The sequence below is a fragment of the Diabrotica undecimpunctata genome, chromosome 10 (genome assembly GCF_040954645.1).
Source record: "Diabrotica undecimpunctata isolate CICGRU chromosome 10, icDiaUnde3, whole genome shotgun sequence".
NCBI lineage: Eukaryota > Metazoa > Arthropoda > Insecta > Coleoptera > Chrysomelidae > Diabrotica > Diabrotica undecimpunctata.
The window spans coordinates 39,057,309-39,168,426 of NC_092812.1; the positions used below are offsets into that span (position 1 = coordinate 39,057,309).

The following is a 111,118-nucleotide window of genomic DNA, read 5'->3' on the forward strand; positions in this document are numbered from 1 at the left end:
TAACAGTTGGTTGGATTGTGCGTAGTTTTGTATTTTGCGCGTTCCAGTGTGTTTGCCAAGTGCTTAGTACGTTTTTCTTGATACTGGCCTTTAGGTCTTGGTGAAGTTGGATGTTTTCCATATTTTCTAAGGAGCAGGCCAGTTTTGCTGCATGATCAGCGTTCTCATTTCCAATGATACCAACATGGGATGGTATCCAGATGATAGTTACTGAAACACCATTCTTTGATTGCTCTTGGCAGATACTGTGGATGCACTGTACAATGGGATGTATGGAGTATATATTTCTGATTGAGTCAATGGCGGAGAGGGAATCGGTGCATATTGCTAATGATTTCTCATTAGCAATGGGCGAGTCTAATGCCTTGAGTATTCCATACAGTTCGGCTGTGTGTATACTGCATGTGGGAGAAAGCCGATATGATGCTACTGTTGTATTTGAGGTACTGATAGCACAACCGACGGCCTGTTCTTCTTTGGAGGCATCTGTGTAGAGAATTTTGTCATAACGCTGAGTCTGTATAAGTTCCTTGAATGCTTGTACCAAGAGAGTTCTGGGCGTTTCTGCTTTTTTGTATCGGTTCAAGCTGGTAAGGACAGTAGGTAGCTTTTTGGTCCACGGGGGAATTCTGGACGTAGTAAACGGAGTTGTGAGTTTTAGATCTGTGTCTTTTAGCAAAGTTTTTAAAATTTGTGAGAGAGAATGTGCTCGAGGGTGACTATTATCTGGAACAGAGTGGGGAGTATTAATTAGTTTAATTACTGGGTTTTTTGGATTAGCAGAAATTCTAGAGAAGTAAGACAGAAGTAAACGTTGCCGTCTTATAAAAAGTGGAGGTTCTGAGGATTCGATATAAAGACTTTCAGAAGGACTTGATTTAAAGGCGCCGAGGCTAATGCGTAAAGAAGTGTTGTGAATTGCATTCAGACTTTTGAGGTGAGTATCGGAAGCAGATATGTAAAGAATGCTTCCGTAATCCAACCTAGAGCGGATCAATGTTCTGTAAATTCTTAAGAGGACTTTCTCTTCTGCCCCCCATTGATGATGAGCTAGAGTTTTAAGGATGTTGATTCTATTTAGGCAGTTTGTTTTTGTATTCTGTATCTGATCTCTCCATGTGAGTCTTTTATCGAATATTACTCCTAAGAATTTGTGTTTATCAACAACTTGAAGAGGAGAGCCATTTAGGTGAAGTAGAGGAGGGTAAGTGTGATGTCTTCTAGAGAAGTTTATGACTTTAGATTTTCCAGATGAAAATTTGACTCCAATTTTAGTGGACCAGTTATGAAGATTGTTAAGAGTGTTTTGGAGTATAGAGCATGTGCTCCTTGTAACTTTACCTTGGCAATAGAGAACAAGATCATCTGCGTATATTGAGTATTTTATTGGAGGGAGAACAAGATAGTTTATATCGTTGATGCTAAGAAGGAATAGTGTTGGACTGAGAACTGAGCCTTGGGGTACTCCATTTTGTGAGATATGTGATGTAGATGTTTTCCCGTTTGTAACTACTTTGAATGATCTCTCTTGTAGGAAATTGTTTATAAAGGTGATAATATTACCCGTTAAATTGAGTTGCTCAAGTTTTCTAATGATAACAGCTCTGTTTATTGTATCAAAGGCACTTTCTAAGTCTAAGGCAACTGTGAGAGTTTATTTTAATAATTTTTAATTAACAATTTTAAGTTTTTATGCAGAGAAAATTGTGGAAAAAAGAAATGTTTAATGTTAGGTAAATAAGGTTATTTTACTCTAAACTTAAATGATAATTTAAATTGCTTAAACAAGTCGTTTTAACTGAAAAAAGTGCATGATCAGTAACGAGTATTTCCCCCTCTAGCTCTTATTACTGCTTGCATCTTTCTCAGCATGGTTGCAAGTAAATTTCGGACATATCCTTGGGAAATTGCATTCAGTTCATCCTGTGCAGCAAGCCGAAACTGCTTTATCGTATTTGAAACGGAATTTCTTTGTCGTATGCTGCGTTTTATGTGATCCCACATATGCTCTATTGGATTAAAATTCGGGCTAGGCGGTGGCCAATCCAATCTTCGAATTTGGACCTCATCAAGAGATTTACTAACTATGGCAGCGGCATGCGGTCGGGCATTATCGTGCATTAACGTGAATCTTTCATATCCAATGTAACCAACATGTGACAAAACATGATCTTGTAGGATGTTTTAAACGTAAGAATTACCAGTCATCCGTCCAATCACTTCCACAAGTGCGGTACGTACATCCCAACTAATATGTTCCCAAAAAATTATGCTATCAAATCCAAAACTAACGGTCTGGGCGAGACTGCAGCTGGCGAATCGTTCTCCAACTCGCCTGTAGACGTAGTTTTGACCATCTGGCTTCCATAATAGGATTCTGGTCTCATCAGTGAAAAGAACGTTTTTCCAGTTGTCGATACTCCACTAAATATGTGTTCTTGCAAATTCCAAACGACGAGCTCTATGATTTTGGAGAAGACGTGGAACTTTGGCGGAGCGTCTGGGCTTTAGGTTTGCTTCTTTTGATCTTCGTCTAACTGTTTGTGAACTCACATTAACTTGTCTAACATTTAATAGCTCATTTCTGAGGTGCATCGATATCAATGAACGATTTCGTGTAGAATTAAGAACCAAAAAACGGTCATCAATAGCGGTTGTGCACCTTGGGCATCCTTGACCAGGCCTTCGTACAAAATTTCCTGTTTCGCAGTACCTTTTTAGAGTATTCGAAACTATAGGTTCAGTTCTGCTGAGACGTCCTGCGATACCTTTTTGTGCATATCCTTCCTAGTACAAAATTACAATTTGTGCTACTTGGACTTCATCGCAGTGTCGAATTGGTGGGATACTTGTTTTAAACTTAGTTAAATCAAAATAATATTTAATTAAACTTAATAAATTAAACTGAAAATAACCGAATTAGTATGATTTTTCCTTAACGTGAAGAAGGATTTTTATGATAAAATGTACGAATGACGCTAACAACTGAATAAACGTCAAAATAAACATCAAAATATTTCAAACCAGTTGAGTACATCAGCCTACTATATGAGTATTATCAGCAATCTAAAATTATTTTGAAATAATGGTGACTACAAAAAAAATTTGAAAATTCCAAAAGATTCGATATTTTTGTCCATGAGTGTAGAAATATAATGTGAAGGTCAAATAGAGGTAAGGATTAAAACGTTATTATAGAATAATCATACCGTTTCAAAGAAAAATTATATTTGAAACATAACCGCATAAGGAAAGAACAAGACTTAACTGAGACAAAAATTGGTAACAATTTATTCCGTAATTTTTTATTAAACTTCTCTTAATATAATTTAGAGACGTTTTTTGGAGACATATTGTTATTTAATTACTCGATCTTTAAATTTATTCTTTGGTTATAACTGTTCTGTTTTCTCGTACTTCATAGAAGGGATGCCGACCTCCTTACGGAATAGTATGTGGATTTATGAGCCAATCCGTATTATTAGCCTTTAATATATGTATAAAAAATACTATCAAAATTCTTTTGGCGGTCATGCTATGTTAGGAGATGACTGAATAATGATGACTTATTATAATGATCACAGTAATTGACTTAGGCTGTTTAATTCGTTGTATTTTGTTTTAATATTAAACAATTAAATAAATAATATTTTAATTAATGTTTGCAGTCCGTCCAAATCTAATAAAAACTACATGTGGCCCTGTACACCTCTGCTGTATAAAACTCGTATATTGTATTGATATTCATTTGACCATGCGCTAAATTTTGTATTTATTTATATTGTTATAATCCGGTACTACATGACCTTAGTGACGAGTAGGTGAACTTGACATGAAAGATAACGTCACTGCATCTCATCTGTGCAATTTTTTGCATTGTTTACAGCGATAAAGTACCTTCTTAAATTAATAAATACATTATTAAAAACTGAACTTTTTTAATCTAAAAGTTGTTCGGCGGACTTCGGATTATCTCGATTTTAAAAAAGATTTGTTATAAGACTTGATTAATAAGAAATACGATCATCTCTTTGAAGGATGTTGCAATTTGTGTTTGTGTTGTCCGCTTGTTTGGTAGGTGGAACTCTGGCTGGTTACCCAGGTGAGTAATAACATTGTCCGGCAATTATGAATAAATTTAGATTTTATTTCATTTTTATCTATGATGCGCAATTTTTCAAATAAATTACATAAACATTTAAATGGTCTTTTACAATAATTGTATTTTGATGACGACCCTCAAATGTTTGTAAATGGTCATGGTTTCAATTAAGTTTATTAGTTTATTTAAAAAAATAATTATCTATAATACTAGAAAAAACATACATAAATTAAAGTATTCTAACCATTCATACTATCCTATCTTTTGCTTTCTATCCTATGTTTTTTATTTATCTTTTTCGACATCTTTTACATCCCATCGCACTTCATTCTGTATCTGGATTTCTCATTTAATGGTATCCAGATCTATCGCTTTTGGGGTTATTTGTTATCTACCCAATTTATGTCAACATTATCTTATTATCTTTAAGGTATATACTCTACATTCTCATTGTTTCTAATTTTTGCTCCAACAAATAAAATACTTTTCGTATTTAACATAAATACGAAAATTTAGATGTTAGAAAACTGGATATCTCATATAACAGAAATATGGCGAAAACGTGGATAGCAATAAAATTGAGCATGATAAAAGCAATACAAAGTAGTATAGTTCTGTATTTTCTTGTGACTAATATAATTTACTATTTTTATTGGGATTGCCAAATTAAATTGAAATATGTTTATTTTTATTTTTAAATATTTAAAACTAAAATTGTAAAATTTCCAGTAAAAATAGTAAATAAAAAGTAGTATTATAATACATACAAATAAAGAATATAAGGAGTGGCTTTTCCCAACGAATCTAAAATAGAACTGGAGAAAAAAAGTTGCGATTCGAGACAATAAAGGAAAAAATAAGGGAGATAGGAAAATATGATGAATAGATAAAACAAAGCAAATGAATTCTAGAATCAAGAAAAGGAAATATAATGAAAATATGGTTCTGAAACTACTTTGTCTTGCCACGTTTATGTTATCTATTATTTTAATGGAAAATCAACATAATTTTAATTGAAAATACAATAACAATGAAAGATAAATTAAAATATATCTAAAGAAATCTATAAAAAAAAATAAATTAAAAATTTTTACCAAGGGACAAAAATAAAAAAGGAGATATTAAGGAAGACCTCTTACAAATACAAAGATAAAAATGGAAGAAATCTTATGAGTGCTAAGGAAATACTTGAGTATCTACTGAGTAGACAGAAATATTACTATGACGAAGACTAAGAGCCGATATGAATAACAACCGTCAGAAAGCAACAAAACTAAACCTGAATCAAAAGTAAATCAAATATATAAGAGAGAGCTAAATAATACTAAAAGTCCAGGTAGCGATTAGTAACAGCTGAAATATTTAAATACGGAGGGCCAGTAATAGTATTATATATGCAGAAATTCCTAAAACATATATAAGAACAAGAATATTTATTGAAGGAATGAACTAAAGTTCCATGATATCCAATACACAAAAAAGGTGACAAAGCCCTGTGTTAAACCGTTGATTGAATATCCGAATATTCGGATATTCAATCAACGGTTGGACTTGCTGGGGTAATGAACTGTTGTATTTAGCGAATTATAACTTTCGTTCTCGAAAACCAGTTTTTAACAAACAACTTTAGTATTTTGAAAATATAAAATATACGAAAAACTCTTCTTCTTCTAATGGCACTACAACCCTTTGTGAGTCTTGGTCTGCTTAACAAGGTTGTTTCATTCTGCCCTGTCGGATACTTTGCTTCGCCACTGCTTGATGTTCATGGTTTTAAGATCTCTCTCTACGTCGTCTATCCATTTTTACGGGGCCTTCCTCTTGTTCTGTTTCCTTGGGGCTTCCATCTCTGGACTACTTTTACAGCTCGATTATCTGGCATCCTTTCTAGGTGACCAAGCCAGTTTAGTCTTTGTGACTTTACAAATCTAACAATATCTGCGCTCTGCATTGGTTCATCCAGCTCCTGTTTCATTTTAATTCTCCACGAACCATCGCTGCATTGGGTTGGTCCAAATATCTTGCTTAGTATTTTGCGCTCAAATATTCTCAGTTAATTTTCATCAGTGGTTGAGAGGGTCCACGTTTCACATCCATATGTGACCACTGGTCTAATTACCGTTTTGTAGTTTCTAACAATTACTATTTCTAATTTCTAAACTAACAATAATAATTATACAAACTATTTGAGAATAAAAACAGAAGTGTCTTTCCTATTAACAAAATAGATATTTATAAGTTTCTACTGCGTCGCCATCAAAAGTGCAGATCTAGTATAATACAGAATTATTTTTGGGACATTGGTTTATGGGGTCTTCAGCTAATTCAATTTCTTCTGTGTTTTTTCGTTTTGATGATCTTCGTTTTATGAGACCATATATTATAATGATTAACATTAGAATGACTGCTATAGCTGATATGGTAAAGTTTGTCACAAGTGGAGTTGTGTATGATGTGCTCTTAGGTTCGTGGATTGGTACCAGTTGTTTAGCCATGTTATTAAGTTCATAAAGATTTTCAAAGTTAATTTTAGTCATATTTTGATTTTGAAATTGTCTTTGATTTTTTGTAGACAAATATTCCAATTTTGGTAGAATGAGAGCTTTTCCTTGATAAATTTCTATATTCTTACTGAATGTTAATTGATTAATTATTACTTCACAGTTTTCGGGTATTGTGATGAGTTTAGTTGGCGTGTTTAGTTTAAAAATGTTGTCTTTCTTACATTTGATTGGACTCGTTCAGTTGTAGATGGCATTATCAATATTTCATTATTGGTGACTTGTTCAATAATAGATTCTTGTATGGTGTTTTCAGTGGTGAACCATTGGGGTGAACTATGACCATCGAGGAGACGCAAGGTACAGTTGTCTTCTTGGATAAATTCTTCTTTGCAGTAGTATACTTCTTCTAAAGTAGGACATTCTTGTTTTTGTAAGTGGGCTTCTTTAGAGATTCGTGCCAAGTACGAATAGGTGGGTGTATATACAGTCTAGCTCAAAATAAACAGTACTAAAATTGTAATTATTTTATTGTTTTAAGAAATACATATTATTGACAATTTATTATATGTTCTAAACGTGCTCCTTCTCGCTCAAGACAGACTTTATACCGATGTTCCAAGTTTATCGTGTTGTTACGGGAATAAGGGTTGTCCCAGACTCAAAACTGCACACCAGACACTCACTTTTGCACTATGTAAAGAAACTTATTGAACTTCATCTGGTCCTGCAAAGCCCAGAAATGGATTTTTGCGACGATTTACATGGCCCGACAAATAAAAATTTGCTTGGTCAGAAAACCATACATTTTTCAAATATTCAGGATTTTCATACTCTACTGCGATAATCTCGAGGATATAATTGTTTATAAACGTTGATGATGTTGATGTTGACATTCCTTTGCAAGGAAGTTCTTTTTAAACCAAGATGCAACACTGTTCTTCTCTGGCTGCCTTCGGATTTTCCAATATTTGCTCAAAAACACGTTCATGGGTATTGTTGTTATTAACTGTCTTGGGACGCCCCGAGTTTCCTTTTCGTGAGTACAATACATTACCCATATTTCTGGACTTTTCAATGACCTTTAAAATTACAGCATTACTTGGAGAACGTTTATTAAATCGTTGTGTGAATTGATCAAACACGTATCGCAGATTTGCACCATTACGTCGGCCGATTCCGTATGAGCGAAAATAATGCTTCACCAGAAACACTTTTTCCTCTGTTCTTAACACTATTTTTACCAATAAGGCCATACTAATTAATTTTTTAAGGATTACTTGACAGGTGTATACTAGTTAATTTGGGTATAACACCGCGCATAAAGAGACAGCTATGTTTCAGTTTCAGTACTATTTATTTCAGGCTTAACTGTATTTTTCTATTTTGAATTATAGGGTAAGTGTGAAAACAGTCGAGGGGATTCAGTTTTAGGATTGGGTCGTGAGTAGCGAAAATTAATTTTGAATTTGAAAAAGTTACTTGTGTTCCTAATAGCATATAGTATGTCAAGATATTTCTGGATTTTGGAATTTCAGAAAATTTATAAATATTATGCAAGTATTTTCTTGCGTTTCCTGACTTGAAATTATTGAAATATGTAATGAGTTTAATTTTGAAAACATAATTCCATTTTCTAACATTTCCTGGATTTGTCGTCCAACTTTTTCTTAATGGCAATAAGGATATCTATAAGATTTAGAGTGTATAGGCAGTTCATCCGTAGTTTCTATGGTGTGCTTGATATTGGAAGTGAATGTCAGTGGATCACCTAGTTTTAGAAATATATTGGAAAATTTTTGGCATAGCTTAATTATACCTTTTCTTCTGGATTCATATGTTCTGTTCTTAGTCGGGAATCTAATGGAACTATATTTTTACTGTTTTTGTCTTTATTGGAATTTGTTTTGAAATAATTAAAATTATATACTTCATAATTAGATTTTTTAAATGAGTATACTTCTAGAAGGTTTAGTAAAGTCATTTTTAGATTTTTATTCGTAGTATTTTCTATTTCTATTGTTGCGTAACCATTTTTTGCTACTGTCAAAGCTTCAGGTATAAGAACTTTGCCTAAGTTTGTTTCTTTCAATAAGATTTCTCCATTAGCGATGGTTACAGGAAGCAAATAAAGCAATTTTTCTAGAGGGTTTATAATAATTTCAAATTTAATATCCATAGCTCCTCTAAATTTAATTGGTATTACTACATTATTATTAAGTAATACCGTATTAGTAAAATCTATATTCAAGTTCATTCTCATCATGTCATGTAATCCTAAGATTCCATCAAAATAATCGTGGAAATCATACAAGATATAATTAATGTAATGATCACTTTTAAATTCTGGAAACGCCGGTATTTTGGCTTGGTAATTAACATTTTTGGTTACAAGTGCAGTAATTATGTCAATAGTTGACTGGTACATGCAGTTTGGAAAATATTTTTTTACAATCGTTGGTCGTAGTAGGCACCTAGCGCTACCGGTATCGACCAACAACTTTAATTTTGGATTTTCTATTTCTATATACGGTAAAGGATTATTAAAATTTATTTCTATGTTAACTGTTTCTCTTCCAAGGCAAGTATCCGAAAATTTTGGTCTACCTTAGATTCATTTTGTTGTACTTCATAAGAGAAATTTTCAAAATATTCTTCATCCCTTTCTTTTAGTTCATGATTTCCATTTTGATAATTATTTGAGTATAAATCTTTAACTGTCATCTTTGAGTTTTGATCGTTATTTGTAAAGAAGTTTCTTCTATTATTATTAAATCTATTTGAATTTGGTCGGGCATTTGGATTAACTATATTTCTGGTTGTTACTGACATTGGTTGGGGCCTAAGTAATCTGTTAGTAGGAATTCGATTAGGTCTGAACACATCGCTTTGTGCTCTAACAGCTTGAGAATTTGTGGGAAGATTTTGAGATGGTTGGATTTGTGATCTTATGATAACCTGTATTTTGGTTAAAATTGAGGCCATTTTGATTTTGATTCATGTAGGACGGATGGTTTTTTCAAATGCATATTGTTTTTAAGAGTACCTGTACAAGTATTAAGCGCAATTTTCTCACAATGGTTAATTTGACACAACTTATCAGTCTGCTGTAGATTTGATTCATTGCTTATTCTTTGGGTCACGTTGCTTTTAAGAAGCTAGATTCGTGTTCCAAAGATCACGTCTGTCTGCGAAACATTGTTCTAATGCCCTTTTTATATCATCCCAGGATGGCTGTTTCATCCGATTTCCTACTAAAGCTTCTGCTTTTCCAATTAATTTTTCTTGAATACATTATAAAATATGTTGATTTTAAGCTGCATCATTATATGTAGCATATGTTTCAACTAATTGAGTACATCTTGTACTAAATTTATTTAATATATTAGAATCACCTTCATAAGGTCTAATATTTGTAATTTTAGATATATTAGGAAATCCCAGTTAATACTTGAGTTTGCGATAACCATATTTTCTGAGAAATTTATATTTTCACTGTCAACAATATCTAGAGCAAGTTTATCAAATTGATTTAATAAATCTTCAAAATCCCTCATAAAACAGTTAAATAGCAATAAATAAAATAAATAGTGGAATAAATTAGTGGATTGATAATATAATTGAAAATTAAAAGAATCTCTTCTCACTAAATAAGAGGAAGGAAAGGAAAAAATGAACCTTTTTCACTTTTTTTTAAAGGGTGTAGATTCGTTGTAGATACGCACTTCGATGTAGAAACTCCAAAACCGAAAATGTGAAAAAATGTCTTTTCGATCCTCACGTATCCTACTGTCTGCGCCAATTATAACTTTCGTTCACGAAAAACAGTTTTTCAAAAACAACTTTATTTTGAAAATATAAAATATACGGAAAACTAACAATAATAATTATACAAACTATTTGAGAATATAAACAGAAGTATCCTATTAACAACCCCGTTTGGAGATCTGTCGAGTATACTACAAGGACAAAGATTCGAATATTCCGATCAAATGTCATGTCTGTTCTACTCTACGGATGTGAAACCTGGAAAGTGACAAACACCCTCACAGACAAACTGCAGGTCTTTGTTAACAAATGTCTACAAAGAATTGTTCGTATATTCTGGCCTAACACCATCAGAAACGACGATCTGCTACACCTGACCGAACAAAAGAGGGTACAAAATGAAATTAAGTCCAGAAAGTGGGGTTGGATCGGTCACACACTCCGAAAAAATAGTTGCAGTATCGCAAAGACTGCCCTAGAGTGGAATCCCCAAGGGAAAAGAAAAAGAGGTCGCCCAGTACAAACTTGGAGAAGATCCATCATGGACGAGATAAGAGGCCAAGGAAAGTTTTGGAATGAGGTGAAGGCTTTAGCGCAAAATAGAACCCGATGGCGTGTTTTCACTGAAGCTCTATGCTCCACTTAGGAGTTCAAGAACCTTATATATATATATATATATATATATATATATATATATATATATATATATATATATCCTATTAACAAAACAGATATTTATAAGTTTCTACTGCGTCGCCATCAAAAGTGCAGATTTAGTAGAATACAGGATCGTAACTAGCGTATAAAATACATACTGTACCTGCAATAGTCTGTGCAATAACATGAAATTTTATTTTGTTTGTTTTTTATTTACTTATAATCTATTTGTTTGCAACTGGCAGGTTATTACAAATGCAAATCTTTACTAATCTGCGCAAATAGCAGGTAAAATAGTCAAACTGAAATCACTCAAAATAATATCCTCTTCTGCTGAACATTATTTTTCAAAGAGTCCTCCTTGTTCACATAGAAATAACAATACAAAACCCATGGCTTATATACCTAAAACGTATGAAAATCATGGATCAGTGTTGGAGAATACAAAAGGGTTAGATTTATATGTCAAAGCGGATACATCGTATTGATATCTAACATTTAAGCAATTTGCTTAAATTAAAAACTTAATGATTTACTTATCTTACAAATTACAGATTTCCATTTCTTCTTCTTCTGTATCAGGTTAGTTGTTCGGGCCGATTGAAATGATAATAGATTGCTCTTTCTTCCTCTTTTTTAACATGTTTGACATCCCTCAACTTAAAAGTTATATTTTGGCCATTTTACGTTTTACTTGAGCCCATAATGAGTTTATTGGATTTATATGACAATACCTGGCAGTACTGCCACCCGATAGCGTATGATGGTCTGACCAGATGCTGTTAATTCATACAGCCATTAGATTGCAAGCTATGGACATAATGTTGTTGTAACCTATTTTCGGGAGGTTATAATTTATTGTTTTTTTCGGCAATTATACCACTCACAGCCATGTGCATTTTATTTATTTCAACCTACAGTTACTACTATAGTGTATTTTTATGTATGAGAGAGTAATAAAACAATAAATTATGTATGCAAATCCCTAAACTGTTGATACGGGTGACTCAATAAAAAACAGATATTTGTCAACAAGTTTACAGGAAAACAATTTTAAATTGAGTATGACCACCAGGTATAAAGGTTGGAGCAGAATAGAATACAATAGTTGTGTCCTAATCCTAATCCCTAAATAAGGTTGCCAGTGTCGGAGTGATGGAGGTTAACAGGTACTAATGAATTTGCAAGAAATGTAAGATGTTTATTTTATTGGTTATATATAACCAATAAAAGTTTAATAAGTACCTACCTATTTGCAAAATAAAGTTTAATTCTTTAGATAAAATAAAACGTTTTATTTTATCTGAAATGAGTGCATTCCACGAAGTAAGGGTTTCAACAATCAAACATTTAATTCTTTAATTCCAGGAATCTACGACAGTAATTGACTAGATAATTACCTTCTAAACTTATTCCACAGAAAATGTGATAGTGGGTTTTTCCATTTTGTAGGAAGGTCCAAGTGGCGTATTCAAAATTCTTAACAGTTCACTAAAAGTAGGTACTTCAGTTGCAAGGTGCAGTTTATTGTGTATACTAGTGTTATGGAAAATTTGGAAGTGCCGTGTAAACGCCGAAAAATTGGTCCTCTAACAGTTAATGAAAAAACATTAATATTTAATTGTTTTAAATCATTTACAGACAAACGTTTATGTGAAAGTGTTGATGAGACCGTTGAGTTAGTTAGCAGTACACTTGGTGTTGGGAAATCTACGATTTACAGAGTTATTAAAGAAGAGAAATGTGGTAGTTTTCAAATGCCACGTAATGCTCCAGGGAAACCAAAATTTCAAATAGAATATCATTTTAAAGAAGGACTTCGACGGAAAGTGCATGAATTCTTCTTTAGACAAGAATTTCAAACATTGGATAAAGTTCTTGTCTCAGTTCGAGATGATAAGGATTACCCAGAAATGAGTCGAAGTACGTTATGGAAACTTTTAAAAGAAATAGGCTTCCGCTGGAAAAAGAATCCCAGAAAGTCTATTTTATTAGAAAGAAGTGATATTGTCATATGGAGAAGACATTTTCTAAGAACCATAAAGGAAATGAGAAACCAAAAAAGAAAAATATTTTATCTTGATGAAACATAGATCAACGAGGGTCATATACCAAATAAATGTTGGCAAGATGAAACTGTTACAAGTCAAAGGCACGCTTTTGTAAATAACTTATCTACTGCTTTAAACCCACCATCAGAAAAGGGACGCAGGCTGATAATAGTACACATTGGCAGTTCAGATGGTTTTGTTGAAGGTGGTTTATTAACTTTTGAATCAACTCGTGCCGGTGACTACCATGAAGACATGAACGCTGATGTCTTTCAAGAATGGTTCGAACAAATGATAGATCTTCTTCCTAAGAACTGTGTAATAGTAATGGATAATGCAAGTTATCACTCCAGACTTATAGAAGGACTGCCCACAACCAAGTGGTTAAAGAAAGACTTGCAGAATTGGCTGAGTTCAAAAAATATTACGTACCATCCCGGATCTATAAGAAAGGAACTTTATTCGTTGTGTGCCCTTCATAAAGAAAAATTTAAAAAATACGAAATTGATGAAATTGCCAAAAATCGTGGAATGACAGTACTTAGATCCCCACCATATCATTGTGAATTAAACCCGATTGAACTGGTATGGGCACAGATAAAGAGTGAAGTTTCAAGAAAAAATACCACTTTTAAAATCCATGATGTTAAACAGTTGTTTTTGGAGGCCGTAAATAATGTAAAACCTGAAAACTGGGAAAAGGCAGTAAATCACACTATTAAAGAAGAGGAAAAAATGTGGAAGCTGGACAATATTACTGATAAAATGATCGAGCCAGTTATTATAAATCTTGGTTCTGAAAGTTCATCTTCTGAATCTGATTTGGATTTGTAACAAGTAGCTGTAAGTTTTATATTAATATTTTTATTCATCTATTTAACATACCTTAGACGGTTTTAAAAACTCTTTTTCTCTTTTGTAATTTTTAAAAATTAAAAAAAATGTGAATTTTTTAAAACCCTTTTTAATGTAGGCCAGTCAGTTCTAATATAGTGTGTGATAAAAGAGGTCACTTTTGTTTACATACACATAACACTTTATAACACTGAAATAATTCATTTATTTTTTACAATTATTCAAAGTAATTTTTCAATTAATCTTGAGCACGCCCATGGAGTGGTCGGAGCTACCAGTTAAAATTATGCTAATTACTCTCTCGTTCATAAAAATAAACTATAGTACAACTCCTACACATGTCAGGAGAAAATATCGTTAAATGCACTGCTCGTATTCATGGTACTATTAACACTAATCTTAAAGCTTTTCTTGACAATGTAATCACTTTTGAAGACTGCTCCTAAATAAGTGATGAGAATACTCTTCATGGCTTTTCTATTCTGCTTAATGGTTTTGCTGCTACATCCACCTCACATGGGAACATGCGTATAAGGCTTAAAAGATGCCTATTCAAAAACCTTCCACCTCACTTAATATTTCGAGGAGTATTCTCACGTGAACAAAATTCTAGTGAACCTACTGAATTATTTCATTTTCAAATTCGATCTTTGTCTGTACAATTACCTTATGCCCTAATTGAAGAGGTTCGGCTGAATATGGTTAACAGTTTAATGGTACGTAAATTACGGAATAGGCCACAGAGAATTAAATATTACTTTTTATAACAACACTAGATTTGAAAAGTGGTTACCATCAAATAAGTATTTGTCCATCAGATCATGATAAAACTTCTTTTATTACTCCTTTTGGTATTTTTAGATGTAATCGTATGTCTTTTGGTCTACGAAACGCGCCTGCTACATTGCAAAGGCTTATGATCGTTTTAGTAGCAGATTATCAAGTATTACTATTTTTGCATATTTAGATGATATTTAGATGATATTATTTTTCTATCTAGCTCATTTGAAAATCATATCAAAGATCTAGTTAAAATGTACTTCAAAGGTTACAAGTATTTATGTTGTTACGTTTAAATATATGTACTTTTGTGCACTCTTCTGATACGTATTTAGGGCACCTGACACCCAGTGGAATCGTTCCTGATCCTGGGAAAATATCAGCAATTGCTGAAATGTCTATTACACGCATTGTTAAGCATATTTTATCATTTTTACAAACTGGTAGTTGGTTTCGACGTTTTGTGCCAAACTTTGTATATCTAGGTAACCTAGGTATATCCAAACCTCTTTCAGAAGAAGAATGTAACATTTGTTTGGAGACCGGCACAAAACCAGGCTTATAAACACTTAAAAGATTACTTACGCAAGCTTCTATTTTGTAATAAAAACAGACGAAAGTTCATATGCACTTGGCGCATGTCTCCTTCAGGGGGAGAAAGAAACTAAAAAGCCGATAGAGTATGCAAGTCGCTTACTTACAGCGGCTGAACGTAATTATAGTACGACAGAGCAAAAAGCTTTAGATAAAGTATATGTACTTAATAAATTTCGGGTTATTTAGAAAGTTCGCCTATTATTATTAAAACAGATCATCAACCACTAAAATGGTTAATCTGCAAGGACACTCAGTAGTGCCTTAAGGTAAAATAACCGATGTTTTAAAAGAATGGTATGACGTCCCTCTCCAGGACATTATGATGTCGAAAAGATAATCCAAAGAATTGATCTTCGTGACTACTGGCCTACCATTAGAGTAAAAGAACCATGTACAGATTTTTAAGTGAAACAAAACAAAGAAATATTACTTAGCCAAACCTCACTTTGGCCGAGATAAGTTATGCAAATTACTTAAACAAATCAGTTTTTGCTATGAAAATCAAAGAAAAAACTTATATTGAACGATATAGAACAGATACCTTGTAAAAGATTTAGATTATAAGGAAGATACATTTTCTATTTAGATGAAACCTGGCTAAACGAAAATCGTACCGTCTTAAAAGTATGGGTAAATATGGAACAATATTCTTCTTCTTCTTCTACGACACTACAGCCCAAATTGAGAATTGGCCTTCTTTTTTTGCCTCCACTCTTGCTTGTCTGTGACTGATCTTCTTCATACACGGACTCCTAAAAGGGCTTGTGCGTCGCTGTTTACTGTCTCTTTCCAGTTTCTACTGTGCGCTTTCTTGGCTTTCCAACCGGTCTCTTTCCCTGCATTTTAGCATCCAGTGCTCTTTTTGGTAGCCTATTCTCTCCCATTCTTATCACATGTCCGGCCCATTGCAATCTTTATATTCTAATGAAGTCTGACAGTGCTGCTTCCTTATAAAGTTGATAAAGCTCGTTGTTGTATCGTCTTCTGAAGATTCCGTTTTCCCTCACAGGTCCTAGTATTCCCCTCAGTACTTTCCTTTCGAATGTATCGAGTTTGCTTTTGGATGTTTCTTTCAGGACCCATGCTTTACTGCCATAGCATGCTATTGATCGAATTAAGGTTTTATATCTCATCTTTGTATTTCGGTGGACATTTAGACCGAAATATATGGAAGAGGGCAAAATAAGCTCTGTTTGCCTGCGTTATTCTCTTTCGTATTTCTCCATCTTCTGATCCGTCGGCATATATTTCTACTCCCAGGTATGTAAACTTTCTAACCAATGTCATCTTTATGTATAATGTTTTGTAGGACTATATTTCTTCTCGTCTGTATCATTATTTTTATTTTTTCCTTAATTTCCATATCTAGCATTTTTGTTTACGTTTTTAACTCTGCGTATGTGTCCTGTTGATGTTCTACTCATAATATTAATATTATCGGCATAAGCGGCCAGTTGAACCGTTCGGTTGGTCAGTAGGTTTCCTCGTCCAGTTTGCATTTGCCTAACCGCATACTCCAGTACCAGCCCATCTCCCTGCTTGAATCCCTGCGAAATTTTGAAAAAGTCTGTTCGGTGGTTTTGTATTCGTACACATGCCTGAGTTTCATCCATTGTGGCTTTAATGAGTCTAATTAGCTTGTGTGGTATTGCCAATTCAGCCAATATATTGTAGAGTTTGTTCATTTTGACTGAGTCGTTGCCTGTTTGAAACAGGATATCTTGTCGACGTATACCTTTTACTACTAATTATAGACCGTAAGATTAAAATGCGAAGTTTAACCACGATTTTATCCCTTATGCCTTTTTGTGTGATGAAAATTTCATATGAAATTAGCAAAAAGAAAAGAAAATTTACAGTTGAATTGGGTCCGTTTTTGTGAAAATCTCATTTTTCTAATTTTCCGCAATTTTTTCAACGTAAAATTTTTCGTTTCTACGACCTGCCGTTATGTCTCTTTTTGAAGATTCCGTATCCTGAAAACTAACAAACTTTCAAGTGGCATAAAGAAGAAAATCACGGACACTAACCTATTAATATTACATGTCCCATGTTTAGGTCATAATTAATACCATTTATTTTCTGTAAAAAAGAAAATTCAATTTTTACAGATTTCTCTAGGAAGATCTTGTCATAATTGATCTTCAATTCTAAAACAGTGCTGCTGTTAAGTAATTTTATTTATTATATATATATATATATATATATATTGTTTCATTAGCATATTTATTTTTACAATTAGATTTTTCGATATATATTTCAAATTATTTTTACACTAAATCATAACTTTAATTAGTAAGAACATATTTTTTTGTAGATATATAAATACATACAGTTTTAAAATGCATGTTATATACATATCCCCAAGGCTACATGTTACGAAAATGAAAATATTTATATTAATTTAAATATTAACAATTGCATAATTATCCTAATCTGATTACTGCGTAATTAATGTATCTGTATTCTAATTTAATATTTTTAAATAATAACACTTTATAAATTTTTTAAGTGAGTTTTAATTTAAAAATAAATAGAAAATTCAAGAGTATAATATTTGCTTCCTCTACATGATGCAAAACGTCATATGTTTCCCGTAAATAAATAAACTTCTGGGCCAAATAACCACACATTTAATTACATTTTAATAAATTAGTAGTGCATTAATATAATAAAATTAATACAAATTTTAATGCAAATATATAATAATTCGATACATTAATAATAACATAAACGTCAGCTTGTTTTAAATACTTGAAGCTGGTTACACACATGCCAGTAAATTGGAAAAGTAGCTGGCATGCCAGTTGCTGGCATAGGCCAGTAACTGGTAAGCACCAAACACATTTTTGGCATGCCAGTAGCTCGCTTGGCGATACTGGCAAGGCGAAAAAGCAGGGTAGATTTTTACACATGCCAGTGCTAGTAAACAATCGAGTAGTTTTCATCTGAAACTAAAGTCCTTGTTTCGTAATTAAAAGGTTTTGAGTTTCTAACAAAAAAAAAGGGGATTCATGGAAGGTATTCGGAATGAATTCAAAAAGCAAATATTGCTGATGACCACAGATATTATTAGAAATTTAATAATGAATTCGAAGCGGAACTCAAAAAAAAAAGAAAAAATTGGGTGAGTTTCCTTCTTGTTCCGAAAGCATTTTTCATACAAAAGAAACAACAAAATCTAAGCGCACAGAAAAAAAGGGGAGTGTGCAGCCCTAAATCCCCCAAACTTTTGAGTACGTTCAAATCAAATAAATTTTGTGGCACCATTAGTTTAACACATTATTTTTAAAACTTTTTTGCCTCCTATCACTTTTTTCAAAAAACAGTTTTTATTGAGTTCCCTTTTCATTAACCTTTAAAAAATTACGTGCAACTAAATAAATGGCTTAAATGAATTAACAAGTACAAAAAACCTCCATAAATATGATATTACAATAAATGTTTAAAACGACCCTCAGTTTCTTCAATACACATTCGGTATCGTCTTAATAAGGACAGCCGAATGCGCTGAAAAATCATATTTTTCTGACGAAATTAATTTGCAGCTTCAATTATTCTAACCCTCAATTGTTGTTCGTCCTCTATTGTTACAAAATACACTTTCTCAAACATGAACCCCCAAAAGCAAAAGTCCATGGGGTTAAGATCTGGGCTTCTGGGTGGCGAAGAAATAGGTGCGTCACGACCCCTTTCAATCCACCGACCAGGAGACTGCCTGCAAAGGTATTCCCGGACTTCATTTATGTAGTGCGGTGGTAAGCCATCTTGTAGAAACCGCATATTTTGCATTATTGCAATATTCACTTCTTCCAAATACTCTTGTAAATCGTTTGTCAAGAACTGTAAATAATTAACACCATTTAAATTGTTGGGAAGAAATACTGGGCCTATTAGATTGTTATCCACAATTCCTGCCCAAACATTAACTTTGAAAGTGCTTTGGTGATGAGTCGTTTTTTGGCGTGAGAATTTTCGTCGGTAAACAAAATATTTCTAATAAAATTAACATTTCGAGTGTTTTCCATTAACAACCAATCGCAAAATCCAATCCTTTTAGGATAATCTTCAACCAATAACTCTTGTACCGTTGTTAAGTGATAGGGTAGCTGATCCTTCAAACGCCCCCAAACCGTTACGTGAGGAACATTTAGTTGAGCAGCTATTACCCTCGTACTTTTTCCAGGGACATCTTCAATGATTTCTAAAATGTCTTCATCAGTTGCATCCATTATTGGACGACCACTGTTGCCAGCAACTTACAGTTAGAATGTACCCGTTTCCCGTAAACGACGATCAATGGTCAGAAATAATCGTCTATCGGGTATATTTCGATTGGGGTATTTTACTGCATAACGCCTTGCGGCTGCTGCACTATTTCCTTGACATTCACCTACGATATTCCCGATAGTTTATTGAAATTATAATTTAATCTGATCCAACTTACCCAAAGTTAAATGCATATCTGCCATTTTCTGAAATGTGTAGGCCATTGTAATATCAAAATTTTTAATATTAATCTTATTCACACAATAAATGATAGCTCAAAATTATTGACTATTATTGATGGAACTGTTTGTAATTATTGTATCCGTAGAAACTAATTGTAATTTTATGGCCAACTAAGAAAAAACTAGTTTTTAGAAAAAGTGATAAGGCAAAAAACTTTTAAAAATAATGTGTTAAACTAATGATGCCACAAAATTCATTTGATTTGAACGTACTCAAAAGTTTGGTGGGATTTATGGATGCACACCTCCCTTAATTTTTTTCTGTGCGCTTAGATTTTGTTGTTTCTTTTGTATGAAAAATGCTTTCAGAACAAGAAAGTACTGTGTCCATTTTTATTGCAAAATTTCAAGTAGTTTAGGAGGTAATGCAAAAAAACAATTTTTATTTTTTAACTTCAAAGGGCTGTAACTTTTTTTGTGTACACTTTTGTACAAAGGTAAGTTGGATTCAATCAATTTATTTTGTCGCCGGAATGCGTGATTTAATTTATGACATACCTTTTTGAAACACCCTGTACAGCAATAAATTTTTTCATCACCCCAACGAAATATTTTTTAAATTTAAATAAGTTTAAAAATAATACGATTAATTTTTATCACCAATACAACAAATCTGACAATTCTCTGCTAGCTACTGAAATGCCCGTAGCGGTAGCGCGCGTTCACACGTGCCAGTGACACGCCCCACGCATGCGCCTTGCTAGCATCTCATAGCATGCTACTAGCAAGAAAAATCAAATCAAAAAAATCAGCTAGCATGTCAGGAACTATTATGCCAGTTAACGTACACACTTGCCAGTTTGGTGACAGTAGCTTGGGCTTGCTAGGTACTGGTATGCCATTGTGCTAGTAACAGGCATGTGTATCTCCGGCTTATCTCCGGCTTAAACAATTTGGGCAACTTGAAAACAATTATTAAAATGAACGTCTCAAAAGTCAAAAGTAGTGGAAATACTGAATCTAATGTGACCTTAGTCTTTTGCAACTTCTGATCTACTTCTAATTATCTCATTCTACACCTTGATATGTTAACAATTACATTTTTCATTAACAAATTCTCTTTTAAATTGAATCTTTTACAATTCAATAATGTTACGCATTGAACAAAGAAATTTTCTAAGAAGATTTTTGGTCTAATAAATTACTGCTGACGTATTAGACCAATTAAGTTAGTAAAAAATTAATATTTTTTCGTCACAAATGTATAACCGGGGTTTGACAGTTGAAATGTGTAGTATGAGACGTTACAAAAAGACTCTTAACTAGGGATTCATTATTTTTTTATTTGAACTATTTTTAAATAAACAATCGGACTGACCTATATAGAGTGTACGTGTACATATCGCTCTGTAAATTACTGCTGATTTTTGTAATTTGCTACCGTAAATACCAGTTTTATTAGTATTTAATTACAATAAATGGTGATGTAAAACAATTGTGTACATATTGGTGATATTTTCTTCATTGCTGCATGCAACGTGTCCCAGGCAATAAGCAAGCAGGTATTGCAATATTTATAAACAATTGTCTAGTTTTTTGTTATCAACCTACTGATAAGAAAACAATTAATTCCGCCAAGAGCTCTAGGCTCTGGCAAACCAATATAGGCAACACATTTTACAATATGAGAATTTGTTACTTGCGGAGATTCCAGGAGAAATATAAACATTAATCTTGATCACTCCATTGCTTGTGACTACAGAAGCAATAAAATTATGAATAATATATCTACAGTCAATACCACAGCAATGCCCACATCCAGTAACACCGAATCTTCAACACCCATATGTGACGTTGCTGCTATGAAATCTAGACCCAAGCCTTGCTTTCTCTAAAAAGGAGCAAGCAATTATTTATCACTCAGAAGAAAACTTAAAACTATTCAACTATGTTAAAGCCACTGGTGATATTGTTGGCCCTAAAAATATATAATTTGCATCTAGAATCTCGAACAACCGGATCTGTATATACCTAAGCAAAGTTGAGCTTGTTGACCAACTTATTGCCAACAATCCCATTATTAAACACTCTAGACCTACCTATTAGGAGATTAGTTACTCCAGCAAAACGTGTCATAATTTCAAATGTCAGTCCCTCAATTCCTCACTATCTCGTAGAAAATGCTTTAAACGTAATTAGTTTAAAACTCGCTTCTCCCGTGTCTTTCTTAAAAGCTAGAATTCATGGAGATGAATATATCCTCATATTTCGAAGACAAGTGTACATAATTCTTTTACTCTTTGGATAATATACAGGAATAAGCTGCAACATTGGATAAGGCAATTGTTAATACATTGAAGACCACAAAAAATCAAACGATAAATGTTAAAAGATGAAAACCAGGTCTATTTTAAAAAAAAATAGGAGAAAAAATAATCTGTAACATAAAAGAAAGATAATACAATTTGAAGGACTATGGCTCATATTATTAAAGATGCTGCTTATAAAATATTTGAAAAAGAAAGAAAATACTCAGGAAAGAAGTTTTAGAATAAATAGATCACGTGTTAGTCAAACCAAGTTAAAAGAAATAAAGAAAAGGAGAAAAGTACATAAATGATGCTAAGAAAGTAGTCGAAGGGTTCGTCAAAGCTGCATTTTATCATCGAGATTTTTCAATATATACTCCGTAATCATGTGTAAAGAAGCTATATGTGAAATAACAAAGGAGATAAAAAATCAATGATGATAGATTTATTGATTATTAACTTACGACATGCGGATGATACAGTTCTGTTGATTGATGATGCTAAGATCTGCAGACACTAATAAACTAAATTGCGGAAGCCTACAGCAAATACTGCATGAAATTGAACTATAAAAATACCAAAATTCTGATAGTTTGTAAAAAAGATAAAATACAGCAATAATTTATAGCGAATAAGAAAACTTTGGAAACAATCGACAGAGTTATATATTTCATGTTGTAAATATATGTATATATGTGTATGTGCGTATATACGTATTTATGTGTATATGTGAAGATAATAAAGAACGTCTTATGTATAAACAGGATATGTGTGAATAGGGTATACCCAAATAAACACGCGAGGATCAACTAAGAACATTGCATAGGGGCTGGTATGCAGCTATGTCGTAATTGTAGATTTGTCAAATTTGTCAATTTAATATGATCTACATAACGGATACATATTCCTTTACACATACAAACACATACACATCCACTAACATTTCTTTTTATCATGATCAATGGACAAATCACAGACAGCTACACCACAAATGTCACATCATATGGTCAGATTCATTCTGCAACTACTGATCTCTATAATCCAGCGGTGTAATATCATCGTGCCCAGAGGATGCGTAGTATATAGAAAAAGCGTTACATTCATCGATGTCTCCTAGCGAATTGTGGGGAATTATAGCTTTATCACGTTAAGGGCAAAGATCTGCAACTAGATGATAGATAGAAAAGAAATCGCTCAGAAGATGGTTTAGAAATAAGAAACCTGCCAAGAGTCATTAAAGGACTTAAAATAAATATCGGCTCAACTACTCAACAGACTGCCAAAAGATGATATGCAGTAATACTTGACACAGTATTACAAAACAGAAAGAAAAGGAAGAAAATTAAAACTGATGAAAATTTCTAAATAAAAAAATTATACTAATATTCTCGGAAATTAATGAGTACACCTGGTATTATAATATAAAATATATAAAAACAGAAGACTTAGTGGCGAATCCGATTGTGTTAACTTATTTGTTAATTCTCTAAATAATTTTATAAAAAAATATTCTACATTTTTGTGTAACTAATCAATAACGGTATCTACAGCACCATTTTTTTTATAAAATAATTGATCCTTTCCTTTCAAATTATTATAATTTCAACTACAAATGTTGGCATACAGAATTTAACTTGTCAACCATGAGATCATTAGTTGTCCGTTTCTGTGATTTTTTCGTCGAAGTTTTAGTTATTGGGTTTATTTTTGCAGATCATTCTTCTGGAAATGACATAGGTAGTACCAATAATAATGGGAATTCTTTCGGGTATGGTTATTCTGGAAGTTTTTCAGGTCCAGGTGCTGCTCCCGAAAATTTCCAATTCCCTCAAGAATTATCTAACTTGTTCAAGACTTTAAATAAGTATCAAGAAGACATATTTAAAAAGTAAGTACTAAAAATCCATCTTATAAGAGGTAACTAAGCGATTTGAGTTTGAGCAGTTAAAATACACTGGTTAAGAAATATTTATAACAAAATTAGTATTTTCTGTATCACTTATAGAACATCATTTATGTTGGAAAATTAATCAATGAAATATCGAAATTTTATTTAATATTTTTAACATTTAGCTCATTTTTTAAATCTTTTAAAAGCATAAACATAATTTTTATAACATTTTTAGCCGTCCATGTTAAAGTCAACTTTCTGATTTGTTATAATTTGCTGCAGTTGTTATCAAATCTTGCTGTATGTGTATTGGTGTAATTTCTCAATGCATTACCGAAAAATTCTTTGACACGCTATGTTAACGAAGTTATTTTTTCTGAGGGAGAAGCATAGCTTCTAAAGCTATGTCTTTATGCAGAGCTCAGTATCTATAATTTTTGATTTAACTTGACTGGTGTACGGTGCTGACATGTCAATATCATTCGGCCAATAAAGTCATTTATTTATTTAGCGTATGGCTCAATACGTGTAGTAAATACAGTAATAATTGTAAAAAGCGTAAGTACATAATTCAAAAATACAAACATAAGATTATATAAAAACAAACATAGACAAAATACAGATAAAATACAAGATAATACAAACAGATAAGGTTATTTCTTTAAGTCAAGTTGAGCTATCCATTGGCTCCCCTGTTTTGGGGGAAAACAGCCTCCCCTGGGAGGCTGTTTTCCCCATTTATGTAGGTTATGTGCGCATACTACATGTCCCGTTCTAATTCAGTTTAGGCTTTTCCATATATCTTTTGTGGCTGGTCGAAGCCATCAGGCTTTTGGACTGGGTCAATAAGGTTGGATACTTTAGGTGGGGCTTCCTCAGTCCATAGCGTGCGCCATCTGGAGGTAACATTGAAATCATCTGCTGTTAGCTGTTAGGCTGTTCTTATGGGTGGTTTTCGGGATGGGAGTCGGTTTGCTGCTAAACTCGGGATGTCTTCATGGATTGGTAGTTGCAAGTTGCTATTTACTTTCGAATACTCCGTTATCAAGGCCTTTTGTCTTCGTGGAATAGGCGGAGGAATATGGCTCAGGACCGGAAGCCAATATAGTCGAGTAGTCTTGATGCAGCCGCTAATAATTCTCATATTAAGCTGCGTATCAACTATTTTTACAGGACGACTATTTAGCCAGACCGGTGCACAGTACTCTGCCACAGAATAAACCAAACTTAGCACAGATGTTCGTAGTATGTCCGCAGATGCGCCCCAATTGGTATCACAAAGATTCTGGATAAGGTTATTTCTACTACTTATTTTTTGTGCAGTTATTTGTAGATGTTTTTTAATCGAGAGAGTCTTGTCCAAGGTAACCCCCAGATATTTTGGGTGGGGTTGGTTGGGTAGTGCTACATTTCTCATTTTGACCTCTAATTTTTGGTTTGCCTGTTTGTTATTGAGGTGAAAACAGCTTACCTCAGTTTTATTTAAGTTGGGTATCAGGCGCCATTTTGTGAAATATTCATATAGTTTGTTGAGGTCGTTTGTCAGCACGTTTTGAGTAATTTCAAACTGTTTGTGTTGTACTGCTATTGCTAGGTCGTCAGCGTAGCCAAACTTTCTTCCATCAGTGTCAGGTAGGTCCGATATATAAGTTGAAAAGCATCGGAGCAAGGACTGATCCTTGGGGTAGTCCATGATTTAATTTCCTCTTTTTGCTTATGTCATTACCGTGGATTACCTGGAAGTATCGATCAGAGAGCATGTTGTTTATTAGTTGCAAAATTCTTTGGCATGAGATTAGTTTGGTTAGTTTATAGAGGAGTCCCTCCTTCCATACTATGTCGTAGGCAGCTGTCAAATCCACAAAGACTACAGCCGTCTTTTGTTGCTTTTGGAAGCCTGCTTCTATATGCGTAGTTAGACTTAGGACCTGATCTGCGCAGCTTCGATTAGATATGAAACCTGCTTGTTCGAGTGAGAAATTTTCAAAAATTTGTAGGCCTATTCGGTTTAGAATAAGTCGTTCCAGCAGGTTATAGCAGCAACTGAGAAGTGCTATAGAACGGTAGCTTTCAACTTTATCATAGGGTTTATTGGGTTTTAATACAGCAATTATTTTGCTCTTTTTAAAAGCTTTTGGTATGTTTCCAGTTCTAAGGATCAGTGAATAGAACGCAGCCAACAATTTTCTTGTCGTTTGACCGCATTGTAGTAGGAACTCAGGATGTATCCCATCAAAACTAGGCGCCTTGACAGTTTTCATGTCTCGGAGGGCTGATGTTATTTCTTCGTTGGTAAATTCGTGGGAGAAGCTTGGGTTATGTCCAGCTGTTTGACGTAAGTTGTTGAGTTCCTTTTTTATATATTTTGTATGTTCTTTGTCACGTGAAGCCCTAGATAGGGTCACTATTCTGCTAGCTATTTGGTCGGGGGACAAAAAGTGGGATTTTGTCTGCTCGATCTTTTAAAGTCCATTTTCTCAGTTGTTTTTATCCATTTATCTCTCCGGGCTTCATTTAATGTTTGCAATAGGTCATTAGCTACATCTGGGTCAGCACTATCTAAAGAGTCATTGTAGAGTTCTTCACATTCATTATTCCAGCCTGAGATATACTCTTTGCGGTAACCTCTTGGTATACACTTTTTTGCAGTTGATATCACTAAACCTACAAATCTATCGTAGCTTTCCGGTGTGGCTGGAACCTATCTTATAACTTTATCAAGTTCAATAGAGAATTTTTGCCAGTCTGTCTTCTGAAAATTCCATCTTGGTGTGGGAGTAGATCGGACTATCGGAACCTACTTTACCTACTTTATATATTATTGGGCGATGTTGGCTGTGTGAGAAATTCTTCAGGACTTTTCTTGATTGACAGGTTAATTTTGAAAGTTTTGGGTTGAGAAACAGAGGTCTGGGTTGTATTCCTTTCTCCACGTTGCGGATCTAAATGTTCCCCTGTCTTTTGCATTAAATATTAGACTAAGGTTGTTTTCTTCTGCCCACTCTACAAGTGCTTTGCCGTTCTAGTCATTGTTGTGATATTTCCACATCGTATGGTTGCTATTAAAATCTCCCATATAAACTGCCGGATGGCAAAAATGAGGCAATACTTCTGGAGGCCACCGGGTTTACTTCTGGACCACCAATAAAGTAAAACTTTGTCAACATTTCTTTCAATTTTATTTATTTTTACTATAATATTTATGCTATACAGTGATGAGTGTCTTACCACCCGGCTTTTTAACGTAAGAGATAGAAAACACAGTTACCTTGTGAAATAAAAAGAGATGAAACTCGTAGAGGTGAGAAATAATCGAAAAAACCTATAATTTATATTACATTACATTACCACTATCGAGAGTCTCACACCTTTAGACGTTAGATTCGAGCTAAATCACCTCGGTCATAATTATTATGAGTAACTTCGAATGTGTGACGTATTTCCATTTTTTAATTTCGCATAAAGTAAAAACTGATTGACCACAATAAAGCAAAAATGTGAATAAAATAATTTAATTAATAGTGATTATTTAATCTAAAGTTTTAAATTATTAACCAAGAATAATTTCTACTATGATTTGAAGAGTTTAATACACTCTTGTCACGAAATAATTATAAATCCTTCGTAGATTAGTGGTAAGAATTCGACATTGCGATACAGACATCGCAGATGATTAGAGTTCAAAACCCACATGTGGTTTTCTTTTTTTTTTTTTTTTAATAATTTGAAATTATGCAAAGATCGTTTTGCTTTGAATCACTAAACAAAACTAAACAAAAACTAAAGTTAAAACAAAAAATCTTATTGACAAAACAGTATCGTCGTACTTTCGAAAATAAAGTAAAAACTTTTAAAGAATGTTTAAATAAGTAAAAATTCTACAAAAATAAAAAAATATCCGTGGCCACTAATCAATCGATTAGGAAAAGTCGCACTGAGATATTCACTGACGATGGAGAATTATGTGCAGGACAACCATCGTGTTGAAACCATATGGAATCGAAAGGTATTGGTAAATTACAAAGGGCTGGGACAATTTCATTTTGCAGAAGTTCCAAGTATTTCCGCCCAGTCAACATACCGTCTATAAAAAATGGACCAATGACATGATTCCCTATTATGCCTCCCCAAACATTTACTTTTCGAAGACGCTGGGTACGAGCGACATAAATCTGACGAGGATTTCCTCGAGATCAATACCTAGCATTGATTGAATTGTGACGGCCATGCAATTAAAACGTACATTCATCGGTGAACAAAACGTTCTCTAAAAAATGTTCATCTTGATGTGACATTTCCATTGCAGTTTGACAAAATTCTAAACGTTTATATTGATCCCATTGATCCCCAGGGAATTGTTCGTTGGATTTATGAAGTTTATAGGGACGGTATCGATGTCTTTACAAAATTTCACCTACTCTAAATCTTGGAATTCCACATTGTTCTCCGAGACGAGATGTTGATTGGGTAGGATTTTGCTCAATACTTGCACAAATCAAAGTGTCCCTTAGTTCCAAATCTGGATTTACCTCCCTTCGTCTGCGAACTCCTCTTGGGTACAACACGGATCCATAAGTAAAAAAATTACGTATAATAGACTGAATTGTTGATCGTGCTGGAGTCGGCCTATTTGGAAACATATTTACAAATTGTTGACTAATCATGTTGTCTGATAATCCATTCACATGCCAGACAACAATTTGCACATTTTCCTCGACCGTTAAAATCCTTTTCACGAATTGTTTTTTCAATAAAAAGTTTCTGTTTACCGTAAAAAACACTAATCGATGTCTCGATTATTTGATAACTTGAAGGCTTGATGATTTGGTTAGCTATAAAGCAGGTAGCTGTTCGCGCGCATCCATTCCAATGTCGTCAATTGTTTTGAAAATCATTACCTGTACAGAGGAATTGATATTAACACTGAGAATTTAGTGATGGATTTGACATTAAACAGTCTTCAATGGATTATTTTCCATTCCCAACTGAAGACTGTAAAACTGGAATTGAATTTGAAATATTTTGTATTTCTGTTTTATAAAATTGGAATAAGAATAAATTGTAAATAATGAGTTTTTCGAAAACTTGTTACCTAATATATATCATATTTTCTATTATTTTTGATTGAGTAAAACAAAAATTTTAACCTTGGTGTGAATTGAACCCCAGTCTTCTTATCAATAGACAACGTCTCTAACTATTACGCCAACTAAACATACAACAAATGTTTTCGGACTGAACATACCTATTTAGTTTAGTCAAATATTTCAGTTGAGTTATTTTTATTATTAAATAAACTTAAAGATTTATAATTTAAAATCGCTACTAATTAATGTTTTTTACTATAATATATCTTAATATATTTAATCATTTATTCTAACATCAGAAATTATTAAAATAAAATATTTTCGAGGTCATCCTTATAATTATTACTGAAGTCAAATAGACACGTCTAATAACTAGTCTTATCTCGTACTATCTCACAACTTAATCTGTCTTCTATCCTTTTCGCTATTTTGCCAGGTGGTAAGACACTCATCACTGTATACTATACCTTAAAATAAGTTTTATTTTCGTATATTAGTAAAATACCCGTCATAAAATATGAGAAAATTTTTATTTTTAGTTTTATTAAAAACAGTTATTCATTATAAAAAATTTCGGAATAATCTAATATCTAAAATACAAACATCAGATAGTAAATTTTTTCAGTTATATACGCGGTTTGTCAAAAATCATGAATTTTGTGTTCATATTTTTGGACAAACCCCGTATATGACTAAAAAAATTTAATATTTGATGATTGTATTTTAAGTTTTAAAACATGCAGAATTTTGTATAAAGAATAACTTTTTTTTTATAAAACTAAAAATAAAAAAGTTTTCCATATGGTGCGAATTTAATTGGACACTCTATATACGTATATATGTATGTAACACCCAAACTATACAAAAAAATTGGAATAAATATTATTTAAAAGATTCATATCCTGTTTAAATCTTCTTCTACATTAATACTCTATTTTTCCGTGGTTTGCTTTTTCTTATTTTTTGTCTCGATTTTATAATTTTGTTATTTTTTCCGTCCCCGTCCACTTTGTATGCCACAAGAAACGTTCTCTTTGGGACTGTGTACAATTTGTTATTTGTGAGTCATTATATAATATTTTTGTTTCTTAATTTGCGACTTATTCCATTTTGCGCTTCCATCTTTCCAAAAGCTCTATATCTTTTTTTCTCGATACCCAGTTTCGCTTTCATTAAATTAAAATTAAACCTTTAGAATCTTTTTTTATATCAAAAAGTACAAAAACAAGATAATTTATATTTTAATAACGATTTTTAAAATTTAAATCGAAACTTCAAATATAAAGTATTTTTAATTTACATTTTGGTTTATTCCCAATGAATATAATAGTTAGTATTTATATATCGGTTTAACTTAATTAGAAATGTGGTTTTCACTATATCTTTTACCGTTATTTTTTTTATATGCTTGTTTTTTTACGGCTGCTTAAAGCTAATCATGTAAGCGTACCTAGCATCAGCTTGCTATTAGTGTGTAATTTCCTTTTTATGAGAAATGTGTAGTTCATTTTCAACAAAATGAAATTCTGGTCACACTAAATCATAAGATTAACTTTTAAAATAAAAGCATGTTCTGTAAATCTGCAAGGCTTCGCTTTATTTTTCACTTCAATCCTTGTTCCTTCAAACCTTGTTCCAGTTGAGTTTCACTGATGATTTTATGTACTTTAGAAACCAATACTCGCCAACGTATTCCTACTTCACGATTTGAACGAGAATTCTTACGCCTGCATTCTAGCTCGAATACTGCCATTTTAAAATGCCTTTATATAGTTTTATGTCGTCGATATCTATCATTCTGTAGAATATGACAAAGGGAGAATATCTTGATTTCCAACTGCAGAAATTGGCACATTTTTCATTGAGTTAATCAACCTCCTTTTTTTTTAAATATAATTATTTCAGTTTAGGTATTTATATAGTTACTTCATAATAATGCATAGGTATTAACAGAATTATATACCCATATAATCTGGATACTACTTCTTATTTCTTTCAGGCCCGAACTCTAGTGAAATTTTTCATTTGTTTTTTGTTCATGTTCCAATTAAAGTTTTTTTGGTTTTGAAACATTTAAACACACATATATTGAAATCAACTATCGGTTCTCATATTTCTATTAAAAGCGAAAATGGGTCCCGTAAGGAGAACCGTAGCATGAATCGGTTTTAAATATTTTTTCTCCTCGTATGCCACTGAAGTTCTACCGTCACTGTATTTATCACTGTATATTTTCATTTTTAATAAATATCCTGATCTATCATTACAATGAGTCATAATTTGAAAACCATATTTATCCTTCAGTCAGTCGCAACTTACTCTTGTATAATAGCTGTCGCAATATGTCAAATTGATACATCTAACTTTGACTTAAAATTACAGTAACAGCAATAATTTTTGGATCAAGCGTAGTTGTAAATTACATCCAATAATTCATTATGTTCCTCCTTTTTTGTTTGTGTAACTACATTGTGACAGCAAAAAAACTATAGTAGGATTTAAAACATTTATATATTATCAAAAAACGGTAAATTACATAGAAATATAACCTAAGTACTTGTTTAAAGTGATTTGATTTCTTATATTATAAATTGGTAAAAATGAAATGTTGCCTTCCTATATGACACAAACATAAAATATATTTTCTTATAAACATTTCAAACAAAAAAAAATCTTTATTTCAGCTCATTGCGGTGGCGATCTGTCACGTATGTGTCACTTGAGTCTTCCTGTTCTTGTAACGAGTGACATGATGTGCACACTGGGGTTGTATGCTCTCCACAAATATATCGTTTACAATTCTTGCAAATGGTTCTGGCCAACCTGGTCCTTCGTGATGTGCAACATAAAGCACAGTGACGACGCTTTGTTTGAGCTACATCTTCTGCAGCCACTAGTCCAGCTTCTTCATCGGGCTCTTCCGTTGGTCTAAATCTGCTAAGCGCTTCAGAAAGAGAACGTGGTATACCTTGTGTTATAAGACTACTTTTTTGTAATTGTGGTAAGGTTAACTCATGGCCTAGTTTCCAAAGAAAAAGGCGACGCCGTATATTCTCCAAAACCAAATATAGTTGACTGTGGTGGTCGCCCTTTTACATTTAGCAGATCTACTGGCAGTTCCCTTTTATCTTTTTTATTGTGCCAACATACGACAGTCTAGGTACAGTTTATTACTTTTTAATTTGGTAACAAGTTGCACATCTTTAAACCAATTATCTGCCATTATATTGCGCCCCATTCCATAAATAGGTTGTGCCAATCTTCTAACGACATCAGATGGTTTAATATTTTGTTCATAGGGTCCCTGAAGTCGCTTACCAGCATATATTTCCAGGCTATAACTATAAAAAGTAACTGCATCACACATAGCATAAATTTTTACTCCGTATTTGGATGGCTTTGAAGGGATATATTGTTTGAACCTGCAACGTCCCCTAAAAGCCTCTAGTTTTTCGTCAATAGTCACACACTCTCCTAATGAATAGCTATGTTTACAATTATAAATAAAATCGTCGAAGAGTTTACAAATCTGCGCAATATTGTCAACGCCTCTCCTTTCAGGTCTTGTGATGCGGTCATCGAAACGCAGGCATCTCATAAGAAACTTGAACCTTCTGAGACTCATAACAAGTCGAAATATTTCCACGCCGTGTCCAGCTGTACCCCAGAAATCCTCTAACATGTCCGTATCAGTTGCATCACGTTGTCGGTCAAAGCGATCCCTTACTTCAAGATGAATGTACTGGTTTGTGAACTTGATTATTGTTTGTAGCATTTTATCAGAAAATATCTGATTCCATCATTCTATATGTAACTTAGCTAGTCGTGCTTCATGTATTACTCCTGGGAGACGTGTAACCAGGTTATGTGGCTCAGTGTGTCGCTTCTTCGCTCGAGATGTTTTAATCCATCTAGCGGTTTTATCTTTTCTAAAGTAAAATAAATTGTTGTGTAAATCTGGTTCTTCCTCTGTCCCACTCTCTTCAGTATCAGAGTCACCAACTCTTTCATCCGTTGGCTGATCTTCCGCATCTGTATCCAGTTCATCCTCGAAATCTTCCACTTGTTTAGGGGCATCTTCATTTTCGTCCTCTTCTAACATAAATTTTCGAAGATATTCTACATCATTCGGATTATTTAGATATAAAGATTATTAGAAAATAAAAATATAAAATAACACTCACCTATTATAAGTAGGCCGGAAATAACCCAAAATACGACCAAAGTAAAACAACACTTACACGTTATGTCGCAATGTATCAATATGATACAATACGCTTGTATGTAAACACTCAATCACTAGGATGTTACGAATACGACTGAGCGGTAGACTAAACCGGTCTAGGAAGGTACTATGAAGGTGGGTTATCCTTAATTTAGGGTTAAATAATAGCATTGAAAATTGGCGAGCTTGTATCATTTTGATACACATGCGACCGACGGAGAGTTATAGGGCAAGTAGACTTAAAATTGACAGCGCCCAGACAAGGATACCAGAATTACCTAAATACAAGCAGTAGAACCAATTTAATATCGCAACTGTCAATTATAGATCAAAAAATCAGAAATTGAGAAATTATATCAATTGAACAACGTAGGCAAGACAAAGCAGACAAAGATGGATCCTAAAAACTATAGAGGGATCGCAGTGATTGCTACTATGGGCCGACTATACTCAAAAGTACTACGAAACCTGATAGAAAATGATATCAAAGATAAACAACCCGAAGAACAAGCGGGATTTAGGGCCGGACGCTCCACTATGGATAATATCTTCACATTAAAAATTGCAATGGAAAAACGAGTGCAGAGAAATAGAGAAACTCATATAGCTTTAATAGATTTAGAAAAAGCATATGACAGTGTACCGATCTCCCAACTATGGATAGAAATGGGTAACTTGAAAATAAACCCAATTCTTATTAAAGCCACTCAAAAATATTACGAACAAAACTTTGCAAGAATTAAAATGGGACAAGAAATCACCTCTCCTTTTCAAACAACAAAAGGACTAAGACAAGGCTGCTGTCTGTCACCCACCTTATTTAAAATCTATTTGGACAGATCCTTAGTGAAATGGGTAAAAAAATGTAGAAACATGGGAATAACGGTGGAAGAAAACAAGCTATATACACTTTTCTTTGCGGATGACCAGGTAGTAATTGCCGAAGACAGCTACGATCTTAGCTATATGGTAAGAAAACTGCAAGAAGAATATGAGGTGGCAGGTCTAAACATGAATATGACAAAATGTGAATATCTCTCAGTGGGAACAGATGAAATATGTGACCTAGTCTTGGAAGACGACAAAATCAAAGGCGTGCAATCCTGCAAATATTTGGGGGTCATTTTCAACAAGAAGGGAAATAGCGCAGATGAAATCAGGGAAAGAATAAACAAGGGCAGAGCAGCGACCCGTGCCTTAAACTCTCTTCTCTGGCAAAAAACAATTCGACGAGAAACCAAAAAACACATTTACGGTAGTATAGTCCAAAGTATTACACTTTACGGTTCGGAAGTATGGGACGTCACCAAAGCTAATAGAAACAAACTTTTGACGACAGAAATGGATTATCTGAGACGAAGCTGCGGTAGATCGAAACTGGAGAGAGTTAGAAACGAACAAATAAGAAACGAAATGAAAATGGAGAGAAATATCAATGATGACATAGAAAGAAAACAATTAATCTGGTTCGGACATGTTAAAAGAATGCCAGAGTACAGATGGCCTAGGAGAGTACTGGAATGGATCCCTCCTGAAAGAAGAAAGAGAGGACGACCACGGAGAAGTTGGCGCAACGATATTGATGAAGCAATGGCGGCAAGAGACTTAGAAGAGGCAACTGCATATGACAGAAAAAGATGGAAATTGGGGGCGGAGAAGCGGCGACAGCCGTAACAAATCCGTTATTATATATATACAACGTAGGCATCGTTTTTATGAAAACTTATGACAAATATGTATCTCAGTTCATTTAAAAGTTTTATTTGTTGACACTGAAATAACTGTTTTTATTTTTACTTGATGATACTTAAAAAAGTAATTTAAAAACAATAGTAGTTTTCAGCATTTTTTTAAGTTTTTAGCCAGTGTTTAAAATAATCATTATCACTATCATAAATTCAAATCGTTTACATATTAAGGGAATATTAACATATTATTTCTCTAGTGAATAAATATGGTATTGTATCTGCTCTCTATCTAGCGGTGGTGGCTCTTATTCATATTCATTTGTATCTACTAAACCAAATGGTAAAGGTCAAGCTGAAGCAATTTCTAGTATAACTTTTAAAAGGACTAAGGGGTAGGTACTTCAAATTATTATTATTCTACTTTTTAGTTTGTATATGACTACTATATTTTTGTGTCTTTAAAAATGTAAGTCTAAGATGTGGAATACAACAGTTCAACAAATATAGGCGATTGTCTCAGTTTAAAGCCAATCAATGAAAGATTAAAAAAGAAAGTATTAATATTAAGTTTTGGGTATGGTTAAAAGAACAGGTATTACACATGCATTTTATGTTAGATAGTTCTATGTACTAATAAAGCATCGAATTTTTAAAGTTTTAACATACAATTTTGCCCCTGATAGTTAGTCAACATAACTAATTTATATCAAATAATCGTTAGAGTTATACAAATTTTACACTTTATTTAACTGATGGGTGATTCAGTTATTAGATGGGTGTCGTTGCAGATGCGGTCATAGCATTTGCGATCACGGCTATTATCGTTGCATTTGCGGTCATACAAAAATATGTTGATTTTATCGTTGCATATGCGGTCATTGCCTAATAAATAAATTACATTTTTACCTTTTTCTACTATTATCACATGAATAATTCTATAACCAAATTTTTGTAAGATTTAAATAATATTTACCACAGACGTTGATAAGAGGAGAAAATGTTTACTAATAATTTTATTACGGCAAAAAGTATTTTGATATAATAAAACTTGCTTCTTTTAAGAGTTTAGTGGGATTATGTGCACTAATTAAAAAAAATGAAGATAGTTGATTTAATAAACCTTAGTGTCATATAAATAAAATATTGTTCTGAAGCTATTTCTTTGAGGCATCTTATGCAATTTACTATTTTAATGGGAAATAAGCAACAATTTATGTTGAAAATTAAATTTTTTGACTGATTAAAATGGTAGTTGCATCCATGCAGTCTAACATCTGGGAAAACAGTTTTGAGAACTTGAATAACAGCATCTTCAAAATCAAGCGTCACTGTTGTTGGTTTCCATCCGCCTAGTTTTTTTGTCAATATTGTAAACAGCCTTCTATACGTTTTCATTTTTTTGTTTGGTAGAAGCGCATACAACACAGGAGCAATTCTTGTCTGCTTTAAATTTATAATATATGTCTGAATTGTCAATGAATTAGTCAGAATAAATTAAATTATTAGAAGAATTTTTTAGCAAACAACAAACAGAACTTGTTTTATTTTTATTCATATTTTGTATTTTGACAACGGCATCCGATTTGGAATTCGAAACGTCAATAAATTTAATTTTCAACATAAATTGTGGCTTATTTTTCATTAAAATAGTAAATTGCATAAATAAAATATTAACGAGGAGTTCGGCCCTGAATGAGCCACCGAAAGGCGTGTTTATTTTGGTCTCAACAAATTTGCAAATTTTATGCAGTAATTATAACAGTTTATTTATAAATAGTTAAGTGACAATTACATGAAACACCAGTAAGTGAACACATCATATTAGTTTTCATTAATATAACGTGATCAACCAGTTTTTGGTTGATTTTTAATTTAACAATTATCAATAAGATACGACTCAAGAAATATTATTCCAGTTTTACTACCTGTTTGATTACTAGGCAGGTCCGTATTATTTTTAAACACATGTTCCGTGTTAAAATCAAAAATGGAACCTAATATTCAGAGTCTCTCTAACATACCACAAGTATCGCAATTACAGACAAATACCAATAAAACCTATTCATCAGCAGCTTCTACACAATTTCCCTCAAAACACCAAGCAATTGTCTTCAGCGCTTTAGAAAATACTCGACTGCAAGATTACTTAATTCCTTTGGGTAACCTAATTCATCCCAAAAATATAATATTTTCCTCCCGACTATCCAATAATCGGATTTGCATGTACCTTGCAAATAAAAAAATCGTGGACGAATTTTTGAAGCAATTTGGCTTAAATCGTAATATTTTAAAGTGTAGAATCTACTGTTTCTTTTTGTACAATTACTTAAGGACCACCCTGTATATATATACAGGGTGATCTTGTCTTTTCTAATCCTATATTAAAGAGAAGACACGCCAGCACATCTCCCTGCCATAACCCTTTATGTTTCAAATTCTTGTGACAGATCGCCTTGTATTTGCACTCTGCAGATAACTTTACTCATAGTTGTTTTTATAAGTTTTATTAATTTATAGAATGTTAAGTTCCTTCATGGCTTCACATAATTTATATCTTAGGACATCAATGTTATATTCAACAAGTGAAACCCAGCATAGAGGCATGGAATGTGTTACCTAAGTCAAGAAGCCAAGAAATAATAGTAACGCGCCTCAGACTCGGACATACTAGGTTAACGCATGATTACTTAATTAAAAAGTGCGAACCGCCGCGATGTGAAACGTGTAATACGACACTAACAATAATGCACCTACTATGTGAATGTCCCCTCTACAATCAACAACGAAGCAATAACAAGATACCAGGAACACTTATAGAAGCTCTAGGTGCAGACTGTAACTTTGACAATACTCTGAACTTCTTGAAAGACATTAATAAGTACCACAATATTTAATAAACCAAATTGTATTGAAGTAATTATACCTAATGTAATCCACTAATTTTTCGCTAATGGCCATTTGGTCGATGCGATTTTCTAAATAAAAAAAAAAAAAAAAAAACATTTATTCAATTAAAAATTAATTCGTAAAATATTTATATTTAAGAAAAGAATGTGATTTGTAAAGTAAATCTAAATAAATAGTTTGAAAAAAAAAACATTATCATAATATCATTTTAAAACTACAAAATATTCTATAAAAGATTCAGACGATGACGTAGAGTTTTATCAAATGTTTTAGAAAAGTTTTTCTTTTATTTTTTTTTTCTTATCGGAAAAATCGTTTGAAAATTTTTGGAAAAAAATCATGGTATAACTTACAGAAAATCGAAAGGATTCTATAAATTAGATTTTATCTCAAAAAATTACGAAAATTTTCATTTACGAAAATTTTTTTGGAAAATTTTGAGGAAAACTCTACTTGACGCTTCTCAGAATAGTAACAGAAGTGAACATACAAATTTTCAAATCAATCGGTATAAAAATATCATAATAAAATCAGTTTGAAAATTGTTACCGAGACCTAAAATGCGCAGGCAAGTGGTACATTTGACCCCGTTTTATGGCTCTCTGTACCAACCCAGCTGTCCGCCCTTTTGGATTTAGAGTTTTTAGCGGCTAAATAATGAGCCATGAAAATGGCGGACATATTATTTATCGTTAATTTTTTCCCAAAAAATTGCAATTTCACCCCTGTCCGCCACCCCTTATGTATCCACTCTCGCGTCCGCCCTTTGGGATTTCGTCTGGTTATACCAAGATCTTACTCTGGGCAAATTTTCAGCCATATTATCGATCGTTAATTTTTATGAAAAAAATTACAACTTCATCCCTGTATAGCCACCCCCTGTACCACGAGGGGCGTCCGCCTGTAAGGCAAAGTCTTAATCCAGTTACAATGAATATATTCCAATAGAGAAATGTCATATTACTGATCAGTTCAAAATTTCGGCTCTATCTCTTGGACTATAAGGAAGCGATAAGTGGTTTGACAGCATAATAACTGCTTGTGTAGTCTAGTTTTCACAGTGATTCTAGGCAACCTATTTGGGTGGAGTTTTGACTTGTTCTTGAATGAATTCAGAATCCAGCAGCCCGCTGAAGTATTGGATTTTTATAATATAATTATTTGACAACCTTTTGTTGGCCAACCACCTAGAGCGGAGTTGAGCCGAAATACATTGATTTCGTATGTTCCGTTTTAAATTCGTTCAATCTGTATATATATTGCGCTAAAATTCTGCTGAGCAATTCTGCTCCAGTGGCGTAGAATTTGGAAGGGGTCAACCATTCACTTTCCCCTGTCGTGCGCCTCTGGTAGTAACCAGAAATGTTTGTTTAACATAATTTATTAAGATGTACAGTATCTACAGTTCCTGCCGAGTGTTACAACAAGGGTATGTCAAATGGTTTTAGAGTACTTGGTAAATTTTTAAATAAAACATCCTGTAACTTAGTAAGGAGCCACATTTTATTTAAGTGATTTGGGTTAAACCTTAATATTTTGAGCTCAAGAATCTACGGTTAAAGTATTTCCAATTATTATTGAAACACCCTGTATATATAAACTATATGTAAGATTAATATGAATAGAGAAATTAATAATAAACTTTCTCAGTTTCCAGGTTGGACGGCGTCGAATAATGACACGCTGAGCTTTCGACTTCCTGTCTAGTATCTTTATACTGCTTTTGGTGCATCGGTATAAATATTAATCTTAGGTTATATATATATATATATATATATATATATATATATATATATATATATATATATATATATATATATATATATATATATGTATATATATTTATATATGTATATCAATATCACATTTCTTAAAAAATTTTAGCTTCCAAGCGCAAGCAGCAGCAGTTCAAAATAATTTACAAAGCAGAAGCAACCTACCTAATGGGGGAGAGTCTCTTTATGGAGGTGGATACGGCGGGTCATTTAGTACTGGAAATGGTGCATCATTTGGAGGATCCTTTTCAAGTGGATATCCAACTGGAAGTGGTGTTGGATATCAATTTATCCCAGGACCTTCTGTAGCTGGGACATTTACTCCAGATGCACAAGGCGCCTCAGCTTTTGGAGTTATTGGACCAGGAGGTATTCAACAAGGGGCTTCTGTTTTTCCAGAAAACCCTGTAAGTGTTGATTTTACTAAAACAATGCTATGCTTAATTGCTAGGTTACTTTTTATTTTAATGATATATATTGACTTTTCATGTTTACATTATTCTTGCAAATAAGTTTATGTACTTCATTACTTTTACTGCCTTTTAGAGATTTACCTTGTGTCATCCACGCAAAATTGAATATAGATCCCCAAAGGTGGCGAAATCTAAGAACTTGGTTATATAATTGCAAAACATGGAATGGTTGGATATTTTCGCCATCTTATCTTCTGCTTATCCTATAAATTTCTCTAATTTTATTTCTTTAGCTAGGGTTTTTAGTTTGATTATTTTATTTAGAATTACTACTGATATATTAGAATTTAGCTTAAACTTTTCTGGTATCAGTATATTTAGTACTTCTTTGTCACTGTTTTTTTCAGTAGTTTTTCCAGTATGCCAACATTGCAACCTGATCATATCTCGTCGTATAGGTTCATAACTTCTTCATTATTTATTATTCTCCAGTTATTTTACAATTTTATTGATCCATAAAGTTGTCTTAGTACATTCGTTCGCTATGTATCCAGTTTATTTATTTCTATAACGGAACAGACCAAATTACCATGATCATATCTCGTCGTATAGGTTCATAACTTCTTCATTATTTCTTATTCTCCAGTTATTTTACAATTTTATTGATCCATAAAGTTATCTTAGTACATTTGTTTGCTATGTATCCAGTTTATTTATTTCTATAACGTAACAGACGAAATTAGCCTGATCATATCTCGTCGTATAGGTTCATAACTTCTTCATTATTTCTTATTCTCCAGTTATTTTACAATTTTATTGATCCATAAAGTTGTCTTAGTACATTCGTTTGCTATGTATCCAGTTTATTTATTTCTATAACGTAACAGACCAAATTACCCCACAGTATATCCTTATTTTCTTAAGTTTCTAAACAAGTTTCTTAACAGAAGTTGTAAAATGTGGAGTTAACTTTTTCTTAAACAAAATATGAATAAAATTCAAAAAATTCGATATTTTTCGTCCTTTTTTCGCATATATCTAAAGAACTGCTGGTTTTAGAATAATTTTGTATAGGACATAAAAGTTTTATAATTAAAGTTTATTTTCCATACCAAAATGAAACTTAGGATGTCCATATTCCGAGAAAGAAAACTATTTAATATGTTGAATTATCACACAAAATTTCATTATAATAGATTTAATAGATTTTTCAAAATAATTTTGCAATCTAATTTTTTTTTAGTTAATAATTTCTAAAACTATGCAGGTCAAAAACTAAAACTTCTAGATACGTGAAGTTTTTTTACATATAAAAGAGTATTCAATATTTCAAACCCATTTAGAAAAATTACAATCCGTCGATAAAAAGAGCCTAGGGAATTTTTTAAAGACTTATTTAAATTTTAGGCTTATAAATAATTTGAATTATTTCATCATTTGTTGATTGATTCTAGTTTTCAAAGCGAATATTAAAAGTACTTCGAAAGATGCTTCAAAAGAAAGGAAAAATAAGATGATCCGTTCAATAGTTCCGTAGTTATAATCGGTCAAAGTTAACTGCGATTTACAATAAAAGTATAAGCTTCATAGATCTGTTTTTTCAATAAAAAGCTTTAGTATACAAAGCACTAATTAACTACAAACTTACATTAGCTACAAACTCCTACAAGTTAGTTAAAATGTTGATTAAAATTAGTCTGTCGTAGTAGTAGTAGTAGACAAGTCGAAAAGATCGGATTCGTTCGGAAAAATATTCTTATGAGATTTTTTTACATATTTACTTTCATGAGATACCCCAAAATAAGGTTCAAGAGGTTGCCAAGGCGAAAAATTGTTAAAAATTCTTTTTAAACAAATTGTAATCATAAATTTTTTCGACCCGAACAAATTTTATTTTTAATTTTAATTTTTTGGACCATTCTGAACAAAATAGGTGGCTTTTCATTTTTCTGTAAACTTTATCGTTTTCGAGTTATCAAAAATTTAAAACTAAAAAAATCTGCAAAATTACGGTTTCCAAAGCTTAAAAACACAACTTAAAAATTATAAAATAAAAATTCAATAAAAATATTATTTTAAAATTCACGAAGGACCTTAATTCAAGTTCTAATCTTGTTCTTTCATTTCCCAATAAGTGTTTTGGGCTTATTTAGTTTTAAAATATTGTTTTTTAATCGTTAATGACAGGACGGGCGCTCGGGCTGCGGCGTGTAAATAGAGAGAAACAAGATGTACGGCACAAATTTTGCTGGTTTGAATTCTCATTGTACAAATGAGTGCCCGTTCTGCCATTCGCGGTTCATTAGGTTCATTTGTAGGGTTTTAAGTTCATTATGAAAAGATCTGTTGTAATTTATCTCTTAAGTTGTTAGTTTTCGACGTATAAATCATTTAAAACCGATAAAATCTCAAAATTATGATTTTCAAGGCTCAAAACCATGAGTAAAAAATAATATTTTTAAAATTTTCAAGTATCTAATTTTACGTTCAAGCCATCTTCTAGCAGCTCCCGATGACAATTATGGGCTTGTTTTATTTTAAAACATTGTTTTTAATTGTTAATGGAAAAAAACGCATAATGTTGATTTTTAAGGCTCAAGTAAAACAATATTATTTGTGAAATCATCAAGGTCCCAAATTCAAGTTAAAGAATTCTAGCAGCTCCCAATGAAAATTCTGGGCTTATTTTATTTTAAAACTTTGTTTTTATTTGTTAATGGACCGCACATGGCAGGACAGGCACCAAACCAGCAAAAATGTATGCCATAGATCTTGTTTTTATCTCTTATATACGCCGCAGCCCGAGCGCCCGTTCTGTCATAAGCGTTTATTAACGATTCAAAATCAATATTTTAAAACTAAATAAGCCCAAAATAGCTATATCAAAATGATAGAACAAGAGCCTTGTTACAAGAGCCTAAAAAACCTGGTTAAAATCCACTGTATTAATACTTGGCAAAATGATTGGGAAAAATTAGGTAATTTGCCCAAAAATAGCTGATGTCCTGGAGACTCCTTTAAACAGAAGAAACCAAGTCATTATTAATCGTTTAAGAATTGGCCATACTGCCTTAACACACAAATACCTAATAACAAAAGAACCACTACCTATCTGCTCCAGCTGCTCTAACCCACTGACTGTGAAACACATCCTGCTTGATTGTCCTCAATTCAAGGAAAAAAGAAGATCCTACGGATTCACAGATGATGATCTCAAGACAGTTCTCACCAAAAAAATTTCGACAGTGTTAAGCTATTTAGAAGACATCAAGTTATTCAATTTTATTTAATGTAATATTTCATGTATTTGTTATATCCACTAATAACCCTGCGCGGTTGATGTGGTTTTGTGTTTAAATAAAAAAAAATTTCAATGTCACTTTTATATAGTAATTTATATCTTTAATCCAAGTTTTCTTATTATAATAATTTAGTATATTAATATTACTTTTATTTTTTAGAATGCTCCCAACGTGAATGTAAGGTTTTCCTCAGATCAACCAGATGGATTCAAAAGTGTCTATACATCAAGTTCCAGCTACACTACAAACGTGGATGGAAAGCCTAAAACTGTCCAAAAGTCCTCTACGACTGTGAATGACAATGGAAAAGTAACAACGTACGATGCTCACAATCCATAAGAAAATAATTTTATAAATTAATGAAAAACTAAATTTAGCTAGTGTCTTGTTAATATTTTGTTGGTTTATTTGAATTAATTTTTCAATCAGTATAATAAAAAATATCTATATAGTTTTAGTATTTAAATTAGAAAATAGGCAATATTTTGTGTGTTTAATAAAAATGTATTTCTAATAAATAATCTCCTTCTATTTATACACTGTACCACAAAACAAAAACAGACACTGAATTTTGTATGCTTACCTGCATTTGTTAAATGTATAACGGTCAAAATGTGTGAAAAAATATTCCAAGAAGTAAAGCACCTGTTTATTTACGTAAAATATTATTTTTTTCTTAAAAGCCTTGCAATATCTGCAAGGTACTGCAAGATAATTGGAGGAGAGTTACTGTGGTTTAAGATGAACTTCAGATCGACTATAGATGCATATAGTCTACCAAATTGTCGGCAAGGTATACAAGTTCTGCTATTTCTCCTCTGCCCATAATTAATCGATCTGTTCTGATCTGTAATATCCACAAAGTATAACACCTTCGCATTCACACGGTCTTCTTCCGTAAAAAGAAAATACTTTGCACAACGATCATTGGATCTTCTTTAAACAAATTCTTGCATATCTGGCTATTTAAATTATATATAGACTTTTCTAATAAGAAAACCCCTGCTCATTAGTGAATTTTTCACTTAATATGTTCTCCACCACATATTTTTTGGCCCTTCTTCTTCACGTGCCATCTCCGCGACGGAGGGTTGGCAATCATCATGGCTATTCTGATCTTAGATGCTGCTGCTCTGAATAGTTCAATTGATGTGCATCCGTACCATTCCCTCAAGTTACGCAACCATGAGATTCTTCTTCCTACACTTCTCTTGCCCTGGATTTTCCCTTGTATGATCAATTGAAGTAGGTTGTATCTCTCATTACGCATAACATGCCCCAGGTATTGCAGCTTTCGTGTCTTGATGGTTTCTAATACTTTCATTCTTTTGTTGATTCTTCTCATGACTTCGTTGTTTGTTACATGCTCGGTCCATGATATCTTCAGGATTCTTCTATACACCCACATTTCAAATGCTTCCAACTTTTTAGCAGTCGACGCGTTAAGTGTCCATGCTTCTATCCCATAAAGCAGAGTCGAGAAAATATAGCACCTTGCCAGCCTAACTCTCAAGTCCAATTTTAGTTCTCTTGCACAAAGTACCTTTCTCATTTTAATGAAGTTTGTACGTACTTTCTCTATTCGAACTTTGATTTCTTTGGAGTAATCGTTTGTGTGATTAATTATTGTGCCAAGATAGTGGTAGTTTTCAACTTGTTCTAAAGCACTACCGTTAATTGTCAGGCTTTCACCATTATTTTGGGTTTTTGATATCCTCATAAATTTGGTTTTCTTGGTGTTTATTGATAATCCATATTCCTCTCCATACTCAACTATCTTGTTCATTAGCTTTTGGAGGTCTCGGAGGTTGTCTGTTATTATGTGTGATGTCAGGTAGTATAATTCAGCCAGAGAAAAACAGGATTCGATCGTATGGCATTTATTTCGTATTTACATATACAAATAAAAAAGTAATTATCGTTAAGTACCTACTAAATACAATGTTGAATACAAAGACGTACTGTTTATTTATTTCGATAGATGGGTGTGGCGATATTCGATATGGTAAACCAAGATACGGCGATCGAGGAAATGAAGTCGTATTCGTACCTCAACGCAGTACGAGTACTTGGACAGGGATAAGGATGTCTATCTAGTTCAACGCACCAGCTAGAAAGGAAAGAATACGCCAATATCGTTCAACGCACCAGATTGACGCAGTTAGAGGAAGAGGAAGGATTGTCAATCTCGCTCAACACGCCAGATCGACTGGGTTCGAAAGGATTTGGGACACGTTCAACTCACCTGTCCCCAAGGTCAGATATTCTCAACTCACCGCGTCGAGAATGGTTAGCTGTCTTTCAGTTTCGACTTTTATATTATTCGAGACGGAACAAAAACATGTTTTGTTTAACACATAGGCGTACTCTAGACGATAAAATATATTATCGTCACATATGATAGTATCGTCCGCATATCTAATGTCGTTAATATTGGTGTTCCATTGACCTTGATTCCTGCTGTTTCTCCCTCAAGAGCTCTTTTCATAATTTCTTCAGAGTATGCATTGAATAGTAGTGGTGACAATACACACCCCTGTCGCACTCCTCTTTTAACTTCGAACTCTTCTGATGTGTGTTCATTAATGCGTACGTGTGCCTGCTGTTTATAATATAGATTTGTTATAATACGAAGGTCATTGTGTTGTATTTGTTTTGCTTTGAGGATGTCCATTAGCTCTTTGTGGCGGACTTTGTCGAAAGCTTTGTTGTAGTCTATGAAACAGACGTACATATCTTGGTTCACATCCAAGCATCTCTGGATTAGTTCGTTGAATGCAAATAGAGCAATAGAGCAATTTTTGGCCCTAGCAAGTGTTTAAGATGGCAAATAGTTCTCCCTTAATTTTATATAGACTATTATTATAACAAATTGTGCCACAACATTGAATGTTTTATCTCCCAAAGCAGGAAGGGGAATAAGTATATTACTTGGCTCTTGGTACACGTCGTTAAGTCGTTAGAAATGTGAAGAAAAATAACTGTGAAAGCCGGTTTAGGCAAAAAATTCACAGATATCATTATTTTTTTCTTTGAAAGGAATCTATTGTACACCGGTCTTAGCGCAGCCAATTGGCTTATTTCAAATATTTCAATAAATATACAAATGTAGAAATTTTTCTATATCTGCCATATGTAAGTTTTCCGCCAATAAGCGATAGATCGGTTATTTAGCTCAAATATATCTAAGGCTCTTGTATCAAGGCAACATCGAGCTTTCTAATAACAACACTGTTCTCCTAAAGCAGTCTTACCTGAGTAAAGTTGTTAAGAGATAAAGTCAGCGACTTTAGACACAGACGAATCTCTCATTCAACATTTTCCCCTGTATCATGTCCTCTTTTGGTACCATGGTGTTATATCTCGGAATTGGGAAGTTCAGTAGTCGTGGAACAAAGCTTATATCATTATAAGCCAATTGTGATGCGGTTGTCTGATTTGCCGATATAAATTATGCATATTTATTATTTTTAAAACCCATATTAACCGAAATGCAAAGACTCAATAAAGCTTTTTAGTCTAATAACATTGATTCTTCAAAATTATTAGATGATTTAATCATGTTATTGGAGAGTCTAATAGAAAAATTCGCAATTTAAATTATTTCAAGATGACATAGAATCTTTTGTAGACAGAAATTGTTATTTAAGTTATATATTTGAAACCAAATTAACAGGACGGTAAAGCTTAAGTCGGATGAAAGCGTTTTTTATTCCAAATTCAACGGTGTGCCACAACAATAAGGATATTAATTGAAATAAGTACGCTAAAGTTTTAATTTAATGTTTATTTTTAACAATATTCAATAACATTTAAAATGTGAAATAATATTTAAGAAGTGTTCAAAATGACTTTCTCCTGCTTCGACACAAGCTTCAAACCGTCTAAGCAATTCACGTGTAGATGCCGTATATATAATCTCTTACATAATCAGGGTATGCGCTTGTCTAATTTTAGTTTTTAAAGCGTCTAAAACTGTAGGTTCTTCTTTATAAACAATTCCATTTAAATAGACCCACACAAAAAAATCTAAGGGTAATAGCGCAGGCTTCATCCATCTGTTTGGAAATGTGGAATTTAAGTAATTGATTCAAATACCGCTCTTATGTAAGTGTGAGCCATCTTGTAGCCATTCCATAACTCCTCTTTCGCCTAAAGGAATATTCTCCAGTAACAAAGGTATCTCATTTTTCAGAAAATTCAGGTATATCTGACCATTTAAATATTCTTCAAAAAAATATTGACCTATTAAACCCCCATTAAATAACCTACACCAAACATTTATTTCTCATCTAGGTCGAAAGCGAGTTTCCCTTAACCAGTACGGATTTTAACCACTCACCAAAAATGGGAGTTATGGCGATTTACAATCTCATTAATATGTAAACGAGTTTCATTACTCCACAAAATTCTAGTTAAAACGTCATGAGTGTCTTGCATTATTGCATCAAACATAGTTTAAATTGATGGTAATGGTGGCTTTTTAAAATCCTTTGAACTGTAGTTGAAGACACTCAAATTTCTGCAGCAATAGACCTTATAATCTCAAGGACATTTTGCTTTTCTTGTGAATTTGTAAAAATTATAAAAATATGCTAGTTTCAGGTTAATTTGTCGATGATAAATGCGCCATTAAATTGAAAATTTATGAACGTATTTATAATACTTTATGTAGCGTATTTATTAACATTAATGCCTCATTGTCATACACCGTTGAATTTGGGCTAAAAAAACGTTACGTTTGACCTAACCTACACGGCCATGATCCATTTAATTTTTTCTATTATAATAACGTCACAGCGCCTCTGATGACGTCACAGACCTCATGTATACGTTAATTGATAGTATTGTATGTCCAATTAACTTTTTCCAATTTTCAAATAAAAATATTTATTACTTCGTGAATTATAGGTTGTTATAAACATCTTGCAACACCCTGTATTAAGTCGATAGCATTTATTATAATAATTGGCAGTAAACAAAACTCTTTTATTCCAAGACCTTTGGCTATTTTGTCAACAACATTTTTTTTTAATTAAAACTTGTGATCCAAAGCTATCTTTATTAAACGTTACGTTTTTAGAATTTCATCTCCAAATGGTTTATGGTTTTCGGTTGACTAGTTTTTAATATCAACGTTTCTGCAGGACGTCGCTGTAAGTTTTTCTGTTGATAGCGAATAACAATTCGTATTGACCACCATGATTTCAGCCTTTTGTGGAATTAACTGAACCATTTGTGCGAAGTACTCTTCAAAGTGATCTATAATAATTTTCTCATGGTTGTTTTGGTTGTTTAATTAAATTACTTTCAGAGAACGTTTACCGCATACAATATGGGTTATTATTAGCAAGTCGCATATGCAGACAGACAGGAATTTTTTTTCAAAAACTTGACGACAACAACTGGTCTCAATACTGTCATATTTGTGTTCGTATATGTCTGTGTTTTCAAAATCATCTCGCTTAAAATATAGCATCTCCAACGTATTATTTCTTCGTTGTCGGTTAACACTGATGTCTGATTTTGCTTATACCAAGAAAAAATTTATATATTTTACACAAAGTAAAGATCTATTTCTTAAAATAAAACCCATGTATTTGGGTTTTAATATAAACCCGCATATACAGGGTGTAATACAGTTGTTATAGGGTACATATATAGTTAAACTACATTATACTGGACCCAATATTGAAATGCAAATAACGAAATCTGTACAACAATTTTAAAACTTCCATAAAATTTTACGGTAATGGAGATCCCCGAAACCACATTTTTGTGTATGTTAATATTAAATTATTATCGTGGCCATCACATTGTATCAGTTCATCTACAATGTTTCTGAAACTTTCGCCTCTTAGGCTATGGCTCCACGAGCAACAGATTGTCGCTGGCAGTAGCAGTAAAATGTAGCTTGATAAATGAAAACAACAGCAGTGTTACAGAGTGGCTCCACGCGCTGTAGATTGTCGCTTTGTTTCGAGACCAAGACGCGTCGTCAAGGACGTGTCGCGTTCGAATAGATCCGGACCTATTTTTTAGCAGTAATTTGCAGCGCGTTTGTGGCTCCACTAGCAGTAATTTGTAGCTTGTAGCGGTAATTGCCATTTAATCGGATATTTTTGTTCTTGTTTGTTTATTTCTCTGTGTTTGTTAAGTTGTTTCTTTGTTTTTATAAATTACTTTACAGTTTTTTCATACAATTTTTTGTCTCAAATCATAACAAAAAATTATAAGTTCTAAGAAAGAAATAAATCCAATATTTTTTTATCGGTATTCTAGATAATAAAAATCAATGGATGGTTTTTTTTTTAATCCCAATTAACCGTATCAAACTGTACTTTATAATAGACGCCATTAATAAACAAGAAAAAGTTTAATAGAGAGAATAAACAGTTTTTATTGATTTTCCGAAAATCTATTTTTTGGATTTCCTTCTTCGAACTGGTGATTAATTTCTATATAAGTGGTTGTCTAATCATATCATATAAATAAAATTTTAATAATTATTGTTTATAGTAAAATTTTATTATCCTTCAGTACTAATGTTTCGTTTTCGATAGCTTGGCGTGATTCATAATAATATAACGATAATTATTGTAACATAAAAAAGCAAGTTAGATATTGGAAAAGGAAGATTCATTACATGAACCCATGAACCCAATATGATAAATTAATATAATTGACATATGGGAGCCGTCGATCTACTTGATAATTCAGTAGCGAATTACAGAATACGCAGAGGTAAGAAGTGGTGGCGGCCCCTTTTTATTCTAATGAAAGTTAAATAGTTAAATATTTTATTTTTTTTTATTTTTAGGTAGATACATGTATAGGATTATAAAATATGTAATTTGAATATCTGTTTTCGTATATCTTCTATTTCACATAATAAAAAATTAAAAGAAGACACTGACATCCTGCGATATTTAAAAAACTTGTCAGGATATTCTTTTAATTTGTTGTGTAAAAGAAAAAATTTTCCCTCTGTCTGTCTAGGCACTAGAATAGGGTGAATCCACCATTTCCGTTGTTTTTTAACCCTGCGTCGACGGCGCAATGCCAATATTAAACCAACTTTTTGTTGAAATGATAAATTATCCATACTATATTATTGTATTATCGGTCTGAATTTATTTTACTTATTTATTTATTTTATCTGCTATATACACGAACACTATATAAACGGACAAGATGCCACTGATTGTAGCTGGGTCGTATTAACGCTCATGGAGCCACTACAAGACCAAAACGCGGCGATATGCGCGCTGTAAACTGTCGCTCGTGGAGCCATGATTTTACTTCTTTACTGCCGCCGTAATTTTACTGCTACTGCTAGCGACAGTCTGTCGCTCGTGGAGCCATAGCCTTAGTCACTTAGTCACTGATAATCATTAGCCGTGTTAGTAGCTCAAATAGGAGTTTCATCCTTTGTAATCAAGCGTCACTTGTCGTATCACTATGGATACTATTAAGGCTGATTTATAAACTTTACGTTGGCGTTGGCGCTGGCGTTCGCCGTTGACCTTGGCGCTGTTTATCATAACTGCATTTATAAACTTTCGGTTGGCGTTGGCGTTAAAGATCATTTCTAAACTTACATTTTTGATTTGGTATTATTAATTTTTGCTTGGAAATTAATACAATGAAAAATGAAAATGCACGGCCTTTGTTAGGTGCAGTGGCACTTATACACGATACTTTGTATTCGAGTAGCACTGAGCCTTCGAAATAAAAGACAACGTCAATAAAAACGGAGGCCCATTAACAAGAACAGAAAGACAAGAGGTAATTTTAATTATTATACAAATATAAAAAACTGGGATACATAGCAGAGAGCAGTTTTTTAAATATACCAGGATGCAGGTTCCAGTATTTGAAAAATTACTGCAAATGGTAAAACCAAAAATAAATGTAAACTATCGCTTTGATGGAATTTCTAATATATGGGGAATATAAATTAAATTATCTAAACTATGTATTTCACTTTATAAACATGTGGAAATACAAACATAAACAAATAATTTAGTTTGATTTTTTGACAAACCTTGTCACTTTTTCGGTATCGCTATTAGCTGCGATGACAAAGATACAGTTTTTTTATGTTCTGTGATCGTGACTACAACCACAGAAGGCTTGGTGTATTCTGTCCTACAACGGCCAACGGCAAAAGATAAAGTTGGTTCATCTTGAACGGAACCAAACACCAACGCCAACGATGAACGATGTTTATAAATAGACATACGAGTTTCCCATTTGACCATGTTGTAACGCGAACGTCATCGCCAGCGCCAACGCCAACGTAAAGTTTATACTACTGTATTTATTTCATTTTATTTCATAAAGTTGTAAACATTTTAACAGTGAGTTTCACTATCAATGGTTGATCTTTTAATGACCACAATAAATTTGTTGATCGTTAAGTATTATTATATGGAATAATTATACAGGTTCCCTCTATTCTGTATAATTTGTAAAAGTATATAAAACCGATGAAAAATTTTTAAATATACATTTTGTTTCATTTAGTTGAAAGTGTTTCAAGTGTTACCAGTGTTACCTATTTATACCTATAAAACAGCATTATGTGGCGTCCGTGGAAAAACATTGATCACTGAAACAGTGTTTCTTCCAGTGTTCCAGCAAAGAAAAAGCATTTATCTGCTGACGCTAGAGAAATCGTAAAAACAATATATAGTTCTTTACTTACAAGAGGACTTACTGCTAATACTGCTGCCAGTGAAATATCTGATTTAACGAAAATACCTCTAACCACAGTGAAAAGAATTACATCAAATCCCATTAAGTCAAGAAGGAAGCGTAAGGATGCCGGTTCTACCAAATGTATTGACGAAAGTGATAAGGACACAATGAGAAACAGAAAAATTTACACAATGTACGAAGAGCAACGGATACCTACATTAGATGCTTTAAAACAACGGCTTACTAATGATGATACACAAATAAACTGTAGCCGCATTAGTCTTTGGACGATTTTGTCTAAAATGGGCTTCAGATATCGTACAATTGACAAAAGGCAAGTGCTTATGGAGTCCCATCGTTTACAAAAGTGGCGTACTGAATATATAACTTCCATAAGAAAGTACCGTACAGAAGATCGACCAATAATTTATCTGGACGAGACATAGTTTGACACTCATGAAACACCATCCAAAGAATGGTCCGATTCTTCCAACAGGTGTCAAACAAAAGCTCCATCAAACAAAGGGAAAAGAATAACAATTTTACATGCAGGATCAGAAAATGGTTGGGTCCCAAATGCCTTATGGCTTTCTGCAAAGAACATTAAAGACTCCTGCGTGGACTACCATGAAGATACAACGGCAGAGCTTTTTGAGCAATGGTTTAAGAATTGTCTTATACCTAACCTTCCCCAAACTAGTGTGATAGTAATGGACAATGCAAGTTACCATAGTCGTCAAGTGCAAATAACACGAAAATTGAAATTCAAAACTACCTGTTAGAAAACGATATATATTTTGAAGAAAGTTATTTAAAAAATGAACTGTTAGAAGTGTTAAAATCATTTTCTATTAAAAAAGTATATATTGGTGACGCATTGGCCGAGGACATAGGACATACAGTGTTACGGCTTCCGCCCTACTATTGGTTTTGGTTATTTTGGGTATTTTTTTTTTGTAAATATTAACTTGTATATATTTTTCTATATTTTTTTTTCAATTCATCTATTTTTTGTACATTATGTATTCGTTTGTATGTATATACTGTAAATAGAACTATTATTACTGTACATTTTTAACGATATCCGATTAGGAAGAGCAAAAACTTTTAAACACCCCAGTTTTTTGCTGACAGTCCTAAGCCTGTAAAAAGTGTGAAGGAACGTACCTTTCTGAATTTAGATCCATATACTACAATTATTTACGTAGAATAAAAAAACTACTTTCTTCATGTTAAAAATTGTTCAATTATCAAGTATATTCACTTTAACAACCTGAAAATACCATATGAAATAATTTAATAAATTTTTATAATCGTGTATTACACAGCTACCAATGAAATATATTAAATAACAAACTTTCTAAAGTGCGACCCTGTGTACTTCGGTAGTTTATTGAGAGACTCTTGTATACACAATAGGATCAACTCAGGTAACCATTAAGCACTCAACCATTTTTCGTGAAACAAACTATACATGAAAATTTGAAAAATAATTTAGGTACTTAATATTTTAATATTATTTAAATAAGAAGAGTATTAACGATTGGTCAAAACATAATTTTAAGATTAGGTGTATAACATAAAGAATTTATATTGGAAAACATTTTAGGATATAAATATTTTGAGTAGGTATATTCAAATGAGACGGAAGTTACCGGTTGGTCAGAACAGCTGATATAGATTATTTGCGTAGTAAAATAAATTTATATTAGCAGCATTTTAAACATTTAAAGATATTTGTATTTTAATTCTTTTTAGATTTTTTATTCATTGTCAGTTGAATATAGCTAAAAATTAAAGGTTATTACAAAAAATATTAACCTATTTATTTTGTTTATGGAAATGTTTGAAAGAATCGCCCACGGAGAGATCTGGTTTCTCGGCACAATCCACACACTCATAAATTGGGTTTTTTCTTATTTTTAGGATAGGACATACTCTGCATCTTTTCGTTTTTGTTTCGCTTTTGTCCGATTTATTAGCAATTATTTATAGGTAAATGTTCGCGTGCGATATTGCGTCTTTCTTTGCTTTTTTATAAATTAATTTACGAATTAATTCTAACCTTGATATCGTCTTTTATGTCTTTTGTTTAATACATATATTGTTTAAAACTAAGTCTAACTTTCCACGGTACCATCGATTCATCTAGTGATAATTCTTTTTCAGAGCAGTCATTTTAGTATTAAAAAGTCTATAACTGTTCTTATTCTATAAAACCGATCTTCAGGAATAACATTAGGTCTCATTGGATTATGGATGAAGTGTAAGCACCTTAAAATTATAAGAAAAAGATCTCTGCCGATGTTCTGCAAAAAAGATTTTAAGTTGAATAGTGGATCTGTTTTCCAATAACCCTCCAATCTTGATATCCGTATGTGTCAGTGTGAAAGATAATTCCCATAAATACTAGAAATTCAAATAAGGAAAGTAGTTTACATCTTTAAATGTTAGAATTTCCACAAACACCAACTTCACCAACTTTTTTATATGCTAAACATTGCAATATTGTTGTTTTGTACATTCCCTATTTTTTAACAAAATTTTACAACTTAAAAAGGGATAATTCCCGTGAGTTGGCTGTATATCATATAGTTAAAAAACTCGAACATTGAAGTAAAACACTGTTGTAATTGGTATATTTAATTAAATTTTAAAAATCCAAAAGGATTAAGTTCAAAACGTTTTCGGACTTATCAGTCCATCTTCAGTGAAATTTGTAGTACTTTCTAAGTAGTAGTAGTAGTAGTAGTAGTAGTAGTAGTAGTGTAGTACTACACTAATAGGTAACTAGTAATTTTTAATTAAATATACCAATTATTAAAACAGAAGTGTTTTGCACACACACACACTCGCACACACACACACACACACACACACACACACACACACACACACACACACACACACACACACACACACACACACACACACACACACACACACACACACACACACACACACACACACACACACACACACACACACACACACACACACACACACACACACACACACACACACACACACACACACACACACACACACACACACACACACACACACACACACACACACACACACACACACACACACACACACACACACACACACACACACACACACACACACACACACACACACACACACACACACACACACACACACACACACACACACACACACACACACACACACACACACACACACACACACACACACACACACACACACACACACACACACACACACACACACACACACACACACACACACACACACACACACACACACACACACACACACACACACACACACACACACACACACACACACACACACACACACACACACACACACACACACACACACACACACACACACACACACACACACACACACACACACACACACACACACACACACACACACACACACACACACACACACACACACACACACACACACACACACACACACACACACACACACACACACACACACACACACACACACACACACACACACACACACACACACACACACACACACACACACCGTGTAAATGTATTGAAGTATTTTTGAAATAAAACAAATTTATTTAATTTTTGTTAAAGGGGTAGTAAGGGGTGAAAAATTACTAAAGTTTTAATAAATTTGTAAAAACCTAGCAGATCACTGTGGTATATCATAAATATTTTTTTAATTCTGCTAGCTTGAACCGTAAGCCAGCAGAATCGCTCCCCTTAAGGGTGGTTTGATGGTGAAAAAATATTAGGGTGGTAATAAATTAGTGAAAAATGGGTGAAAAAATATTACCTAGGTTAAATTGGATTCCGCTCATGTGTCCCCGCTAGCTTAAGGGTCCTAGGTAGCCAATACGGAGTAGATTTCGGGTCGAGGGATACGATCGGAGCTCCGATTGGTGAGACACTCAGTACGTCTCATGATTATTGTTTAAAGGCTGATAATACAACACTAAGCGTAGGCCTGAAAATAAACGAAGAAAAAACTAAATACATGGTCGTATCAAAAAAGGAACGACAGCGAATAAGACAAAACATTACCATAAACGATCATAATTTTGAAGTGGTCAAAGAATTCAAATACCTAGGAGCAACAATAACCAGTGAAAACACAGGAGAACGGGAGGTTGAAATACGAATACTGGCGGGGAATAAATCATTCTTTGCCATTCAACATCTAATGAGGTCAAAGCTTCTCTCAAGGCGTGCCAAAATCCAAATGTACAAAACCATAATACGACCAGCAGTGACATATGGAAGTGAAACATGGACATTGAGAAAGAAAGAAATCAATAAGCTATTAGTATGGGAACGCAAAATCCTGCGAATTATATATGGTCCTTGCAGGGACAGCGTGACAAATGAATGGAGGAGCAGATACAACAATGAAATAGAGACTCTCTTCGGGAAAGGAAACATCGTAAGATACATAAAAGCCAATAGATTAAGATGGGCAGGCCACGTGGTACGGAGTGATGACGACAGACTGATTAGCAATGTGTTTTGGGAAAGACCAGATGGTAGAAGATCGACAGGAAGGCCTAGAAAAAGGTGGAAAGACGCAGTCGGGGAAGACCTGGAGAAGATGGAAGTAAGGCCATGGGAAATAATAGCACAGGATCGGAATCAATGGAAGGCAATGGAGTTGTAAAAGCCAATGATGATGATGATGATGACGAGAACATCGTTCAGTTTTCCAAGCATTATAATAGACAAAACAAGAAGATGTTAAATAGGAGTGTAATCTTGGTCCAGCGAAGAATATGAAAATAAGACAAAACCACAATCATTTAAAAATCATAGATTAATGTATAATAGACCAAAATTAAAGAAAGGTAAATCAATTGTAAAATCTCCTTACGGAATACTGTGAAGAGATAGGTACATTGCAGTAAATACACCTTCTGATAAATGATATAACATCCTAAATAATAGGTCACTGGATTTAGCAACGTTTTTAATCAATTTGTAAAAATTAAATCCAAAATTTTGGTTGTCGTTTTCTAAGTAGACTGATAATTATCTAAGTAAAAACGTCCCCCTTCTTGAGTAAAAGATTTAATGATTGTTATTTAAAAATGTGAAAATTTAATGATTGTAATTACAATCAAAGAACATTTTATTTGTAACCTTGAAAATAAGATGAAGGTGACCAACATCTATTTTATAAAATTATAATCGTCTGAATATAATTGTTTGATCAGGATTTGTCACGCCAAGTATCTTCACGCTCATACTATATTAGTGTCAAAATAGGGTTTAAGCAGCTTAGACGCGGAAAAATAATGGAATTTAAGGTGCTTTGGATATTACCTGTGTTTTTTTTTCAATACAGATGTAAGTAATTTTAAGCTACAAATTTACAGGCAAAGAAAATGTTAATAGTTCATATGACTCAAATTAATATGTTTTATTTTTCTACGTTGCAATTTAATAAATTTACAATTTCCTAAAATTATTAGCATTACCGAATTTATTTTCTTTCGTCGATTATAGTAATATATAAGTACTTTATTTTATCCATCCTCTTCTACCAAGCGTGAAAGGCTAAGATTTTTTTCATCTTGTTCTGCTGCTAGCATATATTTTGACATACCTAGCAACTGTATATAGGTAAGTCCTTTTCCTTTAGCTTTATTTACTGTTCTGAAAACTATTCTTTGTTATACTATCAATTTTAATATTGTAGACTGACATCTCTTTAATAAGCCTATTAAACCCGCGACTCCGCTCTATATATAAGCATGAAAAACGAAATCATGTATGCTGTTTTTTATTTTTTTTTACAGTATTCTTTTTATTTTTTTATTAAGGTAAATTTTGAGATATATACGATATTTTATGAATTCGATTAGATAGTTATAATTGAATTATTCAATTTATTGAAATACTTAAACAATATGTTTTATTTTCTCTTTATGTTACATTATTTATCTTTTTATTTTGACAGATGTTTTCTCCGAAAGCTGTCTGTTATAAATCGCTCGTAATGCGGGCAATTGACTTATTGTATAATATCTTCCATTTATTTATGATACTCATTATAGAATTCTAGAATTCTATATCAGCTTGTATAGTTCTAGTGGATAGATATCATATGGTTTTCAGGTGTGGGCTATTCTCATGACAATTCCGTTTAATTGGTCCCTGTTCATTGCTGCACGGAACAAGTGCTCTAGTCTTTGTCAGGTCCAATGTCAAATGTTTCTTAACCATGAAAGTTTTTTATGGCCTATTCAGCTTTTACCCTCAACTATGCCTTGGATAATCAGGCGAGGACTGTAATATTAAACCTTTATGGTTTTAACAATATTTGGGAGTTCTCGATTTTTGTTTAGCTGTCTGAGGACATCTTCATTACTGGTATGGCTGGTCTAGGAAGTCTCAATTTTATTCATGGTATAAGTTTTAAGCATTTTACGTAAGGATGCATGCGGGCCTTCCTGTCCCACACTTTGTCTCGCGGGACGGGAAGGGACGCAGGAAGGGACATCGATTTTTGCTTCGGGAGGGGACAGTGATTTTTTGGCGGGACGGGACACGAAACGGGCGCTTTGTCATGCGGGACATCCCGCATATCTCTCAAAAACTGCAGTTTTATAATTGCACATTGCACATTTATATATTGGTGTCAATGAGAGCACAAGATAAGAGGTAGGAAGAGATACAGAAAGATCGAAAATATTGATCAACCGGACGTTGTCGAACTGTTAAAATTCCCGAAAAATGCTATCACAGTGACTAATAGACAGTAATGATTATGGAGAAATAAGCTTAGAGTCTGCTAATGTACATACAGAAAACAATATAGGATTTAATAATAAAATTGGAAGCAGTTTCATTCACTGGAAGGAAGCGCGATTTCAGTTAATTAATAATAATGTACAATACTTGATAAAATATGTCCACTTTGTACAAACTTTCCGGATCTTGAAAAAGCTCATCTTTTTAAAGTTCGTCTAAATAAGGTTTCACCTTCCTCTGATGAGTTTGAGAAAACTCAGGGTTAGCGCTTTTTGGACTTCAACAAACCGAATTTTTAAAGCAAAATAGCATTATAACGTCCTGCCCATCCAGAAGGGTTCAATGTGTTAAAAGTTATCGAAGTTAAAAACTCCCTTGCGTTATTAGATATAAAATTTAACAGGATCTTATTTAATTAAATCTTTTAATACTAGGAGACAAAAAGTTACATATTTGTTAAACACTTTTAAAAAAATGCTGCATATCAGTAGCCTCTTTTACTACTACATTAAGTGCCAAATTTAAGTTTTGAGCAGATATTTTATGAGTTATTGAGCTCCACCATAAGTACCTTTTATTGTGTTAGCTTCATCATATTCTTGTCCTTACTTAGAACTATATTTTTGTCATTTATGGATTTAATTTTTGAAACATTTCTTAATTGGATCTATATTATTTCTGAAATAGAACCTTTTAGACTTTTGTTGTAAGGTATGCAGGTATTTATTTTGCCATGGAGCCCAAAAATTTCTATGGATGCGCTGTAACAACTGTAATCTGTATAAATAATTAAAGAATACCTTCGAAAAATCAGGCACAGAAAAGGATGTCATGACTTCAAGAGTCAAGAAATGAGGTCAAAGAGTTGAAATCTTAAACATCATTGGTTAATGGGGTGAGAGGACGCGAGTTTAAGACGGACTCAATTAAAATCAAAACGGTATAAAATTCTTGATAGATGTAGGTAAAAATAAATAAGAATAAGACTTACTCAAAATCAATTTATTCTACTACCAACGACCGGTTTCGCATACTATAATTTGCCATGCATCTTTAGGTCTTAAGGTACGTGGTAAACTATATGCTGAAATTATAAAACCCGTATTAGGGAGCTGTCTGGTAAAGAAAATACAGCAATTATGCGAATATTGTATGTGTGTGATTATTACATATAACTTAAAAATTGATTAAACAAGCAAAGTAAAGTGAAGTGACAAAAAGTAATCTAGCAAACGGAAATTAAATAAATTAATAACCAATAAATACTACTCACATGCCGATACAAGGGTTATTATTTAGTGATTTTCAAAATGTAAACTGGTGAAGGGTGATCATCGGTTTTATTGTAACTATTTAAAAAATAGAGAGAAAGTTCTTGAGGAGAAAGATATTAACAAATAAACTAGGAAGAAGTTATTGTGTAGATTGTTTGTTGAAATGAATGTGATGTGTTATATTATTTAAAAGTTACTTATATTTATTCAAGACGTATATTTTGGAAATGTGTGTTAATTTATTGAAATTATTTATTTAGAACAGACAGCTCTATGATAATATATAAAAAGGTAGATGTATAAGTCATGGGTGTGCAATAACTCCAACTTGTAATTATCAAATTATGATCAATTGATTTGGTCTGTATTAGGGCAGAATTGTTGTGATGTCAAATAAATTTAAATTAAAAAACACTTAAGGATATTTAGGGACCGACAGAACACATTCAAAAAGACACAACAGACATTTAATTTAAAAGGGAGACACTTAGTGGCGCTACATCACTTTTAAGGAGAGGAACTGGCAAAAAAGGACCAGTTTTTTGTTGTCTAATAGATTTTTAAGAGGTAAAATTAACAAGTAGTTGTAGGTAAAAGTGTGACAGTTCTTATTTCTTTTTAGAAACATGTATTGCATGTACAGTCAGTATGGAGAAACTCTTTAAAGAATTAAAATTTAAAATTTTTAAACGTTTTAACTTTTAGCATTCCTTTCCTCAGATAGCTGTAGCTTCCTCCATGGTTATTGTTAATTGTTGCCCTGAAAACCATCAGGATCTTCTAATGTAACAAATTGGACGCATTGCTCCTGTTTTGATAATTTCCCAAGTTAAGTGCTCCTTTTCTAACTTGGCTGCACCGTACTGAATATACTACCAATAGTCATAAATATGCATAAACGGTTGCCTTCCACCGATATACCCTTAAACAAGGAAAGAAAGAGGACAGGTAACGCTCATTTAATAAACCTTCGAAAAGTGAAGCCAGTTTCGATGTGACCGCCATGTTTTGGTGCCTGTACGTTGCCCATTACTACCTCTCGCAGGGTTACCAGGTCTACTGATTTTTAAGTAGATCTACTGATTTTAACTTCAATTTACTAATTTACTAAAACATTATATCGATCTACTAAAAAATATGTAATGATAAAATCATGTTCAAAAAGTGATAATTATGTCAGTATTCAATTATAAATTTTGAAAAAAATCCATTTATTGATGTATATCCAATATCCATTATTCTCATTCTACTGGGAATAATTAACAAGAAATAAAATATGACCTGGCAACCTTTCTGGTACCGGTTTAGGCTTTTCTCAACTATATATATATATATATATATATATATATATATATATATATATATATATATATATATATATATATATATATATATATATATATATTGACTTGTATCAGCAATCGGTCTGTAGGAAATAAAACTCGATTTGTTCTATGTTTCAATATTTCGTCACGATTTTGTAACTTCTTCAGGAGAAAATTGTAAATCTATTAGAATAAATATTATATGTAAACAAAGCGAATATTTCAATGCTTACAACTATAAGAGTAAAAATTTAAATTTTTTTAACATATCTACATAAATGACATTTTTGTTTGATTTTAATTTATTTAGGAGTTATGGTAACCCCAATATTTTATAGAGTGAATTCCCATTGTACAATTTTTAGTGAATAAGTTAAAATAAACAATTATTATGACAGTATTATTAAAGTGGAAAGATGGAATTTATTTAAATATTTATTTTTTCTTTTGAGCACTTTTCAGATCACTTGGTAAATCACTTTGAAGTCGTTCCAGGTGATAGAGTGGGCAACTAACAATAATGTGTTCGATTGTCAGAGGAATATCACAAACATGGCACAGTTTTTGTTGTTCTTTCTTCATTAGGTACTGGTGGGTTAACCTGGTATGTCCTATTCTCAAGCGGTGTTGTATGACTTGATCTCGTCGTTTTTGTGGCATTATCCCTTTTGGTGACAAATTTGGGTTGATGCGATGTAGTTTGTTGTCGTCAAGTTTTTTTTATCTTTCGAGTCATATTCTCATTGAAAATTCTTTGATGGTGTTTTGAATGTCGGAATGAGAAATTTCTAGGAGCTCTTTATATGATCTATTCGTATATTCTTTAGCTTCCCGATCAGCTTTTTCATTAGGGCCTATTATGCCTACATGAGATGGAATCACAGCAAATTCTGCCCTTTTATTCATATTGTAAAGTTCTTCTAGATCAATTTTAATTTGACATAGTATTGGGTGGTTTGGGTAAACCCTTAATATTCCTTGTACTGCGCTTAAAGAATCTGTGAAAATGACTGCTTCCAATTTGGGCTGGTTTGATATATGTTGTAGGGCTTTAGATATGGCATATAATTCGGCGGAATATATGGAGTACTCCTTAGGTAGCTGGAACTGATGTTTAATTGTTTCGTTGACGAAAGCTGCGCCTACCGCTTCTATTTCAGAAGTTTTTGACGCATCTGTATATACTTATTTGGTAATATTTTTTGTACTTGTCTTTAATCGCTTGAAACCATTGTAGAATTATATGTGATGAAGTATCAGATTTAGGATACAGTAGAAGATTTGTATTACATTTGGGGAGTTTTATGGTCCAAGGAGGAGGGTAGTTTATTTCATTGGAAATAACTTTCGGAAAATTGAAACCTGTGATTCTTTTACTAAATAATGCAGAAAGAAAGGGTTTTTGTTCAAAAATTAAAAGAAAATTGTCAGAAAATGTGTAGGAGTAAGCACGGTTATTAGAGATTACTCCAATTTTAGCTGCATATTGTAGGCTTAGTCTGTGTTTTCTAATTGAAAGAGGTGGTTCATCAGCTTCTACATACAGACTTTCTACTGGACTGGTCCTGTAGGCTCCAAGTGCAAGCCTTAATTCGGTATTTTGTATGATGTCCAATTGCTTTAATAAACTATCTTTAGCTGAACTGTAGACTATTGATCCATAATCTAGCTTGCTACGAATCTGTGTTTTATATATATTTACTAATTGTGTGATATCAGCCCCCCAATTATGATTGGCTAATACCTTGAGAATGTTCATATTTTGCATGCAAGATTTTTTAAGTCGTTGAATGTGGGGTTTTCAAGTGAGTTTTGTATCTAATATAATTTCCAAAAATCGATGTTCTTCTACATACTGCAAATTTTGATTATATAGTGTTAATTTTGGCCAACTTGTTTGTTTGTTTCTTGAAAAACATATTGCTTTTGTTTTGTTTGTAGAAAAATGAAGACCTGTTCTCTCTGACCACTTTTCTAAAGATTTGATGGACTCTTGCAGAATATTTGCAGCTAACCGGCTATTTTTATTTCTTACATAAAGAACAAGGTCATCTGCATATAAACCAATTTGGACAGGGGTATTAATGTTATCAACAACTTCATTCATTGCAGTTAAGAAAAGTGTTACACTAAGTGTTGATCCTTGGGGAGTTCCGTTATCTTGGGTATACTAACTTGAAAAATGATTAGTAAGTTTAACTTTAAAATTTCTATCATAATCAAAATTTTTGATAAAAGCTAAAAGATTTCCGTCTACACCCCATTGTTTTAATCTTTTTAGGACATCATACTTCCACACAGTATCGTAGGCTTTTACTATATCAAAGAAGACGGCCAGTACTTGACGATTACTTGCAAAACCTTGTGTATGACCAATTGTAGTTTAATCAAGTTGTCCGTTGTACATCTGTTTTTCCTAAATCCGCTTTGTTGTTTGCATATTAAATTATTGGATTCCAGGAAGTATTGCAGACGTTTGTTAAGTATTTTTTCTCTTAGTTTGCACAAGGTGGATGTTAAAGATATAGGTCGATACAAATTTCTATCCGTCTTTATTTTATTAGGTTTTAAAATAGGAATTACAATTGCTGCTTTCCAGGATTTTGGAAATTGTTTCGTATAGAATAACAGATCATACATATCCAGAAGGTATTGTTTAGCATTTGCTGGAAGATTTATAAGAAATGCATAAGATATTTCGTCAGGTCCTGGGCTAGAATTTTTAACATCCTGAAGTGCTTCATTTAGTTCATTTATACTTAGTGATGAGTTCAGTGGATGATTGTTATTGGTAATGATTATTTCTTGTTCTTAGTTTCTTTTATGTTCAATAAATATAGGGTCATACATAGAGTCATTGCTGTATGTTTGAAACGAAACTGCTAAGGCATATGTTATTTGTGCTTCATCAGTTATTTGATCTCCGTTCATATTAAGAGGGTTTATCTTGTAAGTATACGGAATACCTTTAATTCTGCGGATCTTGTTCCACACTTCAGGTGCGGGGGTATCATCGGTAATTAAGGATACATATTGTTTCCATGACTGACGCTTACACTTTTTGATTATATATGTCTCCTTAGCTCTATATAAAGTAACAGCAAAGATAAGAATTGAGAAGGAAGACCTGAACATCGGAGTATACGGCCCAGAAAATAACAAGCCTCAAACAACAAGGGAAGCGTTCTACGGCCAATTACAACAAGTAGTAGATCAAGTCAGAGGAAAGATGATAATATTGGGGGATCTTAACGCTCGAATAGGCAACCAAGTAATACCCGGCATCAAACAAAAACATAACGAGACTGATGATCAACTTCTGCACAAATAACGAACTAAGAATAAACATCACATTTTTTAACCACAAAGACCAACACAAATATACATTCAATAACACCCGTGGACAAAGATCTATGATAGATTATATTATAAACAACAGAGATATACATCCATCAAAAATAATCGACGTAAAATGCCTCAACTCAGCAGATGTAGGTAGCGACCATAGCCTAGTATTATGTAAAATAAGAATAATCCTGAAATACTTCCCACCCAAGAGAGCGGCGCCAACACAAACAAAAATCAAAGTCGAAGGACTAAATACGGAATCGACGGAATACTTATACAGGAAAAGAATATCGGAGAAGATCACTGGGAATAAAATATTAGAAAACGATAACATCGAGGAAAGCTGGGAAAAACTCAAAAATAATATAATTAACGCAGCAACATAATCACTTGGAGAGAGGAAAGTCACAAACACTAACATATCAAAAAGGAAAACACCATGGTTTAGAGAGGAAGTTAAGACAAAATGTGAAGAAAAGAAGAAAGCCTTTTTACAATACAGAACACAACAAACACAACAGGTATACAACCACTATAAACGAATCAGAAATGAAACGAACACTTTGGTTAGACAAATAAAAAAAGAACACTGGCGGAGTTTCTCAAAACATATGAAACACGATTTCTACGGAACACAAAAAGAAATATGGAGAATGATCCGAGGACAAAGAAAAGAAATGAACGAACTAATAAAAACGAAACACATTCAGAAGGAAACGTGGGTAAACTACTTTCGATCCCTGTTTGCTAAAGGTGACGATGATGAACCACCAACACCAGAGGTGACGACAAACGAAGAAATAAATATTGAGAAGGAAGAGGTAAAGGAAGCATAGAAAATCACCAGGAGAGGACAGAATACCAAACGAACTCCTAAAGTAAGGAGGATCAGATCTGACCAAACAACTACTAAAACTAATTCAAAAAAAATCGGTTGCCTGTAAAGTCGGTTTTACGGGCGAAGATTTTACGTGACAACGTCTTTTTCTCGGTAGAATATTTATTGATATGAATATTATTAAATTGCACAATAGGAACAAGGAATTGAATGAAAATAAGAATTGCACAAATTTTAACTATAGAAATATATTTTGTTTACTAAAACATTGTACATGTAAACTTAAACTTAACTAATTTCTATTTGAGTGATTTTGTTGAGGATAGGACGATGATAGGAGAAATATGAAATGAAAGGAAGTGTTTCTGCTGTAATGCGGACCGATCATGTTTGAGTGGGAGAGAGACGCAAGGCATTCGCCGGTCCGGCGGGCCTCTCTCTCGTTCGGTGACTCATCGTAACAGACGTGAGCGGGCGTTACACTTTTTCATGAGTGACTCCGAGCCAAAACCTAATTTAAGACGTTGTCACGTCAAAATAATGGAACAAAATAGAATTCCTCAAGAATGGAGATCAAGCATCCTAATACATCTCTTCAAAAAGGGAGACAAATCGGACCCGGAAAATTACAGAGGAATTAATTTATTAAACACAACACTCAAATTAATAACCAAAGTGATAACAAATAAATTGAATGAAATTATAACACTAGCAGAAGAACAACAAGGTTTTAGGCCGGGAAGATCATACACCGACGTTATATTTATAATGAGGCAAGTGCAAGAGAAGTCATTCGAATACAACAAACCGGCATATCTATGTTTCGTGGACCTTAAAAAAGCATTTGACCGGGTCAAATTAAAAGACGTTATCCACTTACTGAATGCAAGAGACATACCTCTAGGAATAATCAAAACGATCGAAAATATCTACCAAAACAACAAATAAAAGTAAAAGTAGAAGAAGAACTAACCGACCCTATTGAAGCTGGCAATGGGATAAGCCAGGGAGATTCCCTGAGTCCCCTATTGTTCAACCTGATTATGGACAAAATATTAAAAACATTAAGAACTAAAAAAGGATATCAAATGGGAGAAAAACAACTTAAAATAATCTGCTATGCAGACGACGCAATACTACTCTCTCAAAGTGAAGATGATTTACAACGTATGCTGCACCAATTTAATATAACCGCCAGAAAATTTAACATATTAATTTCCCCAACAAAGACAAAATGCATGGTTATAACAGCAAATTTACTAAGATGTAAATTGGAGCTGGAAGGTCAGATAATAGAACAAGTGATGAAGTTTAAATATCTAGGCATCACATTATCTAGCTACGGAAAGCTCGAAACCGAAGTGAAAGATCAAGTGAATAGAGCAAACAGAGCCGCAGGCTGCCTAAACGAAACAATATGGAGAAATAAAAATATCGGGAAAGAAACGAAAGGCAGAATTTACAAAACAGTCATCAGACCAATAATGACATACGCGGCAGAAACAAGACCTGACACAGAGAGAACAAAAAGGATGTTAGAAACAGCAGAGATGAAAACACTTAGAAAAATTGATGGTAAGACACTATGGGACAGAGCTAGAAGTACAGATATACGACATAGATGCAAGGTGGAGAACATCAAAAACTGATTAAGAAATATAAGAGTAGAATGAAACGATCATATAAGCCGAATGACAACAAATAGAGTAGTAAAGACGGCAAGAGACGGTTCCCCGATAGGAAGACGATCAGTAGGAAGACCACGCAAACGATGGAATGACAACTTACTGGAGGCACATTGAAAAACAGACAGAGACATGTCTATATAAAAAGAAGAAGAAGAAGAAGCCTTAGCTCTATGTTTTTTAAAATTAACTAAGTTCTCTTCTGTATGGTGTTTTTTTAATACGTTGCATGTTTACTAATTTTCAGTGCATCTTAACATTCAGCATTCCACCATGTGACCGTCTGTTTACGTTTTGGCCTGCTTGTTTTACCTATAGTTTCTTCTGCAGCTTTTATAATCATCATCATCTTTGGCTCGACAATCCTCTGTGGATCTTGGCCTGCTCTAAGATTCGTCGCCATTCTGTTCGGTTTCTGGCAACATGTTGCCATCTTCTGATTTTTAATATCCGTAAGTCGGTTTCAACTCCATCTAACCACCTAATTCGCGGTCGGCCTTTGCTTCTTCTTCCTACAGGTGTTCCTGTGGTTAGCTTTTTAGCAATCGTATTTTCAGCTTTTATAATCATTGTACTGAATTTTTCAACGATGAAATCAATATCAGTTTCCAATGGTCCTAAGTAGGGTTACATGTAATTTATACAATTTAATTTTAAAATATTTATTTAAACGATAAAAATTAGCTTTTGTGAAATTACACAGCATAGGTTTTTAATAAAAACAAATGTAAAATTAAATTAATTTGTTTAATTGTAATTGAACACTATCTAAATAATTTGTATGTATGGTAAATTGATATTGCTAAGTAATAAAGGTATATAAAGGGAAAAGAAAATATGAGTTGATTTTAAAAAGTGTTTAATAAAACAATTTCTTAACACAAATTAATTAGTAAATACAAGATAATATAAAACAAAAATAACTCTTACATTTTTATTGTAGGTTCTGCACTCTCTATTAATGATAAACTGGACTTTGGAGGCCGTTCGTCAAATCATGCATCATTGGCTGATAACCATGGAGTTCATATAAATACTTTTACACCAGTAACACGGTCTTCAACATCTATAAAAGTAGACAATAAGGATGTATTAGATAAAAAGGCTGCTGCTTGCACGCCTGAAGGATGTAATGTAACCAAATCTATGAATGATCCAAATGATACCATTAAAACTGATGTTGTAATACACATAGAATCCAATTTAGATTTAAAACCCAAAAATGATGAAGCGATGTCAGTAGATAATGTACCAGATGTACCGATCATTACAGGTACTGACAGCTCTAATTCCAATAACGCATTTTCTACAGACCAAAAAACAATTTTTATCCCAGGTAACCAACCAAGTTACCCTTCAAATGTCTATAGAAACATGTATGGGCCATCATATTCATCCAGTACATCCCCTAATTTCTTTGATCCAAACAGAAGGTATGATTTTACTAATAATGACCAAGGTAGAAATTATTGGAATTCACCCACGATAATGCAAATGTCAGATCCTAATAGAAATGCGGTAGTTCCACGTTATAACAATGGAATAGAGTTAACAATACCACGCTTTGATCCTACTCTACATAATCACTATTTTGGAGAACGTCCACCTCCTCAGTCTGCCATTTATTCGAGAAGAACTAGCATTATGAATCCAGTGGAGTTTAAAATCATGAAACCTGTATGGCAACCATCTTCCTGGCAGCATTTGATGAACAATTACAGATACAACGCCATGCCGCATGCCATGAGTAAGGGAATTCAGTGTGCTTGTGGACATAACACCGGTAGTCTCCAGTTACAGTCAAATTTAAATAGACAACTCAATTTACCTCATCCTGGCGGAAGGAATCCTATTAACGATCCAGGAACTCAGATTAATGATAAACTAGGCTCATTTAATTAAGATCCAAAAGTAAACGCATAAATAAAATTAGCAAACTACTTTGTTAAACTTTATTAAACTATTAAGAATATTTTTTTTTATTTGTAATTAAAGTGTCTCGACAGCTTATGGTCATTGACTCGGGTAAAGTTTATAACAGTATATATATATATATATATATATATATATATATATATATATATATATACAGGGTGTCCCAGACTAATTTACCCACGCTATATCTCTTAAACGAATAGAGATTTTCGAATGAGACAAAAAGTGGTCTATTCTACTTGTAACACACTTAAATATGGCGTAGAAAAAATCATCCCCTAAATATTAATCCCTTAGTTACAACCCCTAACTTTAATTTTTTTAATGGCACCCTGTATATTTTTTTATAGTTTTGGATGTGGTCTACTATCGTCTTTATTAAAAATAAAATCGGTTTGTAAATAATCAAGAAATCAATTTATTTTTTATTTTTGTTAATGAAGTGTCCCAGATTAATTTATCCAGGCTATATTTATTAACAAAATAGAGATTTTTTTAAAGGGACAAAAACTGGTCTATTCCATTTGTAATACACTTTAATATGGCGAAGAAAACATCATCCCTTAAATATTCATCTCTTAGTTAAAACCCCTAACTTAAATTTTTTAATGGCACCCTGTACATTTTTTATAGTTTTGGATGTGGTCTTCTATCGTCTATTTAATCGATTTTTTAAAAATAAAATGGGTTTGTTAAGTATCGAGAAAATATCAGATTATTTTTTATTTTTGTTAAATTAATCAAGATAGCCTTAAAAAATAGAATAGAAAAGAAATATTATGCTTTATTATCATTGAAAATTTTACTATTTTAACTACGTCGTATAACTTCTTACGTGCGTACGAAGTACACAGTCTTTTTATTTAAACGTTATTTTTAATTTTTCAAAATTTAACTAACTAATATTATTTACATTAAATGTTCGAATTGTAACCCACCTGCTGCAACACACATTTCGAATCGTTCCAGAAGATTTCTGGTACATCTGGCTCGAATCATTTCTGGAGTAATTTGGCGACATGCTTGTCTTATTTTTTCTTTTAATTCCTCTAAATTTTGCGGTTTTGATTGACAAACAATATCTTTTATCGCTCCCCAAAAGAAAGAGTCAAGAGGTGACAAATCACATGAACGTGCGGCCCACATAATTTCTGGAGAGTTGTTTGCTATCCAGTGGTTATCAAAACGGTTTTGTAGGTGGTCGCTAACGATTCTCGCATTATGTGGAGGAGCTCCGTCTTGTTGCCACCACATTTCTTGACGCTCATGAAGAGGAAAATCTTCTAGCAAATCGGGTAGAATGTTTTCTAAAAAGTCTAAATATCGAACACTTGTTAGAGTGCCGTTAAAAAAGTAAGGACCTATAACACGGCCATTAAATAAACCGCACCACATATTTATACCCCAAATATTCTGAAATCTTGTTTTTATCATCCAATGTGGGTTCACGGGAGACCAATAATTGGAATTGTGATGGTTGACAACACCATTATTGTGAAATCTAGCCTCATCACTTCACAATATTTTTGATAAAAAAAGTGGATCATCACTGATTTTTAACATCATTCAGGGATATTGCTGGAATTTTTAAAGGGGTTTTATAATCTTTCATCTGTCTTATTTTTGTCCAAACTGAGACGGACAAATGAGATATCCAAAATTTCGCCAGGAATCTTTTTGATTTTTTTAAGCACATATTTTGCTTTGGCTCTTAGATTTTTAAATCAGATCAGGTTTTCTTGACTTCTGCTCTGTCGATATCTGTTGAGGGCCATTTTGCATTGACGTACAGTTAGTTCATATTCTAAATTCCACCATGGTACTGCTCTTTTAGAGAAGCATATTTTTATTTTTTCGCATGATTTTCTGCAGCCATAATAATGCAGGTTAGTTCATATTTTGAATTCCACCATGGTACTGCTCTTTTAGAGAGGCATATTTTTATTTTTTTACATGATTTTCTGCAGCCATAATAATGCAGTTATTAAAGAAAGTTATTGCCTCGTGTATATATTCAGATTATTTATTGGAGTAATAAAAGATGATTTTCGGCGCTAGTCTGTTATTCCAGTCCATTTTAGCGATATTCCATTTAGTAATGGTGCAAAAATTTTTATCGCTATTTGTTATGACTATCGGAAATTGGTTACTATCATACAAGTTATCTAAAATATGCCATAAGACTAAATCGGCAAATTTGGAATCACATACTCAGATCGATAGAAGAGTAAATTCCTTTCGCAATGTTAAAATATGTACTGGCTCCACTATTTATTAGACTAGCATTATTGCAACTCAATACGATCTCTACGGTTTTTCCTCTACCAAATATTTTCTTAGAACCGAAGGTTCGTTACTTTCTTAACCATTTTTAAAGAGCAAAACAAAAATATATTATTAATATTTTATTTTTCTCGATATAAAAATACATTTCACAAGCTGAATCTGGTATTGCTATATTTAAATTCAATATAAAAATGTGTCCATTATTGTAGCCATTTTCAATACACGGAGATTCATATAAAAAATTAATTCGAACAGTTTGAAAAATCGGCAGCAATACCATGCTTATACTACATTTAAATAAATATTAAATGGCGTTAAACTGTTTAAAGCAATACTAAAATACACAGTCAAATAAAGTTGTGGCAGCAAAAAAAAGAAAAAATTAAAGTATTATTAACATAGAATAATCATATATATATATATATATATATATATATATATATATATATATATATATATATATATATATATATATATATATATATATATATATATATATATATATATATATATATATATATATATAATATTACTTCTCAGTAAGTTGAAACCACACGGAAAACTTTTTTATTATCAATTGTTACAAAAAGTTATCCTTCTGAAGAAGTTTTTTAAGTTCTGCATGGCCTAAAATCCAAAATGCAGATATCAATTTTTTTATCAAAACGATATCAGGTTATCAAAACGTCAGATATCTAATTTTGCATGTTGTATATTGGTATAAATTTAATAAAAAAATAAAAAATAAAATACATTTAATTTAAAACTTGTTAAAAATTCGTCCAAAATTTATAGATACATAACGTTTTCGATCTAGCTCAGATCATCCTCAGTGCCTTCTTTTGGTACTTGTAGCTAACACTAAAATTGCAGTGGAGACATCAATATATGGCTTTACATATTTAAATTTAAATTATAATGCATTATAATTTAAATTTAAATATGTAAAACCATATATTGATGTCTCCACTGCAAGTTTAGTGTTTATTAATCAAGTTTTAGCATATGTAACGATTAACGATTATTGGATCTTATGGACATGCGTCCATAAGATCCATTGCTCCAGAAACTGGACTGTCTTAATTACAGTTCAAAGGAATTTAAAAAACCACCCACCATCCATTTTAAACTGTGTTTGGTTCATGAATTGAGACCCATCAATTTGGATCGAAGACTAACCTTCATCACCATAATGCAATTGATGATGTAAAACACTCATGGATTTTCAACTAAAATTTTGTGGAGTGATGAAGCTTGTTTCCATAATAATGGGATTGTAAATCGCCATAACTCCCATTATTGGTCAGTGGAAAATCCGCTCTTGTTAAGGGAAAGTGGCTTTCAAACTAGATGGGGAATTATTATCTGGCGTGGGTTATGTAATAGTCGCTCAATAGGTCTATATTTGTTTAAAGAATATTTAAATGGTCAGAGATATCTGAATTTTCTAAAAAATGAATGATTTTTTTTCTTGAGTTTTCCTTTGGCATTCCTTTCCTCAGGTAGCTGTAGCTTTCTCCGTGGATGTGTTAGTTGTTTCCCTGGAAACCTCAGAGTCTTCTAACATTATTGCCACAAATTGGTCGCATTGCTCCTGTAGTTATCCTTTTCCAAGTTAACATACTACTATCCTAACTTGGCTGCACCGTACAGATGACGACCAAATAGTCTGAAATACAAATTTACGGTTACCTTCCATCCTAGGGGATTTTTAAAATTCACAAACCTAATATTCCTCTACGTTCCATTGTCAGTGCATACAACTGCCCTAAACAACCATTGGCCAAAACCCTACTATCTCATGCTTCATCCTCTCTCAAATTTTTTTTATTTCATCTAACTTTTTAAACAATATCCTATCTCACCGTCAGATATTCTAGTAAGTTTCGATATCGTTTCACTCTTTAAAAACATTCCTATACTGAAAACTAAATACAGTATCCAGCAAGACCACTTATCTCTCATTAAACATTGTATGTCCAACACTTATTTCATCTTTCAAAATCAATGGTGCCTCAATGGGCTCCGGCACTATCTCCAGTAAATGCCAATATCTTTATGGAAGACTTCGAGACCCAAGCACTATCCACATCAATGTTCAAACCCACATGTTGGCTATAATACATTGACGATACATTCGTCATTTGGCCCCATGACAGGGATGCGTTGGTGTCTTTTCAAACTCATCTGAATGGTATACATCCTAGTATCCAGTTCACGATGGAGATGGAAACTGATTCATTCCTACCGTTTTTCAACGTTATTATAAAGAAAAACCAATCCCAAGGTTTTCATCACTCTGTTTATCGAAAACCCACCCATACCAATCGTTACTTGCATAAAAACTCTCATCATCCCCCTTCACAAATTAATTCAGTCATTAATACGCTTGACGCCAGATCAATACGCCTTTGCGATGATGCAAGTAGGCCCGCTGAGCTCTCTAGCTTAAAACAAGTCCCGATCCAAAACAAAAATAACATCAATAGGGGCATCTACAGACATAAATCTCTCACTCAATCTCAACCCCAAGACTCAGACCCTCATCATACGAAAGCTTTTCTTCCTTACATCAAAGATGTCACTGACAAAATCGACAAAATGCTAAAATCAAGAGGAATTGACAATATTTACCACAAAACAAAAACTTTCATCTCTTGTCCGATCAATCAAAGACAACATTCCAAATGAACAACAAGGAGTTTATCAAATTCCTTGTGCAAACTGCCCCCGATCCTATATATGCCAAACAAATCGTAGAATCCAAAATGGGATTTATGAACATTCCATTTCTGTTCGCAATTTCGACTCAATTTCAGCTCTAGGTCAGCACCATCTTCATATAGATCACAAAATTGATTTTGAAAACTCCAGAACCATAGCCCCCATCTGCTTCTATAAATCAAGAATTATTCAAGAAGCCATAGAAATTGAAAAAAAGGCCAAATTGTCTCAATAAAAGAGATGACGGCATACGGTTACCTTCTACTTGGAGATCTCTCATAAAGAAAATACCATCCGCTCCACCCGTCAATCAAAATCCTACTGTCAGAAATGATCGCGCCAATCCCCGCGCCAATCCCCACGCCAACCTCCACCCAAGCCACGTCACCATCGACGGTATAAATGACCCGTCCTCTATTTCCAGCACCAGTAATGCATTGGTTAGTGACCAGTGTAGTAATACCCACAAGTTAAATTTTATTTTCATGGAAAGTTTATGACACTACATTACAGTAAAAAGTTTACACAAGATTTACCAGATTTAAACAAATTTGAAATCGATTTGAAACCAATTTTTTCGTAAAATACTCGGATTTTTACTTTATATGATTATTTACAGCTTCTTTATTAATATAATTGGTTGTGTAGTTTTTGTGGAGGACTATTCCACATAAAAAATTGTCTGTGGCGATATCCGAGCAATAGTCACGTGCCATAAATTAATAGAAGTCACTAAATCACCCTGGCCGAAGATTTACACATATTGAGAGAATATTTCCGCTGGTGAAGGTTGCAGACCAGTTGACAAAGACAGAAGTCTCATGTTTCCATCTGAACAACAAACTAGCCTATAGAGAACTAAACGTAAAATATAAAAAATTTTAAAAATACTTTTCTACAGGATTCTCTCCTTTAGGCAATACCTCATATTTTCGAATTTTACCTCACTTTTTGTCACATTTTTATTAATTAGCTAAATTTTAGAGTTTAGAAATGAGCTACTTTAAGCATTATTTTTAAGTTAACTATTATTATCTTTTGATGTAGGACTATGATTTAGACTAATATCTATATCCTACCCCGTATATTATGTGTATTGACATAAAATATATTTAAATGCGCAGTAAAATAAAAAGTAGACACAACGACTTGATGGTTTTTGTTACCAAGTAGATCTTATTAACATAATTACGTAAGTATAATACGACCATGAGGACATTTAATATTAAAAAGTACTTATTGCTACCACAACCACTATATATATATATATATATATATATATATATATATATATATATATATATATATATATATATATATATATATATCTAATAAACTAAAGTATATAAATATATGAGATCACAACAGTTTAAGTACAAAATAATCCCGATCGAGGGAACATTAGATAAAAGAACTTATACATGTTTGTTGTTTAGAAATATCAATTGCCTTACGAAATCAGACCACTAAGTCTGAAATAAGATTACACTACCAATAGCTTCTTCTTCAACAATAAAATTAACGCTAATGAAAAAAAAAACTCTGCAAAAATAAATAGGTTATGTTTAAAATACATCTACATATCTATAAAAACTAATGGTTGGAACAAATCATGAGGAAAGCATTTTCCAATATTATCCAGCAATAAGACGTAAAGTTAAACTTTTAACATTGTCAATATAAAATTATTTTGATTGATTTGAATTTTTATTTATTACCTGAGATCAAGAAAACATGTTCAGCTTAAAAAATAAAAGAAAACTAAGAATAAATAACTCCTTTTTAAAATTAACACACCAGTAACATTTCTTAGCTGTTTCAAATTAAAAGTTATTTATAAGTATGTAGTTCAAAAAAGAAAAATTAAGCTAGTACTGGCATCAACTTTGCTGAACAAATCAAACTTGATGCATTGTAGTCGATTGTAGCCAGTGTGTTAGGAAAAAAAATCATTCTTGCCAATCATATTGTTACATTATTTCCAAATAGGTATAATAAATTAGCGGTTCCCAATATTCTAATAATTAGAAACCGGTTAAATAAAGCGGAATGAAGGTAAATAATGCCGGCAACAAGCCATTACTTACCAGAAAAAATTCAGATTGCTGCAAATATTTAAAATGGTGCTATATTTTTTGCCAGGAGCTGTAACTAATCTTATAGAATCTTTGATTTTTATTCTAATTTTATATACATTTTGCATACTTTGAAATAGTCTGAATTTGTTTAATAGTTTGAATTTTTATAATTCCTCTATCATTAAATACGATATATTTACTACATCACTTAGAATCTGGAGCATAGATTTGGCCCCCTAAACTCATATAGTAACAACGTTACACAAAAACATGTACATTTGTTTCAATAAAAATGGAATAACGGTTGCTTTGATAGTATCTGAAGTATCCACGGAAAAAAAATTTGTGCTGTTATATGATAGTGGTACTGCAATGAAATAAGCAATAAATTTCATCACTAGCACCTGCATATTTCAGCTTATTATTAACCAATAATAACGTTATCACTATTAATGTTTGTAACGTTATCACTATTAAAGTATAACAAAATTAATACAAATATTTAAATCACACATATCTAGTTAATTGTGTATAGAATTCTTGCAAGCATACATGTAGCTGGGTAAATGTTGGCCTTTCTTCAGCACTCATCGCCCAACAATAAGCCATTACCGCAAATCTAAAAAAAAAGATTTATTATTTATTTGTATATAATATAGTGTATATATATTAATGAGATATTAAAAGTCAGAGATGCGCCAAGCAATTAATTAGCTAATTAATTAATTAATTAAACTTATTCAAATGATGCAATTATGATTTTATCACACTATTTAATTCTCTTATCTCAGGGTTATATTCGTGCTTCAATATCTATACTTTACATATGGTAGGTAAGGTCTGAGGAATACCGGAATAATAAACATATATGATACAAAATTATATATTGAAATAAAATTCACACTCAAATATCTTAAACAAAAAATATCTCATACAATGATTATCAAAATTTTGTTCTACGTACGTGAACCTTCAAACATTAATGTTTTATATACTACATAAATTAAAATCTCAAACCAAAATTGTTGTTCTATATCTCCTGATAAACATTTCTATCCTTTCTGAAGTAATAAAAAACTTGTTGATAAAAAAAATATTGACGAATGGAAAATAATTATCTCTCTGATGATGAGTTGTCCAAATCCTTGTTCCTTGTAGCCTACACTATCGATTCTTAGCAGTCTCATCGATTCCCTAGTTAATCAGCAATCTTTTGGATTCATTGCATACATCTTGTTCCTCGTTTTCTATTGCTACATGATTTATCTCCCTTCTATTTTTTCGTTGGAAGCTCTGATTATTTCTACCGCCCCTTTGTTCGTTCGTATTCCTATTCGGAGGATTTTGTGCAATTCTGTTTCTGTTGTGATTTTCATAAGTTCTATTTTGCGTGTCTTTCCGGTTATCATAATTTTGTTGTCTAGTGTAATTGTGGTATTCTCTTGGCCTATATTCATTTGTTGATCGGGGATGTCGGTTTCTCTGGTCATAATTTGATTGATACCTTCTTTCCGGTCCATTGTATTGGTCATGTTGTCTTCTGTTTCTCATCTCTCTTCTTTTCGCTTCTTTTAATTAAAGGAATTGGCACAAACTATCAACATCTTGATAGTTTCTCAAAATCACGTGATCCTCCAACGTTTCTTCGAAATGTCTGCTTATCATTTCTACCAGTTGTTCGGTAGAATATTTGTAATCTAGATACTTTGAATTGTTATATATCTGCAAAGCATATCTTTCTTCAGATATTCCCATTTTCTCGTGATATTTTCCATTCTGTAGCTCTTGGTTGATTTCCCTCTGTTTATTTTTCCCCCAGAAATAATTGAGAAATTTATTTTCGAAATCTGTCCAATTTTCAAACTCATCTTGTTTGCTTTCATACCATAACGCTGCTTCTTCTTTCAGATGGTTTCTAATTACTTCTTTGCAATCGTCAAAATATCTAACATGTTGCAATTTAGTTTTTAAATTTTTAACAAACGGTACTGGGTGTGTTTTTCTAATATCCCCGCCAAATTGTATTTTCGCCTCGCTTGTTCCATGGATAACCATTTCCCTTCTTTCCCCGGAATTTTGTTCCTTCTTGATTTCCTCCATTTTTCTTTCTATTTCTCGCATATCTTCTTGTAACGCGTTTTCAAATTTTGTTTCTAATTTCTCTAGTTCCTTTTTCTGGCAATTTCGTATCTCCTTCATTGTATTTTGGATATATTTAATCTCTGTCTCTTGTTTTGCATTCTTTAGGGTTATTTCTTCTATCTGTTGTATCAGTTCTTTCTTTATCCCCTCAACACATCCTTTAATTTCCTGTTCATAGGTTTCCAGACGCTGCTCTATATTCCTGTTGTTTAGTTCTATTGCTTGCCTTGTTTCCCGTTGGTTTTCTTCCATTGTTTGTTTTGTTTCATGTTGATTTCTATCCATTTTCTTTGATGTTTAATTCATTGTTTGTGTCTGTATTTGCATCATTGCTAATAATTTTTCTAACATCCCTGTTTCTTTTCTTTCCTCCATTATTGTAGCATTTCCTTCATTATCTGATCCTTCTTCAACAATTGTTTCCTCTTCTCTGTTATCCTCCTTCCTTTCTTGCATTTTGCTTTGACTTCTTGTGGTCGACATGTTGTTTCTTTTCGTTACTGTTTTCGTCCCCGCCAAATGTGAAATTTTACCACACTCTATATGTTGCAGCACAGGACAAATATTTCTCCCCAAATTTAATAAATTTTCACGACAAATATCAAATATGCAATCCGTAAAATTCAAATAATTCAAAATAAATATCAAATGTACGATTGGTAAAGAAAATAAAAATCAAATAATTCAAGAGCAGTAAATATCAACTAACTACGATCAATCAATAAATAAAATTTTTATCTACTGGAAAAATTGTCAAAATACTTTCAAATTCAAATTCCCTCAATGTTATTTTTTAATCTCTGGACCACCTGTACTTATTCCAGATCTCTTTCCCTACCATCATACGTAAAGCTGCGATATTTTCAAGCCACCACGTTTTGGAAGCCAGTTAATGAGATATTAAAAGCCAGAGATGCGCCAATCAATTAATTAGGTAATATTGGTTTGCTCTTAAGAGCGTAGGCGCAAAATTTCGGGCCAATGCTTTTTAAATGCATTTATTTTTTTCGAATCCTGAGAAAACTAGTAAGTATTTTTGAAAAATTTAAACGCAGAATGAAAGATTACATTATTACTGAGGGCCGAAAGTCCCTGAAAACTTCTATAATGTTTATTTTAATAAGTTACAGGGGTGAAAAAGAAGAGAAAATTTAGTGTGATTTTTAATTTCAAATATCTCATTCAAAAAAACTTGTTGTTTATTCTAAGGGACTTTTGGCCCTCAGTAATAATGCAATCTTTCATTCTGCGTTTAAATTTTTCAAAAATATTTATTAATTTTCTCAGGATTCGAAAAAAATGAATTCATTTAAAAAGCATTGGCCCGAAATTTTGCGCCTACGCTCTTAATATATTTCAAATTATAAAATATAATAATTCAAAATATTTCAACTGATAAACTATGAAAGATATTTCAAAGAAAAGAAAGTCAATTATCTTTGGATTATCTGTAGTAAACAAAATTTAAGATATGCACAAATTATTTTCTTTGTAAAATATATTTGAGTGAAAGTAGTGAATTGAACAATACGGCCGGGTTTTCCAAATGGACTGGTACAGTGAATAAAGACAATAGGGTAGAGTTTAGAAATTATATTTCTCCGTTAGTTCTTAAGAATTTGTAGAAACCGATTAGCATGTTAATAGTTTGTAGGAAAGTTATAATTGTAGTTAAAATTGTTGTTTGTTATCTAAATGGGGATAAATATGACGAACTTTGATTGGCAAAGAGTGAAAAAAAGTGGGAGAGATGGAGGAATGAGAGTTTAGCTAGATTTTAGAGGAAAAAAATATCATCGGTTGTTTTCCAAGGGTGCAAGGCGAACAGTCGTTGTTCTTTGGCGGTTCCCAAGTGATATTAAGCATTAGAAGTGAATGTTTGTGAGTTTTCGTGGACTAAGTGTATCCTGACGGAAGCTGATCCAGTAAAATATTGTAAGTCATACTTTTCTACTTATATATTCCAATAGTCACTGTTCAGGCCGGAACGAGAGATTCAGTTTATCGAGAGGAGAAGAGACTGGCATCTGTTGAACGACACGTGCATCTGAAGGAGATCATTGAAGACGAGAGGCTCGCAATAATTTGTTGTAAGATTGCTGATTAACTAGGGAACTGCTAAGAATCGATAGTGTAGGCTACAAGGAACAAGGATTTGGACAACTCATCATCAGAGAGATAATTGTTTTCCATTCGTCAATATTTTTTTTATCAACAAGTTTGTTATTACTTCAGAAAGGATAGAAATATTTATCAGGAGATATAGAACAACAATTTTGATTTGAGATTTTAATTTATGTAGTATATAACATTAATGTTTGAAGGTTCACGTACGTAGAACAAAATTTTGATAATCATTGTATGAGATATTTTTTGTTTAAGATATTTGAGTGTGAATTTTATTTCAATATATAATTTTGTATCATATATGTTTATTACTCCGGTATTCCTCAGACCTTACCTATCATATGTAAAGCATAGATATTGAAGCACGAATATAACCCTGAGATAAGAGAATTAAATAGTGTGATAAAATCATAATTGTATCATTTGAATAAGTTTAATTAATTAATTAATTAGTCTGCCAATTCAACACTGAGGAAATTGCTGATCTAGATAGTTCCGTACTATTAAAGGATAATAAGGCCGAGCTCCATCCTGCATGAACCACAAATTTCTTCCTTAATTAAATGGCAAATCTTCTAGATTGTAGAAAAGTGTCGTTTGTAGCACTATAAATTAGAGTTACCTTTTAAATTGGCTGGTAATTCATAAGAACCCAACAAACTATTTCCAAATATACCGCACCATACATTAATCTTAAATTCATGTTGAAAATATGACTACCGAAATAGATGGAGATTTTCAATATCCCAACTATGGCTGTTTCTGCAGATAGATGTGGTTACGTGTAAATGTAGCCTAATCAGTAAAAAGATTTTCTGAAAGAATGAATATACTGAAATACAAGTACTTACAATTCATCAGGGCAGTTGATTGGCTGAGCAAGTCTGTAGCCATCTTTCAAATAAGCTGCAATTTCAAACGGATCGATCTCTATGTAAGGTTGCTGCGCTAGTGTGGTCAGTTCCCAAAGCAATACGCCAAAAGACCAAACATCGGAACTTGGCGAAAAAGTCTTTTGTAAAAGACTCTCTATTGCTAACCATTTGACTGGCCTATTTTCATTATCACCAAGGCAGTGGTAGTCCGAAGGAAATAAATCTCTTGATAAGGCATTGTCAGCAACTAGTACGTTTAATTTGTCATCGACCCTAAGAATACAATAAAGTTATCTATGTATTTTATTTACATCTTTTAACAGGATTAGGATGAATATTATCTACGGGTTATTAAAACGTATAAAAATGTACAAACTATGCATAAAATAGTGAAAAAGCAAAGTGCAAATAATAAACGTTGAACGTTTTGTCTATTCTTAACTTCTGTGTCTTTATAGTTGAGTTTTTGAATCTACTTGATCACGCATCTGTTCTGAAAGATTTATTCTAATCAATATACTAATTAAAAAGTTTTAATAGTGATTTTCGTCGTATAAGACGTTCGATAAATGTGTGCAGTGTCAATATTTTACTTGTACTAAACAGTTAAATATACTCAATTATAATACTTTTGCAATTTTATTTTATTTTTAAATATCAAATAAATATGTCTAGCCAGGGGAAGATTCCTAGAGTTATTCTGGAAGATAGAGATATTCTAGATATCTACAACAGCTGTCACAAGACCAATCATGACTTCGGGACCGCATTCATTGTTAACAAAAAAACAAAACATCTATTATGGACTTCAAACCAATATGTTATCTAAGAGTAAGAGTCACTTATGAATGTACACGCCCAACCGAAAACAAAGAAGAGGATGTCAAAGATAAACTCTACGACTAAGTAGAGACCATCTACGATTATAATTAGACATCTTATTGCAAAAATATGGAAAGAACATATATATAGTCCAGATATCGGAGAATGCAGTGCTCACTAGAAAGATATCAAAATTATCTTGAAAATGAAAACACAATAGATGAGAATTTAACAGAGAGCGAGCAATGGAATATATGTGTTGGCGAAATAAATTCCCAACACAATAAAAGAATATATCGCCTTAACATATTTTATGTTTTGTGTGACACAAGGTGTCCTATGTTTGACTTTCAGGTCCAAAACATGCGCATTGTTAAAAAACAAAAAGGGTTCGTTATAAAATGTCGGAAAGAAAGGATGGCTTCTTGTCAGTCCAATAAAAAATTTTACTAAAAAATCAGTTTCGTGTAAGTTTCATGCTGGATCAAATCACCCGTTAAAGACGTCCCATGGGGTACGACTTGTAGTTTATTGCGTTCAGGGCACTTAGGTTGAAAAAAACTCTGTTAAAGTAATTTTGGTGACGGTAAGAGTCAGAAGAATGTCTAGAAGTGGATGGTGATTGAGAAGACCAAAATAAAGTTTCCTCCAAACGTTAGGATGAAGAAAGACTTCTTGGTTATGTCAGCTATACTGTTAATGTCTACTAGAGCTAATTGTTGATCATAAAATGGCAATACACATTTCAGGATAATCTTAATTTTTGCAGAATCTGTCAAAGGATTCACATAATCAAAATCTCTCAATGTATTTATTATATTCTTATAGTCTTTTCATTTGGTACTTATTGTTTGAAAGTATTATCTAACTATTAATAAAAACAATTACATAGTACATTATAATATTAAAATTTACTAAAATACAATTAGAGCTGAATTATGTTTTGACCATTATCCTAGAGAATTTATTTTATAATTTGTAAATAGTACGCTCAATATTTTGTTAAATGTTCCATGACTGTTTAAATCTAATTAAAAAAATATTTTTACTTACATACAATTTCTAGCAGCCAAATCCTTATGTAACAAATGCTTCTTGTGAAGATACTGCATGGCTTGTATAATCTGCAAAGCCATATCAACAACTTCTTGTGTTGTCAAAGTGTGATGAACTCCTTCCGAAGATACTTTACACTTCTGAAGAAATAGTTTTAAATTTGTATAGTTTTTATAAGGATACAGCAAAAAAGGAGCCATATGCTCTTCAACTGTCACCCTGAGGATGCTCAAAATATGTTTGTGGTTCAAGGCATACATTGACATTCCTTCTTGCAGCAACAGGGATATTTGTACATCGCTAGCATGGTCTGCAACTGTTTTAACAATGACAGTTTCCTCATTGCCATCTTCTGTGGTATAAGATCCATGGTAAATTTTGCCAAATGTGCCTTCATGAATCACACTGCTCAAACGGACTCTACATCTAAATCAAAATATAACTTCAATAAATAAAAACAAGCAAAAAAATACTATGGTCTGGGAGCCGAGGCCCATTTTCACCATTTATTACTAACGAGCTAATTTTTTGTGAGTAGCTTTATTTTGTCGAGACGCCCAACCTTTGTCCTTAAAACAATTTGCGTTTGTGGTAGCTAACAGGGGTAGCAGGGATGAGATATGTTGATTTATTAATTCTCAAAAATTTATTACTAGCTGGGTGTTTGCTTTGTTAATTCTGAAGATAATTATCTAAATTAACCTAAAAAATATTTGTCCCACAAAATGCAAGGTTTTATCAAAGAGTCCTGAAAAATATTTACTAACCACCTAATTTTTTTTTCTGTTAGTTAATTATTAATATTTATATAATTGAACACCCACATTTTCCTACAAATTGCGTGGTACGTTATCCTGGTCCTACGTTCAAAAGTTGTCAATACCGCAAGACAATTTTTTTATTAGTAACTGTAGGATAAAGGTATCACGTGACAGGTTAGTGTAATTTTCATCCAAATAAAACAATGTCCTTCAATAAAACAGGTATGTAGCGATAGTCCGACAAGAATTGTCATTTTCGTTTTCCTATTTGTAATACAACATAAAGTGAAAATATATTTCTTGAAAAAGGTTCTGAAACGGTCTTCTTGTGTCGTGTCTAAGGTCTGCTTGCCATTATGCTAAATTCAGTACTGAATTTAGCACTAAAAATATTGTATCTACAAATTAGATGCGCGCGCCGATCCAGTACTAAAAATTAGAGCCTACGCGGCAGAAACAAGTCCTGACAAGAGAGGACAAAAAGGATGTTAGAAACAACAGAGATGAAAACACTTAGAAAAATTGATGATAAGACACTATGGGACAGAGTTAGAAGTACAGATATACGACGTAGATGCAAGGTGGAGAACATCAAGAACTGGGTAAGAAATAGAAGAGTAGAATGGAACGATCTGTAGCAAGAGACGGTTCTCCAATTGGAAGACGATCAGTAGGAAGACCACGAAAACGATGGAACGACAACTTACTGGAGGCACATTGAAAAACAGACAGAGTCATGTATATATAAAAAGAAGAAGAAGACAAAATACGGAGAGTTATCGTCGTAATGAACCTTCATTGCCGCAGCATGTGTTAAAAGATGTTGGTCGAAATGGAAGACGCAGATGTGTTGAATGCTATAAAAATCTGAGTGGAGCTGGTGGTCTAACAGAAGCCCAAAAAAATTCGCCATTCACAAAATTTAGATGCAATATTTGTCAAAAAAGTTATTGCTTATCTTGCTTCTTTGCAGTTCATGAGTGTACTAAATAAATGTATTTTTTTTTTCGCTTAAATTTATTTTATTTTTTAATATTAATATTCTTTTTTATGAAAAAGACAGCAAAGATTTGATTTCACGTACAAAGCGTCTATGTATCTGTTGATACGTATTTCGACTTAATAAGTCTCATCAGAACAGTTATTCATAGCCGTTCTTAACGTGAAAAATAATCTTCTCTGTCTTTTAGGAAGCAACAATAAAATGGCTTCGTTATGGACGCAATAGCGACATCTGATAGAAAAATTGGTAAGACAGTTTCGAAACAAATTCAGATTTCTGCTTTAATCTGATCCTTCTATAAATGCAAGGTATAACAGACGTTGATAAAGATGTTAATAGAGACATGGGGAATCTAAAATTTGCATTCCACGACATGTCTATAAACTAAGCAGAAATCTTTAACGAATTTGTTTCTTGTACTCATACAGAGTAGATCCGAATAAAATGAAAAAGACAGCAAAGATTTGATTTCACGTACAAAGCGTCTATGTATCTGTTGATACGTATTTCGACTTAATAAGTCTCATCAGAACAGTTATTCATAGCCGTTCTTAACGTGAAAAATAATCGTCTCTGTCTTTTAGGAAGCAACAATAAAATGGCTTCGTTATGGACGCAATAGCGACATCTGATAGAAAAATCGGTAAGATAGTTTCGAAACAAATTCAGGTTTATGCTTTAATCTGAACCTTCTATAAATGCAAGGTATAACAGACGTTGATAAAGATGTTAATATCTTCTTTCTTTTTTCTTCTTTTTTATCTTTGTGGTACAATTCTTAATAAATAAATAATAAAATTGTTTGTCTTATATTATTTACTCACTTTAGAAAATATGAAACAATAATTAAATGACGATTGCTTGGCTTTGGCTTGGTAAGAAATAAATAATTACAATAATTAGGTCATGAAATTAAAATTGGAAAACATACACAATGATTTGTTTTAAGAAAAATTTAACGTAATTAAATTTATTCTATGAGTGTGTAATAGATGTAACAGATCAATGGCGAAAAACTAGGTTTTAATGAGTCCTCTTCCGTTTTTACAGGGTCTCGTTGATTTTTTATTTTTCTTTAAATATATTTTATTAATCTCTGGTTACAGTTTTATGATATCTATGTGTGTTTAATTTTTCTATTTTTATTGTGTTTATTGCCTCTCCTGTTAGGTATATATAACAATAGGAAAAAGGAAGCAGAAAAACAATCGATGGGCGAAAAGAAGTGATGAATAAAAGGAAGTTATCAAAAGAAGAAACTAAGAGAACCTTATAGAAGGATGGAATATTGGTAGTTTCCTTCCCTAAAGCAACTACAGTAGAAACTTTCGTGCTCACGTCAAATGTTTCGAGAGAAAGTCCAAGAATCCAAACTTGTTGTGTGAGTATGGAGTATGAAGTATGCATTGTCGACGAAACCTTTATAACAAGTGAAAAGCGATGGTTGAAAGAGAGGATAAGCGAATATGATGAAGTCTGTAGAGTATGATGAGGGAACAGAGAATATGAATACGAAGGTTCATATGTCTACAAGAACTCTGGTCTCTTAATTGTATGTTCTGGTCTAAAGTAAAATAATACTTATTTAACATAATTTAAAGTAATAAACTTAGTTGAGTTACGTATTCATATCTAACAGGGATAATTAGGACACAAAGAGGCTGCAGAACTAGTAACTGCTATCATCGAGCGACGCGGAAAAAGGAAATGGGAAAGTACAGAATGGGAAAATCCTTAGTTCTGAAGAACTACCTACGGGACCTCCCCCGCAAAGAGTGTGTGGGGTATATATTACAGCCTTTGAATTAGTACTTTTCAAAGGTGGTTCATTAGAAGAGGTCCAAAACACACTGGTAAGATAGTACACTAAAACTAAAACAGGAGTTTATTTCGTAGATAGCTAAATGAAATTAATCTAGATACAAATAAGTATGTCTAAGTTAAAGATTATGTTTATATGAAGCCACAATTTGAACTAATGTTTGACGTATCAATCTACACATTCTGACCTAAAATAGTGGATTAATAGGAAGTCAGAGACATATCTTCTACTAGTCCAGTTACTGTGGCATTTACCCTTTAAATTTTTTATAACTGCACCGATTTATCTGAAATTTTTACAGTGGGTAGTAAATTACTCAAAAAACATAAGTTATATGGTGCCGATGTGTGCTTCTACCCCTGGGGTGGTTGGCACCCCATCTAGGAGGTTGAACTTTTTACACTCAAAATAACCCCGGGTATTGATATAGAATAAAATTTTAAACAAAAAATGTCATATAAATTTTTTTCGCTAAATTAATACTTTTTGAGTTATACGCACTTGAAAAAGTAAACTTTTCGTAAAAAAGAACATGTTTTTCAATGATTTTGTACGAATAACTCAAAAACAAAGCGTTTTATTGAAAAATCTATAATGAACAAAAATAAAGCTTATAAACAAACAAAGAGATTGTTTTTTATTAAGTTTTATAAGTACAATACTAAGCGATTTATAATTGTTTGAAGATGACTTTTTATTTTTGGGATACTATACTCGATGCATTTAACATCAAATATCGGAAAATGGACATCTTTTTTGATAAAAACTCATACAACACTTTTTAAAGAGCTAGAAAAAACCTATAAAATGAGCTATGTTAAAAGCCATTTTAATTAAAACAGAGCGAAATACGAAGGAAAGAATTTGAATTACTCTAGCGTTTTAAAAAAAACGAGCAGTATACGTAACACTATTTCAATCAGAATTGAAATTAAACGTATATCTTCTACAATTCATTTTATTTTAGTGTTATTTATAAGTTTTAAAAGTTTAGCCTGTTTAAAATGCGTATTTTTTGAAAAAATCATGTTTAAATTAAAAAATCTTTTTTTATAATTATCTAAAAGTTTACATTTTTTCAAAATAAACCTAAAACTATAAGAGATACGTGAAAAATAGTTCTATACCAAAATGTAGTTTTTTTCTTAACAAAAATTATGATTTTTTTATTTTTGTTGTAGCTCGAAAAATAATAGAGATATAGCCATTAACGGAGTTATTCTAAAAAAATTTTGGAGCATGTTATTTATATTTTGGAGCATCAACTTATTTTCTGTATATATAAATGTTTTATTCAAGTATATTCTAAAAGCTGGTAACAGACACACTAACACTCACACAAATATGTATATAATACATACATACATATATATATATATATATATATATATATATATATATATATATATATATATATATATATATATATATATATATATATATATATATATATATATATATATATATATGTTATGTATATAATATAGGCACCTCTAAACTGAACATTTGCTTCAGAGAACTAACGAACACAGAGAAGCGACACTCCTTTGAAGTTGCGTGGGCAAGCCGCCAATGACAGGAGTACCTACTTCAGATCTCGAAGACATTTTAGAAGCTGGGAGATACTGTACAATTTTGCTGTATGGCCTTGCCAAAGACACCCACATAAACAAAATGAATAAGGTCGAAGATTATTCATCATTACTTGAACAAATGCGATACGAATCGTTTATTAAAGCCACAACTAAAAATAGTGCAGTTAAATTATCATCTCGTGTACCAACTGTAAGTGCCCTGAATGAGCATATCAAAAGAGTTTATTTACAAACTCAGATATGGCTTGGAAACAAAGAGATTGATATAACGGATTGGGGATGGTTCAAGAGTGATGATATTTTACAACCAATAAAAATGAAAAGTTCACCTGCACCAGAAGAACTATTGAAACTGATTTTTTGCAATTGCAAAAAGGGTTGCGGCTCAGCGTGTGGCTGTCGTAGACTAGGTCTATTTTGCAATGCTACGTGTGGAACATGCTCTGGCGACAATTGTCAAAACTGTCCTGCAATAGACGAAGAGGTGGAGTTGAACACGACGAGAATGACGCTTCAGACAATGAATAATTTGATATATTGTAAATAATTTTTATTTTTGTAAATATATTTTGTATACTTTCTAATGTAAAGTATTTTCATGCATAATTTTTTACAATAAAAACATCATGAGTATACTTAATTTTTTTATTTAGACATTTACCAAAGGGGAATTTGTTTCGTAAGCATAGAGGTGGTTTTTAAGGGTTGAAAATAAGCAACCAATCAAAAAATATTTTATTGATAAGAAAGGAATTTTTGAATATAAATGTACATTAAAAACTTTTGAAGTTGTTGAAAAAGATTTTTTTATATATTTTGACATAGGGGGTAGTTTTTAAGGGTTGAAGTGTTGCAATCAACCAAAATTATTTTATATAAGCAGAGAATTACATTGTAGATGATATAAATGCACTACAAAAGCGTTTGAACCTGTTAAACGATTTTTTACAATAATTTTTAATAAAAGGGGTTGTTTTTAAGATTATTTAAGGGTTGAGAATGTACAAAATATCCATTAATATAATTGACAATATTTCAATTACCTAATTTAACACGATTTAAATCCATAAAATGCTTTAATATAAATTTTTTTCATTATTTTCAATAAGGGGTGATTTCACCCCTTAAAAATAAAAAGCTCACCTATCGCATATATAACTTATGAAGAAGGAGGTAAGATAAGCCTAATTCCAAATTATTAGCTAAATCGATTCAGTTATAAAAAATTTAGAGGTATTGACCTTTTTTCATCCACAGTGACTGGAGTATACAATTTATACACAATACATATTCAACACACAATACACAAACATATAATCTACGTAAACACACATTACACAGACAAATAATAAGAAAACAGTCAGAAGTTGATATTCCGAGGGTAAAAACACTACCATCAATTTTTTTTTCAACAAAAGCAGGCTATTGCCTACAGTTCGAGACCAAGTAAGTCAACCATCAATTTTGAAAATCATAACCTACTAACAACTTGTTGGTTATACACCCAGAATTTTTAAAATAATCTTTTTTTTTAACGATTTCCAGAGTGAAAATCGAAACGTCAAAACATTAGTTAAAAATGTAATTTTCATTACAATCAATTATTATTGTGTTTATGTAATGTAACTATGATTTTTCACTATCCATAAAATCTTGATATATATAGACTTTATAAAAACTGAAAGAATACCTAATAGTACATAATTACTTACCTTTGTATTGTAAGTTCCGTAATTTTGTCTTGCAGGTCTTTGCATCTTTCATCTATAAGTGAGTAGCTTGGCATTCTTCTAAAACTGCCATACGAAGAAGCATTTAAACTGTTCCTTGGTAAAGCAGCCAAAAAAGTTGTAGTCGTAGTTGTTGGTCCACTTCCATTTTCAGTTGTACGTCTAATCTTATTATCTTTACAATAATATAAAGTAACAACAAACGCTAGAATAAAAATAAGCAGAACGGCACAACATACTGCTATATAAAAAATATTTGCTGAGTTTGCAAAATGTGGCAATGAGTCTTTTGAAATATAAGTTGTTAATTTTTCTAATTCCAAACAAATCTTTTTTCTTCGAAATATTAATGTCGTCACATTTTCTGATGTTAAAGTCACGTTCAATTTGATGGCTATATCTACCTCTCCTTCTACTACTCCAGAACATGGCAAGGATATTTGAAAGGTTTGAACTGTGTTTGGGATCACGCCGACATTGGATATATTAAATGTTGGAAGAGGAAGCGCGTCAGAATTTGAAGTTTCTACTTTAAGTTCATAATGGACCTAAAAATATTAATTAATATTTGAGTTCTAAAAAGAGGATATGACAATTTAGAGCCAAAACAGTGATGTAAATTAAATGCTGATTATAGTTGGTTTATGAGCAAATGAGTATAGTTTGCCCTTTGAATTTTTTCAGAAGCTATATTGACTCATTAATGAGTCAGTAAAGGACCGATTTTTTCTTCTCTGGAAACCATCTTCTACGCTTATCATACTGTACTCAATTGGATAAGCAATTATAGCAATAGTAAGTTCTGCAGAAGCTGCTTTACTGTGCTGAAGGTTCACCCGTAGGACCCTGATTGAAGATTAGCAGAGACAAAGTTCGCGACCGGAAGTCGCTCTACTCACTCCCATTTTTTTTTTGTGGACTCGGAAGAGTCACTCAGTTGTGAGGCCATCTTTTTTTGTCTCGTATCCATCTTATTCCCCACGAGTTGGGACGAAGTTCTGTCAGGCACGGCAGTGCGTCCATACCGTGCCAAGGCTATAATCTCCCTGTGGTGCGAGGTGCGACTGGCTGGTGATTTGCCGATAGGGTGGCCAGTTTTTTGCCGGTCAGTGTACATAATAGTATATCATTCGACGGTTCTCTATGCAAGTGAACCGTGGATTCTTAATAAAGGTCCTGAAATGAGATTGGAGAGATTGGAACGTAAAATATTTATAATTTTTTAAGGAAAAATGGAGAATAATAACTGGCGAAGAAAGTGAAATAATGGAGTTATGGAAATGTATGGCCAACCAGCAATAACAACCATCGCTAAAAGACTAGGTGTCTTGGCCATGTGGCTAGAATAAAGACCGATAGCATATGACAATTATTCGCAATTTATAGGAATAAAGAAACAAACGCTCATATGGTATTCGAGTATGTGAAAATTGTGAAAGATATTTTTTGGGGAGTCATAGCTAGTGTTAGGAGGGGTGTGATATTGACTGATAAATTGTGAAATTCGTATGGCATCAGAACTCAGTGCTTAATTCTTATTTATTCTTATTGGTATTGGAACACATAACAGGAGAACTAAATGGTAATATTCCCTGATACTTAATGAATGCTGATTCATTAGTTTTTAAAGCAAATACTGAAAGGAATTTAGAACAAAAGTTGGAACAGTGGAGACAAGCTCTTAAAGAAAAAGGTTTATAACTTAGAAGGATACAAAGAGTCACTGGAAAGTACATTTAATGATGAAGTAGCAATAAGATAACTTTGGATGGTGACATGATTGTGAAAAGTAATAATTTTAAATACCTAGTATCTTTAAATAGAGAGTAATGAGGAAATAGATGGAAATGCATGCAGTGTAGTTGGGCGTTTTCAATGAAACTGAAAGAAAAATTCTATAGCACTGCCACACGACCAGCTATAATGTACGAAACTGAATATTGGGCAATTAAAAATAAAGAGAAATGCATGTGACGAAAATGAGAATGCTTAGATGGATGAGTGTGGTGACAAAACAGGATAAAATTAAGAATGGATATATTAGGGGAAGTATACGGGTGACACCAAGTGATGTCAAAATGATACAGCACAGGTTAAGCTAGTTAGGGCATGTTCAACGCCGAGATGCTTATCACCCAATATGAAGAATGTCTGAGTTGCAAGCAAGTTCCTGGAAGGACTAAAAGGAAAAACAAAGAAGACCTGATTTACTATTTTATTTTGATAATAGAATGATTACCATTTTCCTGTTTTTTCCTTGCGATTTACAATAGAATTTCTTAGAAGATAATGTTATATATTCATATGATAGAATTTTTGGTGTTAATAAAAGTTAATCACACAGAGATTTTTTTCGATAGAGTCTCAGAAGCTAAAGTTTATTTCATGTAATCACATGAGCTTTCCTCCAATGGAAAGCATTTCAAAATATTAACACAGTAGCATTTCCAGTAGCGATTAATTGTTAGTTTAACTATGATACGACCAATCATATACGAATTATATACTTAATAAATACTTCGTCTTGACTCAGAACTGTCAATCCCTTTAATGACTATTTATTATAAATATATTAATATATTCACCAATTTACTTACTGCCTGTCCTGGTGTTAAACTTTCCCATGTAAAGTACAACGAATCAATGTTGGACGGAATAGTAACAACATATTTGAATGCATAATTGTTTATCACGCCCTTTCTGATGTAAAAGAGCTCAGCGTGTAAACCTGAAACAAAAATTATACGTCACTCATGCGAGTATACAGTAGGTGACAAATAGCTCAATTAAGTTAGTTTTTTAATCGACACAACTGTATTTAGCCTTTGCTAGAATACCACGGTAGATCGCTAAGTGATGGTTATTTGAACCGCATCAATTTTTTACATTTTCAACCCTCCAAACTCAACAAACTCAAATATATCGAGTCGTCAACGATTTGATTGACAAATGATTGACGGGCAATCCGTTTATGATTGGTATAATACACACATCAAAATAATCTAGGGGACAAAAACAAAATGCGAGATTACAGAAGGACTTCAAATAATTTATTTCAATTATTTTTAATAAAAAAATATGAACAAGTGTCCCGAATATAAAAGAAACATTTTTTCGTAGAATTGGTATTAATTGAAAATGGTATTAAAAAAAATAAAAAACTAATTTCGTGCCCCTTATCATCATCTTTGGCTGTACAACCCTATCTTTCCTAGGCATTCCCCCCTATCTTTCGCCCTGGCTTTCCAATTTCTGACCCCTAGATTCCTCAAGTCATCTCGACTTGAGTTTTGAATCTAGATCTTGGCCTGCCTCTCTTCCTGGTTCCTACTGGCTCTTGATATAATATGTCTTTGGGAGTCTCCAGTGTCCATTCGTTCAAGGTGTCCTAGCCACCTTAGTCTATTAATCTTAATAGACTGGACGATGTTGCATTTTTCATAGCATTCGTGCCCCTCAACTTCCAACAAAGTAGTCTTTAGGTTTAGTACGTATAGTGTATGACCTCCACAATTGTTGATTACTGTCCTACATCTGTGAGGAAAATTCATGATCAGATGGTCAATGTCTTGCTGTGGTATTCTGTTCCACTCCACTGAAATACCCTCAAATAGTTGCTGTTTTGTATTGAACGCAATATTTTGTTATAAAATGCGTCTGTCCAATGTACCCCATACATGCTTAATTGGGTTTAAATCTGGAGATTGTGGAGGCCATGGTAAAACCTTAATTTCATTATCTTCGAGGAATCTTCTCACGACTCTGGCAGTATGCGGACGTACATTGTTGTAAATTAATTGAAATTGGGGACCAGCTTTTTGGGCAAAGAGTACAACAATAGGTTAGAACATAATATCGCGGTAGTCTGTTGCATTTAGAAACCGTTCCAAAGAAACGAGATTGGTTCTTCCACCAATAATGATGTCACCCCATACCATTATACTGCCGCATTGCTGTCTTATGAACCTTCTGCACGGTAGTCAATCGTTAAGCATTGCCAAATCGTCTTTAAATTCTTGTCCGCCTTGTATCTGGTGCAAATGCAAAACGAGACTCATCTGTGAACAAATTATAGTGTATTTTTATGTATGAGAGAGTAATAAAACAATAAATTATGTATGCAAATCCCTAAACTGTTGATACGGGTGACTCAATGAAAAACAGATATTTGTCAACAAGTTTACAGAAGTATATAGGAAAACAATTTTAAATTGACTATGACCACCAGGTATAAAGGTTGGAGCAGAATAGAATACAATAGTTGTGAGGATTACTAATCCCTAAATAAGGTTGCCAGTGTCGGAGTGATGGAGGTTAACAGGTACTAATGAATTTGCAAGAAATGTAAGATGTTTATTTTATTGGTTATATATAACCAATAAAAGTTTAATAAGTACCTACCTATTTGCAAAATAAAGTTTAATTCTTTAGATAAAATAAAACGTTTTATTTTATCTGAAATGAGTGCATTCCACGAAGTAAGGGTTTCAACAATCAAACATTTAATTCTTTAATTCCAGGAATCTACGACAGTAATTGACTAGATAATTACCTTCTAAACTTATTCCACAGAAAATGTGATAGTGGGTTTTTCCATTTTGTAGGAAGGTCCAAGTGGCGTATTCAAAATTCTTAACAGTTCACTAAAAGTAGGTACTTCCGTTGCAAGGTGCAGTTTATTGTGTATACTAGTGTTATGGAAAATTTGGAAGTGCCGTGTAAACGCCGAAAAATTGGTCCTTTAACAGTTAATGAAAAAACATTAATATTTAATTGTTTTAAATCATTTACAGACAAACGTTTATGTGAAAGTGTTGATGAGACCGTTGAGTTAGTTAGCAGTACACTTGGTGTTGGGAAATCTACGATTTACAGAGTTATTAAAGAAGAGAAATGTGGTAGTTTTCAAATGCCACGTAATGCTCCAGGGAAACCAAAATTTCAAATAGAATATCATTTTAAAGAAGGACTTCGACGGAAAGTGCATGAATTCTTCTTTAGACAAGAATTTCCAACATTGGATAAAGTTCTTGTCTCAGTTCGAGATGATAAGGATTACCCAGAAATGAGTCGAAGTACGTTATGGAAACTTTTAAAAGAAATAGGCTTCCGCTGGAAAAAGAATCCCAGAAAGTCTATTTTATTAGAAAGAAGCGATATTGTCATATGGAGAAGACATTTTCTAAGAACCATAAAGGAAATGAGAAACCAAAAAAGAAAAATATTTTATCTTGATGAAACATGGATCAACGAGGGTCATACACCAAATAAATTTTGGCAGGATGAAACTGTTACAAGTCAAAGGCACGCTTTTGTAAATAACTTATCTACTGGTTTAAACCCACCATCAGGAAAGGGACGCAGGCTGATAATAGTACACATTGGCAGTTCAGACGGTTTTGTTGAAGGTGGTTTATTAACTTTTGAATCAACTCGTACCGGTGACTACCATGAAGACATGAACGCTGATGTCTTTCAAGAATGGTTCGAACAAATGATAGATCTTCTTCCTAAGAACTGTGTAATAGTAATGGATAATGCAAGTTATCACTCCAGACTTATAGAAGGACTGCCCACAACCAAGTGGTTAAAAAAAGACTTGCAGAATTGGCTGAGTTCAAAAAATATTACGTACCATCCCGGATCTATAAGAAAGGAACTTTATTCGTTGTGTGCCCTTCATAAAGAAAAATTTAAAAAATACGAAATTGATGAAATTGCCAAAAATCGTGGAATGACAGTACTTAGATCCCCACCATATCATTGTGAATTAAACCCGATTGAACTGGTATGGGCACAGATAAAGAGTGAAGTTTCAAGAAAAAATACCACTTTTAAAATTCATGATGTTAAACAGTTGTTTTTTGAGGCCGTAAATAATGTAAAACCTGAAAACTGGGAAAAGGCAGTAAATCACACTATTAAAGAAGAGGAAAAAATGTGGAAGCTGGACAATATTACTGATAAAATGATCGAGCCAGTTATTATAAATCTTGGTTCTGAAAGTTCATCTTCTGAATCTGATTTGGATTTGTAACAAGTAGCTGTAAGTTTTATATTAATATTTTTATTCATCTATTTAACATACCTTAGACGGTTTTAAAAACTCTTTTTCTCTTTTGTAATTTTTAAAAATTAAAAAAAATGTGAATTTTTTAAAACCCTTTTTAATGTAGGCCAGTCAGTTCTAATATAGTGTGTGATAAAAGAGGTCACTTTTGTTTACATACACCTAAACACTTTCTAACACTGAAATAATTCATTTATTTTTTACAATTATTCAAAGTAATTTTTCAATTAATCTTGAGCACACCCATGGAGTGGTCGGAGGTACCAGTTAAAATTATGCTAATTACTCTCTCGTTCATAAAAATAAACTATAGACGATCACTCATCTCTAATATAATTTGCGTGTTCTTATGCCCACTAAAGTCGTTGAGCGTGATTTTCTCTAGATAACACAGACACCCTCACAGGTCTTCGAGCATTTAACCCTTTTGCATGTGGTCTATTTCTATTGGAGACTTACAAACACCTGATAGGTCTCTTACATCCTCATTTGTAATTGTAATGCAGTTACAGTGCGTTCTCGCAAAGACTGCAACCTAATAAAACGGTCTTCAGTCTGGTTGGTTATCCTAAGAAATATTACTTTTATCTTATAGACAAAAACCTATATTGAAGTTTTGTTAAATTGTTTATAGCCATTCTTATTAGCATTGCCCTTGAAGTTGGTACAATAATTGACAAAATAACAAAAAATATTAAAAACATAAATTTATTTTTCTATTTGCAGCTAATTTAAAGCAATTAATATAGGTGTCCCCAAGATTATTTTGATGTGTGTATATACTCCGATGCTCTTATGGTAAGTAAAACAAAAAATATAAACAGATAATTTTAAATTAATGAGTCCAAAGCACCTCAGGCACGGATCTATTTCTATAAAGAAATATAAACACCATTACCAACTAGAGCACCCACACATACACAACTAACGACAGATAATGTTGAAAGATTTTATTGGAATTCTTAAAAATAAAACAAATAATATTCTAGGTAAACGGATCAATCCCGTATCGGGTGGAACTCAGAATTCATGGTTTTAGACGATCAGGAGGTATAAAATATTTTACATAATTTTTACAGTGTGTTGTTTTATAACTAAACAAAACAACAGTTAGACGTTATTCGTTATTTCCAATCCATTTACTTTAGAACAAATTAAGAATACAGAAAGTATTGCTACCCCAAATGCCTCACATTTACTTTCAATAAAATATATAGATAAGGCGAAAAGCTCGGGTTCGTTCGAAAAAATGTTTCCATGAAATATTTTTTCATAATCACATTCGTGAGACATCCCAGAATAACAATTTTATTTTTTTTTTAACAAATTGTAAAAGTCAACTTTTTCAACTCGGGAAAATTGTTTTTGTTTTTTATCCTTTTGAACAAAAAAGGTCTCTTGGAATTTTGTTATAAAAATGATCGTTTTCGAGTTATTAACAATTAAAACTTCAAGGCACAAAAACACAAGTACAAAATATAATTTTTGAAATCATCAAGTGCCTGAATTCAAGTTCAAATCTTCGTCTATAAGCTCCCTATGAGTATTTTGCGCTTATTTTATTTTAAAACATTGTTTTTTATTTGTTAATGAACCGGTTATAACAGGACGTGCGCTCGGTATTTACAGATTTATTAGTATACAGATTCCAGATCGCCTTATCTAACAGGCGCTTCATTAACAATTAAAAAAAATGTTTTAAAATAAAATAAACCCAAAATATTCATATGGAGCTAATAGCAGAAGGTTTGAACTTGAATTCAGTCACATTTACTTGTGTTTTCCAGCTTTGAAAATAGTAATTTTTCGTTTTTTTTTTAGCTTTATAATGTTGTAACTAGAAAACGATAAAATTTGTATCATAAAAAATATTTGTCCGTGTCGAGAAAAAGTTGATTGTTAAAATTTGTTTAAAAAATTGTTTAAATAAAATAAGACCACTTTTTGAATAGGCGACTTATTGTTTTGAGCGCACTACTGAACATGGGTCTCCCGTAAATAATTCCATTGCATCCGATCTTGAGCACCTTTAATCCAGTTGTGCTGGATGTTGTCCGACGACCACATTGTTGAAGGACGTCTTCGATTATGATAAGCAAAATTTTCTTAGTTCATCTTCCATTTCTGTTCGATTTCAGCGTTATAATTATTTTAATTTCGTCCGTAACACCAATTTTTCTCCTATTTAGTTTGAAACTCTGTCTCTGAGGGATACATTCAACATTGACCTCTCCATTGCTGTCTGTGTCACTTGTATCTTATTGATTACTTTTTTGGTAATAGTCAATGTTTCTGCTCCATACGTTAGAACTGGGAGTATACATTGACCAAAGACCTTCCTTTTCAAGCACATGGAAATATCTAATCTAAAGACTTCCATCAGTTTTTCGTAAGCTGTCCATGTTAGTCATATTCTTCTGTTTAACTCTGTTGTTTGATTGGTTCTTCCTAATTTAATCTCGTCGCTCAAATACTTATAGACATACACTTGTTCAGTTTGTGTTCCATTAGTTGAAATGTTTTTGGCCAGTACAAAGTTGGTCATGTACTGTGTTTTGGAAAAGTTAATTTTAAGGCCAATTCATGTACAAGAGCTCTGAAGGTCTTGAAGAAGTTGGCAGGCATAACCTATCCCGTCTGCAATAAGGACTATGTCGTCTGCAAACCTCAGGTTGTTCAGAAACTCCCCATTTATGTTGATTCCAATACTTTCCCAATTATTGTTTCTCATAGCACTCTGTAATAAAGCGGTGAATAGTTTAGGAGAGATGGTGTCTCCTTGACCAACCTCCTTATTCAAGAGAAATGTGTTTAATGAAGTTTTTGTTGAACTACAAATTTGTTAAAAATGTCAATTAAGTAAATGTTCAAAGTGGGTTGCGTTGTTTTTTAAACAATAATACAGAAGAATTTGTGTTTTGTAGGGGTGAAACTTATGTTATTTCAACACCTTTCTAACCGACTCACATGAAAGTCCTGTGATTGCAGATGACCTCATTAAAACCTCATTAAATTTTCCATTTAAGCCAAAGTTTCACAATTACTGCTTCACTCTGTATAATTATTATTTATACCATTGGATAAGACTAATATTGACATGTAAAAGAGATAACTTATTATAAAATACCTATTTGTTGTTTTTTCAGTTGTTTTTTAAATAAACTAATTTTGGAGTTAAAATATTTATTTGTCTTGGCAGGCATACCATAATTAGTGTGGGGAAATGGCACTGAAAAGATTGTCTGTTGTTTCTACTGGGTACTTTGAGACAAATGAGTAATAAAAATTGAGGACAATCTATAATAGCATTAATGAACTGCAGGAAACATAAATCTAACAATATCCACCTTGACTCAAGTGTTGGTAAATCAATACTATCATCTCTTAGCCACTGATAGTCATATTCCTCTCTCCGGCATCCACTTCTAAAAGCTGCTATCCTCAAAAATTTATTTTTGGACACTTTCAATCTGTTCAATGTAACAGTTGTATGATGGGGACCATACACTGATCAATACTCTAGACTAGGCCTAACGAGACTGCAATAAAGTATTCTAAATGTGAAGAAAGGCAGGTCTACAGATGTGCGTTGGATAAATCCCAGTACTTTCATTGCCCTGTTCGTTACTTGATTGATGTGGCTTAAGAATGACAGTTTGGTGTCTAAAGAGATTCCCAAGTCTGATACTTCATTTTAGAGCCCAATGGCAAGTTCTTTATTGACTAATTATAGGTTATTAGAAAACTTTTTTTGTATTACCAAGTAACAAAACCAAATAATATGTTTAATTTGTATTTTTAAAACGATTTCAGAAGTCTAAATCGAAACATCACAATAAATGTATTTTCCTTTGAAATTGTGGTTTTTTATTGAAACCGTCTGTTGTAAACCTATATTCAAACATTCCACAAAATCAATTCGCTCTTCCACCACAACCACAACAATTTCCACCACAACCTCAACCCATTTACTATAACCCAAGCAACTCATCTACTGTAGGGCAGACCTCAAACACAAAGTTAAAAGTTGCAATTACACATTCAGAAAACTCGGATATTGAGTCTAGCGAAGGCGACGATCAAGAAACTAAAAATAAAAACTCATAGCAAGTAGTCAAGAAACGTAAGTTTTCAAAACAGAATAACGATCTTAATTCTCCAAGCTCACCACCAACAAAAATATAAAATCCATACAGTGCATTATCAAGCGCCGAGAGCCCTGAACAAACTGAAACCTAAAAACAATAGAAAATACCAAAACCACCTCCAATATTCGTATATGGCGTCAAAAACTTGAAAGATAGGGTCTAAAAGAGGAAACCAACAACATTCAATAGCCCACACGTGTGTACTGAAACAAATCAGCCCAACACCACTCTACAAAACCATTAACATATGGAAACGTGACAGCACATCAAACCAACCACGATTCAGAACCTAAAACTAATATAGAACAACAACTATTAACATTCCTAAACGAGTTCAAAAACGTGTTCTCGCAACTTATGAGGCAAAATAGTATGGTATTAAACTTACTAACACAAGTATTTAACTAAAGAAATTCTTAAACATACTTTGAGTTGCCACATGGAACGCTAATGGCCTGCTAAACCATAAGCAAGAAGTAATTACTTTCTTAAACCTGTATAAAATTGATGTTCTGCTTATTTCAGAAACCCACTTTACCAATCTAGCTACGTTCAATATTCCGCTCTATACCACATACAGCACACCTCATCCCGATGATACAGTCTATGGTGGCTCGGCGGTAATCATCCGCAGCTGCATATCACATCATGTGTTGCGAAAATATGCAACAGAAAAAATACAAGAAAAATCTTTCAAGTGAATGCAACGCCATCCCACTTCAACATATCTGCAATGTATAGCCCACCTCGTCACACAATCTCCACAGATGAATACAAAGCATTGTTCCAATTTTTTCAATTTTCAATCCTATCTAGAAGAAAATACCAATCTTACTCTGCATATCAAATTTACACATGACATAGATACAGCAGCTCAATACTTCACCACACTTGTGCAAAACGCGGCATGGCAATCTACACCATGAACTGAACACAAACCAACGCATTCCACAAATGTTCCCCTGCACATTTGCCAACTCATTGCTGAAAAACGTCGTGCGAGGAGAACCTGGCAAAGATCTAGAAACAACATAGACCTACATATATTCAATAGACTACATAGGCAACATGGAGTAGACATCAAAGTCGCAAACAACGAAACCTTCGAACAATTATATTACAAACCCTAGCAAATGACCAGACGTTATGGAAGGCGACTAAAAAGCTTAAGAAACCATACACAACTATCCCTCCCATCCGTAAACCAAATGGCGAATGGGCCTATTCCAGCAAAGAAAAAGCGGATGTCTTTGCTGAACATCTTACAAACGTATTTCAAACAGAGCCAATAGACCCTGATGAAGAAGTGAAAGAACTAATTAGCGCAGCATGTCAAATGTCTCTCCCAATTAAAAGTTTTATTCCTATAGAAGTCAAGAAAGAAATAAACAAACTCAACTCAGGAAAGGCCCCAGGTTATAATTTAATCTCGGCACAAGTACTAAAACAACTTCTTCGCAAGACCATTACTTTGCTAACAGTTATATCTAACTGCATGCTAAGCTTATCACACTTTTCAAAAATATGGAAATTTGCTGAAATCATTATGATCAGCATCATACCATCAGCCTACTCCCAACTGTAAGCAAAGTTTTTGAAAGATTGCTGCTACAAAACTTAACATCCAAAACAAAATTCCAAACCTATCTGATTCTACAGACTACACTTATGGGGCTGTGCAAAGCCAACGTCCCTAAATATCATCCTAAGATTCTAGTCTAAAGTGCTAACATCGATAGTGGATCACGATGGTACATAAGTAATCAAACACTTTACTATGACTTAAAGATTAATTTCATCAGAGATGAAATCCATCAAGCCTCGGAGTCACAAAATAAATGTACCATTCACCATGAAAATGAGCTAGTAAGGGAATTATTCAAAAATGGTCCAGCCACAAGAATACTAGATAGAACCTGGCCCCAAGACCTACTTCAAAACTAAACCAAAATAGAAGAAGGTGAGACATCATTGGATGTCTCTCCTTCATGCCTAAAACCTGTAACACATTTACTTAATACTCTGTAATGATGTAGATTGTAAATAAACATAATTATATATATATATATATATATATATATATATATATATATATATATATATATATATAATACTATCCATGACGAAGATATTTCACCTTCCTTCGCGACTAACAATGCTGATCCTGATGTCTTAAGTGGGAACCCAGTCTCTGATACTCCTATAAACAAATATTTTTCATTACCATATTTCAGAGATATCACTCCGGGGTTAACAAGGATTCTGAAAAGTGTTGAAAATAGCTTTGGCAATAATAATAACAACATTAAACTTAATATAGCTTGTAGATCAGCCCTAACAATTAATAATCTTTATTCTAAGATAAAAGATAAGACTCCCATAGATAGGCTTAGTAATATTGTCTACAACATTCCATGTCTCTCTTGCAACAATTCCTACATTGGTCAAACATCTCAATTATTGAAATCACGTATTACACTACACAAAAGTGATTCTCGGCTTCACCCTGACCGTTGTGCATTAGCCAAACATGTCCATTCCACTGGTCATCTCATGTACTATACTAACACCACAATTCTCCACCGTGAGAACAATAAATCTAAAAGAGAGTTCATTGAAGATGAAATGAGATTTCTCCATTAATGTTAAGAGTGACATCAAGAATCTAAGCGATATATACCACCTGTTACTTAAATCAGATACCAAGAACAATACTATATCACAGATTACTAACTTGACTGATATATCCATTAACTAACAACTAACATACCTTTATAATTAATTTTCATTAACAAAAAATATATAACATTCCCTTGCTTTTCTTAGATATGTCTCAATAAGATTCAATAATACATGAACAATATAATATAATTAAATAAAGAAAATCAAAATAATATTTCCCTTTACTGGGATTTAAATTCATTCGTTTTTTACCAATGAACCTTAACGACATAAAGATTCATACCAACTAATAATGAAGTGTCAGCGCTTGCGTTCTGGCTTAAACAGAACCTCACTTTTAACTATCTAAAAATCAAAAATTTAGTTATTGCCGACATTTCAAAGAATTACCTCCTTTTAAATGTAGTTGCATTGGGTTTTTCGATTAACCTTGGGTAAGCCTTTACGTGTCAAGTTCGAAGCTACCATACATTTCAATCCTTATAAAAAAACTTTTTTTGCACATAGTAACAAAAAACACCACTATGTTACTAGCAAAGTTTTTTAATATTCTAACTCTACAATTCTAAGTTACGGTAAGATCAATAATGTTTTAATAAATAATATATGGTAGCTAATTATAATTTATACTCTTTCAGCCCTGAAGAAGCCAAATTAATTCTCTTTGGCGAAAACGTTCGGCGAAACAATTGATACACATTAGAGTATTTCTTGCAGATTTCCCCAATATTTAAGAGTTTACTATATATATATATATATATATATATATATATATATATATATATATATATATATATTTCTTTGGTATATTTCAGGCTGGGTCAGTCTGGAATTAAAACAATTCTATTTTTTTTTGACACTTAATATTTCACCAACTGATTGTTGGCTTCATCAGAAGTGCACTACAAATTTATTAAAACAAAGAGATAAGCAACATTAAGATAAAATTACATAAATATTTACTCACAAAGGCAGAATTGTTCACAAAAAAAACAAGACACATTTTGTACTACACTTTTACAATTAGACTGCCAATTTTAAAATAAGTTAAAATACACATAAAACAACAAAAGTGTATAGTGGGATAGACGAAGTTCTTTGCATTTATATAAAATAAAGTAACAGGTACATGGTAAATTAATTTTGAATTAAATGGATTGCAGAATATTGCTGTAGATGCTGCTTAACTGATTCGTACCTGCTTTGTAATTTATTACATTTTTTGTGTTGGTAATATAACACATTTTGAGAAACAGCCTGTTTTTATAATTAGTTACTGTTTGTAGGATTTCAACATTGGTATAGTCAAACTTTTGACCTGTGTTGATGAAGTGTTCAACAACAGCACATGTGTTTTTACCTTTATAGCAGTCACTTTTGTGATGGGTAATACACTGTTTTGACCATTGGCTTGTCTGTACAATATAGCAACCTTTGCAGCCTAAACATGGTATTTTGTAGATTGTCTTGGTAGTGTACATTACTGGTGTGTTATCTTTAACACAAGAAAACAAACTTTTGTTATTAATACCGCAGTACCTACCAATTCTGATGTTTGTGTATAGTTTGAAGAGGGCTGTAATCTTATTTGTTAGATTACCAACGAAGAGCAATCTTTTATATTTAAAGTTTTATGGAGCATCTCTATCTAATGGTCCATCATAATAGTAGGAGTTGTAAATTAATTGTTTAAGGAGTGTCTTTAGATAACCTTTGTTAATAAATATCTCCAGTATTTTGCCCTGACTGTTACTTAGAAACTAGTTGTTGCATATATTAAGTATTCTATTTTTCATAGCAGGAACTGTACTGTATTTCTAGATTTTTGGGTGGTTGGAAGCAAGGTTTAGAAATCTGCCTGATGAAGTAGGTTACTGGTACCAATCTAGTATTATATGATTGTCTTCTGTGCAGATTACTTTAGTGTCCAAAAAATGTATGCTATTGTTAGTTTCTCTTTCAACAGTAAGTTGTATTTTATTATTAAAAGAGTTAAACATATTTAAGATGGTGTTGACCTGATCATTTGGTACAGCACAGATGTCATCGACTAATTTGTATAGGAAGGTTAGTATAAATGGGAGGTTGATTGTGCTGTTTGCTTTGTATTCCTTGGAAAATGTATCCCTTGTTTTGTCCCTACTATACCGGCTCCTACACCCTCAGATGTTTTTGAGCCATCAGTGTACCAGGTAGCTTCTGCTTGTATGGGTACACCTTCCTTCCAGTCTTCCCTGCCTGGTGTATTAATTTTGAATTTATTGTCAAAGCTCGTAGCTGTTGCATTAATGGGTTGCCCCATTACAATATCTGCTTTTAGCTCTTCAATTAGCTTTCTATTGCCAGCACTATGCACCTGGCTTATATATTGCTGAGTATGTATTAATCTGTGTATCACAGATCTGGCTTTACCCTGTATAAAGATATGAAGGGTTGAATATTCAGCAGGACTTCCAACTCTGCTGTAGGAGTTGTTTTTATGCCCCTCTAATACACACACATGCCTTTGTGTATTACCTAGCAGCCTTATCACTCTCATTTGCATCTTTGTCCACCACATCACAAACCCACAGGTTATCATTGGTCAAATAATCCTTGTGTATAACCAAAGGATCATTTTGGGATTGAGCCCCAATTTTTACTACACATCCTTCTACATCTGCCCAAGGACATAGAAGCTTTCTGTGTAGTTTTCAGTATGTGAGTATTCCATGTAAGACTATGATCAATGAGGCTGTTAAATATGCACTGTTCTTATGAAGCTTTTACTTGATTTCATTCTTTTTGTGACTTTTAAACTTTGTATAGGGCATATAGTTTGTCTACAATTCACTTAATTTTGACTACATTTTCTTCTGTATTACTGTGTTGGAAAGTCTGCAAACCCTACGACTGCTTTATACAAATCTATGATCAGTGTCAGTTTTATGTATCAGATTATTAGTGTGTAGAATAGTTATATATTTATTTATATAAATTTTTACACGTAATTGTGCAAATTTCATACATAAAATCAAACTGCCATAATGATGTATGTAGCTGAATGTTGGTCTGTTAAAAAGAAAGAGGAACAATAAATGCATGTGGAGAAATGAGCATGCTTAGATGGATATGTATAATGGCGAAAAAGGATAAAATTAAGAATGAGTAAATTAGTTGAAGTCTAGAGGTGGCACCCATTGATGTCAAAAGGAGAAAGCAAAGTTTAAGATGGTTCAGATCTGAAAAGAGGTGATATACTAAGCTTCCTAAAAAAGTAGTACTAAAGGAGCCAGCTTAAGTACTAAAAATTCAGTAGAAAGATATAATCAAATATAATTATTAATCATATCTTATAACTATTATACTTATTATTTTATTCTATTAAAAGAAAACAACATAGTAAACTGTATTTATTATAAAATAAAGATATCACTGTTGGAATATAAACAAAACTGTAATTAGTAATCAACACCTACTTTATAGGTTATTAACAAAGTAAATATAAACACATTAAAAAATATATAAATAAAACAGCACCCTAGTACTAAGTTCCAAAATAAAATTGGTAAAAAGGTAGCATAAAAATTTTATAGGGAAAAATTTCTCATAAAAATATACGAGTAATTATAACGACCCTAATCCCTTTGAATGACAGTTAATGTGGTGTTAATTTTTCCTGGGGGTTGCTTCAGGTTAATAACTCTACCCTAGATTGCATTTTGGTCGATCCCTGCACACATGCGCAATTTTATATGGTTTCTATTTATAAACATTTGAAAAGAAAAAATAATGTACTCACCAAAAAGTCTTTGAACTTCTGGAAGACTTAAATATAAATTTAAATAGCCACTGACCGCACAAAAATACGCAGTTGACAGTAAAATAATATTGTTTAGAGTACAACTCTTCATCTTGTTGAACTAATTTAGGTCCTACATTGTATAAAAATTGTTATTTTTGACTGTGTTTACACCTTATCGGACTACGCCACATTGTATTCAATTCTACGCGACTGTGCGTGTCTGTCTGTGTCAACTTCTTCCCGTTCCCATTCCTTGGATTGTTCCTATGTTTTGTTTTACTAGCTAAAGCTAACAAGCAACGCCCGATGCCGATTCTCACCATGTGCTGTATGAAAATACGTATGTTGCCAAGTTTCTTAGTAGAAAATCACATACAGTTGAGTCCATGGTTCTTTACCCGTGCATAAAATGATGATGATTTAAAGCATATGAAATACGTCGAAAAATTCGCGATTGAAACTGAATGTAGAGGGCGGGTCGATTGCAGTGTCATGGCCGATATAAATGGTATAAACAAACATAACAGTCTAATGTTTACCATTGCTTTTGCATGTTTAGTTTGGTTTAAGACAAGTTATTTTTATCATTTAAAAATGGAAATTAGCCTAATGATATCTTTGAGTATTGTGGTGAAGCAAAGAGACCATTGGTTGAAGCGGAAGAAGTTTTCAAGTGATGAATTCTTAAATTTTAACTTTAATGTTTGGAACTGGCTTGTGTATTGATTAATCCTATTTTGTGTATACCTGGGAACCCAGAGTATAATGTTCTGTGTAATGTTTGTCTTACTAATATATGCATTATTTTATATTATTCCTGATGTTTTTAATATGTTAATTTTTATTTTATACTATTTTTTGACATATTGTAAGTACTTTATTGTATATTAACATAAATAAATAACTTGAACTTGACTTTATTGTAAGATAGTTCATTTGATTACATGAAATCAACCTTAACTTGAGATCACGTGTCAGAAAAGATCATAACACATGATTTGTCTTTAAAAGATTCCATAATAAATCTTGAGGAAAAAACGTCATGATACTATCCCAACATGGTAAGTATTTGTATTACTGCTATTTTTTTTTATTTATATCTAAAAATAAATTATGTATTCTCAATATGTTATTGACTTAATGATAGTGGTATTTTCTTTTTATTCATTTCCTCTTTTTCCTCAAGTTTTCCAGTTTAGGAAAGAGAAATAGTGAAATATCTTCTGTTGATCTTGAATTGCATTGAGGAACAGAACAATATCGATTTGATTTAAAATACTTTAACGTGGTCATAATGCTGAAATTTACTAAAAAAAATCGATTGCCTGTAAAGTCGGTTTTACGGGCGAAGATTTTACGTGACAACGTCTTTTTCTCGGTAGAATATTTATTGATATGAATATTATTAAATTGCACAATAGGAACAAGGAATTGAATGAAAATAAGAATTGCACAAATTTTAACTATAGAAATATATTTTGTTTACTAAAACATTGTACATGTAAACTTAAACTTAACTAATCTCTATTTGAGTGATTTTCACCGATTCAACGCGCCTAATTCTCTAGTGCTGCGCGCGCAGCGGACCGATCATGTTTGAGTGGGAGAGAGACGCAAGGCATTCGCCGGTCCGGCGGGCCTCTCTCTCGTTCGGTGACTCATCGTAACAGACGTGAGCGGGCGTTACACTTTTTCATGAGTGACTCCGAGCCACAACCTAATTTAAGACGTTGTCACGTCAAAATTTAATAATTTTATTCAAATCAACAGCTGTTTGGTTTGTTTATACCACTTTTAGTAGTTTAAATTTATTTCGCCAGAGGTCAGATACTTTGTTTTCAATCGCGAATTACCCCAAGCAAGAGCTAGTTACAGAAAGTGGCTACTGCTCCGATCACGGATTATACCTAGTATAAAATTTGACGTTATCAAATAAATAGAATGTAAAATGTTAGTTTTCCTTTAAAATTTTGGTGCAGAATTACAGCTACATTTGAAGTAGCTTAATATTTTTTTATATCATTATAGAATAATAAATAAATAAACATTTTATTACAAATATAATTAAATATACAATCAGTGGTGGATACAAGGGGGGTCATGACCCCCTCCAAACAAAATTAAATATCAATCAAATAATCCTAAAAAAAATAATTTAAAACCCATCAACCCTATAAGCAGGAAGTCAAGAGTTGAAATGATTTAAACTCACTTATTCTAGGGGTAATTGTAGAATTATGCGGAAGCCTTTTTACATTGCTCTTTAAAAAAATCAACAATTCTGAATACAGAAATATCTCGACTAACTCTACCCCGAATTCAGAGTTACGCGATTTTCAAATTTTATCAATTCGTCATTTGAGTGCCAGAGAATCGTTCGATTATCGATGAGATAGAATTATCGCCCACACATTATTGCTCATTCAATGTACATGACATGACTTTTCGCACGAAATCAGCACATTTTTATTTTATATTAGGTATTTCTTATCTTCAGTTTTGTCTACGAATTGGTCGTTTGTAATTTGAATATGTATTACACTATACCACTCACGAAGTTGATCGAAGTTCAGCGAGAACAAGAGTGTAGACAGGTACTTCATTCGACTTCGCTTCGCCTCGTTCTACTTCCGTTCTGTGTCGGTTTTTTGCGTCCGAGTTAGAGGGCCCGAAGTTCGAATACGAAATGTCACACCTCATTACTCGACTTCACGATGTAGAGAGTCACCTCGCCTCAAATAACTTCACTTCGAGACTTCGTCTGAAGAACTTCGATCGAGAGTGTAGACGGCGTTTTATAATTGTTGAGACTGTGTGCTTCATTTTATAATTTATCTATAATAAATATCAAAGTGAATATTGTTGTTACATTAAGCTCTGTTTGATACGTTAGTGAATACAAATAAAGGAACTGGGGGCTGCTGTCCAAGGTATTTGTGAAAGTTGTTGGGTTGAAGGGCATGAAGATCATCTTCAGTTCCAGGGCGAATCCATCATCAAAATATACAACGCTCTTGAAACAATTTCTACGTGGAAGGACAGTAAAATATCTGACGTATTTTCATTAATGCAAACTATTAGGAGCCCAGAATTTCTCATTTCAGTATGAGTTTGTCTTAGTGATGTTTTAGGTACAACTGTATCACGTCGTCTTCTTTAGTCACCAAAATTAGAAGAAGGCTACTGAGGCCATAGAGGACACTAAATGCATTCTTCAAAATAAAAGATCAAATGCTAAATCTGTTTTTGGCAAACTTTACTATGAAATAAAGGAAATAGCTGAACAAATAAACCTGTTGTCAAAACCAACCTGCTAACTCTTGCGATGAATATTTCCGAAGATCTATTTATTTGCCCCTTTTTGACAATATCTTAACTGATTTAGAAGAACGACTTTCACCGAAATATATGAATCTATTTAATCTTCGAGTTGTTTTACCTAAAACGAATATCACACCAGAAGATAAAATTGCATTAAAAAAAATTGTTGACACCTTCCACGATATTATTGGACCATCTACTGCATATTCGACAGTAGAACAAGAGTTTTCACTGTGGATTCAAAAGTGGAAAAGAGTCGTGAAAACTTCCTGATTCTATTTTAGAAGTATTAGAAAACTGCGATATTCATGTGTATCCAAATATCAGAATATTTCTGCAAATATTAATTACACTGTCAGTCAGTGCAGCAACAGCAGAGCATAGTTTTTCTACGCATAAGCATCTAAAGACTTGGCTTAGAAATAGAACTTCGAAGGAAAGGTTAACTGGTTTAGAACTCATCAATGTGCATCCTGAAATTTCTCTAGATGTTGATGCAGTCATAGAGCGATTTGCTAAATCGGATAGGCGAAAAGAATACATTTTATAAAATTATATAATATTAACTTATCTTATTCTTATAGTATTTTTAATCACTGAACTTTTATTTACCACTCGTTGCCGGCTGTTGCTGACAATTCGTGAAAAAAATTTCAATATCGAGTAAAAAAATATTTTACTTACTTCTAGCCAAATATGCCTAATTATAAAAATAACTATTCTTAAATTATATTATGTTTTTTGTTGAATAAATTAATTTAAATAAAATGCTGTTTACATTTCTTCTTAAGGTTCCTTCTTCATTACGGGGTGTCTAAAACTGCAACAAATCGCTCTATATCTTGAGCTGTTCTT

At 32.7% G+C, this 111,118-nt stretch overlaps 3 protein-coding genes across 7 annotated transcripts; 2 read left to right on the top strand and 1 right to left on the bottom strand.

Moving 5' to 3' along the window:
• Positions 1-3,788: 3,788 nt before the first annotated feature.
• On the top strand, positions 3,789-43,880 carry LOC140452189 (uncharacterized). 4 transcript variants are annotated; one of them, XM_072546290.1, is made up of 6 exons: positions 3,789-4,102; positions 23,785-23,808; positions 23,866-23,959; positions 35,256-35,354; positions 39,754-40,051; positions 43,519-43,880. In XM_072546290.1, the coding sequence occupies exons 1-6, from the start codon at positions 4,039-4,041 to the stop codon at positions 43,696-43,698; spliced, it is 759 nt and encodes a 252-aa protein (XP_072402391.1). In that variant the 5' UTR covers positions 3,789-4,038; the 3' UTR covers positions 43,699-43,880. The 4 variants fall into 4 exon arrangements, with proteins under 4 accessions (XP_072402391.1, XP_072402390.1, XP_072402393.1 ...); XM_072546289.1 differs by having other exon boundaries at positions 3,794-4,102; positions 23,785-23,959; XM_072546292.1 differs by lacking the exon at positions 35,256-35,354 and having other exon boundaries at positions 3,795-4,102.
• Positions 43,881-57,285: 13,405 nt separating this feature from the next.
• Positions 57,286-69,274, top strand: LOC140451855 (uncharacterized). The gene is made up of 2 exons (XM_072545762.1): positions 57,286-57,425; positions 68,246-69,274. Exons 1-2 carry the CDS (start codon positions 57,374-57,376, stop codon positions 69,202-69,204), a joined length of 1,011 nt encoding a protein of 336 aa, XP_072401863.1. The 5' UTR covers positions 57,286-57,373; the 3' UTR covers positions 69,205-69,274.
• Positions 69,275-71,629: 2,355 nt separating this feature from the next.
• dnt (tyrosine-protein kinase Dnt) lies at positions 71,630-107,339 on the bottom strand. 2 transcript variants are annotated; one of them, XM_072545760.1, is made up of 6 exons: positions 106,940-107,339; positions 92,844-92,986; positions 90,241-90,806; positions 83,345-83,773; positions 81,446-81,742; positions 71,630-76,944 (listed from the first exon to the last, which is right to left on the bottom strand). In XM_072545760.1, exons 1-6 carry the CDS (start codon positions 107,049-107,051, stop codon positions 76,833-76,835), a joined length of 1,659 nt encoding a protein of 552 aa, XP_072401861.1. In that variant the 5' UTR covers positions 107,052-107,339; the 3' UTR covers positions 71,630-76,832. The 2 variants fall into 2 exon arrangements, with proteins under 2 accessions (XP_072401861.1, XP_072401862.1); XM_072545761.1 differs by having other exon boundaries at positions 92,856-92,986; positions 106,940-107,337.
• Between the last annotated feature and the right edge of the window lie 3,779 nt (positions 107,340-111,118).

What these genes read in the sequence shown, in the direction of transcription:
- LOC140451855 (XM_072545762.1), top strand. Translation starts at nt 57,374, where the DNA reads ATGGAATTTAAGGTGCTTTGGATATTACCTGTGTTTTTTTTTCAATAC. An exon ending in GTTTTTTTTTCAATACAGAT is followed by an intron (nt 57,426 to 68,245) that starts GTAAGTAATTTT and finishes TTTTTATTGTAG; the next exon opens with GTTCTGCACTCTCTATTAAT.
- LOC140452189 (XM_072546289.1), top strand. Translation starts at nt 4,039, where the DNA reads ATGTTGCAATTTGTGTTTGTGTTGTCCGCTTGTTTGGTAGGTGGAACT. An exon ending in CAAGAAGACATATTTAAAAA is followed by an intron (nt 23,960 to 35,255) that starts GTAAGTACTAAA and finishes CTCTCTATCTAG; the next exon opens with CGGTGGTGGCTCTTATTCAT. An exon ending in CTGTTTTTCCAGAAAACCCT is followed by an intron (nt 40,052 to 43,518) that starts GTAAGTGTTGAT and finishes TTTATTTTTTAG; the next exon opens with AATGCTCCCAACGTGAATGT.
- dnt (XM_072545760.1), bottom strand. Translation starts at nt 107,051, where the DNA reads ATGAAGAGTTGTACTCTAAACAATATTATTTTACTGTCAACTGCGTAT. An exon ending in AGAAGTTCAAAGACTTTTTG is followed by an intron (nt 92,987 to 106,939) that starts GTGAGTACATTA and finishes TTTTTGTTTCAG; the next exon opens with GTTTACACGCTGAGCTCTTT. An exon ending in ACGGAACTTACAATACAAAG is followed by an intron (nt 83,774 to 90,240) that starts GTAAGTAATTAT and finishes ATTTTGATTTAG; the next exon opens with ATGTAGAGTCCGTTTGAGCA.